This window comes from Phyllobates terribilis, unplaced genomic scaffold (assembly GCF_046119375.1).
Source record: "Phyllobates terribilis strain yellow unplaced genomic scaffold, ASM4611937v1 Scaffold_12__6_contigs__length_324123572, whole genome shotgun sequence".
In the NCBI taxonomy this organism is placed as follows: domain Eukaryota; kingdom Metazoa; phylum Chordata; class Amphibia; order Anura; family Dendrobatidae; genus Phyllobates; species Phyllobates terribilis.
This window is the reverse complement of record NW_027362772.1, coordinates 194,334,639-194,478,817: the sequence shown is the minus strand read 5'-3', so window position 1 is coordinate 194,478,817 and position 144,179 is coordinate 194,334,639.

Genomic DNA, 144,179 nt, shown 5'->3' with positions numbered 1-144,179 from the left:
AAAAGGTGGATTACACCCATATTTGAACCGTGCAAGAGGAAAACCACAGTTCTAGTTCTCTGGCCTACACCTGAATCTTTAAAACAGATATATTTGTGGTGAACAGTCAGCGAGACACTCAAACTGTTTTTTTTATGCAAAAAGGTGGATTACACCCAGATTTGAACCGTGGAAGAGGAAAACCACAGTTCTTGTTCTCTGGCCTACACCAGAATCTTTAAAACAGATATAGTTGTGGTGAACAGTCAGCGAGACACTCAAACTGTTTTTTTTATGCAAAAAGGTGGATTACATCCAGATTTGAACCGTGGAAGAGGAAAACCAGAGATCTAGATCTCTGGCCTACACCAGAATCTTTTAAACAGATATTTTTGTGTCTGTACAGTCAGCGAGACACTCAAACTGTTTTTTTTTATGTAAAAAAGGTGGATTACACCCAGATTTGAACTGTGGAAAAGGAAAACCACAGTTCTAGTTCTCTGGCCTACACCAGAATCTTTTAAACAGATATATTTGTGTCTGAACAGTCAACGAGACACTCAAACTGTTTTTTTTTATGCAAAAAGGTGGATTACACCCAGATTTGAACCGTGGAAGAGGAAAACCACAGTTCTAGTTCTCTGGCCTACACCAGAATCTTTTAAACAGATATATTTGTGTCTGAACGGTCAGCGAGACACTCGATCTTTTTTTTTTTAGTAGAAAAGGCAAAAAGGTGGATTACACCCAGATTTGAACCGTGGAAGCGGAAAACCACAGTTCTATTTCTCTGGCCTACACCAGAATCTTTTAAACAGATATATTTGTGTCTGAACAGTCAGCGAGACACTCAAACTGTTTTTTTTTTATGCAAAAAGGTGGATTACACCCAGATTTGAACCGTGGAAGAGGAAAACCACAATTCTATTTCTCTGGCCTACACCAGAATCTTTTAAACAGATATATTTGTGTCTGAAAAGTCAGCAAGACACTGAAACTGTTTTTGTTTATGCAAAAAGGTGGATTACACCCAGATTTGAACCGTGGAAGAGGAAAACCACAGTTCTATTTCTCTGGCCTACACCAGAATCTTTTAAACAGATATATTTGTGTCTGAACAGTCAACGAGACACTCAAACTGTTTTTTTTTATGCAAAAAGGTGGATTACACCCAGATTTGAACTGTGGAAGAGGAAAACCACAGTTCTATTTCTCTGGCCTACACCAGAATCTTTTAAACAGATATATTTGTGTCTGAACAGTCAACGAGACACTAAAACTGTTTTTTTTTATGCAAAAAGGTGGATTACACCCAGATTTGAACCGTGGAAGAGGAAAACCACAGTTCTATTTCTCTGGTCTACACCAGAATCTTTTAAACAGATATATTTGTGTCTGTACAGTCAGCGAGACACTCGATCGGTTTTTTTTTAGTAGAAAAGGCAAAAAGGTGGATTACACCCAGATTTGAACCGTGGAAGAGGAAAACCACAGTTCTATTTCTCTGGCCTACACCAGAATCTTTTAAACAGATATATTTGTGTCTGAACAGTCAGCGAGACACTCAAACTGTTTTTTTTTATGCAAAAAGGTGGATTACACCCAGATTTGAACCGTGCAAGAGGAGAACCACAGTTCTAGTTCTCTGGCCTACACCAGAATCTTTTAAACAGATATATTTGTGTCTGAACAGTCAGCGAGACACTCAAACTGTTTTTTTTATGCAAAAAGGTGGATTACACCCAGATTTGAACTGTGGAAGAGGAAAACCACAGTTCTATTTCTCTGGCCTACACCAGAATCTTTTAAACAGATATATTTGTGTCTGAAAATCAGCGAGACACTGAAACTGTTTTTGTTTATGCAAAAAGGTGGATTACACCCAGATTTGAACTGTGGAAGAAGAAAACCACAGTTCTAGTTCTCTGGCCTACACCAGAATCTTTTAAACAGATATATTTGTGTCAGAACAGTCAGCGAGACACTCGATCTTTTTTTTTTTAGTAGAAAAGGCAAAAAGGTGGATTACACCCAGATTTGAACCGTGGAAGCGGAAAACCACAGTTCTATTTCTCTGGCCTACACCAGAATCTTTTAAACAGATATATTTGTATCTGAACAGTCAGCGAGACACTCAAACAGTTTTTTTTATGCAAAAAGGTGGATTACACCCAGATTTGAACTGTGCAAGAGGAAAACCACAGTTCTAGTTCTCTGGCCTACACCAGAATCTTTAAAACAGATATATTTGTGGTGAACAGTCAGCGAGACACTCAAACTGTTTTTTTTATGCAAAAAGGTGGATTACACCCAGATTTGAACCGTGGAAGAGGAAAACCACAGTTCTTGTTCTCTGGCCTACACCAGAATCTTTAAAACAGATATAGTTGTGGTGAACAGTCAGCGAGACACTCAAACTGTTTTTTTTATGCAAAAAGGTGGATTACATCCAGATTTGAACCGTGGAAGAGGAAAACCAGAGATCTAGATCTCTGGCCTACACCAGAATCTTTTAAACAGATATATTTGTGTCTGAACAGTCAGCGAGACACTCAAACTGTTTTTTTATGCAAAAAGGTGGATTACACCCAGATTTGAACCGTGGAAGAGGAAAACCACAGTTCTATTTCTCTGGCCTACACCAGAATCTTTTAAACAGATATATTTGTGTCTGAAAACCAGCGAGACACTGAAACTGTTTTTGTTTATGCAAAAAGGTGGATTGCACCCAGATTTGAACTGTGGAAAAGGAAAACCACAGTTCTATTTCTCTGGCCTACACCAGAATCTTTTAAACAGATATATTTGTGTCTGAACAGTCAGCGAGACACTCAAACTGTTTTTTTTTATGCAAAAAGGTGGATTACACCCAGATTTGAACCGTGGAAGAGGAAAACCACAGTTCTAGTTCTCTGGCCTACACCAGAATCTTTTAAACAGATATATTTGTGTCTGAACAGTCAGCGAGACACTCAAACTGTTTTTTTTTATGCAAAAAGGTGGATTACACCCAGATTTGAACCGTGGAAGAGGAAAACCACAGTTCTAGTTCTCTGGCCTACACCAGAATCTTTTAAACAGATATATTTGTGTCTGAACAGTCAGCGAGACACTCGATCTTTTTTTTTTTAGTAGAAAAGGCAAAAAGGTGCATTACACCCAGATTTGAACCGTGGAAGAGGAAAACCACAGTTCTATTTCTCTGGCGTACACCAGAATCTTTTAAACAGATATATTTGTATCTGAACAGTCAGCGAGACACTCAAACAGTTTTTTTTATGCAAAAAGGTGGATTACACCCAGATTTGAACCGTGCAAGAGGAAAACCACAGTTCTAGTTCTCTGGCCTACACCAGAATCTTTTAAACAGATATATTTGTGTCTGAACAGTCAGCGAGACACTCAAACTGTTTTTTTTATGCAAAAAGATGGATTACACCCAGATTTGAACCGTGGAAGAGGAAAACCACAGTTCTATTTCTCTGGCCTACACCAGAATCTTTTAAACAGATATATTTATGTCTGAAAATCAGCGAGACACTGAAACTGTTTTTGTTTATGCAAAAAGGTGGATTACACCCAGATTTGAACTGTGGAAGAAGAAAACCACAGTTCTAGTTCTCTGGCCTACACCAGAATCTTTTAAACAGATATTTTTGTGTCTGTACAGTCAGCGAGACACTCGATCTTTTTTTTTTTAGTAGAAAAGGCAAAAAGGTGGATTACACCCAGATTTGAACTGTGGAAAAGGAAAACCACAGTTCTATTTCTCTGGCCTACACCAGAATCTTTTAAACAGATATATTTGTGTCTGAACAGTCAGCGAGACACTCAAACTGTTTTTTTTATGCAAAAAGGTGGATTACATCCAGATTTGAACCGTGCAAGAGGAAAACCACAGTTCTAGTTCTCTGGCCTACACCATAATCTTTTAAAGAGATATATTTGTATCTGAACAGTCAGCGAGACACTCAAACTGTTTTTTTTATGCAAAAAGGTGGATTACACCCAAATTTGAACCGTGGAAGAGGAAAACCACATTTCTATTTCTCTGGCCTACACCAGAATCTTTTAAACAGATATATTTGTGTCTGAACAGTCAGCGAGACACTCAAACTGTTTTTTTATGCTAAAAGGTGGATTACACCCAGATTTGAACCGTGGAAGAGGAAAACCACAGTTCTATTTCTCTGGCCTACACCAGAATCTTTTAAACACATATATTTGTGTCTGAACAGTCAGCGAGACACTCAAACTGTTTTTTTTATGCAAAAAGGTGGATTACATACAGATTTGAACCGTGGAAGAGGAAAACCAGAGATCTAGATCTCTGGCCTACACCAGAATCTTTTAAACAGATATTTTTGTGTCTGTACAGTCAGCGAGACACTCAAACTGTTTTTTTTTATGTAAAAAACGTGGATTACACCCAGATTTGAACTGTGGAAGAGGAAAACCACAGTTCTAGTTCTCTGGCCTACACCAGAATCTTTTAAACAGATATATTTGTGTCTGAACAGTCAACGAGACACTCAAACTGTTTTTTTTATGCAAAAAGGTGGATTACACCCAGATTTGAACCGTGGAAGCGGAAAACCACAGTTCTATTTCTCTGGCCTACAACAGAATCTTTTAAACAGATATATTTGTGTCTGAACAGTCAGCGAGACACTCAAACTGTTTTTTTATGCAAAAAGGTGGATTACACCCAGATTTGAACCGTGGAAGAGGAAAACCACAGTTCTATTTCTCTGGCCTACACCAGAATCTTTTAAACAGATATATTTGTGTCTGAAAATCAGCGAGACACTGAAACTGTTTTTGTTTATGCAAAAAGGTGGATTACACCCAGATTTGAACTGTGGAAGAAGAAAACCACAGTTCTAGTTCTCTGGCCTACACCAGAATCTTTTAAACAGATATTTTTGTGTCTGTACAGTCAGCGAGACACTCAAACTGTTTTTTTTTTTGTAAAGAAGGCAAAAAGGTGGATTACACCCAGATTTGAACTGTGGAAAAGGAAAACCACAGTTCTATTTCTCTGGCCTACACCAGAATCTTTTAAACAGATATATTTGTGTCTGAACAGTCAGCGAGACACTCAAACTGTTTTTTTTTATGCAAAAAGGTGGATTACACCCAGATTTGAACCGTGCAAGAGGAAAACCAAAGTTCTAGTTCTCTGGCCTACACCAGAATCTTTTAAAGAGATATATTTGTATCTGAACAGTCAGCGAGACACTCAAACTGTTTTTTTTATGCAAAAAGATGGATTACACCCAAATTTGAACCGTGGAATAGGAAAACCACAGTTCTATTTCTCTGGCCTACACCAGAATCTTTTAAACAGATATATTTGTGTCTGAACAGTCAGCGAGACACTCAAACTGTTTTTTTATGCTAAAAGGTGGATTACACGCAGATTTGAACCGTGGAAGAGGAAAACCACAGTTCTATTTCTCTGGCCTACACCAGAATCTTTTAAACAGATATATTTGTGTCTGAACAGTCAACGAGACACTCAAACTGTTTTTTTTATGCAAAAAGGTGGATTACACCCAGATTTGAACCGTGGAAGAGGAAAACCACAGTTCTTGTTCTCTGGCCTACACCAGAATCTTTAAAACAGATATAGTTGTGGTGAACAGTCAGCGAGACACTCAAACTGTTTTTTTTATGCAAAAAGGTGGATTACATCCAGATTTGAACCGTGGAAGAGGAAAACCAGAGATCTAGATCTCTGGCCTACACCAGAATCTTTTAAACAGATATTTTTGTGTCTGTACAGTCAGCGAGACACTCAAACTGTTTTTTTTTATGTAAAAAAGGTGGATTACACCCAGATTTGAACTGTGGAAAAGGAAAACCACAGTTCTAGTTCTCTGGCCTACACCAGAATCTTTTAAACAGATATATTTGTGTCTGAACAGTCAACGAGACACTCAAACTGTTTTTTTTTATGCAAAAAGGTGGATTACACCCAGATTTGAACCTTGGAAGAGGAAAACCACAGTTCTAGTTCTCTGGCCTACACCAGAATCTTTTAAACAGATATATTTGTGTCTGAACGGTCAACGAGACACTCGATCTTTTTTTTTTTAGTAGAAAAGGCAAAAAGGTGGATTACACCCAGATTTGAACCGTGGAAGCGGAAAACCACAGTTCTATTTCTCTGGCCTACACCAGAATCTTTTAAACAGATATATTTGTGTCTGAACAGTCAGCGAGACACTCAAACTGTTTTTTTTTTATGCAAAAAGGTGGATTACACCCAGATTTGAACCGTGGAAGAGGAAAACCACAATTCTATTTCTCTGGCCTACACCAGAATCTTTTAAACAGATATATTTGTGTCTGAAAAGTCAGCAAGACACTGAAACTGTTTTTGTTTATGCAAAAAGGTGGATTACACCCAGATTTGAACCGTGGAAGAGGAAAACCACAGTTCTATTTCTCTGGCCTACACCAGAATCTTTTAAACAGATATATTTGTGTCTGAACAGTCAACGAGACACTCAAACTGTTTTTTTTTATGCAAAAAGGTGGATTACACCCAGATTTGAACTGTGGAAGAGGAAAACCACAGTTCTATTTCTCTGGCCTACACCAGAATCTTTTAAACAGATATATTTGTGTCTGAACAGTCAACGAGACACTAAAACTGTTTTTTTTTATGCAAAAAGGTGGATTACACCCAGATTTGAACCGTGGAAGAGGAAAACCACAGTTCTATTTCTCTGGTCTACACCAGAATCTTTTAAACAGATATATTTGTGTCTGTACAGTCAGCGAGACACTCGATCGGTTTTTTTTTAGTAGAAAAGGCAAAAAGGTGGATTACACCCAGATTTGAACCGTGGAAGAGGAAAACCACAGTTCTATTTCTCTGGCCTACACCAGAATCTTTTAAACAGATATATTTGTGTCTGAACAGTCAGCGAGACACTCAAACTGTTTTTTTTTATGCAAAAAGGTGGATTACACCCAGATTTGAACCGTGCAAGAGGAGAACCACAGTTCTAGTTCTCTGGCCTACACCAGAATCTTTTAAACAGATATATTTGTGTCTGAACAGTCAGCGAGACACTCAAACTGTTTTTTTTATGCAAAAAGGTGGATTACACCCAGATTTGAACTGTGGAACAGGAAAACCACAGTTCTATTTCTCTGGCCTACACCAGAATCTTTTAAACAGATATATTTGTGTCTGAAAATCAGCGAGACACTGAAACTGTTTTTGTTTATGCAAAAAGGTGGATTACACCCAGATTTGAACTGTGGAAGAAGAAAACCACAGTTCTAGTTCTCTGGCCTACACCAGAATCTTTTAAACAGATATATTTGTGTCAGAACAGTCAGCGAGACACTCGATCTTTTTTTTTTTAGTAGAAAAGGCAAAAAGGTGGATTACACCCAGATTTGAACCGTGGAAGCGGAAAACCACAGTTCTATTTCTCTGGCCTACACCAGAATCTTTTAAACAGATATATTTGTATCTGAACAGTCAGCGAGACACTCAAACAGTTTTTTTTATGCAAAAAGGTGGATTACACCCAGATTTGAACTGTGCAAGAGGAAAACCACAGTTCTAGTTCTCTGGCCTACACCAGAATCTTTAAAACAGATATATTTGTGGTGAACAGTCAGCGAGACACTCAAACTGTTTTTTTTATGCAAAAAGGTGGATTACACCCAGATTTGAACCGTGGAAGAGGAAAACCACAGTTCTTGTTCTCTGGCCTACACCAGAATCTTTAAAACAGATATAGTTGTGGTGAACAGTCAGGGAGACACTCAAACTGTTTTTTTTATGCAAAAAGGTGGATTACATCCAGATTTGAACCGTGGAAGAGGAAAACCAGAGATCTAGATCTCTGGCCTACACCAGAATCTTTTAAACAGATATATTTGTGTCTGAACAGTCAGCGAGACACTCAAACTGTTTTTTTATGCAAAAAGGTGGATTACACCCAGATTTGAACCGTGGAAGAGGAAAACCACAGTTCTATTTCTCTGGCCTACACCAGAATCTTTTAAACAGATATATTTGTGTCTGAAAACCAGCGAGACACTGAAACTGTTTTTGTTTATGCAAAAAGGTGGATTGCACCCAGATTTGAACTGTGGAAAAGGAAAACCACAGTTCTATTTCTCTGGCCTACACCAGAATCTTTTAAACAGATATATTTGTGTCTGAACAGTCAGCGAGACACTCAAACTGTTTTTTTTTATGCAAAAAGGTGGATTACACCCAGATTTGAACCGTGGAAGAGGAAAACCACAGTTCTAGTTCTCTGGCCTACACCAGAATCTTTTAAACAGATATATTTGTGTCTGAACAGTCAGCGAGACACTCAAACTGTTTTTTTTTATGCAAAAAGGTGGATTACACCCAGATTTGAACCGTGGAAGAGGAAAACCACAGTTCTAGTTCTCTGGCCTACACCAGAATCTTTTAAACAGATATATTTGTGTCTGAACAGTCAGCGAGACACTCGATCTTTTTTTTTTTAGTAGAAAAGGCTAAAAGGTGCATTACACCCAGATTTGAACCGTGGAAGAGGAAAACCACAGTTCTATTTCTCTGGCGTACACCAGAATCTTTTAAACAGATATATTTGTATCTGAACAGTCAGCGAGACACTCAAACAGTTTTTTTTATGCAAAAAGGTGGATTACACCCAGATTTGAACCGTGCAAGAGGAAAACCACAGTTCTAGTTCTCTGGCCTACACCAGAATCTTTTAAACAGATATATTTGTGTCTGAACAGTCAGCGAGACACTCAAACTGTTTTTTTTATGCAAAAAGATGGATTACACCCAGATTTGAACCGTGGAAGAGGAAAACCACAGTTCTATTTCTCTGGCCTACACCAGAATCTTTTAAACGGATATATTTGTGTCTGAAAATCAGCGAGACACTGAAACTGTTTTTGTTTATGCAAAAAGGTGGATTACACCCAGATTTGAACTGTGGAAGAAGAAAACCACAGTTCTAGTTCTCTGGCCTACACCAGAATCTTTTAAACAGATATTTTTGTGTCTGTACAGTCAGCGAGACACTCTATCTTTTTTTTTTTAGTAGAAAAGGCAAAAAGGTGGATTACACCCAGATTTGAACTGTGGAAGAAGAAAACCACAGTTCTAGTTCTCTGGCCTACACCAGAATCTTTTAAACAGATATATTTGTGTCTGAACAGTCAGCGAGACACTCAAACTGTTTTTTTTATGCAAAAAGGTGGATTACATACAGATTTGAACCGTGGAAGAGGAAAACCAGAGATCTAGATCTCTGGCCTACACCAGAATCTTTTAAACAGATATTTTTGTGTCTGTACAGTGAGCGAGACACTCAAACTGTTTTTTTTTATGTAAAAAAGGTGGATTACACCCAGATTTGAACTGTGGAAGAGGAAAACCACAGTTCTAGTTCTCTGGCCTACACCAGAATCTTTTAAACAGATATATTTGTGTCTGAACAGTCAACGAGACACTCAAACTGTTTTTTTTATGCAAAAAGGTGGATTACACCCAGATTTGAACCGTGGAAGCGGAAAACCACAGTTCTATTTCTCTGGCCTACAACAGAATCTTTTAAACAGATATATTTGTATCTGAACAGTCAGCGAGACACTCAAACTGTTTTTTTTATGCAAAAAGGTGGATTACACCCAGATTTGAACCGTGGAAGAGGAAAACCACAGTTCTATTTCTCTGGCCTACACCAGAATCTTTTAAACAGATATATTTGTGTCTGAAAATCAGCGAGACACTGAAACTGTTTTTGTTTATGCAAAAAGGTGGATTACACCCAGATTTGAACTGTGGAAGAAGAAAACCACAGTTCTAGTTCTCTGGCCTACACCAGAATCTTTTAAACAGATATTTTTGTGTCTGTACAGTCAGCGAGACACTCAAACTGTTTTTTTTTTTTGTAAAGAAGGCAAAAAGGTGGATTACACCCAGATTTGAACTGTGGAAAAGGAAAACCACAGTTCTATTTCTCTGGCCTACACCAGAATCTTTTAAACAGATATATTTGTGTCTGAACAGTCAGCGAGACACTCAAACTGTTTTTTTTTATGCAAAAAGGTGGATTACACCCAGATTTGAACCGTGCAAGAGGAAAACCAAAGTTCTAGTTCTCTGGCCTACACCAGAATCTTTTAAACAGATATATTTGTGTCTGAACAGTCAGCGAGACACTCAAACTGTTTTTTTATGCTAAAAGGTGGATTACACGCAGATTTGAACCGTGGAAGAGGAAAACCACAGTTCTATTTCTCTGGCCTACACCAGAATCTTTTAAACAGATATATTTGTGTCTGAACAGTCAGCGAGACACTCAAACTGTTTTTTTTATGCAAAAAGGTGGATTACACCCAGATTTGAACCGTGGAAGAGGAAAACCACAGTTCTTGTTCTCTGGCCTACACCAGAATCTTTAAAACAGATATATTTGTGGTGAACAGTCAGCGAGACACTCAAACTGTTTTTTTTATGCAAAAAGGTGGATTACAAACAGATTTGAACCGTGGAAGAGGAAAACCACAGTTCTTGTTCTCTGGCCTACACCAGAATCTTTAAAACAGATATAGTTGTGGTGAACAGTCAGCGAGACACTCAAACTGTTTTTTTTTATGCAAAAAGATGGATTACATCCAGATTTGAACCGTGGAAGAGGAAAACCAGAGATCTAGATCTCTGGCCTACACCAGAATCTTTTAAACAGATATTTTTGTGTCTGTACAGTCAGCGAGACACTGAAACTGTTTTTTTATGTAAAAAAAGGTGGATTACACCCAGATTTGAACTGTGGAAGAGGAGAACCACAGTTCTATTTCTCTGGCCTACACCAGAATCTTTTAAACAGATATATTTGTGTCTGAACAGTCAACGAGACACTCAAACTGTTTTTTTTTATGCAAAAAGGTGGATTACACCCAGATTTGAACCGTGGAAGAGGAAAACCACAGTTCTAGTTCTCTGGCCTACACCAGAATCTTTTAAACAGATATATTTGTGTCTGAACGGTCAGCGAGACACTCGATCTTTTTTTTTTTAGTAGAAATGGCAAAAAGGTGGATTACACCCAGATTTGAACCGTGGAAGCGGAAAACCACAGTTCTATTTCTCTGGCCTACACCAGAATCTTTTAAACAGATATATTTGTATCTGAACAGTCAGCGAGACACTCAAACAGTTTTTTTTATGCAAAAAGGTGGATTACACCCAGATTTGAACCGTGCAAGAGGAAAACCACAGTTCTAGTTCTCTGGCCTACACCAGAATCTTTTAAACAGATATATTTGTGTCTGAACAGTCAGCGAGACACTCAAACTGTTTTTTTTTATGCAAAAAGGTGGATTACACCCAGATTTGAACCGTGGAAGAGGAAAACCACAATTCTATTTCTCTGGCCTACACCAGAATCTTTTAAACAGATATATTTGTGTCTGAAAAGTCAGCAAGACACTGAAACTGTTTTTGTTTATGCAAAAAGGTGAATTACACCCAGATTTGAACCGTGGAAGAGGGAAACCACAGTTCTATTTTTCTTGCCTACACCAGAATCTTTTAAACAGATATATTTGTGTCTGAACAGTCAACGAGACACTCAAACTGTTTTTTTTTATGCAAAAAGGTGGATTACACCCAGATTTGAACCGTGGAAGAGGAAAACCACAGTTCTATTTCTCTGGTATACACCAGAATCTTTTAAACAGATATATTTGTGTCTGTACAGTCAGCGAGACACTTGATCGGTTTTTTTTTTTTAGTAGAAAAGGCAAAAAGGTGGATTACACCCAGATTTGAACCGGGGAAGAGGAAAACCACAGTTCTATTTCTCTGGCCTACACCAGAATCTTTTAAACAGATATATTTGTATCTGAACAGTCAGCGAGACACTCAAACTGTTTTTTTTTATGCAAAAAGGTGGATTACACCCAGATTTGAACCGTGGAAGAGGAGAACCACAGTTCTAGTTCTCTGGCCTACACCAGAATCTTTTAAACAGATATATTTGTGTCTGAACAGTCAGCGAGACACTCAAACTGTTTTTTTATGCTAAAAGGTGGATTACACCCAGATTTGAACTGTGGAAGAAGAAAACCACAGTTCTAGTTCTCTGGCCTACACCAGAATCTTTTAAACAGATATTTTTGTGTCTGTACAGTCAGCGAGACACTCAAACTGTTTTTTTTTTTTGTAAAAAAGCTAAAAAGGTGTATTACACCCAGATTTGAACTGTGGAAAAGGAAAACCACAGTTCTATTTCTCTGGCCTACACCAGAATCTTTTAAACAGATATATTTGTGTCTGAACAGTCAGCGAGACACTCAAACTGTTTTTTTTTATGCAAAAAGGTGGATTACACCTAGATTTGAACCGTGCAAGAGGAAAACCACAGTTCTAATTCTCTGGCCTACACCAGAATCTTTTAAACAGATATATTTGTGTCTGAACAGTCAGCAAGACACTCAAACTGTTTTTTTATGCTAAAAGGTGGATTACACCCAGATTTGAACCGTGGAAGAGGAAAACCACAGTTCTATTTCTCTGGCCTACACCAGAATCTTTTAAACAGATATATTTGTGTCTGAACAGTCAGCGAGACACTCAAACTGTTTTTTTTATGCAAAAAGGTGGATTACACCCAGATTTGAACTGTGGAAGAGGAAAACCACAGTTCTTGTTCTCTGGCCTACACCAGAATTTTTAAAACAGATATATTTGTGGTGAACAGTCAGCGAGACATTCAAACTGTTTTTTTTATGCAAAAAGGTGGATTACACCCAGATTTGAACCGTGGAAGAGGAAAACCACAGTTCTTGTTCTCTGGCCTACACCAGAATCTTTAAAACAGATATAGTTGTGGTGAACAGTCAGCGAGACACTCAAACTGTTTTTTTTATGCAAAAAGATGGATTACATCCAGATTTGAACCGTGGAAGAGGAAAACCAGAGATCTAGATTTATGGCCTACACCAGAATCTTTTAAACAGATATTTTTGTGTCTGTACAGTCAGCGAGACACTGAAACTGTTTTTTTATGTAAAAAAAGGTGGATTACACCCAGATTTGAACTGTGGAAGAGGAAAACCACAGTTCTATTTCTCTGGCCTACACCAGAATCTTTTAAACAGATATATTTGTGTCTGAACAATCAACGAGTCACTCAAACTGTTTTTTTTTATGCAAAAAGGTGGATTACACCCAGATTTGAACCGTGGAAGAGGAAAACCACAGTTCTAGTTCTCTGGCCTACACCAGAATCTTTTAAACAGATATATTTGTGTCTGAACAGTCAGCGAGACACTCGATCTTTTTTTTTTTAGTAGAAAAGGCAAAAAGGTGGATTACACCCAGATTTGAACCGTGGAAGCGGAAAACCACAGTTCTATTTCTCTGGCCTACACCAGAATCTTTTAAACAGATATATTTGTATCTGAACAGTCAGCGAGACACTCAAACAGTTTTCTTTATGCAAAAAGGTGGATTACACCCAGATTTGAACCGTGCAAGAGGAAAACCACAGTTCTACTTCTCTGGCCTACACCAGAATCTTTAAAAAAGATATATTTGTGGTGAACAGTCAGCGAGACACTCAAACTGTTTTTTTTATGCAAAAAGGTGGATTACACCCAGATTTGAACCGTGGAAGAGGAAAACCACAGTTCTTGTTCTCTGGCCTACACCAGAATCTTTAAAACAGATATAGTTGTGGTGAACAGTCAGCGAGACACTCAAACTGTTTTTTTTATGCAAAAAGGTGGATTACATCCAGATTTGAACCGTGGAAGAGGAAAACCAGAGATCTAGATCACTGGCCTACACCAGAATCTTTTAAACAGATATTTTTGTGTCTGTACAGTCAGCGAGACACTCAAACTGTTTTTTTTTATGTAAAAAAGGTGGATTACACCCAGATTTGAACTGTGGAAGAGGAAAACCACAGTTCTAGTTCTCTGGCCTACACCAGAATCTTTTAAACAGATATATTTGTGTCTGAACAGTCAGCGAGACACTCAAACTGTTTTTTTTATGCAAAAAGGTGGATTACACCCAGATTTGAACCGTGGAAGAGGAAAACCACAGTTCTTGTTCTCTGGCCTACACCAGAATCTATAAAACAGATATATTTGTGGTGAACAGTCAGCGAGACACTCAAACTGTTTTTTTTATGCAAAAAGGTGGATTACAAACAGATTTGAACCGTGGAAGAGGAAAACCACAGTTCTTGTTCTCTGGCCTACACCAGAATCTTTAAAACAGATATAGTTGTGGTGAACAGTCAGCGAGACACTCAAACTGTTTTTTTTTATGCAAAAAGATGGATTACATCCAGATTTGAACCGTGGAAGAGGAAAACCAGAGATCTAGATCTCTGGCCTACACCAGAATCTTTTAAACAGATATTTTTGTGTCTGTACAGTCAGCGAGACACTGAAACTGTTTTTTTATGTAAAAAAAGGTGGATTACACCCAGATTTGAACTGTGGAAGAGGAAAACCACAGTTCTATTTCTCTGGCCTACACCAGAATCTTTTAAACAGATATATTTGTGTCTGAACAATCAACGAGACACTCAAACTGTTTTTTTTTATGCAAAAATGTGGATTACACCCAGATTTGAACCGTGCAAGAGGAAAACCACAGTTCTATTTCTCTGGCCTACACCAGAATCTTTTAAACAGATATATTTGTATCTGAACAGTCAGCGAGACACTCAAACAGTTTTTTTTATGCTAAAAGGTGGATTACACCCAGATTTGAACCGTGGAAGAGGAAAACCACAGTTCTATTTCTCTGGCCTACACCAGAATCTTTTAAACAGATATATTTGTGTCTGAACAGTCAGCGAGACACTCAAACTGTTTTTTTTATGCAAAAAGGTGGATTACACCCAGATTTGAACTGTGGAAGAGGAAAACCACAGTTCTTGTTCTCTGGCCTACACCAGAATTTTTAAAACAGATATATTTGTGGTGAACAGTCAGCGAGACACTCAAACTGTTTTTTTTATGCAAAAAGGTGGATTACACCCAGATTTGAACCGTGGAAGAGGAAAACCACAGTTCTTGTTCTCTGGCCTACACCAGAATCTTTAAAACAGATATAGTTGTGGTGAACAGTCAGCGAGACACTCAAACTGTTTTTTTTATGCAAAAAGGTGGATTACATCCAGATTTGAACCGTGGAAGAGGAAAACCAGAGATCTAGATCACTGGCCTACACCAGAATCTTTTAAACAGATATTTTTGTGTCTGTACAGTCAGCGAGACACTCAAACTGTTTTTTTTTATGTAAAAAAGGTGGATTACACCCAGATTTGAACTGTGGAAGAGGAAAACCACAGTTCTAGTTCTCTGGCCTACACCAGAATCTTTTAAACAGATATATTTGTGTCTGAACAGTCAGCGAGACACTCAAACTGTTTTTTTTATGCAAAAAGGTGGATTACACCCAGATTTGAACCGTGGAAGAGGAAAACCACAGTTCTTGTTCTCTGGCCTACACCAGAATCTATAAAACAGATATATTTGTGGTGAACAGTCAGCGAGACACTCAAACTGTTTTTTTTATGCAAAAAGGTGGATTACAAACAGATTTGAACCGTGGAAGAGGAAAACCACAGTTCTTGTTCTCTGGCCTACACCAGAATCTTTAAAACAGATATAGTTGTGGTGAACAGTCAGCGAGACACTCAAACTGTTTTTTTTTATGCAAAAAGATGGATTACATCCAGATTTGAACCGTGGAAGAGGAAAACCAGAGATCTAGATCTCTGGCCTACACCAGAATCTTTTAAAGAGATATTTTTGTGTCTGTACAGTCAGCGAGACACTGAAACTGTTTTTTTATGTAAAAAAAGGTGGATTACACCCAGATTTGAACTGTGGAAGAGGAAAACCACAGTTCTATTTCTCTGGCCTACACCAGAATCTTTTAAACAGATATATTTGTGTCTGAACAATCAACGAGACACTCAAACTGTTTTTTTTTATGCAAAAATGTGGATTACACCCAGATTTGAACCGTGCAAGAGGAAAACCACAGTTCTATTTCTCTGGCCTACACCAGAATCTTTTAAACAGATATATTTGTATCTGAACAGTCAGCGAGACACTCAAACAGTTTTTTTTATGCAAAAAGGTGGATTACACCCAGATTTGAACCGTGCAAGAGGAAAACCACAGTTCTAGTTCTCTGGCCTACACCAGAATCTTTAAAACAGATATATTTGTGGTGAACAGTCAGCGAGACACTCAAACTGTTTTTTTTATGCAAAAAGGTGGATTACATCCAGATTTGAACCGTGGAAGAGGAAAACCAGAGATCTAGATCTCTGGCCTACACCAGAATCTTTTAAACAGATATTTTTGTGTCTGTACAGTCAGCGAGACACTCAAACTGTTTTTTTTTATGTAAAAAAGGTGGATTACACCCAGATTTGAACTGTGGAAGAGGAAAACCACAGTTCTAGTTCTCTGGCCTACACCAGAATCTTTTAAACAGATATATTTGTGTCTGAACAGTCAAGGAGACACTCAAACTGTTTTTTTTATGCAAAAAGGTGGATTACACCCAGATTTGAACCGTGGAAGAGGAAAACCACAGTTCTAGTTCTCTGGCCTACACCAGAATCTTTTAAACAGATATATTTGTGTCTGAACGGTCAGTGAGACACTCGATCTTTTTTTTTTTAGTAGAAAAGGCAAAAAGGTGGATTACACCCAGATTTGAACCGTGGAAGCGGAAAACCACAGTTCTATTTCTCTGGCCTACACCAGAATCTTTTAAACAGATATATTTGTATCTGAACAGTCAGCGAGACACTCAAACAGTTTTTTTTATGCAAAAAGGTGGATTACACCCAGATTTGAACCGTGCAAGAGGAAAACCACAGTTCTAGTTCTCTGGCCTACACCAGAATCTTTTAAACAGATATATTTGTGTCTGAACAGTCAGCGAGACACTCAAACTGTTTTTTTTTATGCAAAAAGGTGGATTACACCCAGATTTGAACCGTGGAAGAGGAAAACCACAATTCTATTTCTCTGGCCTACACCAGAGTCTTTTAAACAGATATATTTGTGTCCGAAAAGTCAGCAAGACACTGAAACTGTTTTTGTTTATGCAAAAAGGTGGATTACACCCAGATTTGAACCGTGGAAGAGGAAAACCACAGATCTATTTTTCTGGCCTACACCAGAATCTTTTAAACAGATATATTTGTGTCTGAACAGTCAACGAGACACTCAAACTGTTTTTTTTTATGCAAAAAGGTGGATTACACCCAGATTTGAACCGTGGAAGAGGAAAACCACAGTTCTATTTCTCTGGTATACACCAGAATCTTTTAAACAGATATATTTGTGTCTGTACAGTCAGCGAGACACTTGATCGGTTTTTTTTTTAGTAGAAAAGGCAAAAAGGTGGATTACACCCAGATTTGAACCGTGGAAGAGGAAAACCACAGTTCTATTTCTCTGGCCTACACCAGAATCTTTTAAACAGATATATTTGTATCTGAACAGTCAGCGAGACACTCAAACTGTTTTTTTTCATGCAAAAAGGTGGATTACACCCAGATTTGAACCGTGCAAGAGGAGAACCACAGTTCTAGTTCTCTGGCCTACACCAGAATCTTTTAAACAGATATATTTGTGTCTGAACAGTCAGCGAGACACTCAAACTGTTTTTTTATGCTAAAAGGTGGATTACACCCAGATTTGAACTGTGGAAGAAGAAAACCACAGTTCTAGTTCTCTGGCCTACACCAGAATCTTTTAAACAGATATTTTTGTGTCTGTACAGTCAGCGAGACACTCAAACTGTTTTTTTTATGCAAAAAGGTGGATTACACCCAGATTTGAACCGTGGAAGAGGAAAACCACAGTTCTTGTTCTCTGGCCTACACCAGAATTTTTAAAACAGATATATTTGTGGTGAACAGTCAGCGAGACATTCAAACTGTTTTTTTTATGCAAAAAGGTGGATTACACCCAGATTTGAACCGTGGAAGAGGAAAACCACAGTTCTTGTTCTCTGGCCTACACCAGAATCTTTAAAACAGATATAGTTGTGGTGAACAGTCAGCGAGACACTCAAACTGTTTTTTTTATGCAAAAACATGGATTACATCCAGATTTGAACCGTGGAAGAGGAAAACCAGAGATCTAGATTTATGGCCTACACCAGAATCTTTTAAACAGATATTTTTGTGTCTGTACAGTCAGCGAGACACTGAAACTGTTTTTTTAAGTAAAAAAAGGTGGATTACACCCAGATTTGAACTGTGGAAGAGGAAAACCACAGTTCTATTTCTCTGGCCTACACCAGAATCTTTTAAACAGATATATTTGTGTCTGAACAATCAACGAGACACTCAAACTGTTTTTTTTTATGCAAAAAGGTGGATTACACCCAGATTTGAACCGTGGAAGAGGAAAACCACAGTTCTAGTTCTCTGGCCTACACCAGAATCTTTTAAACAGATATATTTGTGTCTGAACAGTCAGCGAGACACTCGATCTTTTTTTTTTTAGTAGAAAAGGCAAAAAGGTGGATTACACCCAGATTTGAACCGTGGAAGCGGAAAACCACAGTTCTATTTCTCTGGCCTACACCAGAATCTTTTAAACAGATATATTTGTATCTGAACAGTCAGCGAGACACTCAAACAGTTTTCTTTATGCAAAAAGGTGGATTACACCCAGATTTGAACCGTGCAAGAGGAAAACCACAGATCTACTTCTCTGGCCTACACCAGAATCTTTAAAACAGATATATTTGTGGTGAACAGTCAGCGAGACACTCAAACTGTTTTTTTTATGCAAAAAGGTGGATTACACCCAGATTTGAACCGTGGAAGAGGAAAACCACAGTTCTTGTTCTCTGGCCTACACCAGAATCTTTAAAACAGATATAGTTGTGGTGAACAGTCAGCGAGACACTCAAACTGTTTTTTTTATGCAAAAAGGTGGATTACATCCAGATTTGAACCGTGGAAGAGGAAAACCAGAGATCTAGATCACTGGCCTACACCAGAATCTTTTAAACAGATATTTTTGTGTCTGTACAGTCAGCGAGACACTCAAACTGTTTTTTTTTTATGTAAAAAAGGTGGATTACACCCAGATTTGAACTGTGGAAGAGGAAAACCACAGTTCGAGTTCTCTGGCCTACACCAGAATCTTTTAAACAGATATATTTGTGTCTGAACAGTCAACGAGACACTCAAACTGTTTTTTTTTTATGCAAAAAGGTGGATTACACCCAGATTTGAACCGTGGAAGAGGAAAACCACAGTTCTACTTCTCTGGCCTACACCAGAATCTTTTAAACAGATATATTTGTGTCTGAACGGTCAGCGAGACACTCGATCTTTTTTTTTTTAGTAGAAAAGGCAAAAAGGTGGATTACACCCAGATTTGAACCGTGGAAGCGGAAAATTACAGTTCTATTTCTCTGGCCTACACCAGAATCTTTTAAACAGATATATTTGTATCTGAACAGTCAGCGAGACACTCAAACAGTTTTTTTTATGCAAAAAGGTGGATTACACCCAGATTTGAACCGTGCAAGAGGAAAACCACAGTTCTAGTTCTCTGGCCTACACCAGAATCTTTTAAACAGATATATTTGTGTCTGAACAGTCAGCGAGACACTCAAACTGTTTTTTTTTATGCAAAAAGGTGGATTACACCCAGATTTGAACCGTGGAAGAGGAAAACCACAATTCTATTTCTCTGGCCTACACCAGAATCTTTTAAACAGATATATTTGTGTCTGAAAAGTCAGCAAGACACTGAAACTGTTTTTGTTTATGCAAAAAGGTGGATTACACCCAGATTTGAACCGTGGAAGAGGAAAACCACAGTTCTATTTCTCTGGCGTACACCAGAATCTTTTAAACAGATATATTTGTGTCTGAACAGTCAACGAGACACTCAAACTGTTTTTTTTTATGCAAAAAGGTGGATTACACCCAGATTTGAACTGTGGAAGATGAAAACCACAGTTCTATTTCTCTGGCCTACACCAGAATCTTTTAAACAGATATATTTGTGTCTGAACAGTCAACGAGACACTCATACTGTTTTTTTTAGGCAAAAAGGTGGATTACACCCAGATTTGAACCGTGGAAGAGGAAAACCACAGTTCTACTTCTCTGGTCTACACCAGAATCTTTTAAACAGATATATTTGTGTCTGTACAGTCAGCGAGACACTCGATCGGTTTTTTTTTTAGTAGAAAAGGCAAAAAGGTGGATTACACCCAGATTTGAACCGTGGAAGAGGAAAACCACAGTTCTATTTCTCTGGCCTACACCAGAATCTTTTAAACAGATATATTTGTGTCTGAACAGTCAGCGAGACACTCAAACTGTTTTTTTTTATGCAAAAAGGTGGATTACACCCAGATTTGAACCGTGCAAGAGGAGAACCACAGTTCTAGTTCTCTGGCCTACACCAGAATCTTTTAAACAGATATATTTGTGTCTGAACAGTCAGCGAGACACTCAAACTGTTTTTTTTATGCAAAAAGGTGGATTACACCCAGATTTGAACTGTGGAAGAGGAAAACCACAGTTCTATTTCTCTGGCCTACACCAGAATCTTTTAAACAGATATATTTGTGTCTGAAAATCAGCAAGACACTGAAACTGTTTTTGTTTATGCAAAAAGGTGGATTACACCCAGATTTGAACTGTGGAAGAAGAAAACCACAGTTCTAGTTCTCTGGCCTACACCAGAATCTTTTAAACAGATATATTTGTGTCTGAACAGTCAGCGAGACACTCGATCTTTTTTTTTTTAGTAGAAAAGGCAAAAAGGTGGATTACACCCAGATTTGAACCGTGGAAGCGGAAAACCACAGTTCTATTTCTCTGGCCCTCACCAGAATCTTTTAAACAGATATATTTGTATCTGAACAGTCAGCGAGACACTCAAACAGTTTTTTTTATGCAAAAATGTGGATTACACCCAGATTTGAACTGTGCAAGAGGAAAACCACAGTTCTAGTTCTCTGGCCTACACCAGAATCTTTAAAACAGATATAGTTGTGGTGAACAGTCAGCGAGACACTCAAACTGTTTTTTTTATGCAAAAAGGTGGATTACATCCAGATTTGAACCGTGGAAGAGGAAAACCAGAGATCTAGATCTCTGGCCTACACCAGAATCTTTTAAACAGATATTTTTGTGTCTGTACAGTCAGCGAGACACTCAAACTGTTTTTTTTTTATGTAAAAAAGGTGGATTACACCCAGATTTGAACTGTGGAAGAGGAAAACCACAGTTCTAGTTCTCTGGCCTACACCAGAATTTTTTAAACAGATATATTTGTGTCTGAACAGTCAACGAGACACTCAAACTGTTTTTTTTATGCAAAAAGGTGGATTACACCCAGATTTGAACCGTGGAAGAGGAAATTCACAGTTCTAGTTCTCTGGCCTACACCAGAATCTTTTAAACAGATATATTTGTGTCTGAACAGTCAGCGAGACACTCGATCTTTTTTTTTTTAGTAGAAAAGGCAAAAAGGTGGATTACACCCAGATTTGAACCGTGGAAGAGGAAAACCACAGTTCTATTTCTCTGGCCTACACCAGAATCTTTTAAACAGATATATTTGTATCTGAACAGTCAGCGAGACACTCAAACAGTTTTTTTTTATGCAAAAAGGTGGATTACACCCAGATTTGAACCGTGCAAGAGTAAAACCACAGTTCTTGTTCTCTGGCCTACACCAGAATCTTTTAAAGAGATATATTTGTATCTGAACAGTCAGCGAGACACTCAAACTGTTTTTTTTATGCAAAAAGATGGATTACACCCAAATTTGAACCGTGGAAGAGGAAAACCACAGTTCTATTTCTCTGGCCTACACCAGAATCTTTTAAACAGATATATTTGTGTCTGAACAGTCAGCGAGACACTCAAACTGTTTTTTTATGCTAAAAGGTGGATTACACCCAGATTTGAACCGTGGAAGAGGAAAACCACAGTTCTATTTCTCTGGCCTACACCAGAATCTTTTAAACAGATATATTTGTGTCTGAACAGTCAGCGAGACACTCAAACTGTTTTTTTTATGCAAAAAGGTGGATTACATCCAGATTTGAACGGTGGAAGAGGAAAACCAGAGATCTAGATCTCTGGCCTACACCAGAATCTTTTAAACAGATATTTTTGTGTCTGTACAGTCAGCGAGACACTCAAACTGTTTTTTTTTATGTAAAAAAGGTGGATTACACCCAGATTTGAACTGTGGAAGAGGAAAACCACAGTTCTAGTTCTATGGCCTACACCAGAATCTTTTAAACAGATATATTTGTGTCTGAACAGTCAACGAGACACTCAAACTGTTTTTTTTTATGCAAAAAGGTGGATTACACCCAGATTTGAACCGTGGAAGCGGAAAACCACAGTTCTATTTCTCTGGCCTACAACAGAATCTTTTAAACAGATATATTTGTGTCTGAACAGTCAGCGAGACACTCAAACTGTTTTTTTTACGCAAAAAGGTGGATTACACCCAGATTTGAACCGTGGAAGAGGAAAACCACAGTTCTATTTCTCTGGCCTACACCAGAATCTTTTAAACAGATATATTTGTGTCTGAAAATCAGCGAGACACTGAAACTGTTTTTGTTTATGCAAAAAGGTGGATTACACCCAGATTTGAACTGTGGAAGAAGAAAACCACAGTTCTAGTTCTCTGGCCTACACCACAATCTTTTAAACAGATATTTTTGTGTCTGTACAGTCAGCGAGACACTCAAACTGTTTTTTTTTTTTGTAAAAAAGACAAAAAGGTGGATTACACCCAGATTTGAACTGTGGAAAAGGAAAACCACAGTTCTATTTCTCTGGCCTACACCAGAATCTTTTAAACAGATATATTTGTGTCTGAACAGTCAGCGAGACACTCAAACTGTTTTTTTTTATGCAAAAAGGTGGATTACACCCAGATTTGAACCGTGTAAGAGGAAAACCACAGTTCTAGTTCTCTGGCCTACACCAGAATCTTTTAAAGAGATATATTTGTATCTGAACAGTCAGCGAGACACTCAAACTGTTTTTTTTATGCAAAAAGATGGATTACACCCAAATTTGAACCGTGGAAGAGGAAAACCACAGTTCTATTTCTCTGGCCTACACCAGAATCTTTTAAACAGATATATTTGTGTCTGAACAGTCAGCGAGACACTCAAACTGTTTTTTATGCTAAAAGGTGGATTACACCCAGATTTGAACCGTGGAAGAGGAAAACCACAGTTCTATTTCTCTGGCCTACACCAGAATCTTTTAAACAGATATATTTGTGTCTGAACAGTCAGCGAGACACTCAAACTTTTTTTTTTTATGCAAAAAGGTGGATTACACCCAGATTTGAACCGTGGAAGAGGAAAACCACAGTTCTTGTTCTCTTGCCTACACCAGAATCTTTAAAACAGATATATTTGTGGTGAACAGTCAGCGAGACACTCAAACTGTTTTTTTTATGCAAAAAGGTGGATTACACCCAGATTTGAACCGTGGAAGAGGAAAACCACAGTTCTTGTTCTCTGACCTACACTAGAATCTTTAAAACAGGTATAGTTGTGGTGAACAGTCAGCGAGACACTGAAACTGTTTTTTTTATGGAAAAAGATGGATTACATCCAGATTTGAACCGTGGAAGAGGAAAACCAGAGATCTAGATCTCTGGCCTACACCAGAATCTTTTAAACAGATATTTTTGTGTCTGTACAGTCAGCGAGACACTGAAACTGTTTTTTTATGTAAAAAAAGGTGGATTACACCCAGATTTGAACTGTGGAAGAGGAAAACCACAGTTCTATTTCTCTGGCCTACACCAGAATCTTTTAAACAGATATGTTTGTGTCTGAACAATCAACGAGACACTCAAACTGTTTTTTTTTATGCAAAAAGGTGGATTACACCCAGATTTGAACCGTGGAAGAGGAAAACCACAGTTCTAGTTCTCTGGCCTACACCAGAATCTTTTAAACAGATATATTTGTGTCTGAACAGTCAGCGAGACACTCGATCTTTTTTTTTTTAGTAGAAAAGGCAAAAAGGTGGATTACACCCAGATTTGAACCGTGGAAGCGGAAAACCACAGTTCTATTTCTCTGGCCTACACCAGAATCTTTTAAACAGATATATTTGTGTCTGAACAGTCAGCGAGACACTCGATCTTTTTTTTTTTAGTAGAAAAGGCAAAAAGGTGGATTACACCCAGATTTGAACCGTGGAAGAGGAAAACCACAGTTCTATTTCTCTGGCCTACACCAGAATCTTTTAAACAGATATATTTGTATCTGAACAGTCAGCGAGACACTCAAACAGTTTTTTTTTATGCAAAAAGGTGGATTACACCCAGATTTGAACCGTGCAAGAGTAAAACCACAGTTCTTGTTCTCTGGCCTACACCAGAATCTTTTAAAGAGATATATTTGTATCTGAACAGTCAGCGAGACACTCAAACTGTTTTTTTTATGCAAAAAGATGGATTACACCCAAATTTGAACCGTGGAAGAGGAAAACCACAGTTCTATTTCTCTGGCCTACACCAGAATCTTTTAAACAGATATATTTGTGTCTGAACAGTCAGCGAGACACTCAAACTGTTTTTTTATGCTAAAAGGTGGATTACACCCAGATTTGAACCGTGGAAGAGGAAAACCACAGTTCTATTTCTCTGGCCTACACCAGAATCTTTTAAACAGATATATTTGTGTCTGAACAGTCAGCGAGACACTCAAACTGTTTTTTTTATGCAAAAAGGTGGATTACATCCAGATTTGAACGGTGGAAGAGGAAAACCAGAGATCTAGATCTCTGGCCTACACCAGAATCTTTTAAACAGATATTTTTGTGTCTGTACAGTCAGCGAGACACTCAAACTGTTTTTTTTTATGTAAAAAAGGTGGATTACACCCAGATTTGAACTGTGGAAGAGGAAAACCACAGTTCTAGTTCTATGGCCTACACCAGAATCTTTTAAACAGATATATTTGTGTCTGAACAGTCAACGAGACACTCAAACTGTTTTTTTTATGCAAAAAGGTGGATTACACCCAGATTTGAACCGTGGAAGCGGAAAACCACAGTTCTATTTCTCTGGCCTACAACAGAATCTTTTAAACAGATATATTTGTGTCTGAACAGTCAGCGAGACACTCAAACTGTTTTTTTTATGCAAAAAGGTGGATTACACCCAGATTTGAACCGTGGAAGAGGAAAACCACAGTTCTATTTCTCTGGCCTACACCAGAATCTTTTAAACAGATATATTTGTGTCTGAAAATCAGCGAGACACTGAAACTGTTTTTGTTTATGCAAAAAGGTGGATTACACCCAGATTTGAACTGTGGAAGAAGAAAACCACAGTTCTAGTTCTCTGGCCTACACCAGAATCTTTTAAACAGATATTTTTGTGTCTGTACAGTCAGCGAGACACTCAAACTGTTTTTTTTTTTTGTAAAAAAGACAAAAAGGTGGATTACACCCAGATTTGAACTGTGGAAAAGGAAAACCACAGTTCTATTTCTCTGGCCTACACCAGAATCTTTTAAACAGATATATTTGTGTCTGAACAGTCAGCGAGACACTCAAACTGTTTTTTTTTATGCAAAAAGGTGGATTACACCCAGATTTGAACCGTGCAAGAGGAAAACCACAGTTCTAGTTCTCTGGCCTACACCAGAATCTTTTAAAGAGATATATTTGTATCTGAACAGTCAGCGAGACACTCAAACTGTTTTTTTTATGCAAAAAGATGGATTACACCCAAATTTGAACCGTGGAAGAGGAAAACCACAGTTCTATTTCTCTGGCCTACACCAGAATCTTTTAAACAGATATATTTGTGTCTGAACAGTCAGCGAGACACTCAAACTGTTTTTTATGCTAAAAGGTGGATTACACCCAGATTTGAACCGTGGAAGAGGAAAACCACAGTTCTATTTCTCTGGCCTACACCAGAATCTTTTAAACAGATATATTTGTGTCTGAACAGTCAGCGAGACACTCAAACTTTTTTTTTTTATGCAAAAAGGTGGATTACACCCAGATTTGAACCGTGGAAGAGGAAAACCACAGTTCTTGTTCTCTTGCCTACACCAGAATCTTTAAAACAGATATATTTGTGGTGAACAGTCAGCGAGACACTCAAACTGTTTTTTTTATGCAAAAAGGTGGATTACACCCAGATTTGAACCGTGGAAGAGGAAAACCACAGTTCTTGTTCTCTGACCTACACTAGAATCTTTAAAACAGGTATAGTTGTGGTGAACAGTCAGCGAGACACTGAAACTGTTTTTTTTATGGAAAAAGATGGATTACATCCAGATTTGAACCGTGGAAGAGGAAAACCAGAGATCTAGATCTCTGGCCTACACCAGAATCTTTTAAACAGATATTTTTGTGTCTGTACAGTCAGCGAGACACTGAAACTGTTTTTTTATGTAAAAAAAGGTGGATTACACCCAGATTTGAACTGTGGAAGAGGAAAACCACAGTTCTATTTCTCTGGCCTACACCAGAATCTTTTAAACAGATATGTTTGTGTCTGAACAATCAACGAGACACTCAAACTGTTTTTTTTTATGCAAAAAGGTGGATTACACCCAGATTTGAACCGTGGAAGAGGAAAACCACAGTTCTAGTTCTCTGGCCTACACCAGAATCTTTTAAACAGATATATTTGTGTCTGAACAGTCAGCGAGACACTCGATCTTTTTTTTTTTAGTAGAAAAGGCAAAAAGGTGGATTACACCCAGATTTGAACCGTGGAAGCGGAAAACCACAGTTCTATTTCTCTGGCCTACACCAGAATCTTTTAAACAGATATATTTGTGTCTGAACAGTCAGCGAGACACTCGATCTTTTTTTTTTTAGTAGAAAAGGCAAAAAGGTGGATTACACCCAGATTTGAACCGTGGAAGAGGAAAACCACAGTTCTATTTCTCTGGCCTACACCAGAATCTTTTAAACAGATATATTTGTATCTGAACAGTCAGCGAGACACTCAAACAGTTTTTTTTTATGCAAAAAGGTGGATTACACCCAGATTTGAACCGTGCAAGAGTAAAACCACAGTTCTTGTTCTCTGGCCTACACCAGAATCTTTTAAAGAGATATATTTGTATCTGAACAGTCAGCGAGACACTCAAACTGTTTTTTTTATGCAAAAAGATGGATTACACCCAAATTTGAACCGTGGAAGAGGAAAACCACAGTTCTATTTCTCTGGCCTACACCAGAATCTTTTAAACAGATATATTTGTGTCTGAACAGTCAGCGAGACACTCAAACTGTTTTTTTATGCTAAAAGGTGGATTACACCCAGATTTGAACCGTGGAAGAGGAAAACCACAGTTCTATTTCTCTGGCCTACACCAGAATCTTTTAAACAGATATATTTGTGTCTGAACAGTCAGCGAGACACTCAAACTGTTTTTTTTATGCAAAAAGGTGGATTACATCCAGATTTGAACGGTGGAAGAGGAAAACCAGAGATCTAGATCTCTGGCCTACACCAGAATCTTTTAAACAGATATTTTTGTGTCTGTACAGTCAGCGAGACACTCAAACTGTTTTTTTTTATGTAAAAAAGGTGGATTACACCCAGATTTGAACTGTGGAAGAGGAAAACCACAGTTCTAGTTCTATGGCCTACACCAGAATCTTTTAAACAGATATATTTGTGTCTGAACAGTCAACGAGACACTCAAACTGTTTTTTTTATGCAAAAAGGTGGATTACACCCAGATTTGAACCGTGGAAGCGGAAAACCACAGTTCTATTTCTCTGGCCTACAACAGAATCTTTTAAACAGATATATTTGTGTCTGAACAGTCAGCGAGACACTCAAACTGTTTTTTTTATGCAAAAAGGTGGATTACACCCAGATTTGAACCGTGGAAGAGGAAAACCACAGTTCTATTTCTCTGGCCTACACCAGAATCTTTTAAACAGATATATTTGTGTCTGAAAATCAGCGAGACACTGAAACTGTTTTTGTTTATGCAAAAAGGTGGATTACACCCAGATTTGAACTGTGGAAGAAGAAAACCACAGTTCTAGTTCTCTGGCCTACACCAGAATCTTTTAAACAGATATTTTTGTGTCTGTACAGTCAGCGAGACACTCAAACTGTTTTTTTTCTTTGTAAAAAAGACAAAAAGGTGGATTACACCCAGATTTGAACTGTGGAAAAGGAAAACCACAGTTCTATTTCTCTGGCCTACACCAGAATCTTTTAAACAGATATATTTGTGTCTGAACAGTCAGCGAGACACTCAAACTGTTTTTTTTTATGCAAAAAGGTGGATTACACCCAGATTTGAACCGTGCAAGAGGAAAACCACAGTTCTAGTTCTCTGGCCTACACCAGAATCTTTTAAAGAGATATATTTGTATCTGAACAGTCAGCGAGACACTCAAACTGTTTTTTTTATGCTAAAAGGTGGATTACACCCAGATTTGAACCGTGGAAGAGGAAAACCACAGTTCTATTTCTCTGGCCTACACCAGAATCTTTTAAACAGATATATTTGTGTCTGAACAGTCAGCGAGACACTCAAACTTTTTTTTTTTATGCAAAAAGGTGGATTACACCCAGATTTGAACCGTGGAAGAGGAAAACCACAGTTCTTGTTCTCTTGCCTACACCAGAATCTTTAAAACAGATATATTTGTGGTGAACAGTCAGCGAGACACTCAAACTGTTTTTTTTATGCAAAAAGGTGGATTACACCCAGATTTGAACCGTGGAAGAGGAAAACCACAGTTCTTGTTCTCTGACCTACACTAGAATCTTTAAAACAGGTATAGTTGTGGTGAACAGTCAGCGAGACACTGAAACTGTTTTTTTTATGGAAAAAGATGGATTACATCCAGATTTGAACCGTGGAAGAGGAAAACCAGAGATCTAGATCTCTGGCCTACACCAGAATCTTTTAAACAGATATTTTTGTGTCTGTACAGTCAGCGAGACACTGAAACTGTTTTTTTATGTAAAAAAAGGTGGATTACACCCAGATTTGAACTGTGGAAGAGGAAAACCACAGTTCTATTTCTCTGGCCTACACCAGAATCTTTTAAACAGATATGTTTGTGTCTGAACAATCAACGAGACACTCAAACTGTTTTTTTTTATGCAAAAAGGTGGATTACACCCAGATTTGAACCGTGGAAGAGGAAAACCACAGTTCTAGTTCTCTGGCCTACACCAGAATCTTTTAAACAGATATATTTGTGTCTGAACAGTCAGCGAGACACTCGATCTTTTTTTTTTTAGTAGAAAAGGCAAAAAGGTGGATTACACCCAGATTTGAACCGTGGAAGCGGAAAACCACAGTTCTATTTCTCTGGCCTACACCAGAATCTTTTAAACAGATATATTTGTGTCTGTACAGTCAGCGAGACACTCGATCTTTTTTTTTTTAGTAGAAAAGGCAAAAAGGTGGATTACACCCAGATTTGAACCGTGGAAGAGGAAAACCACAGTTCTATTTCTCTGGCCTACACCAGAATCTTTTAAACAGATATATTTGTATCTGAACAGTCAGCGAGACACTCAAACAGTTTTTTTTTATGCAAAAAGGTGGATTACACCCAGATTTGAACCGTGCAAGAGTAAAACCACAGTTCTTGTTCTCTGGCCTACACCAGAATCTTTTAAAGAGATATATTTGTATCTGAACAGTCAGCGAGACACTCAAACTGTTTTTTTTATGCAAAAAGATGGATTACACCCAAATTTGAACCGTGGAAGAGGAAAACCACAGTTCTATTTCTCTGGCCTACACCAGAATCTTTTAAACAGATATATTTGTGTCTGAACAGTCAGCGAGACACTCAAACTGTTTTTTTATGCTAAAAGGTGGATTACACCCAGATTTGAACCGTGGAAGAGGAAAACCACAGTTCTATTTCTCTGGCCTACACCAGAATCTTTTAAACAGATATATTTGTGTCTGAACAGTCAGCGAGACACTCAAACTGTTTTTTTTATGCAAAAAGGTGGATTACATCCAGATTTGAACGGTGGAAGAGGAAAACCAGAGATCTAGATCTCTGGCCTACACCAGAATCTTTTAAACAGATATTTTTGTGTCTGTACAGTCAGCGAGACACTCAAACTGTTTTTTTTTATGTAAAAAAGGTGGATTACACCCAGATTTGAACTGTGGAAGAGGAAAACCACAGTTCTAGTTCTATGGCCTACACCAGAATCTTTTAAACAGATATATTTGTGTCTGAACAGTCGAGACACTCAAACTGTTTTTTTTTATGCAAAAAGGTGGATTACACCCAGATTTGAACCGTGGAAGCGGAAAACCACAGTTCTATTTCTCTGGCCTACAACAGAATCTTTTAAACAGATATATTTGTGTCTGAACAGTCAGCGAGACACTCAAACTGTTTTTTTTATGCAAAAAGGTGGATTACACCCAGATTTGAACCGTGGAAGAGGAAAACCACAGTTCTATTTCTCTGGCCTACACCAGAATCTTTTAAACAGATATATTTGTGTCTGAAAATCAGCGAGACACTGAAACTGTTTTTGTTTATGCAAAAAGGTGGATTACACCCAGATTTGAACTGTGGAAGAAGAAAACCACAGTTCTAGTTCTCTGGCCTACACCAGAATCTTTTAAACAGATATTTTTGTGTCTGTACAGTCAGCGAGACACTCAAACTGTTTTTTTTTTTTGTAAAAAAGACAAAAAGGTGGATTACACCCAGATTTGAACTGTGGAAAAGGAAAACCACAGTTCTATTTCTCTGGCCTACACCAGAATCTTTTAAACAGATATATTTGTGTCTGAACAGTCAGCGAGACACTCAAACTGTTTTTTTTTATGCAAAAAGGTGGATTACACCCAGATTTGAACCGTGCAAGAGGAAAACCACAGTTCTAGTTCTCTGGCCTACACCAGAATCTTTTAAAGAGATATATTTGTATCTGAACAGTCAGCGAGACACTCAAACTGTTTTTTTTATGCAAAAAGATGGATTACACCCAAATTTGAACCGTGGAAGAGGAAAACCACAGTTCTATTTCTCTGGCCTACACCAGAATCTTTTAAACAGATATATTTGTGTCTGAACAGTCAGCGAGACACTCAAACTGTTTTTTTATGCTAAAAGGTGGATTACACCCAGATTTGAACCGTGGAAGAGGAAAACCACAGTTCTATTTCTCTGGCCTACACCAGAATCTTTTAAACAGATATATTTGTGTCTGAACAGTCAGCGAGACACTCAAACTTTTTTGTTTTATGCAAAAAGGTGGATTACACCCAGATTTGAACCGTGGAAGAGGAAAACCACAGTTCTTGTTCTCTGGCCTACACCAGAATCTTTAAAACAGATATATTTGTGGTGAACAGTCAGCGAGACACTCAAACTGTTTTTTTTATGCAAAAAGGTGGATTACACCCAGATTTGAACCGTGGAAGAGGAAAACCACAGTTCTTGTTCTCTGACCTACACTAGAATCTTTAAAACAGGTATAGTTGTGGTGAACAGTCAGCGAGACACTGAAACTGTTTTTTTTATGGAAAAAGATGGATTACATCCAGATTTGAACCATGGAAGAGGAAAACCAGAGATCTAGATCTCTGGCCTACACCAGAATCTTTTAAACAGATATTTTTGTGTCTGTACAGTCAGCGAGACACTGAAACTGTTTTTTTATGTAAAAAAAGGTGGATTACACCCAGATTTGAACTGTGGAAGAGGAAAACCACAGTTCTATTTCTCTGGCCTACACCAGAATCTTTTAAACAGATATGTTTGTGTCTGAACAATCAACGAGACACTCAAACTGTTTTTTTTTATGCAAAAAGGTGGATTACACCCAGATTTGAACCGTGGAAGAGGAAAACCACAGTTCTAGTTCTCTGGCCTACACCAGAATCTTTTAAACAGATATATTTGTGTCTGAACAGTCAGCGAGACACTCGATCTTTTTTTTTTTAGTAGAAAAGGCAAAAAGGTGGATTACACCCAGATTTGAACCGTGGAAGCGGAAAACCACAGTTCTATTTCTCTGGCCTACACCAGAATCTTTTAAACAGATATATTTGTATCTGAACAGTCAGCGAGACACTCAAACAGTTTTTTTTATGCAAAAAGGTGGATTACACCCAGATTTGAACCGTGCAAGAGGAAAACCACAGTTCTAGTTCTCTGGCCTACACCAGAAAATTTGAAACAGATATATTTGTGGTGAACAGTCAGCAAGACACACAAACTGTTTTTTTTATGCAAAAAGGTGGATTACACCCAGATTTGAACCGTGGAAGAGGAAAACCACAGTTCTTGTTCTCTGGCCTACACCAGAATCTTTAAAACAGATATAGTTGTGGTGAACAGTCAGCGAGACACTCAAACTGTTTTTTTTATGCAAAAAGGTGGATTACATCCAGATTTGAACCGTGGAAGAGGAAATCCAGAGATCTAGATCTCTGGCCTACACCAGAATCTTTTAAACAGATATTTTTGTGTCTGTACAGTCAGCGAGACACTCAAACTTTTTTTTTTTAGTAGAAAAGGCAAAAAGGTGGATTACACCCAGATTTGAACCGTGGAAGCGGAAAACCACAGTTTTATTTCTCTGGCCTACACCAGAATCTTTTAAACAGATATATTTGTATCTGAACAGTCAGCGAGACACTCAAACAGTTTTTTTTATGCAAAAAGGTGGATTACACCCAGATTTGAACCGTGCAAGAGGAAAACCACAGTTCTAGTTCTCTGGCCCACACCAGAATCTTTTAAACAGATATATTTGTGTCTGAACAGTCAGCGAGACACTCAAACTGTTTTTTTTTTATGCAAAAAGGTGGATTACACCCAGATTTGAACCGTGGAAGAGGAAAACCACAATTCTATTTCTCTGGCCTACACCAGAATCTTTTAAACAGATATATTTGTGTCTGAAAAGTCAGCAAGACACTGAAACTGTTTTTGTTTATGCAAAAAGGTGGATTACACCCAGATTTGAACCGTGGAAGAGGAAAACCACAGTTCTATTTCTCTGGCCTACACCAGAATCTTTTAAACAGATATATTTGTGTCTGAACAGTCAACGAGACACTCAAACTGTTTTTTTTTATGCAAAAAGGTGGATTACACCCAGATTTAAACTGTGGAAGAGGAAAACCACAGTTCTATTTCTCTGGCCTACACCAGAATCTTTTAAACAGATATATTTGTGTCTGAACAGTCAACGAGACACTCAAACTATTTTTTTTTATGCAAAAAGGTGGATTACACCCAGATTTGAACCGTGGAAGAGGAAAACCACAGTTCTATTTCTCTGGTCTACACCAGAATCTTTTAAACAGATATATTTGTGTCTGTACAGTCAGCGAGACACTCGATCGGGTTTTTTTTTAGTAGAAAAGGCAAAAAGGTGGATTACACCCAGATTTGAACCGTGGAAGAGGAAAACCACAGTTCTATTTCTCTGGCCTACACCAGAATCTTTTAAACAGATATATTTGTGTCTGAACAGTCAGCGAGACACTCAAACTGTTTTTTTATGCTAAAAGGTGGATTACACCCAGATTTGAACCGTGGAAGAGGAAAACCACAGTTCTATTTCTCTGGCCTACACCAGAATCTTTTAAACAGATATATTTGTGTGTGAACAGTCAGCGAGACACTCAAACTGTTTTTTTTATGCAAAAAGGTGGATTACACCCAGATTTGAACCGTGGAAGAGGAAAACCACAGTTCTTGTTCTCTGGCCTACACCAGAATCTTTAAAACAGATATATTTGTGGTGAACAGTCAGCGAGACACTCAAACTGTTTTTTTTATGCAAAAAGGTGGATTACACCCAGATTTGAACCGTGGAAGAGGAAAACCACAGTTCTTGTTCTCTGGCCTACACTAGAATCTTTAAAACAGATATAGTTGTGGTGAACAGTCAGCGAGACACTCAAACTGTTTTTTTTATGCAAAAAGATGGATTACATCCAGATTTGAACCGTGGAAGAGGAAAACCAGAGATCTAGATCTCTGGCCTACACCAGAATCTTTTAAACAGATATTTTTGTGTCTGTACAGTCAGCGAGACACTGAAACTGTTTTTTTATGTAAAAAAAGGTGGATTACACCCAGATTTGAACTGTGGAAGAGGAAAACCACAGTTCTCTTTCTCTGGCCTACACCAGAATCTTTTAAACAGATATGTTTGTGTCTGAACAATCAACGAGACACTCAAACTGTTTTTTTTTTATGCAAAAAGGTGGATTACACCCAGATTTGAACCGTGGAAGAGGAAAACCACAGTTCTAGTTCTCTGGCCTACACCAGAATCTTTTAAACAGATATATTTGTGTCTGAACAGTCAGCGAGACACTCGATCTTTTTTTTTTTAGTAGAAAAGGCAAAAAGGTGGATTACACCCAGATTTGAACCGTGGAAGCGGAAAACCACAGTTCTATTTCTCTGGCCTACACCAGAATCTTTTAAACAGATATATTTGTATCTGAACAGTCAGCGAGACACTCAAACAGTTTTTTTTTATGCAAAAAGGTGGATTACACCCAGATTTGAACCGTGCAAGAGGAAAACCACAGTTCTAGTTCTCTGGCCTACACCAGAATCTTTGAAACAGATATATTTGTGGTGAACAGTCAGCGAGACACTCAAACTGTTTTTTTTATGCAAAAAGGTGGATTACACCCAGATTTGAACCGTGGAAGAGGAAAACCACAGTTCTTGTTCTCTGGCCTACACCAGAATCTTTAAAACAGATACAGTTGTGGTGAACAGTCAGCGAGACACTCAAACTGTTTTTTTTATGCAAAAAGGTGGATTACATCCAGATTTGAACCGTGGAAGAGGAAAACCAGAGATCTAGATCTCTGGCCTACACCAGAATCTTTTAAACAGATATTTTTGTGTCTGTACAGTCAGCGAGACACTTAAACTGTTTTTTTTTATGTAAAAAAGGTGGATTACACCCAGATTTGAACTGTGGAAGAGGAAAACCACAGTTCTAGTTCTCTGGCCTACACCAGAATCTTTTAAACAGATATATTTGTGTCTGAACAGTCAACGAGACACTCAAACTGTTTTTTTTATGCAAAAAGGTGGATTACACCCAGATTTGAACCGTGGAAGAGGAAAACCACAGTTCTAGTTCTCTGGCCTACACCAGAATCTTTTAAACAGATATATTTGTGTCTGAACAGTCAACGAGACACTCAAACTATTTTTTTTTATGCAAAAAGGTGGATTACACCCAGATTTGAACCGTGGAAGAGGAAAACCACAGTTCTATTTCTCTGGTCTACACCAGAATCTTTTAAACAGATATATTTGTGTCTGTACAGTCAGCGAGACACTCGATCGGTTTTTTTTTTAGTAGAAAAGGCAAAAAGGTGGATTACACCCAGATTTGAACCGTGGAAGAGGAAAACCACAGTTCTATTTCTCTAGCCTACACCAGAATCTTTTAAACAGATATATTTGTGTCTGAACAGTCAGCGAGACACTCAAACTGTTTTTTTTTATGCAAAAAGGTGGATTACACCCAGATTTGAACCGTGCAAGAGGAGAACCACAGTTCTAGTTCTCTGGCCTACACCAGAATCTTTTAAACAGATATATTTGTGTCTGAACAGTCAGCGAGACACTCAAACTGTTTTTTTTATGCAAAAAGGTGGATTACACCCAGATTTGAACTGTGGAAGAGGAAAACCACAGTTCTATTTCTCTGGCCTACACCAGAATCTTTTAAACAGATATATTTGTGTCTGAAAATCAGCGAGACACTGAAACTGTTTTTGTTTATGCAAAAAGGTGGATTACACCCAGATTTGAACTATGGAAGAAGAAAACCACAGTTCTAGTTCTCTGGCCTACACCAGAATCTTTTAAACAGATATATTTGTGTCTGAACAGTCAGCGAGACACTCAATCTTTTTTTTTTTAGTAGAAAAGGCAAAAAGGTGGATTACACCCAGATTTGAACCGTGGAAGCGGAAAACCACAGTTCTATTTCTCTGGCCTACACCAGAATCTTTTAAACAGATATATTTGTATCTGAACAGTCAGCGAGACACTCAAACAGTTTTTTTTATGCAAAAAGGTAGATTACACCCAGATTTGAACTGTGCAAGAGGAAAACCACAGTTCTAGTTCTCTGGCCTACACCAGAATCTTTAAAACAGATATATTTGTGGTGAACAGTCAGCGAGACACTCAAACTGTTTTTTTTATGCAAAAAGGTGGATTACACCCAGATTTGAACCGTGGAAGAGGAAAACCACAGTTATTGTTCTCTGGCCTACACCAAAATCTTTAAAACAGATATAGTTGTGGTGAACAGTCAGCGAGACACTCAAACTGTTTTTTTTATGCAAAAAGGTGGATTACATCCAGATTTGAACCGTGGAAGAGGAAAACCAGAGATCTAGATCTCTGACCTACACCAGAATCTTTTAAACAGATATTTTTGTGTCTGTACAGTCAGCGAGACACTCAAACTGTTTTTTTTTTTATGTAAAAAAGGTGGATTACACCCAGATTTGAACTGTGGAAGAGGAAAACCACAGTTCTAGTTCTCTGGCCTACACCAGAATCTTTTAAACAGATATATTTGTGTCTGAACAGTCAGCGAGACACTCGATCTTTTTTTTTTTAGTAGAAAAGGCAAAGGTGGATTACACCCAGATTTGAACCGTGGAAGAGGAAAACCACAGTTCTATTTCTCTGGCCTACACCAGAATCTTTTAAACAGATATATTTGTATCTGAACAGTCAGCGAGACACTCAAACAGTTTTTTTTATGCAAAAAGGTGGATTACACCCAGATTTGAACCGTGCAAGTGGAAAACCACAGTTCTAGTTCTCTGGCCTACACCAGAATCTTTTAAACAGATATATTTGTGTCTGAACAGTCAGCGAGACACTCAAACTGTTTTTTTTATGCAAAAAGGTGGATTACACCCAGATTTGAACCGTGGAAGAGGAAAACCACAGTTCTATTTCTCTGGCCTACACCAGAATCTTTTAAACAGATATATTTGTGTCTGAAAATCAGCGAGACACTGAAACTGTTTTTGTTTATGCAAAAAGGTGGATTACACCCAGATTTGAACTGTGGAAGAAGAAAACCACAGTTCTAGTTCTCTGGCCTACACCAGAATCTTTTAAACAGATATTTTTGTGTCTGTACAGTCAGCGAGACACTCAAACTGTTTTTTTTTTTTGTAAAAAAGGCAAAAAGGTGGATTACACCCAGATTTGAACTGTGGAAAATGAAAACCACAGTTCTATTTCTCTGGCCTACACCAGAATCTTTTAAACAGATATATATATTTGTGTCTGAACAGTCAGCGAGACACTCAAACTGTTTTTTTTTATGCAAAAAGGTGGATTACACCCAGATTTGAACCGTGCAAGAGGAAAACCACAGTTCTAGTTCTCTGGCCTACACCAGAATCTTTTAAAGAGATATATTTGTATCTGAACAGTCAGCGAGACACTCAAACTGTTTTTTTTATGCAAAAAGATGGATTACACCCAAATTTGAACCGTGGAAGAGGAAAACCACAGTTCTATTTCTCTGGCCTACACCAGAATCTTTTAAACAGATATATTTGTGTCTGAACAGTCAGCGAGACACTCAAACTGTTTTTTTATGCTAAAAGTTGGATTACACCCAGATTTGAACCGTGGAAGAGGAAAACCACAGTTCTATTTCTCTGGCCTACACCAGAATCTTTTAAACAGATATATTTGTGTCTGAACAGTCAGCGAGACACTCAAACAGTTTTTTTTATGCAAAAAGGTGGATTACATCCAGATTTGAACCGTGGAAGAGGAAAACCAGAGATCTAGATCTCTGGCCTACACCAGAATCTTTTAAACAGATATTTTTGTGTCTGTACAGTCAGCGAGACACCCAAACTGTTTTTTTTAATGTAAAAAAGGTGGATTACACCCAGATTTGAACTGTGGAAGAGGAAAACCACAGTTCTAGTTCTCTGCCCTACACCAGAATCTTTTAAACAGATATATTTGTGTCTGAACAGTCAACGAGACACTCAAACTGTTTTTTTTTATGCAAAAAGGTGGATTACACCCAGATTTGAACCGTGGAAGCGGAAAACCACAGTTCTATTTCTCTGGCCTACAACAGAATCTTTTAAACAGATATATTTGTGTCTGAAAATCAGCGAGACACTGAAACTGTTTTTGTTTATGCAAAAAGGTGGATTACACCCAGATTTGAACTGTGGAAGAAGAAAACCACAGTTCTAGTTCTCTGGCCTACACCAGAATCTTTTAAACAGATATTTTTGTGTCTGTACAGTCAGCGAGACACTCAAACTGTTTTTTTTTTTTGTAAAAAAGGCAAAAAGGTGGATTACACCCAGATTTGAACTGTGGAAAATGAAAACCACAGTTCTATTTCTCTGGCCTACACCAGAATCTTTTAAACAGATATATATATTTGTGTCTGAACAGTCAGCGAGACACTCAAACTGTTTTTTTTTATGCAAAGAGGTGGATTACACCCAGATTTGAACCATGCAAGAGGAAAACCACAGTTCTAGTTCTCTGGCCTACACCAGAATCTTTTAAAGAGATATATTTGTATCTGAACAGTCAGCGAGACACTCAAACTGTTTTTTTTATGCAAAAAGATGGATTACACCCAAATTTGAACCGTGGAAGAGGAAAACCACATTTCTATTTCTCTGGCCTACACCAGAATCTTTTAAACAGATATATTTGTGTCTGAACAGTCAGCGAGACACTCAAACTGTTTTTTTAAGCTAAAAGTTGGATTACACCCAGATTTGAACCGTGGAAGAGGAAAACCACAGTTCTATTTCTCTGGCCTACACCAGAATCTTTTAAACAGATATATTTGTGTCTGAACAGTCAGCGAGACACTCAAACAGTTTTTTTTATGCAAAAAGGTGGATTACATCCAGATTTGAACCGTGGAAGAGGAAAACCAGAGATCTAGATCTCTGGCCTACACCAGAATCTTTTAAACAGATATTTTTGTGTCTGTACAGTCAGCGAGACACTCAAACTGTTTTTTTTAATGTAAAAAAGGTGGATTACACCCAGATTTGAACTGTGGAAGAGGAAAACCACAGTTCTAGTTCTCTGCCCTACACCAGAATCTTTTAAACAGATATATTTGTGTCTGAACAGTCAACGAGACACTCAAACTGTTTTTTTTTATGCAAAAAGGTGGATTACACCCAGATTTGAACCGTGGAAGCGGAAAACCACAGTTCTATTTCTCTGGCCTACAACAGAATCTTTTAAACAGATATATTTGTGTCTGAAAATCAGCGAGACACTGAAACTGTTTTTGTTTATGCAAAAAGGTGGATTACACCCAGATTTGAACTGTGGAAGAAGAAAACCACAGTTCTAGTTCTCTGGCCTACACCAGAATCTTTTAAACAGATATTTTTGTGTCTGTACAGTCAGCGAGACACTCAAACTGTTTTTTTTTTTTGTAAAAAAGGCAAAAAGGTGGATTACACCCAGATTTGAACTGTGGAAAATGAAAACCACAGTTCTATTTCTCTGGCCTACACCAGAATCTTTTAAACAGATATATATATTTGTGTCTGAACAGTCAGCGAGACACTCAAACTGTTTTTTTTTATGCAAAGAGGTGGATTACACCCAGATTTGAACCGTGCAAGAGTAAAACCACAGTTCTTGTTCTCTGGCCTACACCAGAATCTTTTAAAGAGATATATTTGTATCTGAACAGTCAGCGAGACACTCAAACTGTTTTTTTTATGCAAAAAGATGGATTACACCCAAATTTGAACCGTGGAAGAGGAAAACCACAGTTCTATTTCTCTGGCCTACACCAGAATCTTTTAAACAGATATATTTGTGTCTGAACAGTCAGCGAGACACTCAAACTGTTTTTTTATGCTAAAAGGTGGATTACACCCAGATTTGAACCGTGGAAGAGGAAAACCACAGTTCTATTTCTCTGGCCTACACCAGAATCTTTTAAACAGATATATTTGTGTCTGAACAGTCAGCGAGACACTCAAACTGTTTTTTTTATGCAAAAAGGTGGATTACATCCAGATTTGAACGGTGGAAGAGGAAAACCAGAGATCTAGATCTCTGGCCTACACCAGAATCTTTTAAACAGATATTTTTGTGTCTGTACAGTCAGCGAGACACTCAAACTGTTTTTTTTTATGTAAAAAAGGTGGATTACACCCAGATTTGAACTGTGGAAGAGGAAAACCACAGTTCTAGTTCTATGGCCTACACCAGAATCTTTTAAACAGATATATTTGTGTCTGAACAGTCAACGAGACACTCAAACTGTTTTTTTTTATGCAAAAAGGTGGATTACACCCAGATTTGAACCGTGGAAGCGGAAAACCACAGTTCTATTTCTCTGGCCTACAACAGAATCTTTTAAACAGATATATTTGTGTCTGAACAGTCAGCGAGACACTCAAACTGTTTTTTTTATGCAAAAAGGTGGATTACACCCAGATTTGAACCGTGGAAGAGGAAAACCACAGTTCTATTTCTCTGGCCTACACCAGAATCTTTTAAACAGATATATTTGTGTCTGAAAATCAGCGAGACACTGAAACTGTTTTTGTTTATGCAAAAAGGTGGATTACACCCAGATTTGAACTGTGGAAGAAGAAAACCACAGTTCTAGTTCTCTGGCCTACACCAGAATCTTTTAAACAGATATTTTTGTGTCTGTACAGTCAGCGAGACACTCAAACTGTTTTTTTTTTTTGTAAAAAAGACAAAAAGGTGGATTACACCCAGATTTGAACTGTGGAAAAGGAAAACCACAGTTCTATTTCTCTGGCCTACACCAGAATCTTTTAAACAGATATATTTGTGTCTGAACAGTCAGCGAGACACTCAAACTGTTTTTTTTTATGCAAAAAGGTGGATTACACCCAGATTTGAACCGTGCAAGAGGAAAACCACAGTTCTAGTTCTCTGGCCTACACCAGAATCTTTTAAAGAGATATATTTGTATCTGAACAGTCAGCGAGACACTCAAACTGTTTTTTTTATGCAAAAAGATGGATTACACCCAATTTGAACCGTGGAAGAGGAAAACCACAGTTCTATTTCTCTGGCCTACACCAGAATCTTTTAAACAGATATATTTGTGTCTGAACAGTCAGCGAGACACTCAAACTGTTTTTTTATGCTAAAAGGTGGATTACACCCAGATTTGAACCGTGGAAGAGGAAAACCACAGTTCTATTTCTCTGGCCTACACCAGAATCTTTTAAACAGATATATTTGTGTCTGAACAGTCAGCGAGACACTCAAACTTTTTTGTTTTATGCAAAAAGGTGGATTACACCCAGATTTGAACCGTGGAAGAGGAAAACCACAGTTCTTGTTCTCTGGCCTACACCAGAATCTTTAAAACAGATATATTTGTGGTGAACAGTCAGCGAGACACTCAAACTGTTTTTTTTATGCAAAAAGGTGGATTACACCCAGATTTGAACCGTGGAAGAGGAAAACCACAGTTCTTGTTCTCTGGCCTACACTAGAATCTTTAAAACAGATATAGTTGTGGTGAACAGTCAGCGAGACACTCAAACTGTTTTTTTTATGCAAAAAGATGGATTACATCCAGATTTGAACCGTGGAAGAGGAAAACCAGAGATCTAGATCTCTGGCCTACACCAGAATCTTTTAAACAGATATTTTTGTGTCTGTACAGTCAGCGAGACACTGAAACTGTTTTTTTATGTAAAAAAAGGTGGATTACACCCAGATTTGAACTGTGGAAGAGGAAAACCACAGTTCTATTTCTCTGGCCTACACCAGAATCTTTTAAACAGATATGTTTGTGTCTGAACAATCAACGAGACACTCAAACTGTTTTTTTTTTATGCAAAAAGGTGGATTACACCCAGATTTGAACTGTGGAAGAGGAAAACCACAGTTCTAGTTCTCTGCCCTACACCAGAATCTTTTAAACAGATATATTTGTGTCTGAACAGTCAACGAGACACTCAAACTGTTTTTTTTTATGCAAAAAGGTGGATTACACCCAGATTTGAACCGTGGAAGCGGAAAACCACAGTTCTATTTCTCTGGCCTACAACAGAATCTTTTAAACAGATATATTTGTGTCTGAAAATCAGCGAGACACTGAAACTGTTTTTGTTTATGCAAAAAGGTGGATTACACCCAGATTTGAACTGTGGAAGAAGAAAACCACAGTTCTAGTTCTCTGGCCTACACCAGAATCTTTTAAACAGATATTTTTGTGTCTGTACAGTCAGCGAGACACTCAAACTGTTTTTTTTTTTTGTAAAAAAGGCAAAAAGGTGGATTACACCCAGATTTGAACTGTGGAAAATGAAAACCACAGTTCTATTTCTCTGGCCTACACCAGAATCTTTTAAACAGATATATATATTTGTGTCTGAACAGTCAGCGAGACACTCAAACTGTTTTTTTTTATGCAAAGAGGTGGATTACACCCAGATTTGAACCATGCAAGAGGAAAACCACAGTTCTAGTTCTCTGGCCTACACCAGAATCTTTTAAAGAGATATATTTGTATCTGAACAGTCAGCGAGACACTCAAACTGTTTTTTTTATGCAAAAAGATGGATTACACCCAAATTTGAACCGTGGAAGAGGAAAACCACATTTCTATTTCTCTGGCCTACACCAGAATCTTTTAAACAGATATATTTGTGTCTGAACAGTCAGCGAGACACTCAAACTGTTTTTTTAAGCTAAAAGTTGGATTACACCCAGATTTGAACCGTGGAAGAGGAAAACCACAGTTCTATTTCTCTGGCCTACACCAGAATCTTTTAAACAGATATATTTGTGTCTGAACAGTCAGCGAGACACTCAAACAGTTTTTTTTATGCAAAAAGGTGGATTACATCCAGATTTGAACCGTGGAAGAGGAAAACCAGAGATCTAGATCTCTGGCCTACACCAGAATCTTTTAAACAGATATTTTTGTGTCTGTACAGTCAGCGAGACACTCAAACTGTTTTTTTTAATGTAAAAAAGGTGGATTACACCCAGATTTGAACTGTGGAAGAGGAAAACCACAGTTCTAGTTCTCTGCCCTACACCAGAATCTTTTAAACAGATATATTTGTGTCTGAACAGTCAACGAGACACTCAAACTGTTTTTTTTTATGCAAAAAGGTGGATTACACCCAGATTTGAACCGTGGAAGCGGAAAACCACAGTTCTATTTCTCTGGCCTACAACAGAATCTTTTAAACAGATATATTTGTGTCTGAAAATCAGCGAGACACTGAAACTGTTTTTGTTTATGCAAAAAGGTGGATTACACCCAGATTTGAACTGTGGAAGAAGAAAACCACAGTTCTAGTTCTCTGGCCTACACCAGAATCTTTTAAACAGATATTTTTGTGTCTGTACAGTCAGCGAGACACTCAAACTGGTTTTTTTTTTTGTAAAAAAGGCAAAAAGGTGGATTACACCCAGATTTGAACTGTGGAAAATGAAAACCACAGTTCTATTTCTCTGGCCTACACCAGAATCTTTTAAACAGATATATATATTTGTGTCTGAACAGTCAGCGAGACACTCAAACTGTTTTTTTTTATGCAAAGAGGTGGATTACACCCAGATTTGAAGCGTGCAAGAGTAAAACCACAGTTCTTGTTCTCTGGCCTACACCAGAATCTTTTAAAGAGATATATTTGTATCTGAACAGTCAGCGAGACACTCAAACTGTTTTTTTTATGCAAAAAGATGGATTACACCCAAATTTGAACCGTGGAAGAGGAAAACCACAGTTCTATTTCTCTGGCCTACACCAGAATCTTTTAAACAGATATATTTGTGTCTGAACAGTCAGCGAGACACTCAAACTGTTTTTTTATGCTAAAAGGTGGATTACACCCAGATTTGAACCGTGGAAGAGGAAAACCACAGTTCTATTTCTCTGGCCTACACCAGAATCTTTTAAACAGATATATTTGTGTCTGAACAGTCAGCGAGACACTCAAACTGTTTTTTTTATGCAAAAAGGTGGATTACATCCAGATTTGAACGGTGGAAGAGGAAAACCAGAGATCTAGATCTCTGGCCTACACCAGAATCTTTTAAACAGATATTTTTGTGTCTGTACAGTCAGCGAGACACTCAAACTGTTTTTTTTTATGTAAAAAAGGTGGATTACACCCAGATTTGAACTGTGGAAGAGGAAAACCACAGTTCTAGTTCTATGGCCTACACCAGAATCTTTTAAACAGATATATTTGTGTCTGAACAGTCAACGAGACACTCAAACTGTTTTTTTTTATGCAAAAAGGTGGATTACACCCAGATTTGAACCGTGGAAGCGGAAAACCACAGTTCTATTTCTCTGGCCTACAACAGAATCTTTTAAACAGATATATTTGTGTCTGAACAGTCAGCGAGACACTCAAACTGTTTTTTTTATGCAAAAAGGTGGATTACACCCAGATTTGAACCGTGGAAGAGGAAAACCACAGTTCTATTTCTCTGGCCTACACCAGAATCTTTTAAACAGATATATTTGTGTCTGAAAATCAGCGAGACACTGAAACTGTTTTTGTTTATGCAAAAAGGTGGATTACACCCAGATTTGAACTGTGGAAGAAGAAAACCACAGTTCTAGTTCTCTGGCCTACACCAGAATCTTTTAAACAGATATTTTTGTGTCTGTACAGTCAGCGAGACACTCAAACTGTTTTTTTTTTTTGTAAAAAAGACAAAAAGGTGGATTACACCCAGATTTGAACTGTGGAAAAGGAAAACCACAGTTCTATTTCTCTGGCCTACACCAGAATCTTTTAAACAGATATATTTGTGTCTGAACAGTCAGCGAGACACTCAAACTGTTTTTTTTTATGCAAAAAGGTGGATTACACCCAGATTTGAACCGTGCAAGAGGAAAACCACAGTTCTAGTTCTCTGGCCTACACCAGAATCTTTTAAAGAGATATATTTGTATCTGAACAGTCAGCGAGACACTCAAACTGTTTTTTTTTATGCAAAAAGATGGATTACACCCAAATTTGAACCGTGGAAGAGGAAAACCACAGTTCTATTTCTCTGGCCTACACCAGAATCTTTTAAACAGATATATTTGTGTCTGAACAGTCAGCGAGACACTCAAACTGTTTTTTTATGCTAAAAGGTGGATTACACCCAGATTTGAACCGTGGAAGAGGAAAACCACAGTTCTATTTCTCTGGCCTACACCAGAATCTTTTAAACAGATATATTTGTGTCTGAACAGTCAGCGAGACACTCAAACTTTTTTGTTTTATGCAAAAAGGTGGATTACACCCAGATTTGAACCGTGGAAGAGGAAAACCACAGTTCTTGTTCTCTGGCCTACACCAGAATCTTTAAAACAGATATATTTGTGGTGAACAGTCAGCGAGACACTCAAACTGTTTTTTTTATGCAAAAAGGTGGATTACACCCAGATTTGAACCGTGGAAGAGGAAAACCACAGTTCTTGTTCTCTGGCCTACACTAGAATCTTTAAAACAGATATAGTTGTGGTGAACAGTCAGCGAGACACTCAAACTGTTTTTTTTATGCAAAAAGATGGATTACATCCAGATTTGAACCGTGGAAGAGGAAAACCAGAGATCTAGATCTCTGGCCTACACCAGAATCTTTTAAACAGATATTTTTGTGTCTGTACAGTCAGCGAGACACTGAAACTGTTTTTTTATGTAAAAAAAGGTGGATTACACCCAGATTTGAACTGTGGAAGAGGAAAACCACAGTTCTATTTCTCTGGCCTACACCAGAATCTTTTAAACAGATATGTTTGTGTCTGAACAATCAACGAGACACTCAAACTGTTTTTTTTTTATGCAAAAAGGTGGATTACACCCAGATTTGAACCGTGGAAGAGGAAAACCACAGTTCTATTTCTCTGGCCTACACCAGAATCTTTTAAACAGATATATTTGTGTCTGAACAGTCAGCGAGACACTCAAACTTTTTTGTTTTATGCAAAAAGGTGGATTACACCCAGATTTGAACCGTGGAAGAGGAAAACCACAGTTCTTGTTCTCTGGCCTACACCAGAATCTTTAAAACAGATATATTTGTGGTGAACAGTCAGCGAGACACTCAAACTGTTTTTTTTATGCAAAAAGGTGGATTACACCCAGATTTGAACCGTGGAAGAGGAAAACCACAGTTCTTGTTCTCTGACCTACACTAGAATCTTTAAAACAGGTATAGTTGTGGTGAACAGTCAGCGAGACACTGAAACTGTTTTTTTTATGGAAAAAGATGGATTACATCCAGATTTGAACCGTGGAAGAGGAAAACCAGAGATCTAGATCTCTGGCCTACACCAGAATCTTTTAAACAGATATTTTTGTGTCTGTACAGTCAGCGAGACACTGAAACTGTTTTTTTATGTAAAAAAAGGTGGATTACACCCAGATTTGAACTGTGGAAGAGGAAAACCACAGTTCTATTTCTCTGGCCTACACCAGAATCTTTTAAACAGATATGTTTGTGTCTGAACAATCAACGAGACACTCAAACTGTTTTTTTTTATGCAAAAAGGTGGATTACACCCAGATTTGAACCGTGGAAGAGGAAAACCACAGTTCTAGTTCTCTGGCCTACACCAGAATCTTTTAAACAGATATATTTGTGTCTGAACAGTCAGCGAGACACTCGATCTTTTTTTTTTTAGTAGAAAAGGCAAAAACGTGGATTACACCCAGATTTGAACCGTGGAAGCGGAAAACCACAGTTCTATTTCTCTGGCCTACACCAGAATCTTTTAAACAGATATATTTGTATCTGAACAGTCAGCGAGACACTCAAACAGTTTTTTTTATGCAAAAAGGTGGATTACACCCAGATTTGAACCGTGCAAGAGGAAAACCACAGTTCTAGTTCTCTGGCCTACACCAGAAAATTTGAAACAGATATATTTGTGGTGAACAGTCAGCGAGACACACAAACTGTTTTTTTTATGCAAAAAGGTGGATTACACCCAGATTTGAACCGTGGAAGAGGAAAACCACAGTTCTTGTTCTCTGGCCTACACCAGAATCTTTAAAACAGATATAGTTGTGGTGAACAGTCAGCGAGACACTCAAACTGTTTTTTTTATGCAAAAAGGTGGATTACATCCAGATTTGAACCGTGGAAGAGGAAATCCAGAGATCTAGATCTCTGGCCTACACCAGAATCTTTTAAACAGATATTTTTGTGTCTGTACAGTCAGCGAGACACTCAAACTTTTTTTTTTTTAGTAGAAAAGGCAAAAAGGTGGATTACACCCAGATTTGAACCGTGGAAGCGGAAAACCACAGTTTTATTTCTCTGGCCTACACCAGAATCTTTTAAACAGATATATTTGTATCTGAACAGTCAGCGAGACACTCAAACAGTTTTTTTTATGCAAAAAGGTGGATTACACCCAGATTTGAACCGTGCAAGAGGAAAACCACAGTTCTAGTTCTCTGGCCCACACCAGAATCTTTTAAACAGATATATTTGTGTCTGAACAGTCAGCGAGACACTCAAACTGTTTTTTTTTTATGCAAAAATGTGGATTACACCCAGATTTGAACCGTGGAAGAGGAAAACCACAATTCTATTTCTCTGGCCTACACCAGAATCTTTTAAACAGATATATTTGTGTCTGAAAAGTCAGCAAGACACTGAAACTGTTTTTGTTTATGCAAAAAGGTGGATTACACCCAGATTTGAACCGTGGAAGAGGAAAACCACAGTTCTATTTCTCTGGCCTACACCAGAATCTTTTAAACAGATATATTTGTGTCTGAACAGTCAACGAGACAGTCAAACTGTTTTTTTTTATGCAAAAAGGTGGATTACACCCAGATTTAAACTGTGGAAGAGGAAAACCACAGTTCTATTTCTCTGGCCTACACCAGAATCTTTTAAACAGATATATTTGTGTCTGAACAGTCAACGAGACACTCAAACTATTTTTTTTTATGCAAAAAGGTGGATTACACCCAGATTTGAACCGTGGAAGAGGAAAACCACAGTTCTATTTCTCTGGTCTACACCAGAATCTTTTAAACAGATATATTTGTGTCTGTACAGTCAGCGAGACACTCGATCGGGTTTTTTTTTAGTAGAAAAGGCAAAAAGGTGGATTACACCCAGATTTGAACCGTGGAAGAGGAAAACCACAGTTCTATTTCTCTGGCCTACACCAGAATCTTTTAAACAGATATATTTGTGTCTGAACAGTCAGCGAGACACTCAAACTGTTTTTTTATGCTAAAAGGTGGATTACACCCAGATTTGAACCGTGGAAGAGGAAAACCACAGTTCTATTTCTCTGGCCTACACCAGAATCTTTTAAACAGATATATTTGTGTCTGAACAGTCAGCGAGACACTCAAACTGTTTTTTTTATGCAAAAAGGTGGATTACACCCAGATTTGAACCGTGGAAGAGGAAAACCACAGTTCTTGTTCTCTGGCCTACACCAGAATCTTTAAAACAGATATATTTGTGGTGAACAGTCAGCGAGACACTCAAACTGTTTTTTTTATGCAAAAAGGTGGATTACACCCAGATTTGAACCGTGGAAGAGGAAAACCACAGTTCTTGTTCTCTGGCCTACACTAGAATCTTTAAAACAGATATAGTTGTGGTGAACAGTCAGCGAGACACTCAAACTGTTTTTTTTATGCAAAAAGATGGATTACATCCAGATTTGAACCGTGGAAGAGGAAAACCAGAGATCTAGATCTCTGGCCTACACCAGAATCTTTTAAACAGATATTTTTGTGTCTGTACAGTCAGCGAGACACTGAAACTGTTTTTTTATGTAAAAAAAGGTGGATTACACCCAGATTTGAACTGTGGAAGAGGAAAACCACAGTTCTATTTCTCTGGCCTACACCAGAATCTTTTAAACAGATATGTTTGTGTCTGAACAATCAACGAGACACTCAAACTGTTTTTTTTTTATGCAAAAAGGTGGATTACACCCAGATTTGAACCGTGGAAGAGGAAAACCACAGTTCTAGTTCTCTGGCCTACACCAGAATCTTTTAAACAGATATATTTGTGTCTGAACAGTCAGCGAGACACTCGATCTTTTTTTTTTTAGTAGAAAAGGCAAAAAGGTGGATTACACCCAGATTTGAACCGTGGAAGCGGAAAACCACAGTTCTATTTCTCTGGCCTACACCAGAATCTTTTAAACAGATATATTTGTATCTGAACAGTGAGCGAGACACTCAAACAGTTTTTTTTTATGCAAAAAGGTGGATTACACCCAGATTTGAACCGTGCAAGAGGAAAACCACAGTTCTAGTTCTCTGGCCTACACCAGAATCTTTGAAACAGATATATTTGTGGTGAACAGTCAGCGAGACACTCAAACTGTTTTTTTTATGCAAAAAGGTGGATTACACCCAGATTTGAACCGTGGAAGAGGAAAACCACAGTTCTTGTTCTCTGGCCTACACCAGAATCTTTAAAACAGATATAGTTGTGGTGAACAGTCAGCGAGACACTCAAACTGTTTTTTTTATGCAAAAAGGTGGATTACATCCAGATTTGAACCGTGGAAGAGGAAATCCAGAGATCTAGATCTCTGGCCTACACCAGAATCTTTTAAACAGATATTTTTGTGTCTGTACAGTCAGCGAGACACTCAAACTTTTTTTTTTTTAGTAGAAAAGGCAAAAAGGTGGATTACACCCAGATTTGAACCGTGGAAGCGGAAAACCACAGTTTTATTTCTCTGGCCTACACCAGAATCTTTTAAACAGATATATTTGTATCTGAACAGTCAGCGAGACACTCAAACAGTTTTTTTTATGCAAAAAGGTGGATTACACCCAGATTTGAACCGTGCAAGAGGAAAACCACAGTTCTAGTTCTCTGGCCCACACCAGAATCTTTTAAACAGATATATTTGTGTCTGAACAGTCAGCGAGACACTCAAACTGTTTTTTTTTTATGCAAAAATGTGGATTACACCCAGATTTGAACCGTGGAAGAGGAAAACCACAATTCTATTTCTCTGGCCTACACCAGAATCTTTTAAACAGATATATTTGTGTCTGAAAAGTCAGCAAGACACTGAAACTGTTTTTGTTTATGCAAAAAGGTGGATTACACCCAGATTTGAACCGTGGAAGAGGAAAACCACAGTTCTATTTCTCTGGCCTACACCAGAATCTTTTAAACAGATATATTTGTGTCTGAACAGTCAACGAGACAGTCAAACTGTTTTTTTTTATGCAAAAAGGTGGATTACACCCAGATTTAAACTGTGGAAGAGGAAAACCACAGTTCTATTTCTCTGGCCTACACCAGAATCTTTTAAACAGATATATTTGTGTCTGAACAGTCAACGAGACACTCAAACTATTTTTTTTTATGCAAAAAGGTGGATTACACCCAGATTTGAACCGTGGAAGAGGAAAACCACAGTTCTATTTCTCTGGTCTACACCAGAATCTTTTAAACAGATATATTTGTGTCTGTACAGTCAGCGAGACACTCGATCGGTTTTTTTTTTAGTAGAAAAGGCAAAAAGGTGGATTACACCCAGATTTGAACCGTGGAAGAGGAAAACCACAGTTCTATTTCTCTAGCCTACACCAGAATCTTTTAAACAGATATATTTGTGTCTGAACAGTCAGCGAGACACTCAAACTGTTTTTTTTTATGCAAAAAGGTGGATTACACCCAGATTTGAACCGTGGAAGAGGAAAACCAGAGATCTAGATCTCTGGCCTACACCAGAATCTTTTAAACAGATATTTTTGTGTCTGTACAGTCAGCGAGACACTTAAACTGTTTTTTTTTATGTAAAAAAGGTGGATTACACCCAGATTTGAACTGTGGAAGAGGAAAACCACAGTTCTAGTTCTCTGGCCTACACCAGAATCTTTTAAACAGATATATTTGTGTCTGAACAGTCAACGAGACACTCAAACTGTTTTTTTTATGCAAAAAGGTGGATTACACCCAGATTTGAACCGTGGAAGAGGAAAACCACAGTTCTAGTTCTCTGGCCTACACCAGAATCTTTTAAACAGATATATTTGTGTCTGAACAGTCAACGAGACACTCAAACTATTTTTTTTTATGCAAAAAGGTGGATTACACCCAGATTTGAACCGTGGAAGAGGAAAACCACAGTTCTATTTCTCTGGTCTACACCAGAATCTTTTAAACAGATATATTTGTGTCTGTACAGTCAGCGAGACACTCGATCGGTTTTTTTTTTAGTAGAAAAGGCAAAAAGGTGGATTACACCCAGATTTGAACCGTGGAAGAGGAAAACCACAGTTCTATTTCTCTAGCCTACACCAGAATCTTTTAAACAGATATATTTGTGTCTGAACAGTCAGCGAGACACTCAAACTGTTTTTTTTTATGCAAAAAGGTGGATTACACCCAGATTTGAACCGTGCAAGAGGAGAACCACAGTTCTAGTTCTCTGGCCTACACCAGAATCTTTTAAACAGATATATTTGTGTCTGAACAGTCAGCGAGACACTCAAACTGTTTTTTTTATGCAAAAAGGTGGATTACACCCAGATTTGAACTGTGGAAGAGGAAAACCACAGTTCTATTTCTCTGGCCTACACCAGAATCTTTTAAACAGATATATTTGTGTCTGAAAATCAGCGAGACACTGAAACTGTTTTTGTTTATGCAAAAAGGTGGATTACACCCAGATTTGAACTGTGGAAGAAGAAAACCACAGTTCTAGTTCTCTGGCCTACACCAGAATCTTTTAAACAGATATATTTGTGTCTGAACAGTCAGCAAGACACTCAATCTTTTTTTTTTTAGTAGAAAAGGCAAAAAGGTGGATTACACCCAGATTTGAACCGTGGAAGCGGAAAACCACAGTTCTATTTCTCTGGCCTACACCAGAATCTTTTAAACAGATATATTTGTATCTGAACAGTCAGCGAGACACTCAAACAGTTTTTTTTATGCAAAAAGGTAGATTACACCCAGATTTGAACTGTGCAAGAGGAAAACCACAGTTCTAGTTCTCTGGCCTACACCAGAATCTTTAAAACAGATATATTTGTGGTGAACAGTCAGCGAGACACTCAAACTGTTTTTTTTATGCAAAAAGGTGGATTACACCCAGATTTGAACCGTGGAAGAGGAAAACCACAGTTATTGTTCTCTGGCCTACACCAAAATCTTTAAAACAGATATAGTTGTGGTGAACAGTCAGCGAGACACTCAAACTGTTTTTTTTATGCAAAAAGGTGGATTACATCCAGATTTGAACCGTGGAAGAGGAAAACCAGAGATCTAGATCTCTGACCTACACCAGAATCTTTTAAACAGATATTTTTGTGTCTGTACAGTCAGCGAGACACTCAAACTGTTTTTTTTTTTATGTAAAAAAGGTGGATTACACCCAGATTTGAACTGTGGAAGAGGAAAACCACAGTTCTAGTTCTCTGGCCTACACCAGAATCTTTTAAACAGATATATTTGTGTCTGAACAGTCAGCGAGACACTCGATCTTTTTTTTTTTAGTAGAAAAGGCAAAGGTGGATTACACCCAGATTTGAACCGTGGAAGAGGAAAACCACAGTTCTATTTCTCTGGCCTACACCAGAATCTTTTAAACAGATATATTTGTATCTGAACAGTCAGCGAGACACTCAAACAGTTTTTTTTATGCAAAAAGGTGGATTACACCCAGATTTGAACCGTGCAAGTGGAAAACCACAGTTCTAGTTCTCTGGCCTACACCAGAATCTTTTAAACAGATATATTTGTGTCTGAACAGTCAGCGAGACACTCAAACTGTTTTTTTTATGCAAAAAGGTGGATTACACCCAGATTTGAACCGTGGAAGAGGAAAACCACAGTTCTATTTCTCTGGCCTACACCAGAATCTTTTAAACAGATATATTTGTGTCTGAAAATCAGCGAGACACTGAAACTGTTTTTGTTTATGCAAAAAGGTGGATTACACCCAGATTTGAACTGTGGAAGAAGAAAACCACAGTTCTAGTTCTCTGGCCTACACCAGAATCTTTTAAACAGATATTTTTGTGTCTGTACAGTCAGCGAGACACTCAAACTGTTTTTTTTTTTTGTAAAAAAGGCAAAAAGGTGGATTACACCCAGATTTGAACTGTGGAAAATGAAAACCACAGTTCTATTTCTCTGGCCTACACCAGAATCTTTTAAACAGATATATATATTTGTGTCTGAACAGTCAGCGAGACACTCAAACTGTTTTTTTTTATGCAAAAAGGTGGATTACACCCAGATTTGAACCGTGCAAGAGGAAAACCACAGTTCTAGTTCTCTGGCCTACACCAGAATCTTTTAAAGAGATATATTTGTATCTGAACAGTCAGCGAGACACTCAAACTGTTTTTTTTATGCAAAAAGATGGATTACACCCAAATTTGAACCGTGGAAGAGGAAAACCACAGTTCTATTTCTCTGGCCTACACCAGAATCTTTTAAACAGATATATTTGTGTCTGAACAGTCAGCGAGACACTCAAACTGTTTTTTTATGCTAAAAGTTGGATTACACCCAGATTTGAACCGTGGAAGAGGAAAACCACAGTTCTATTTCTCTGGCCTACACCAGAATCTTTTAAACAGATATATTTGTGTCTGAACAGTCAGCGAGACACTCAAACAGTTTTTTTTATGCAAAAAGGTGGATTACATCCAGATTTGAACCGTGGAAGAGGAAAACCAGAGATCTAGATCTCTGGCCTACACCAGAATCTTTTAAACAGATATTTTTGTGTCTGTACAGTCAGCGAGACACCCAAACTGTTTTTTTTAATGTAAAAAAGGTGGATTACACCCAGATTTGAACTGTGGAAGAGGAAAACCACAGTTCTAGTTCTCTGCCCTACACCAGAATCTTTTAAACAGATATATTTGTGTCTGAACAGTCAACGAGACACTCAAACTGTTTTTTTTTATGCAAAAAGGTGGATTACACCCAGATTTGAACCGTGGAAGCGGAAAACCACAGTTCTATTTCTCTGGCCTACAACAGAATCTTTTAAACAGATATATTTGTGTCGTAAAATCAGCGAGACACTGAAACTGTTTTTGTTTATGCAAAAAGGTGGATTACACCCAGATTTGAACTGTGGAAGAAGAAAACCACAGTTCTAGTTCTCTGGCCTACACCAGAATCTTTTAAACAGATATTTTTGTGTCTGTACAGTCAGCGAGACACTCAAACTGTTTTTTTTTTTTGTAAAAAAGGCAAAAAGGTGGATTACACCCAGATTTGAACTGTGGAAAATGAAAACCACAGTTCTATTTCTCTGGCCTACACCAGAATCTTTTAAACAGATATATATATTTGTGTCTGAACAGTCAGCGAGACACTCAAACTGTTTTTTTTTATGCAAAGAGGTGGATTACACCCAGATTTGAACCATGCAAGAGGAAAACCACAGTTCTAGTTCTCTGGCCTACACCAGAATCTTTTAAAGAGATATATTTGTATCTGAACAGTCAGCGAGACACTCAAACTGTTTTTTTTATGCAAAAAGATGGATTACACCCAAATTTGAACCGTGGAAGAGGAAAACCACAGTTCTATTTCTCTGGCCTACACCAGAATCTTTTAAACAGATATATTTGTGTCTGAACAGTCAGCGAGACACTCAAACTGTTTTTTTAAGCTAAAAGTTGGATTACACCCAGATTTGAACCGTGGAAGAGGAAAACCACAGTTCTATTTCTCTAGCCTACACCAGAATCTTTTAAACAGATATATTTGTGTCTGAACAGTCAGCGAGACACTCAAACTGTTTTTTTTTATGCAAAAAGGTGGATTACACCCAGATTTGAACCGTGGAAGAGGAAAACCAGAGATCTAGATCTCTGGCCTACACCAGAATCTTTTAAACAGATATTTTTGTGTCTGTACAGTCAGCGAGACACTTAAACTGTTTTTTTTTATGTAAAAAAGGTGGATTACACCCAGATTTGAACTGTGGAAGAGGAAAACCACAGTTCTAGTTCTCTGGCCTACACCAGAATCTTTTAAACAGATATATTTGTGTCTGAACAGTCAACGAGACACTCAAACTGTTTTTTTTATGCAAAAAGGTGGATTACACCCAGATTTGAACCGTGGAAGAGGAAAACCACAGTTCTAGTTCTCTGGCCTACACCAGAATCTTTTAAACAGATATATTTGTGTCTGAACAGTCAACGAGACACTCAAACTATTTTTTTTTATGCAAAAAGGTGGATTACACCCAGATTTGAACCGTGGAAGAGGAAAACCACAGTTCTATTTCTCTGGTCTACACCAGAATCTTTTAAACAGATATATTTGTGTCTGTACAGTCAGCGAGACACTCGATCGGTTTTTTTTTTAGTAGAAAAGGCAAAAAGGTGGATTACACCCAGATTTGAACCGTGGAAGAGGAAAACCACAGTTCTATTTCTCTAGCCTACACCAGAATCTTTTAAACAGATATATTTGTGTCTGAACAGTCAGCGAGACACTCAAACTGTTTTTTTTTATGCAAAAAGGTGGATTACACCCAGATTTGAACCGTGCAAGAGGAGAACCACAGTTCTAGTTCTCTGGCCTACACCAGAATCTTTTAAACAGATATATTTGTGTCTGAACAGTCAGCGAGACACTCAAACTGTTTTTTTTATGCAAAAAGGTGGATTACACCCAGATTTGAACTGTGGAAGAGGAAAACCACAGTTCTATTTCTCTGGCCTACACCAGAATCTTTTAAACAGATATATTTGTGTCTGAAAATCAGCGAGACACTGAAACTGTTTTTGTTTATGCAAAAAGGTGGATTACACCCAGATTTGAACTGTGGAAGAAGAAAACCACAGTTCTAGTTCTCTGGCCTACACCAGAATCTTTTAAACAGATATATTTGTGTCTGAACAGTCAGCAAGACACTCAATCTTTTTTTTTTTAGTAGAAAAGGCAAAAAGGTGGATTACACCCAGATTTGAACCGTGGAAGCGGAAAACCACAGTTCTATTTCTCTGGCCTACACCAGAATCTTTTAAACAGATATATTTGTATCTGAACAGTCAGCGAGACACTCAAACAGTTTTTTTTATGCAAAAAGGTAGATTACACCCAGATTTGAACTGTGCAAGAGGAAAACCACAGTTCTAGTTCTCTGGCCTACACCAGAATCTTTAAAACAGATATATTTGTGGTGAACAGTCAGCGAGACACTCAAACTGTTTTTTTTATGCAAAAAGGTGGATTACACCCAGATTTGAACCGTGGAAGAGGAAAACCACAGTTATTGTTCTCTGGCCTACACCAAAATCTTTAAAACAGATATAGTTGTGGTGAACAGTCAGCGAGACACTCAAACTGTTTTTTTTATGCAAAAAGGTGGATTACATCCAGATTTGAACCGTGGAAGAGGAAAACCAGAGATCTAGATCTCTGACCTACACCAGAATCTTTTAAACAGATATTTTTGTGTCTGTACAGTCAGCGAGACACTCAAACTGTTTTTTTTTTTATGTAAAAAAGGTGGATTACACCCAGATTTGAACTGTGGAAGAGGAAAACCACAGTTCTAGTTCTCTGGCCTACACCAGAATCTTTTAAACAGATATATTTGTGTCTGAACAGTCAGCGAGACACTCGATCTTTTTTTTTTTAGTAGAAAAGGCAAAGGTGGATTACACCCAGATTTGAACCGTGGAAGAGGAAAACCACAGTTCTATTTCTCTGGCCTACACCAGAATCTTTTAAACAGATATATTTGTATCTGAACAGTCAGCGAGACACTCAAACAGTTTTTTTTATGCAAAAAGGTGGATTACACCCAGATTTGAACCGTGCAAGTGGAAAACCACAGTTCTAGTTCTCTGGCCTACACCAGAATCTTTTAAACAGATATATTTGTGTCTGAACAGTCAGCGAGACACTCAAACTGTTTTTTTTATGCAAAAAGGTGGATTACACCCAGATTTGAACCGTGGAAGAGGAAAACCACAGTTCTATTTCTCTGGCCTACACCAGAATCTTTTAAACAGATATATTTGTGTCTGAAAATCAGCGAGACACTGAAACTGTTTTTGTTTATGCAAAAAGGTGGATTACACCCAGATTTGAACTGTGGAAGAAGAAAACCACAGTTCTAGTTCTCTGGCCTACACCAGAATCTTTTAAACAGATATTTTTGTGTCTGTACAGTCAGCGAGACACTCAAACTGTTTTTTTTTTTTGTAAAAAAGGCAAAAAGGTGGATTACACCCAGATTTGAACTGTGGAAAATGAAAACCACAGTTCTATTTCTCTGGCCTACACCAGAATCTTTTAAACAGATATATATATTTGTGTCTGAACAGTCAGCGAGACACTCAAACTGTTTTTTTTTATGCAAAAAGGTGGATTACACCCAGATTTGAACCGTGCAAGAGGAAAACCACAGTTCTAGTTCTCTGGCCTACACCAGAATCTTTTAAAGAGATATATTTGTATCTGAACAGTCAGCGAGACACTCAAACTGTTTTTTTTATGCAAAAAGATGGATTACACCCAAATTTGAACCGTGGAAGAGGAAAACCACAGTTCTATTTCTCTGGCCTACACCAGAATCTTTTAAACAGATATATTTGTGTCTGAACAGTCAGCGAGACACTCAAACTGTTTTTTTATGCTAAAAGTTGGATTACACCCAGATTTGAACCGTGGAAGAGGAAAACCACAGTTCTATTTCTCTGGCCTACACCAGAATCTTTTAAACAGATATATTTGTGTCTGAACAGTCAGCGAGACACTCAAACAGTTTTTTTTATGCAAAAAGGTGGATTACATCCAGATTTGAACCGTGGAAGAGGAAAACCAGAGATCTAGATCTCTGGCCTACACCAGAATCTTTTAAACAGATATTTTTGTGTCTGTACAGTCAGCGAGACACCCAAACTGTTTTTTTTAATGTAAAAAAGGTGGATTACACCCAGATTTGAACTGTGGAAGAGGAAAACCACAGTTCTAGTTCTCTGCCCTACACCAGAATCTTTTAAACAGATATATTTGTGTCTGAACAGTCAACGAGACACTCAAACTGTTTTTTTTTATGCAAAAAGGTGGATTACACCCAGATTTGAACCGTGGAAGCGGAAAACCACAGTTCTATTTCTCTGGCCTACAACAGAATCTTTTAAACAGATATATTTGTGTCGTAAAATCAGCGAGACACTGAAACTGTTTTTGTTTATGCAAAAAGGTGGATTACACCCAGATTTGAACTGTGGAAGAAGAAAACCACAGTTCTAGTTCTCTGGCCTACACCAGAATCTTTTAAACAGATATTTTTGTGTCTGTACAGTCAGCGAGACACTCAAACTGTTTTTTTTTTTTGTAAAAAAGGCAAAAAGGTGGATTACACCCAGATTTGAACTGTGGAAAATGAAAACCACAGTTCTATTTCTCTGGCCTACACCAGAATCTTTTAAACAGATATATATATTTGTGTCTGAACAGTCAGCGAGACACTCAAACTGTTTTTTTTTATGCAAAGAGGTGGATTACACCCAGATTTGAACCATGCAAGAGGAAAACCACAGTTCTAGTTCTCTGGCCTACACCAGAATCTTTTAAAGAGATATATTTGTATCTGAACAGTCAGCGAGACACTCAAACTGTTTTTTTTATGCAAAAAGATGGATTACACCCAAATTTGAACCGTGGAAGAGGAAAACCACAGTTCTATTTCTCTGGCCTACACCAGAATCTTTTAAACAGATATATTTGTGTCTGAACAGTCAGCGAGACACTCAAACTGTTTTTTTAAGCTAAAAGTTGGATTACACCCAGATTTGAACCGTGGAAGAGGAAAACCACAGTTCTATTTCTCTGGCCTACACCAGAATCTTTTAAACAGATATATTTGTGTCTGAACAGTCAGCGAGACACTCAAACAGTTTTTTTTATGCAAAAAGGTGGATTACATCCAGATTTGAACCGTGGAAGAGGAAAACCAGAGATCTAGATCTCTGGCCTACACCAGAATCTTTTAAACAGATATTTTTGTGTCTGTACAGTCAGCGAGACACTCAAACTGTTTTTTTTAATGTAAAAAAGGTGGATTACACCCAGATTTGAACTGTGGAAGAGGAAAACCACAGTTCTAGTTCTCTGCCCTACACCAGAATCTTTTAAACAGATATATTTGTGTCTGAACAGTCAACGAGACACTCAAACTGTTTTTTTTTATGCAAAAAGGTGGATTACACCCAGATTTGAACCGTGGAAGCGGAAAACCACAGTTCTATTTCTCTGGCCTACAACAGAATCTTTTAAACAGATATATTTGTGTCTGAAAATCAGCGAGACACTGAAACTGTTTTTGTTTATGCAAAAAGGTGGATTACACCCAGATTTGAACTGTGGAAGAAGAAAACCACAGTTCTAGTTCTCTGGCCTACACCAGAATCTTTTAAACAGATATTTTTGTGTCTGTACAGTCAGCGAGACACTCAAACTGTTTTTTTTTTTTGTAAAAAAGGCAAAAAGGTGGATTACACCCAGATTTGAACTGTGGAAAATGAAAACCACAGTTCTATTTCTCTGGCCTACACCAGAATCTTTTAAACAGATATATATATTTGTGTCTGAACAGTCAGCGAGACACTCAAACTGTTTTTTTTTATGCAAAGAGGTGGATTACACCCAGATTTGAACCGTGCAAGAGGAAAACCACAGTTCTAGTTCTCTGGCCTACACCAGAATCTTTTAAAGAGATATATTTGTATCTGAACAGTCAGCGAGACACTCAAACTGTTTTTTTTATGCAAAAAGATGGATTACACCCAAATTTGAACCGTGGAAGAGGAAAACCACAGTTCTATTTCTCTGGCCTACACCAGAATCTTTTAAACAGATATATTTGTGTCTGAACAGTCAGCGAGACACTCAAACTGTTTTTTTAAGCTAAAAGTTGGATTACACCCAGATTTGAACCGTGGAAGAGGAAAACCACAGTTCTATTTCTCTGGCCTACACCAGAATCTTTTAAACAGATATATTTGTGTCTGAACAGTCAGCGAGACACTCAAACAGTTTTTTTTATGCAAAAAGGTGGATTACATCCAGATTTGAACCGTGGAAGAGGAAAACCAGAGATCTAGATCTCTGGCCTACACCAGAATCTTTTAAACAGATATTTTTGTGTCTGTACAGTCAGCGAGACACTCAAACTGTTTTTTTTAATGTAAAAAAGGTGGATTACACCCAGATTTGAACTGTGGAAGAGGAAAACCACAGTTCTAGTTCTCTGCCCTACACCAGAATCTTTTAAACAGATATATTTGTGTCTGAACAGTCAACGAGACACTCAAACTGTTTTTTTTTATGCAAAAAGGTGGATTACACCCAGATTTGAACCGTGGAAGCGGAAAACCACAGTTCTATTTCTCTGGCCTACAACAGAATCTTTTAAACAGATATATTTGTGTCTGAAAATCAGCGAGACACTGAAACTGTTTTTGTTTATGCAAAAAGGTGGATTACACCCAGATTTGAACTGTGGAAGAAGAAAACCACAGTTCTAGTTCTCTGGCCTACACCAGAATCTTTTAAACAGATATTTTTGTGTCTGTACAGTCAGCGAGACACTCAAACTGTTTTTTTTTTTTTTGTAAAAAAGGCAAAAAGGTGGATTACACCCAGATTTGAACTGTGGAAAAGGAAAACCACAGTTCTATTTCTCTGGCCTACACCAGAAACTTTTAAACAGATATATTTGTGTCTGAACAGTCAGCGAGACACTCAAACTGTTTTTTTTTATGCAAAAAGGTGGATTACACCCAGATTTGAACCGTGCAAGAGGAAAACCACAGTTCTAGTTCTCTGGTCTACACCAGAATCTTTTAAAGAGATATATTTGTATCTGAACAGTCAGCGAGACACTCAAACTGTTTTTTTTATGCAAAAAGATGGATTACACCCAAATTTGAACCATGGAAGAGGAAAACCACAGTTCTATTTCTCTGGCCTACACCAGAATCTTTTAAACAGATATATTTGTGTCTGAACAGTCAGCGAGACACTCAAACTGTTTTTTTATGCTAAAAGGTGGATTACACCCAGATTTGAACCGTGGAAGAGGAAAACCACAGTTCTATTTCTCTGGCCTACACCAGAATCTTTTAAACAGATATATTTGTGTATGAACAGTCAGCGAGACACTGAAACTGTTTTTGACGCGCCCCTGGGCCTGTGTCGCGCAGCGTTGCGCACGCGGGAGCTTACCCGGAGCCGGATCTGTTGAGGGTTGTAGTCTCGTGGCGGTGACCCGGTCCGTGCCCAGGGACTCAGACTAAGTGGCGCTGTATCAGCGGTAGATGATGGACGACTACGCCACCCGTTGAATGCAGCTATGGAGCTGCCGCTGCAGGGCAGACCGCTGAGGCCGGTGGAAAGATGGTGCAGCGTGGATGGTATAACCCCCAACGGGAGGGGTATGGCCTCAGGGCAGCCGACGTGGATGATGGGGGTAGCAGGAACCACTCAGAGACGATGCGGTGTAGTTCAGGGTCTTTACTGGTGACAAAGATAGACCCTCCCGGAGTACTGGCTAGCGGTTGGGGCCTGGTCAGTCCTTGAGCAGATGGGATCTCCCCTGGCCAGGCGGAGTTGTAGGCCTCCCAAACTAATGATACTCTTCTGGCTACCTTGCTAGAGGCGGGTATAAGTAGCCCACGTCCCTGAGTGTACCGTGTGGTGCTCACCCGTATGGCCGGTGACTCGGGGCCTTCGGGTTTCTGGGCCAGAGGACCTGCAATCCCCTGCCGGTCGGTTTCTGCTGCTGGATAGGAGTTAGTCCCCACAGCCTCGGACTCCGGGTCCGGTGATAACTTCTCAGTCAGGGCGAACTCTGCAGCTGCCAGCCCCTGACTCCTTGTAACACTGCTCCCACAGAGCTCCTGTTGTTTCTTCCTATATTTGCTTCTGTTCTCTGCTTCTTCTCTACTCTCTAACCCTGCCTCAGCCCCAGGTTTATATAGGGGAAGTCCTTCCCCTCCCAGGACTGGGCAGGAGGTGTGGCATGCATAGGATTCCTGACCAAGAGACCTCCCACCTGCTCTCAGACATAACATTGCATTACTGTGGAAACCAGACCCCTGGGGTGCCACATTCCCCCCTAGTGAAATTTAGTACTCCGGGACTAAACATATTTTTTTAGAAAGACATAACAGGGTATAACAATAATAATACAATAAGAAAAACACATAAAGGTGGTCACGGCATGTCCGCAACCGGGTGCAGTCTTTGAAGGAAACAAAGGTGTCCATTTCACCAAAACAGGGAGACTTAACCAGGTAGGGGTCTGTCCTGCCCCGAGTCCTTAACAGTCCTTTAGTCCATCCTGGGTTACGCTCCACTAACTGTACAAAGGATTCCCGGTAAATCCACCAAGGACTCCTATAAATTACTAGAAACACATAATTATTTACAGGATATGGCCGCTCTCAGTCCTCGGCCAGTGGGGATAAGGATTGGCTGCTCACAGTCCTCAGCCTGGTAAGGGATAGGGACACACGGGGAACAATTCACTAATCCCAACGGGGACCATATTTTAATTAGCAGCAGTCCTTGTACCCTAACGGGTAACTATGTACAGCTCTTTATTCACGCTACTTCCCTTCAGTAGCTATGTCCTCTTTGTGCTCCCTCCTGAGGGTAGTCCTCAGACCCGTCCGGGTCCTCTTGGCTTTCCTCGTATTGGTAGTACTGCAGCTCCTCCTCGGTTAGTTGGGTTAGTATCTCTGCGACAGTCCTCCTCCCAGGTGGCCAGGACTTTACCTCCCTTTGGGCTGCCCCGGTTAATTGGGCCACCAGGATGCTCACTTTTTGCTCCTCTGTGAGGGGGTACACCTGGAAGAGGCTATCCAGCTTTTCTCTAAAGTCATGCAGGGTATGTGACTCCCCTGAGTACTGGGGTAGCCAGGCTGCCCCCGGGATATAGGGCATGGTGAAAGGCATGACCGCAACAGCGGTGGCGCTGGCGGGGGTTGAAGCGGTGAAGCTCTCCTCCGTATCCGGCATCTTCCTCCCCCCTAGTGGACCGTGGCCTACCTTGCAATGATCCTCTTCCATAGGCCGCGGCTCCGCAGTGGATCGTCAGGGTTGAGGACCTTCCGTCGCGCTCCTGTGACGTCGGCGTCTGCTGGACTCCTTCCAGGACCTTACGCAACGTCCAGACGTGAGGCGGGGTTTCGGTTCTCGCGCGCTTTCGGAGTCCACGCCCCTCTTCTTCCCACACGGCGTCTTCAAGATGGCGTCCAACGGCGGGAAAACTCCACGAATGGCGGGAAGAAGGCAGAAGATGGCGCCGGATGGCGGGAAAACTTCGCGGATGGCGGGAAGAAGGTAGAAGATGGCGCCGGATGGCGGGAAACCTCCACGGATGGCGGGAATCTTCACCACTGGTAAGTTTGAACAGTCTTTTTCAGGCACGCAGTACCCGGTGGTTGCGGGCACGAGATCCTGCCGACTACGCCAAAAGTTGACGCGCCCCTGGGCCTGTGTCGCGCAGCGTTGCGCACGCGGGAGCTTACCCGGAGCCGGATCTGTTGAGGGTTGTAGTCTCGTGGCGGTGACCCGGTCCGTGCCCAGGGAGTCAGACTAACTGGCGCTGTATCAGCGGTAGATGATGGACGACTACGCCACCCGTTGAATGCAGCTATGGAGCTGCCGCTGCAGGGCAGACCGCTGAGGCCGGTGGAAGGATGGTGCAGCGTGGATGGTATAACCCCCAACGGGAGGGGTATGGCCTCAGGGCAGCCGACGTGGATGATGGGGGTAGCAGGAACCACTCAGAGACGATGCGGTGTAGTTCAGGGTCTTTACTGGTGACAAAGATAGACCCTCCCGGAGTACTGGCTAGCGGTTGGGGCCTGGTCAGTCCTTGAGCAGATGGGATCTCCCCTGGCCAGGCGGAGTTGTAGGCCTCCCAAACTAATGATACTCTTCTGGCTACCTTGCTAGAGGCGGGTATAAGTGACGCGCCCCTGGGCCTGTGTCGCGCTGCGCTGCGCATGCGGGAGCTTACCCGGAGCCGGATCTGTGGAGGGTTGTAGTCTCGTGGCGGTGACCCGGTCCGTGCCCAGGGAGTCAAACTAGACGGCAGTCCATTAGTAGTAAATGGTTGATGACTACGCCACCCGTTGAGTGCAGCCAGGGGGCTGCTGCTGCAGGGCAGCCCGCTGAGGCCGATGGTGGGATTGTGCAGCGTGATAGTATAACCCCCAACGGGAGGGGTATGGCCTCAGGGCAGCCGACGTGGATGATGGGGGTAGCAGGAACCACTCAGAGACGGTACGGTGTAGTTCAGGGTCTTTACTGGTAACAACAAAAGACCCTCCCGGAGTACTTGCTAGCGGATGGGGCCTGGTCAGTCCTTGAGCAGATGGGATCTCCCCTGGCCAGGCGTAGTTGTAGGCCTCCCAAACTGACTGTACTCTTCTGGCTACCTTGCTAGGAGCTGATGTAAGTAGCCCACGTCCCTGAGTGTACCGTGTGGTGCTCACCCGTATGGCCGGTGACTCGGGGCCTTCTAATGGCTTCCGCTCCACGATGGCGGTGCTGGTCCCACGCGTGTGACCGTGCCTTCGGGCTTCTGGGCCAGAGGACCTGAAATCCCCTGCCTGACGGATTCTGCTGCTGGGCAGGAATTAGTTCCCACAGCCTCGGACTCCGAGTCCGGTAAAAAGTCTTCTTAGTCAGGGCGAACTCTGCAGCTGCCAGCCCCTGACTCCTTGTAACTGCTGTTTCTTCCTATGCTGTCTCTACTTCTTCTCTTCTTCTACTCACTCACCCTGCCTCAGCCCCAGGTTTATATAGGGGAAGTTCTTCCCCTCCCAAGACTGGGCAGGAGGTGTGGCATGCACAGGATCCCTGACTAAAGGACCTCCCACCTGCTCTCAGACATAACATTACGTTACTGTGGCAACCAGACCCCTGGGGTGTCACATTCCCCACTAGTAAAATTTAGTACTCCGGGACTAAACACATTTAGAAAACATAACAAGGCAAAACATTAATAATACAATAAGAAAACACATAAAGATGGTTACGGCGTGTCCGCAACCGGGTGCAGTCTCTGAAGAAAGCAAGGTGTCCATTTCACCAACACAGGGAGACGTAACCAGGTAGGGGTCTGTTCTACCCCGAGTCCTTGACAGTCTTTAGTCCATCCTGGGTTACGCTCCAACTATATACAAGGATTCCCGGTAAATCCACCAAGGATTCCTAAAAACAACTAGAAATACAAAATTACACACAAGCAACTATAGACAGGTAAACATTATAAAATAGCTTAAACATTTAGATCCTCCAACGTGCGGGTAACTGGCCTCTAGTGGCCCTAGTGGACCTACGGAGCTGACTGTCTGGCCCTGAACTACAGGGTGTAGGAGCTGTCAAGGGTAAACTGGGCAGCTGTCTACCGGCTCTTTGTCTCACTAGGGGTACGGCAGGCTCACTATAAGCAGAGGGTTGATTCTCCTGTTCTACATGTGTGGAGTCTTCTGCCTCCTGGACCGGCTGTTCTTCCAGCTCTACCCGTTGCTCCGTAGGTTCTTGGGATGATGGTTGGAGGAAGGTGAGTACGGGTACCACAACTGCACCATTGACTTGAGTCCAAGACCGAGGGAAGTCCCCGAGCACGGTACTAACCATATCTTCCCTTTCTCCCACGGGTCGATGGTCTTCTTGTTCCTCTTCAGGGTTCCTCAGTTGTTCGGGACACTTCTTCAGGTGGTCCCGGGATACAATGGCTGTGGTTTCCCCTCCGTCTTTACTGATGGTACAGACCTTCGGGTTCTCGTGGCTTGAGGGCAGTACGGTGTACGGGTCCTTCTCCCACTGGTCATCCAACTTGTGGAGCCGTCTTTTCCTCTTCAAGACCTGCTCTCCGGGTACCAGGGGAACAGCGGGAGCATACTGGTTGTAAGTCTTCTCTTGTCTTTCCCTAGCCTGACAGAGACTTCGCTCCACGCTCTCCTGTACTCTCCGGTACTGCTGCTGCCTCTCTGTGTCCCAGTCTGTTTCTGGTGAAGTGTCCTCAGGTGTCAGGACTCCCATTTCCAGGTCAACAGGTAACTTACCAGGTCTCGCCCTCATTAGATAAGCCGGGGTACAGTTGGTGGAACCTACCGGGATGTGGTTGTATAGGTCCACCAGATCGGGCAACTTCTCAGGCCACAGACTGCGTTCTTCCAGGGGCAATGTTTTTAGAAGATCCATTACCACCTGGTTCATTTTTTCACAAAGTCCATTAGTTTGCGGATGGTAGGGTGTCGTCCTTATCTTCCGGCAGCCATACAGATTGCAGAATTCCTGGAAGACCTCCGCTTCAAAGGCAGGTCCCTGGTCCGTCAGCACTTGGTCCGGGTACCCGTGTGGACGGCAGAAGTGCTGCTGGAAGGCCCTAGCTGCTGTTTGAGCCGTTAAGTCCTTGACGGGGACGACAACCAAGAACCGGGAGTAATGATCCACGATGGTTAACGCGTAGACGTAGCCACTTCTGCTTGGGGTCAGTTTTACATGATCCAAGGCTACCAGTTCCAACGGTTGCCGGGTGACGATGGACTGCAGGGGAGTCTTCTGGCTGGCCCGGTCCTTCCTTCTCAGATTGCACGGGCCACAGTCTCTGCACCACTTCTCGATGGTTCCCCTCATGCCTACCCAGTGGAACCGCTCGCGCAGCAGGAACTCCAGCTTTTTCAACCCGAAGTGTCCAGCTCCGTCGTGGTATGCCTCCATCACCATGGCTGCGTCTCTTCGGGGCACCACTACTTGCCAGAGTAGTTCATGCGTCCGGGAGTTGACCATTTTGCGGCACAACTTCCCCTTGTAAAGGAATAGTCGACTCTTCTCCGCCCATAGTTGTTTGGCTTCCTCCGGAGCGTCTGGTTCAAGGCGAGCCTCCGGCCGAGTCAGCATCTCCTTCACCAGTCGGACGGCAGGGTCGCTGTCTTGCGTTTCCGCCCAGTTGTAGTGGGGTAAGGGGTTCAACGTAGCAGCCTGCTTACCCCTTACCCGGTGGGAATACTGGATAGTCCCATGACGGTGGAACGCAGGGAGTTCAACTTCTTCCAGTCCCTCCGGATCTTCTCCTTCGTCCGGCAGGTTGGGCATCCTGGACAGGGCGTCCGCGTTAGTATTGGAGCGTCCTGCCCGGTATTTGATTGTGAACTCGTAGTTGGACAGACGGGCCATCCACCTCTGCTCCAGGGCACCGAGTCTTGCCGTGTCCAGGTGTGTCAACGGGTTGTTATCCGTGTATACGGTGAACCGGGAAGAAGCGAGGTAATGCCTAAAGCGCTCGGTGACTGCCCATACCACGGCCAGGAACTCTAGCTTAAATGAGCTGTAATTTTCGGGGTTCCTTTCGGTGGGTCGCAGTTTTCGGCTGGCATAGGAGATTACTCGTTCTCTCCCCTGCTGAATCTGGGACAGTACGGCTCCTAGCCCGATGTTACTGGCGTCGGTGTAGAGGATGAAGGGCTGGCTATAGTCCGGGTACGCCAAGATTTCATCCCCCGTGAGGGCCATCTTCAGCTGGCGGAAGGACTCTTCTTCTAGCTTTTCCCATTTGAAGGGCGGCTTCTGGTTCTTGGCCTTCCGGGACTGGCCTATCAGGAGGTCCTGCATAGGTGCTGCCTTTTTGGTGAAACCGGGAATAAACCTTCGGTAGTAGCCTACCAACCCTAGGAACTGCCGCACTTCTTTTACGCTGGAGGGGCTTGGCCATCCCTTAATTGCGGTGATCTTATCGGGGTCGGGAGCCACTCCGTCAGCGCTCACCACGTGTCCCAGGTATTGCACCTTTGGTTTCAGGAGGTGACACTTGGAGGGTTTCACCTTTAGGCCGTAACTCGCCAGAGCTTCGAACACCTCCGCCAGGTGTTTCAGGTGGTCCTCATAAGTTTTGGAGTATACGATGACATCGTCCAGGTACAACAGGACCGTCTCGAAGTTTCTGTGGCCCAGACAGCACTCCATTAATCGTTGGAAGGTTCCTGGGGCGTTGCAGAGCCCGAACGGCATGCAGGTGAACTCGCTAAGTCCCATCGGGGTGGTGAATGCGGTCTTCTCCCGGTCCGCCTCTGCTACAGGAACCTGCCAGTACCCGCTAGTGAGATCCAAGGTAGAGAAGAAGTTAGCAGATCTTAAAGCAGCCAATGACTCCTCTATCCTTGGTAAGGGGTACGCATCCTTGTGTGTGATACGGTTGATTTTCCGGTAATCTACACACATCCTCATGGTGTTGTCTTTCTTTTTGACTAAAACTAGTGGGGCTGCCCAGGGGCTACAGCTATCCCGGATTACCCCAGCCTCCTTCATGTCTCTAAGCATCCCCTTGGCGTGTTGGTAATGTGCAGGGGGTACGGGTCGATACCTCTCTTTTATGGGAGGATGATCTCCCGTGGGGATGCGGTGTTCTACCCCCTTGACTCGCCCGAAGTCTAACGGGTGTTTACTAAACACTCTCTCATACTCTTGAACCACCCGATAGACTCCTTGTTTCTGATGTGAGGGAGTGGAGTCAGTACCCAGATGTAGTTGCTGACACCAGTCCTCCATGTCTTTCTTAGAGCCGTTACCTTCCTCCGGGTGAGATGGAGGCAAGGGTTCCACAGATTGTATAGAATTTTGATTAGTGGTATATAATTTGGCTAGCGTGGCATACCGGGGCAGGTACACTTCCCTCTCCCCGATATTTATTATGCGAACGGGCACCCTCCCATGGCGTACATTGACCACCCCCCGTGCTGTCAAAATGGTGGGCCTACTGTCTGAGTAAACTGGTTCTACCATTGCCTGGTAATCTCTACCTCTCAGACCAATAGCTGCCCGGCACCAAATCATCATTTCACTTTTTGGGGGCATGGCAATAGGAAAAGGGTCACACATTCTTACGCTACCAATCTCACCGCCGGAGAGTTCCACTTGTTGCCGTTGCATCAGTGCCCGGATCTCTTTCTGGAGCACCCGCTGCTCGCCGGAGCTGGCGTTCTTGGCAACCTGCTGTAAAAGGAAAATCACCTCTGCAAGACAATTTTCAATTACGTTAGTTCCTAGAGTTATTTTTGGGTGACTCTCATGTTTATCAATATCTACAATGATCAGTCCCTGTGCGGCCAGTTCGACTCTACCGATTTTGAGGGTCACCTCTTTAAATCCGATCTGTGGCACGGGCTGGCCATTGCTGGCGATGATACTCAAGTCGTCGTCAGGGTAGCGGGTAATATCCGAGTCATTCCAGTACTGCTTGAAGAGCACGTACGGGATGGTGGTGACCTGTGACCCGGTATCCAGTAGGGCACTCATGGGAATGCCATCCAGTACCACAGGCAAGACTGGACGTCCTCCCACATATCTGTCGCGCCAGTTCGATGGGCCTGGTGATCTTTTTCCTGGGGGTTGGCCCTCTACCCCAGGTTGTGCCCGTTTAAAGAACAGTACCTTTCCATATGTCCGGGTTGATTGCAGCGGCGGCAGATGGGTCGTCCGTCCTCGCTGTATCGGTCACTGGGTCTTCCTCTGGCCGGTGGGGTCCTCCTTGGTCGACGCCACGGGATGTCCTCCGGTCCGGATGCCAGCTGGATCTTCCCTGGGGTGGAAACCTGTAAAGACTGCACAGTTCGGGTTAGCGCAGCAACGCTCTTAACTAGCTCTTGGACCTGATGGTGTAGGTCTGGAGCCGGGTCATTGTCCAAAGCCTGCGCATGAGCTCCCACAGGCCCTGTCGACAAGGGCGCCGCCTCCTGGCGGTAAGTGATAGCTGGGCGCCTGTGGGTCACAACGCCACCCGGTGCTGGTTCTCGGAGCACCCGGATAGCTCTATCTTTGAACTGTGCAAAGTCCAGATGGGGATCCTGTAAGGCCATTGCCCGCAACTGGGTTCGGTGGGCATTGCAATATAAACCCTCTATAAATTGTTCAGTCAACAGCCTGTCCTCGTTTCCCACCCCATCAGGGTCGGTCTGCTTTATGGCCCTCAGGGCCTCTTGTAGGTTTAGTGCATAGTCCCTTATACTCTCATGCGCTCGCTGCTTGCACCCGTAGAATCTAAGCTTGATCTCGGCTGAGGTGCGGGTATCGAAGGTGTCCCTCAGCCGGGTTAGTATCTCTGCGACAGTCCTCCTCCCAGGTGGCCAAGATTTTACTTCTCTTTTGGCTGCCCCGGTTAGTTGGGCCACCAGGATGCTCACTTTTTGCTCTTCTGTGAGGGGGTACACCTGGAAGAGGCTATCCAGCTTTTCTCTAAAGTCATGCAGGGTATGTGACTCCCCTGAGTACTGGGGTAGCCAAGCTGCTCCCGGGATATAGGGCATGGTGAAGGGCATAACTGCAGCAGCGGTAGCGCTGGCGGGGGTTGAGGCAGTGAAGCTCTCCTCCGTATCCGACATCTTCCTCCCCCCTAGTGGACCGTGGCCTACCTTGCGATGATCCTCTTCCGTAGGCCGCGGCTCCGCAGTGGATCGTCAGGGTTGAGGACCTTCCGTCGCGCTCCTGTGACGTCGGCGTCTGCTGGGCTCCTTCCAGGACCTTACGCAACGTCCGGACGTGAGGCGGGGCTTCAGTTCTCGCGCGCTTTCGGAGTCCACGCCCCTCTTCTTCCCGCGCGGCGTCCTCAAGATGGCGTCCAATGGCGGGAAAACTCCACGGATGGCGGGAAGAAGGTCGAAGATGGTGCCGGATGGCGGGAAAACTTCGCGGATGGCGGGAAGAAGGTAGAAGATGGCGCCGGATGGCGGGAAACCTCCACGGATAGCGGGAATCTTCACCACTGGTAAGTTTGAACAGTCTTTGCTTTTCAGGCACGCAGTACCCGGTGGTTGCGGGCACGAAATCCTGCCGACTACGCCAAAGTTGACGCGCCCCTGGGCCTGTGTCGCGCTGCGCTGCGCATGCGGGAGCTTACCCGGAGCCGGATCTATGGAGGGTTGTAGTCTCGTGGCGGTGACCCGGTCCGTGCCCAGGGAGTCAAACTAGACGGCAGTCCATTAGTAGTAAATGGTTGATGACTACGCCACCCGTTGAGTGCAGCCAGGGGGCTGCTGCTGCAGGGCAGGCCGCTGAGGCCGATGGTGGGATTGTGCAGCGTGATAGTATAACCCCCAACGGGAGGGGTATGGCCTCAGGGCAGCCGACGTGGATGATGGGGGTAGCAGGAACCACTCAGAGACGGTACGGTGTAGTTCAGGGTCTTTACTGGTAACAACAAAAGACCCTCCCGGAGTACTTGCTAGCGGATGGGGCCTGGTCAGTCCTTGAGCAGATGGGATCTCCCCTGGCCAGGCGTAGTTGTAGGCCTCCCAAACTGACTGTACTCTTCTGGCTACCTTGCTAGGAGCTGATGTAAGTAGCCCACGTCCCTGAGTGTACCGTGTGGTGCTCACCCGTATGGCCGGTGACTCGGGGCCTTCTAATGGCTTCCGCTCCACGATGGCGGTGCTGGTCCCACGCGTGTGACCGTGCCTTCGGGCTTCTGGGCCAGAGGACCTGAAATCCCCTGCCTGACGGATTCTGCTGCTGGGCAGGAATTAGTTCCCACAGCCTCGGACTCCGGGTCCGGTAAAAAGTCTTCTTAGTCAGGGCGAACTCTGCAGCTGCCAGCCCCTGACTCCTTGTAACTGCTGTTTCTTCCTATGCTGTCTCTACTTCTTCTCTTCTTCTACTCACTCACCCTGCCTCAGCCCCAGGTTTATATAGGGGAAGTTCTTCCCCTCCCAAGACTGGGCAGGAGGTGTGGCATGCACAGGATCCCTGACTAAAGGACCTCCCACCTGCTCTCAGACATAACATTACGTTACTGTGGCAACCAGACCCCTGGGGTGTCACATAAGTAGCCCACGTCCCTGAGTGTACCGTGTGGTGCTCACCCGTATGGCCGGTGACTCGGGGCCTTCGGGTTTCTGGGCCAGAGGACCTGCAATCCCCTGCCGGTCGGTTTCTGCTGCTGGATAGGAGTTAGTCCCCACAGCCTCGGACTCCGGGTCCGGTGATAACTTCTCAGTCAGGGCGAACTCTGCAGCTGCCAGCCCCTGACTCCTTGTAACACTGCTCCCACAGAGCTCCTGTTGTTTCTTCCTATATTTGCTTCTGTTCTCTGCTTCTTCTCTACTCTCTAACCCTGCCTCAGCCCCAGGTTTATATAGGGGAAGTCCTTCCCCTCCAAGGACTGGGCAGGAGGTGTGGCATGCATAGGATTCCTGACCAAGAGACCTCCCACCTGCTCTCAGACATAACATTGCATTACTGTGGAAACCAGACCCCTGGGGTGCCACATTTTTTTTATGCAAAAAGGTGGATTACACCCAGATTTGAACCGTGGAAGAGGAAAACCACAGTTCTTGTTCTCTGGCCTACACCAGAATCTTTAAAACAGATATATTTGTGGTGAACAGTCAGCGAGACACTCAAACTGTTTTTTTTATGCAAAAAGGTGGATTACACCCAGATTTGAACCGTGGAAGAGGAAAACCACAGTTCTTGTTCTCTGGCCTACACCAGAATCTTTAAAACAGATATAGTTGTGGTGAACAGTCAGCGAGACACTCAAACTGTTTTTTTTATGCAAAAAGATGGATTACATCCAGATTTGAACCGTGGAAGAGGAAAACCAGAGATCTAGATCTCTGGCCTACACCAGAATCTTTTAAACAGATATTTTTGTGTCTGTACAGTCAGCGAGACACTGAAATTGTTTTTTTTATGTAAAAAAAGGTGGATTACACCCAGATTTGAACTGTGGAAGAGGAAAACCACAGTTCTATTTCTCTGGCCTACACCAGAATCTTTTAAACAGATATATTTGTGTCTGAACAATCAACGAGACACTCAAACTGTTTTTTTTTATGCAAAAAGGTGGATTACACCCAGATTTGAACCGTGGAAGAGGAAAACCACAGTTCTAGTTCTCTGGCCTACACCAGAATCTTTTAAACAGATATATTTGTGTCTGAACAGTCAGCGAGACACTCGATATTTTGTTTTTTAGTAGAAAAGGCAAAAACGTGGATTACACCCAGATTTGAACCGTGGAAGCGGAAAACCACAGTTCTATTTCTCTGGCCTACACCAGAATCTTTTAAACAGATATATTTGTATCTGAACAGTCAGCGAGACACTCAAACAGTTTTTTTTATGCAAAAAGGTGGATTACACCCAGATTTGAACCGTGGAAGAGGAAAACCACAGTTCTAGTTCTCTGGCCTACACCAGAATCTTTAAAACAGATATATTTGTGGTGAACAGTCAGCGAGACACTCAAACTGTTTTTTTTATGCAAAAAGGTGGATTACACCCAGATTTGAACCGTGGAAGAGGAAAACCACAGTTCTTGTTCTCTGGCCTACACCAGAATCTTTAAAACAGATATAGTTGTGGTGAACAGTCAGCGAGACACTCAAACTGTTTTTTTTATGCAAAAAGGTGGATTACATCCAGATTTGAACCGTGGAAGAGGAAAACCAGAGATCTAGATCTCGGGCCTACACCAGAATCTTTTAAACAGATATTTTTGTGTCTGTACAGTCAGCGAGACACTCAAACTGTTTTTTTTTTATGTAAAAAAGGTGGATTACACCCAGATTTGAACTGTGGAAGAGGAAAACCACAGTTCTAGTTCTCTGGCCTACACCAGAATCTTTTAAACAGATATATTTGTGTCTGAACAGTCAACGAGACACTCAAACTGTTTTTTTTTATGCAAAAAGGTGGATTACACCCAGATTTGAACCGTGGAAGAGGAAAACCACAGTTCTAGTTCTCTGGCCTACACCAGAATCTTTTAAACAGATATATTTGTGTCTGAACGGTCAGCGAGACACTCGATCTTTTTTTTTTTAGTAGAAAAGGCAAAAAGGTGGATTACACCCAGATTTGAACCGTGGAAGCGGAAAACCACAGTTCTATTTCTCTGGCCTACACCAGAATCTTTTAAACAGATATATTTGTATCTGAACAGTCAGCGAGACACTCAAACAGTTTTTTTTATGCAAAAAGGTGGATTACACCCAGATTTGAACTGTGCAAGAGGAAAACCACAGTTCTAATTCTCTGGCCTACACCAGAATCTTTAAAACAGATATATTTGTGGTGAACAGTCAGCGAGACACTCAAACTGTTTTTTTTATGCAAAAAGGTGGATTACACCCAGATTTGAACCGTGGAAGAGGAAAACTACAGTTCTTGTTCTCTGGCCTACAACAGAATCTTTAAAACAGATATAGTTGTGGTGAACAGTCAACGAGACACTCAAACTGTTTTTTTTTATGCAAAAAGGTGGATTACACCCAGATTTGAACCGTGGAAGAGGAAAACCACAGTTCTAGTTCTCTGGCCTACACCAGAATCTTTTAAACAGATATATTTGTGTCTGAACAGTCAGCGAGACACTCGATCTTTTTTTTTTAAGTAGAACAGGCAAAAAGGTGGATTACACCCAGATTTGAACCGTGGAAGAGGAAAACCACAGTTCTATTTCTCTGGCCCACACCAGAATCTTTTAAACAGATATATTTGTATCTGAACAGTCAGCGAGACACTCAAACAGTTTTTTTTATGCAAAAAGGTGGATTACACCCAGATTTGAACCGTGCAAGAGGAAAACCACAGTTCTAGTTCTCTGGCCTACACCAGAATCTTTTAAACAGATATATTTGTGTCTGAACAGTCAGCGAGACACTCAAACTGTTTTTTTTTATGCAAAAAGGTGGATTACACCCAGATTTGAACCGCGGAAGAGGAAAACCACAGTTCTATTTCTCTGGCCTACACCAGAATCTTTTAAACAGATATATTTGTGTCTGAAAAGTCAGCAAGACACAGAAACTGTTTTTGTTTATGCAAAAAGGTGGATTACACCCAGATTTGAACCGTGGAAGAGGAAAACCACAGTTCTATTTCTCTGGCCTACACCAGAATCTTTTAAACAGATATATTTGTGTCTGAACAGTCAACGAGACACTCAAACAGTTTTTTTTTAAGCAAAAAGGTGGATTACACCCAGATTTGAACTGTGGAAGAGGAAAACCAGAGTTCTATTTCTCTGGCCTACACCAGAATCTTTTAAACAGATATATTTGTGTCTGAACAGTCAACGAGACACTCAAACTGTTTTTTTTTATGCAAAAAGGTGGATTACACCCAGATTTGAACCGTGGAAGAGGAAAACCACAATTCTATTTCTCTGGTCTACACCAGAATCTTTTAAACAGATATATTTGTGTCTGTACAGTCAGCGAGACACTCGATCTGTTTTTTTTTTAGTAGAAAAGGCAAAAAGGTGGATTACACCCAGATTTGAACCGTGGAAGTGGAAAACCACAGTTCTATTTCTCTGGCCTACACCAAAATCTTTTAAACAGATATATTTGTATCTGAACAGTCAGCGAGACACTCAAACAGTTTTTTTATGCAAAAAGGTGGATTACACCCAGATTTTAACCGTGCAAGAGGAAAACCACAGTTCTAGTTATCTGGCCTACACCAGAATCTTTAAAACAGATATATTTGTGTCTGAACAGTCAGCGAGACACTCAAACTGTTTTTTTTATGCAAAAAGGTGGATTACACCCAGATTTGAACCGTGGAAAAGGAAAACCACAGTTCTATTTCTCTGGCCTACACCAGAATCTTTTAAACAGATATATTTGTGTCTGAAAATCAGCGAGACACTGAAACTGTTTTTGTTTATGCAAAAAGGTGGATTACACCCAGATTTGAACTGTGGAAGAAGAAAACCACAGTTCTAGTTCTCTGGCCTACACCAGAAACTTTTAAACAGATATATTTGTGTCTGACCAGTCAGCGAGACACTCGATCTTTTTTTTTTTAGTAGAAAAGGCAAAAAGGTGGATTACACCCAGATTTGAACCATGGAAGCGGAAAACCACAGTTCTATTTCTCTGGCCTACACCAGAATCTTTTAAACAGATACATTTGTATCTGAACAGTCAGCGAGACACTCAAACTGTTTTTTTTATGCAAAAAGGTGGATTACACCCAGATTTGAACCGTGGAAGAGGAAAACCACAGTTCTTGTTCTCTGGCCTACACCAGAATCATTAAAACAGATATAGTTGTGGTGAACAGTCAGCGAGACACTCAAACTGTTTTTTTTATGCAAAAAGGTGGATTACATCCAGATTTGAACCGTGGAAGAGGAAAACCAGAGATCTAGATCTCTGGCCTACACCAGAACCTTTTAAACAGATATTTTTGTGTCTGTACAGTCAGCGAGACACTCAAACTGTTTTTTTTTATGTAAAAAAGGTGGATTACACCCAGATTTGAACTGTGGAAGAGGAAAACCACAGTTCTAGTTCTCTGGCCTACACCAGAATCTTTTAAACAGATATATTTGTGTCTGAACAGTCAACGAGACACTCAAACTGTTTTTTTTTATGCAAAAAGGTGGATTACACCCAGATTTGAACCGTGGAAGAGGAAAACCACAGTTCTAGTTCTCTGTCCTACACCAGAATCTTTTAAACAGATATATTTGTGTCTGAACAGTCAGCGAGACACTCGATCTTTTTTTTTTTAGTAGAAAAGGCAAAAAGGTGGATTACACCCAGATTTGAACCGTGGAAGCGGAAAACCACAGTTCTATTTCTCTGGCCTACACCAGAATCTTTTAAACAGATATATTTGTATCTGAACAGTCAGCGAGACACTCAAACAGTTTTTTTTATGCAAAAAGGTGGATTACACCCAGATTTGAACCGTGGAAGAGGAAAACCACAGTTCTAGTTCTCTGGCCTACACCAGAATCTTTTAAACAGATATATTTGTGTCTGAACAGTCAGCGAGACACTCAAACTGTTTTTTTTTTATGCAAAAAGGTGAATTACACCCAGATTTGAACCGTGGAAGAGGAAAACCACAGTTCTATTTCTCTGGCCTACACCAGAATCTTTTAAACAGATATATTTGTGTCTGAACAGTCAGCGAGACACTCAAACTGTTTTTTTTTATGCAAAAAGGTGGATTACACCCAGATTTGAACCGTGGAAGAGGAAAACCACAGTTCTATTTCTCTGGCCTACACCAGAATCTTTTAAACAGATATATTTGTGTCTGAAAATCAGCGAGACACTGAAACTGTTTTTGTTTATGCAAAAAGGTGGATTACACCCAGATTTGAACTGTGGAAGAAGAAAACCACAGTTCTAGTTCTCTGGCCTACACCAGAATCTTTTAAACAGATATATTTGTATCTGAACAGTCAGCGAGACACTCAAACAGTTTTTTTTATGCAAAAAGGTGGATTACACCCAGATTTGAACTGTGCAAGAGGAAATCCACAGTTCTAGTTCTCTGGCCTACACCAGAATCTTTAAAACAGATATATTTGTGGTGAACAGTCAGTGAGACACTCAAACTGTTTTATTTATGCAAAAAGGTGGATTACACCCAGATTTGAACCGTGGAAGAGGAAAACCACAGTTCTTGTTCTCTGGCCTACACCAGAATCTTTAAAACAGATATAGTTGTGGTGAACAGTCAGCGAGACACTCAAACAGTTTTTTTTTATGCAAAAAGGTGGATTACATCCAAATTTGAACCGTGGAAGAGGAAAACCAGAGATCTAGATCTCTGGCCTACACCAGAATCTTTTAAACAGATATTTTTGTGTCTGTACAGTCAGCGAGACACTCAAACTGATTTTTTTTTATGTAAAAAAGGTGGATTACACCCAGATTTGAACTGTGGAAGAGGAAAACCACAGTTCTAGTTCTCTGGCCTACACCAGAATCTTTTAAACAGATATATTTGTGTCTGAACAGTCAACGAGACACTCAAACTGTTTTTTTTTATGCAAAAAGGTGGATTACACCCAGATTTGAACCGTGGAAGAGGAAAACCACAGTTCTAGTTCTCTGGCCTACACCAGAATCTTTTAAACAGATATATTTGTGTCTGAACAGTCAGCGAGACAGTCGATCTTTTTTTTTTCAGTAGAAAAGGCAAAAAGGTGGTTTACACCCAGATTTGAACCGTGGAAGTGGAAAACCACAGTTCTATTTCTCTGGCCTACACCAGAATCTTTTAAACAGATATATTTGTATCTGAACAGTCAGCGAGACACTCAAACAGTTTTTTTTATGCAAAAAGGTGGATTACACCCAGATTTGAACCGTGCAAGAGGAAAACCACAGTTCTAGTTCTCTGGCCTACACCAGAATCTTTTAAACAGATATATTTGTGTCTGAACAGTCAGCGAGACACTCAAACTGTTTTTTTTTATGCAAAAAGGTGGATTACACGCAGATTTGAACCGTGGAAGAGGAAAACCACAGTTCTATTTCTCTGGCCTACACCAGAATCTTTTAACCAGATATATTTGTGTCTGAAAAGTCAGCAAGACACTGAAACTGTTTTTGTTTATGTAAAAAGGTGGATTACACCCAGATTTGAACCGGGGAAGAGGAAAACCACAGTTCTATTTCTCTGGCCTACACCAGAATCTTTTAAACAGATATATTTGTATCTGAACAGTCAGCGAGACACTCAAACAGTTTTTTTTATGCAAAAAGGTGGATTACACCCAGATTTGAACCGTGCAAGAGGAAAACCACATTTCTAGTTCTCTGGCCTACACCAGAATCTTTAAAACAGATATATTTGTGGTGAACAGTCAGCGAGACACTCAAACTGTTTTTTTTATGCAAAAAGGTGGATTACACCCAGATTTGAACCGTGGAAGAGGAAAACCACAGTTCTCGTTCTCTGGCCTACACCAGAATCTTTAAAACAGATATAGTTATGGTGAACAGTCAGCGAGACACTCAAACTGTTTTTTTTATGCAAAAAGGTGGATTACATCCAGATTTGAACCGTGGAAGAGGAAAACCAGAGATCTAGATCTCTGGCCTACACCAGAATCTTTTAAACAGATATTTTTGTGTCTGTACAGTCAGCGAGACACTCAAACTGTTTTTTTTTTATGTAAAAAAGGTGGATTACACCCAGATTTGAACTGTGGAAGAGGAAAACCACAGTTCTAGTTCTCTGGCCTACACCAGAATCTTTTAAACAGATATATTTGTGTCTGAACAGTCAACGAGACACTCAAACTGTTTTTTTTTATGCAAAAAGGTGGATTACACCCAGATTTGAACCGTGGAAGAGGAAAACCACAGTTCTAGTTCTCTGGCCTACACCAGAATCTTTTAAACAGATATATTTGTGTCTGAACAGTCAGCGAGACACTCAATCTTTTTTTTTTCATTAGAAAAGGCAAAAAGGTGGTTTACACCCAGATTTGAACCGTGGAAGTGGAAAACCACAGTTCTATTTCTCTGGTCTACACCAGAATCTTTTAAACAGATATATTTGTATCTGAACAGTCAGCGAGACACTCAAACAGTTTTTTTTATGCAAAAAGGTGGATTACACCCAGATTTGAACCGTGGAAGAGGAAAACCACAGTTCTAGTTCTCTGGCCTACACCAGAATCTTTTAAACAGATATATTTGTGTCTGAACAGTCAGCGAGACACTCAAACTGTTTTTTTTTATGCAAAAAGGTGAATTACACCCAGATTTGAACCGTGGAAGAGGAAAACCACAGTTCTATTTCTCTGGCCTACACCAGAATCTTTTAAACAGATATATTTGTGTCTGAACAGTCAGCGAGACACTCAAACTGTTTTTTTTATGCAAAAAGGTGGATTACACCCAGATTTGAACCGTGGAAGAGGAAAACCACAGTTCTATTTCTCTGGCCTACACCAGAATCTTTTAAACAGATATATTTGTGTCTGAAAATCAGCGAGACACTGAAACTGTTTTTGTTTATGCAAAAAGGTGGATTACACCCAGATTTGAACTGTGGAAGAAGAAAACCACAGTTCTAGTTCTCTGGCCTACACCAGAATCTTTTAAACAGATATATTTGTGTCTGAACAGTCAACGAGACACTCAAACTGCTGTTTTTTATGCAAAAAGGTGGATTACACCCAGATTTGAACCGTGGAAGAGGAAAACCACAGTTCTATTTCTCTGGTCTACACCAGAATCTTTTAAACAGATATATTTGTGTCTGTACAGTCAGCGAGACACTCGATCTGTTTTTTTTTTAGTAGAAAAGGCAAAAAGGTGGATTACACCCAGATTTGAACCGTGGAAGCGGAAAACCACAGTTCTATTTCTCTGGCCTACACCAGAATCTTTTAAACAGATATATTTGTATCTGAACAGTCAGCGAGACACTCAAACAGTTTTTTTTATGCAAAAAGGTGGATTACACCCAGATTTGAACCGTGCAAGAGGAAAACCACAGTTCTAGTTCTCTGGCCTACACCAGAATCTTTTAAACAGATATATTTGTGTCTGAACAGTCGGCGAGACACTCAAACTGTTTTTTTTTTATGCAAAAAGGTGGATTATACCCAGATTTGAACCGTGGAAGAGGAAAACCACAGTTCTATTTCTCTGGCCTACACCAGAATCTTTTAAACAGATATATTTGTGTCTGAAAAGTCAGCAAGACACTGAAACTGTTTTTGTTTATGCAAAAAGGTGGATTACACCCAGATTTGAACCGTGAAGAGGAAAACCACAGTTCTATTTCTCTGGCCTACACCAGAATCTTTTAAACAGATATATTTGTGTCTGAACAGTCAACGAGACACTCAAACTGTTTTTTTTTATGCAAAAAGGTGGATTACACCCAGATTTGAACTGTGGAAGAGGAAAACCACAGTTCTATTTCTCTGGCCTACACCAGAATCTTTAAAACAGATATATTTGTGTCTGAACAGTCAGCGAGACACTCAAACTGTTTTTTTTATGCAAAAAGGTGGATTACACCCAGATTTGAACCGTGGAAAAGGAAAACCACAGTTCTATTTCTCTGGCCTACACCAGAATCTTTTAAACAGATATATTTGTGTCTGAAAATCAGCGAGACACTGAAACTGTTTTTGTTTATGCAAAAAGGTGGATTACACCCAGATTTGAACTGTGGAAGAAGAGAACCACAGTTCTAGTTCTCTGGCCTACACCAGAAACTTTTAAACAGATATATTTGTGTCTGAACAGTCAGCGAGACACTCGATCTTTTTTTTTTTAGTAGAAAAGGCAAAAAGGTGGATTACACCCAGATTTGAACCATGAAAGCGGAAAACCACAGTTCTATTTCTCTGGCCTACACCAGAATCTTTTAAACAGATACATTTGTATCTGAACAGTCAGCGAGACACTCAAACAGTTTTTTTTATGCAAAAAGGTGGATTACACCCAGATCTGAACCGTGCAAGAGGAAAACCACAGTTCTAGTTCTCTGGCCTACACCAGAATCTTTAAAACAGATATATTTGTGGTGAACAGTCAGCGAGACACTCAAACTGTTTTTTTTATGCAAAAAGGTGGATTACACCCAGATTTGAACCGTGGAAGAGGAAAACCACTGTTCTTGTTCTCTGGCCTACACCAGAATCTTTAAAACAGATATAGTTGTGTTGAACAGTCAGCGAGACACTCAAACTGTTTTTTTTATGCAAAAAGGTGGATTACATCCAGATTTGAACTGTGGAAGAGGAAAACCAGAGATCTAGATCTCTGGCCTACACCAGAATCTTTTAAACAGATATTTTTGTGTTTGTACAGTCAGCGAGACACTCAAACTGTTTTTTTTAATGTAAAAAAGGTGGATTACACCTGTAACATACCTGGCGGCGTCCTTGCATGGTGGTCCATCTCCCACTGTGCAAGAGGGCGCACTTGATCTCCTGTCCAGAATGTCTCTCTGGCTTCCCTCCATGCTGTCTGTTTCTGCTGCTTAAGGGCGGCGCCCGATCACTTCCTGCCTTTTGTACCTGCTGTGGGTCACACCCCTTGTGCGTCCTCAGCCTATTGCTGTCTGTCACTTGGTATATAGCTCAGCAGCTCCCTTCTATCCCTGCCTGAGCATAGTGTTTCCTTCAGTGTGTGCTTGCACTCTGAAGGTGCCAGGTCCCGTTCTTTGTTTCCTTGTCTGCCTTTCCTGGAGGCTGTATTTCCAGGCCTGTCTGAACTGAGTCCTGTATGTCTTCTGCTTTGCGGTATCAGCTCCCGTGTCTGAACTGAGTCCTGTATGTCTCCTGCTTTGCGGTATCAGCTCCCGTGTCTGAACTGAGTCCTGTATGTCTTCTGCTTTGCGGTATCAGCTCCCGTGTCTGAACTGAGTCCTGTATGTCTCCTGCTTTGCGGTATCAGCTCCCGTGTCTGAACTGAGTCCTGTATGTCTTCTGCTTTGCGGTATCAGCTCCCGTGTCTGAACTGAGTCCTGTATGTCTCCTGTTTTGCGGTATCAGCTCCCGTGTCTGAACTGAGTCCTGTATGTCTTCTGCTTTGCGGTATCAGCTCCCGTGTCTGAACTGAGTCCTGTATGTCTCCTGCTTTGCGGTATCAGCTCCCGTGTCTGAACTGAGTCCTGTATGTCTCCTGCTTTGCGGTATCAGCTCCCGTGTCTGAACTGAGTCCTGTATGTCTCCTGCTTTTCGGTATTAGTTCCCGTGTCTGAACTGAGTCCTTTCTGTGTTCTCTTGTCTGTCCTGTCTGAACTCGCTCCTAGCCTGTTCCTCCTGCCTTCTAGGGGCCGATTACCTAGACCCGCTCCTGTATCTTGTCTGTCCTGTCTGAACACGCTCCTTGCCTGTTCGTCCCGCCTCTCTGGGGGCAGTATTCCCAGACCCGCTCCTGTATCCCGCTGCAGTGTCGGTTTCCTCCGTACACTCAGTTCCAGTCTGAACTCTCTCCTATCCTTTACCTGTTTTTGCCTCTATGTCCGTTCCCTTCCTTTTTCTGCAGAGTCTGAACTCGTACCTAACTCCTGCCAGTTGTCTCTGTACTCCCGTTTGTGAGTTTGTGGTCCACTCGCTACTTCACTGCAAGTACCCTGTGGGTGTCTGGCTCTGCCTTTCCCTTCCTGTCTGTTCCGTGTGAACAGAGCCCTGTCCTCCCTGCTCAGCCTTGTCTGCACTCTAGCCGTGCTTGCCTGTACCCCTTTGCCTGTATTGTTCCTGTGTCCCGGTGTGTACTGGGTCCTATCCCGCCTGTGTTCCTACCTGCTAGTGCCTTCCTGTCTGCACTCTAGCTGTGCTTGCCTTTACCCCCCTGCCTGCATACCCGCCTGCCTGCATATCAGTTGTGCCTGCCTATACCCACCAGTCTGTGTGCCAGCCTACCAGCCTGTTCCTGTATTCCCCTGTGTGGGTCAACAGCCGTGTCCGGGGTCTGTCCTGGAGTAGCACCTGGTCCCTCTGCTCGGTTCCTCCTTGGTGCACTGGCGTCGTATGCCGTCGTGCGACCCTGGTCGGATCGGGTGAATACTTAGTCACGCCCCTCCAGGCATTCACTCTCCGGCACGGTCCAGTGGAATCACTACCAATCACACGCACACGCCGTTTAGCCCGAGCGTGTGCATAACAGCATGCTCAGGCCATGGTTCCCGTTGAGCCCCACGGCCTTCGCTCTTTGAGAAGTTTTTCCAGCGAATACATGCATTAAAATAAATAAATAAATTTTTTTCCCCCTTTAGCTGAGTTCCAGGCGAATTACGCACCCGTCCAGATGGATCTATCAGCTCTCGTTCCTGCGGATCCGCCACGTTACTATGGGGATCCAAGACAGTGTCGTGCATTTGTGGAGCAATGCATGCTACACTTTAAGGCCTACCCTCTCTATTTTCCTTCCGATTGGGCTAAAGTGGCCTTTATGATTGACTACCTAGCGGGTGATGCCTTGAAATGGGTCACCCCCCTATGGGAAGCATGGGATCCTGTCATCCTTGACCTGCAGGCCTTCCTGGTGGCCTTTCGTATGGTCTTCGAGGACCCCAACCTTGAAGTCCCTACTGAAGCTTCATCTCCCTGTATCCCGGAGAAACCCCAATGGGTAATGTGCGTGGGTAGTGCACCAGTTCTCCTGGCCGAAGAGACTTCTGCCCATCCAGACTCCACACAGGAGAACTTCCTGCACCCGGCATCAGATGCTTCTTTCTCTTTAACCGGTGTGCATGTCCAAGGATGCTCCAAAGCTGTGGTTACCTCAGAGTCTGTGCACCTCTACTACCTGGCGGAGGATCCCCTGTTGCCTCCTGAACCCTCCGGGATACCACTCGATGACAAATGGAGAGAGACTTCTCTACACCCGGTACTCAATACTTTGTCCGCTTCGTCCTGTGAGCCTGACAATGGGTACCCCAAAGTGGTAGTTACCTCCGAGTCTCTACACCCCTCCGACCAGGCGGAGGATCTCCAGTTGTCTCCTGAACCCTTCGGGGTGCTACCTGGTAGCGAAAGGACAGAGACTCTCCTATACTCTGTACCTGATACCTCGCTCGCTTCGTCCAATGAGTCCAACCTAGTGTACTCCGAAGCAGAGGTTACTCCTGAGTCTCTACACCCCTCCGACCAGGCGGAGGACCTCCAGTTGTGTTCAGAATCCTTCGGGGTGCCACCTGGTGGTGAATGGACAGAGACTTTCCTATACTCTGTACCTGATACCTCGCTCGCTTCGTCCAGTGAGTCCAACCTAGTGTACTCCGAAGCAGAGGTTACTCCTGAGTCTCTACACCCCTCCGACCAGGCGGAGGACCTCCAGTTGTGTTCAGAATCCTTCGGGGTGCCACCTGGTGGTGAATGGACAGAGACTTTCCTATATCCTGGATCTGATACCTCGCTTGCTTCGTCCAGTGAGTCCGACCTAGTGTACTCTGAAGCAGAGGTTACCCGTGAGTCTCTACACCCCTCTGACCAGGCGGAGAACCGCCAGCTGTCTCCAGAACCCTTCGGGGTGCCACCTGGTGGTGAATGGACAGAGACTTTCCTATACTCGGTACCCGATACCTCGCCTGCTTCCTCCAGTGAGTCCGACCTAGTGTACTCTGAAGCAGTTGTTTTCTCTGAGCCTCTGCACTCTTCTGACCCGGCGGAGGACCTCCAGTTGTTTCCTGAATCCTCCGGGATACCACCAGATAACAAAGAGACAGTGACTTTTCCTCATTATGTACCTGATAACCCGTCTATTTCTTCCTGTGAGCTTGACAAGATGCACCTCGAAGCAGAGATTACCCTTAAGTCTCTGTCCCCCTCCAACCTAGTGAACGACTGGTCCTCGAATTCCCTGCAGAAGATTCTGGCAGGCCTGAAGAAGAGGGGGCGTAAGGGGGGAGGTACTGTAACATACCTGGCGGCGTCCTTGCATGGTGGTCCATCTCCCACTGTGCAAGAGGGCGCACTTGATCTCCTGTCCAGAATGTCTCTCTGGCTTCCCTCCATGCTGTCTGTTTCTGCTGCTTAAGGGCGGCGCCCGATCACTTCCTGCCTTTTGTACCTGCTGTGGGTCACACCCCTTGTGCGTCCTCAGCCTATTGCTGTCTGTCACTTGGTATATAGCTCAGCAGCTCCCTTCTATCCCTGCCTGAGCATAGTGTTTCCTTCAGTGTGTGCTTGCACTCTGAAGGTGCCTGGTCCCGTTCTTTGTTTCCTTGTCTGCCTTTCCTGGAGGCTGTATTTCCAGGCCTGTCTGAACTGAGTCCTGTATGTCTTCTGCTTTGCGGTATCAGCTCCCGTGTCTGAACTGAGTCCTGTATGTCTCCTGCTTTGCGGTATCAGCTCCCGTGTCTGAACTGAGTCCTGTATGTCTTCTGCTTTGCGGTATCAGCTCCCGTGTCTGAACTGAGTCCTGTATGTCTCCTGCTTTGCGGTATCAGCTCCCGTGTCTGAACTGAGTCCTGTATGTCTTCTGCTTTGCGGTATCAGCTCCCGTGTCTGAACTGAGTCCTGTATGTCTCCTGTTTTGCGGTATCAGCTCCCGTGTCTGAACTGAGTCCTGTATGTCTTCTGCTTTGCGGTATCAGCTCCCGTGTCTGAACTGAGTCCTGTATGTCTCCTGCTTTGCGGTATCAGCTCCCGTGTCTGAACTGAGTCCTGTATGTCTCCTGCTTTGCGGTATCAGCTCCCGTGTCTGAACTGAGTCCTGTATGTCTCCTGCTTTTCGGTATTAGTTCCCGTGTCTGAACTGAGTCCTTTCTGTGTTCTCTTGTCTGTCCTGTCTGAACTCGCTCCTAGCCTGTTCCTCCTGCCTTCTAGGGGCCGATTACCTAGACCCGCTCCTGTATCTTGTCTGTCCTGTCTGAACACGCTCCTTGCCTGTTCGTCCCGCCTCTCTGGGGGCAGTATTCCCAGACCCGCTCCTGTATCCCGCTGCAGTGTCGGTTTCCTCCGTACACTCAGTTCCAGTCTGAACTCTCTCCTATCCTTTACCTGTTTTTGCCTCTATGTCCGTTCCCTTCCTTTTTCTGCAGAGTCTGAACTCGTACCTAACTCCTGCCAGTTGTCTCTGTACTCCCGTTTGTGAGTTTGTGGTCCACTCGCTACTTCACTGCAAGTACCCTGTGGGTGTCTGGCTCTGCCTTTCCCTTCCTGTCTGTTCCGTGTGAACAGAGCCCTGTCCTCCCTGCTCAGCCTTGTCTGCACTCTAGCCGTGCTTGCCTGTACCCCTTTGCCTGTATTGTTCCTGTGTCCCGGTGTGTACTGGGTCCTATCCCGCCTGTGTTCCTACCTGCTAGTGCCTTCCTGTCTGCACTCTAGCTGTGCTTGCCTTTACCCCCCTGCCTGCATACCCGCCTGCCTGCATATCAGTCGTGCCTGCCTATACCCACCAGTCTGTGTGCCAGCCTACCAGCCTGTTCCTGTATTCCCCTGTGTGGGTCAACAGCCGTGTCCGGGGTCTGTCCTGGAGTAGCACCTGGTCCCTCTGCTCGGTTCCTCCTTGGTGCACTGGCGTCGTATGCCGTCGTGCGACCCTGGTCGGATCGGGTGAATACTTAGTCACGCCCCTCCAGGCATTCACTCTCCGGCACGGTCCAGTGGAATCACTACCAATCACACGCACACGCCGTTTAGCCCGGGCGTGTGCATAACAACACCCAGATTTGAACTGTGGAAAAGGAAAACCACAGTTCTAGTTCTCTGGCCTACACCAGAATCTTTTAAACAGATACATTTGTGTCTGAACAGTCAACGAGACACTCAAACTGTTTTTTTTTATGCAAAAAGGTGGATTACACCCAGATTTGAACCGTGGAAGAGGAAAACCACAGTTCTAGTTCTCTGGCCTACACCAGAATCTTTTAAACAGATATATTTGTGTCTGAACAGTCAGCGAGACACTCGATCTTTTTTTTTTTAGTAGAAAAGGCAAAAAGGTGGATTACACCCAGATTTGAACCGTGGAAGCGGAAAACCACAGTTCTATTTCTCTGGCCTACACCAGAGTCTTTTAAACAGATATATTTGTATCTGAACAGTCAGCGAGACACTCAAACAGTTTTTTTTATGCAAAAAGGTGGATTACACCCAGATTTGAACCGTGGAAGAGGAAAACCACAGTTCTAGTTCTCTGGCCTACACCAGAATCTTTTAAACAGATATATTTGTGTCTGAACAGTCAGCGAGACACTCAAACTGTTTTTTTTTTTATGCAAAAAGGTGGATTACACCCAGATTTGAACCGTGGAAGAGGAAAACCACAGTTCTATTTCTCTGGCCTACACCAGAATCTTTTAAACAGATATATTTGTGTCTGAAAAGTCAGCAAGACACTGAAACTGTTTTTGTTTATGCAAAAAGGTGGATTACACCCAGATTTGAACCGTGGAAGAGGAAAACCACAGTTCTATTTCTCTGGCCTACACCAGAATCTTTTAAACAGATATATTTGTGTCTGAACAGTCAACAAGACACTCAAACTGTTTTTTTTTATGCAAAAAGGTGGATTACACCCAGATTTGAACTGTGGAAGAGGAAAACCACAGTTCTATTGCTCTGGCCTACACCAGAATCTTTTAAACACATATATTTGTGTCTGAACAGTCAACGAGACACTCAAACTGCTTTTTTTATGCAAAAAGGTGGATTACACCCAGATTTGAACCGTGGAAGAGGAAAACCACAGTTCTATTTCTCTGGTCTACACCAGAATCTTTTAAACAGATATATTTGTGTCTGTACAGTCAGCGAGACACTCGATCTGTTTTTTTTTTAGTAGAAAAGGCAAAAAGGTGGATAACACCCAGATTTGAACTGTGGAAGCGGAAAACCAAAATTCTATTTCTCTGGCCTACACCAGAATCTTTTAAACAGATATATTTGTATCTGAACAGTCAGCGAGACACTCAAACAGTTTTTTTTATGCAAAAAGGTGGATTACACCCAGATTTGAACCGTGCAAGAGGAAAACCACAGTTCTATTTCTCTGGCCTACACCAGAATCTTTTAAACAGATATATTTGTGTCTGAAAATCAGCGAGACACTGAAACTGTTTTTGTTTATGCAAAAAGGTGGATTACACCCAGATTTGTACTGTGGAAGAAGAAAACCACAGTTCTAGTTCTCTGGCCTACACCAGAATCTTTTAAACAGATATATTTGTGTCTGAACAGTCAGCGAGACACTCGATCTTTTTTTTTTTAGTAGAAAAGGCAAAAAGGTGGATTACACCCAGATTTGAACCATGGAAGCGGAAAACCACAGTTCTATTTCTCTGGCCTACACCAGAATCTTTTAAACAGATATATTTGTATCTGAACAGTCAGCGAGACACTCAAACAGTTTTTTTTATGCAAAAAGGTGGATTACACCCAGATTTGAACCGTGCAAGAGGAAAACCACAGTTCTAGTTCACTGGCCTACACCAGAATCTTTAAAACAGAAATATTTGTGGTGAACAGTCAGCGAGACACTCAAACTGTTTTTTTTATGCAAAAAGGTGGATTACACCCAGATTTGAACCGTGGAAGAGGAAAACCACAGTTCTTGTTCTCTGGCCTACACCAGAATCTTTAAAACAGATATAGTTGTGGTGAACAGTCAGCGAGACACTCAAACTGTTTTTTTTATACAAAAAGGTGGACTACATCCAGATTTGAACCGTGGAAGAGGAAAACCAGAGATCTAGATCTCTGGCCTACACCAGAATCTTTTAAACAGATATTTTTGTGTCTGTACAGTCAGCGAGACACTCAAACTGTTTTTTTTTTATGTAAAAAAGGTGGATTACACCCAGATTTGAACTGTGGAAGAGGAAAACCACAGTTCTAGTTCTCTGGCCTACACCAGAATCTTTTAAACAGATATATTTGTGTCTGAACAGTCAGCGAGACACTCGATCTTTTTTTTTTTAGTAGAAAAGGCAAAAAGGTGGATTACACCCAGATTTGAACCGTGGAAGCAGAAAACCACAGTTCTATTTCTCTGGCCTACACCAGAATCTTTTAAACAGATATATTTGTATCTGAACAGTCAGCGAGACACTCAAACAGTTTTTTTTATGCAAAAAGGTGGATTACACCCAGATTTGAACCGTGCAAGAGGAAAACCACAGTTCTAGTTCTCTGGCCTACACCAGAATCTTTAAAACAGATATATTTGTGGTGAACAGTCAGCGAGACACTCAAACTGTTTTTTTATGCAAAAAGGTGGATTACACCCAGATTTGAACCGTGGAAGAGGAAACCACAGTTCTTGTTCTCTGGCCTACACCAGAATCTTTAAAACAGATATAGTTGTGGTGAACAGTCAGCGAGACACTCAAACTGTTTTTTTTATGCAAAAAGGTCGATTACATCCAGATTTGAACCGTGGAAGAGGAAAACCAGAGATCTAGATCTCTGGCCTACACCAGAATCTTTTAAACAGATATTTTTGTGTCTGTACAGTCAGCGAGACACTCAAACTGTTTTTTTTTTATGTAAAAAAGGTGGATTACACCCAGATTTGAACTGTGGAAGAGGAAAACCACAGTTCTAGTTCTCTGGCCTACACCAGAATCTTTTAAACAGATATATTTGTGTCTGAACAGTCAATGAGACACTCAAACTGGTTTTTTTTATGCAAAAAGGTGGATTACACCCAGATTTGAACCGTGGAAGAGGAAAACCACAGTTCTAGTTCTCTGGCCTACACCAGAATCTTTTAAACAGATATATTTGTGTCTGAACAGTCAGCGAGACACTCGATCTTGTTTTTTTTAGTAGAAAAGGCAAAAAGGTGGATTACACCCAGATTTGAACCATGGAAGCGGAAAACCACAGTTCTATTTCTCTGGCCTACACCAGAATCTTTTAAACAGATATATTTGTATCTGAACAGTCAGCGAGACACTCAAACAGTTTTTTTTATGCAAAAAGGCGGATTACATCCAAATTTGAACCGTGGAAGAGGAAAACCAGAGATCTAGATCTCTGGCCTACACCAGAATCTTTTAAACAGATATTTTTGTGTCTGTACAGTCAGCGAGACACTCACACTGTTTTTTTTTATGCAAAAAGGTGGATTACACCCAGATTTGAACCGTGGAAGAGGAAAACCACAGTTCTAGTTCTCTGGCCTACACCAGAATCTTTTAAACAGATATATTTGTGTCTGAACAGTCAGCGAGACACTCGATCTTTTTTTTTTCAGTAGAAAAGGCAAAAAGGTGGTTTACACCCTGATTTGAACCGTGGAAGTGGAAAACCACAGTTCTATTTCTCTGGCCTACACCAGAATCTTTTAAACAGATATATCTGTATCTGAACAGTCAGCGAGACACTCAAACAGTTTTTTTTATGCAAAAAGGTGGATTACACCCAGATTTGAACTGTGCAAGAGGAAAACCACAGTTCTAGTTCTCTGGCCTACACCAGAATCTTTTAAACAGATATATTTGTGTCTGAACAGTCAGCGAGACACTCAAACTGTTTTTTTTTTATGCAAAAAGGTGGATTACACCCAGATTTGAACCGTGGAAGAGGAAAACCACAGTTCTATTTCTCTGGCCTACACCAGAATCTTTTAACCAGATATATGTGTGTCTGAAAAGTTAGCAAGACACTGAAACTGTTTTTGTTCATGCAAAAAGGTGGATTACACCCAGATTTGAACCGTGGAAGAGGAAAACCACAGTTCTCGTTCTCTGGCCTACACCAGAATCTTTAAAACAGATATAGTTGTGTTGAACAGTCAGCGAGACACTCAAACTGTTTTTTTTATGCAAAAAGGTGGATTACATCCAGATTTGAACCGTGGAAGAGGAAAACCAGAGATCTAGATCTCTGGCCTACACCAGAATCTTTTAAACAGATATTTTTGTGTCTGTACAGTCAGCGAGACACTCAAACTGTTTTTTTTTTATGTAAAAAAGGTGGATTACACCCAGATTTGAACTGTGGAAGAGGAAAACCACAGTTCTAGTTCTCTGGCCTACACCAGAATCTTTTAAACAGATATATTTGTGTCTGAACAGTCAACGAGACACTCAAACTGTTTTTTTTTATGCAAAAAGGTGGATTACACCCAAATTTGAACCGTGGAAGAGGAAAACCACAGTTCTAGTTTTCTGGCCTACACCAGAATCTTTTAAACAGATATATTTGTGTCTGAACAGTCAGCGAGACACTCGATCTTTTTTTTTTTAGTAGAAAAGGCAAAAAGGTGGATTACACCCAGATTTGAACCGTGGAAGCGGAAAACCACAGTTCTATTTCTCTGGCCTACACCAGAATCTTTTAAACAGATACATTTGTATCTGAACAGTCAGCGAGACACTCAAACAGTTTTTTTTATGCAAAAAGGTGGATTACACCCAGATTTGAACCGTGCAAGAGGAAAACCACAGTTCTAGTTCTCTGGCCTACACCAGAATCTTTAAAACAGATATATTTGTGGTGAACAGTCAGCGAGACACTCAAACTGTTTTTTTTATGCAAAAAGGTGGATTACACCCAGATTTGAACCGTGGAAGAGGAAAACCACAGTTCTTGTTCTCTGGCCTACACCAGAATCTTTAAAACAGATATAGTTGTGGTGAACAGTCAGCGAGACACTAAAACTGTTTTTTTTATGCAAAAAGGTGGATTACATCCAGATTTGAACCGTGGAAGAGGAAAACCAGAGATCTAGATCTCTGGCCTACACCAGAATCTTTTAAACAGATATTTTTGTGTCTGTACAGTCAGCGAGACCCTCAAACTGTTTTTTTTTTATGTAAAAAAGGTGGATTACACCCAGATTTGAACTGTGGAAGAGGAAAACCACAGTTCTAGTTCTCTGGCCTACACCAGAATCTTTTAAACAGATATATTTGTGTCTGAACAGTCAACGAGACACTCAAACTGGTTTTTTTTATGCAAAAAGGTGGATTAGACCCAGATTTGAACCGTGGAAGAGGAAAACCACAGTTCTAGTTCTCTGGCCTACACCAGAATCTTTTAAACAGATATATTTGTGTCTGAACAGTCAGCGAGACACTCGATCTTTTTTTTTTTAGTAGAAAAGGCAAAAAGGAGAATTACACCCAGATTTGAACCGTGGAAGCGGAAAACCACAGTTCTTTTTCTCTGGCCTACACCAGAATCTTTTAAACAGATATATTTGTATCTGAACAGTCAGCGAGACACTCAAACAGTTTTTTTTATGCAAAAAGGTGGATTACACCCAGATTTGAACCGTGCAAGAGGAAAACCACAGTTCTAGTTCTCTGGCCTACACCAGAAAATTTTAAACAGATATATTTGTGTCTGAACAGTCAGCGAGACACTCAAACTGTTTTTTTTATGCAAAAAGGTGGATTACACCCAGATTTGAACCGTGGAAGAGGAAAGCCACAGTTCTATTTCTCTGGCCTACACCAGAATCTTTTAAACAGATATATTTGTGTCTGAAAAGTCAGCAAGACACTGAAACTGTTTTTGTTTATGCAAAAAGGTGGATTACACCCAGATTTGAACCGTGGAAGAGGAAAACCACAGTTCTATTTCTCTGGCCTACACCAGAATCTTTTAAACAGATATATTTGTGTCTGAACAGTCAACGAGACACTCAAACTGTTTTTTTTTATGCAAAAAGGTGGATTACACCCAGATTTGAACTATGGAAGAGGAAAACCACAGTTCTATTTCTCTGGCATACACCAGAATCTTTTAAACAGATATATTTGTGTCTGAACAGTCAACGAGACACTCAAACTGCTTTTTTTTATGCAAAAAGGTGGATTACACCCAGATTTGAACCGTGGAAGAGGAAAACCACAGTTCTATTTCTCTGGTCTACACCAGAATCTTTTAAACAGATATATTTGTGTCTGTACAGTCAGCGAGACACTCGATCTGTTTTTTTTTTAGTAGAAAAGGCAAAAAGGTGGATTACACACAGATTTGAACCGTGGAAGTGGAAAACCACAGTTCTATTTCTCTGGCCTACTCCAGAATCTTTTAAACAGATATATTTGTGTCTGAAAAGTCAGCAAGACACTGAAACTGTTTTTGTTTATGCAAAAAGGTGGATTACACCCAGATTTGAACCGTGGAAGAGGAAAACCACAGTTCTATTTCTCTGGCCTACACCAGAATCTTTTAAACAGATATATTTGTGTCTGAACAGTCAACGAGACACTCAAACTGTTTTTTTTTATGCAAAAAGGTGGATTACACCCAGATTTGAACTATGGAAGAGGAATACCACAGTTCTATTTCTCTGGCCTACACCAGAATCTTTTAAACAGATATATTTGTATCTGAACAGTCAGCGAGACACTCAAACAGTTTTTTTTAGGCAAAAAGGTGGATTACACCCAGATTTGAACCGTGCAAGAGGAAAACCACAGTTCTAGTTCTCTGGCTGACACCAGAATCTTTTAAACAGATATATTTGTGTCTGAACAGTCGGCGAGACACTCAAACTGTTTTTTTTTTATGCAAAAAGGTGGATTATACCCAGATTTGAACCGTGGAAGAGGAAAACCACAGTTCTATTTCTCTGGCCTACACCAGAATCTTTTAAACAGATATATTTGTGTCTGAAAAGTCAGCAAGACACTGAAACTGTTTTTGTTTATGCAAAAAGGTGGATTACACCCAGATTTGAACCGTGAAGAGGAAAACCACAGTTCTATTTCTCTGGCATACACCAGAATCTTTTAAACAGATATATTTGTGTCTGAACAGTCAACGAGACACTCAAACTGTTTTTTTTTATGCAAAAAGGTGGATTACACCCAGATTTGAACTGTGGAAGAGGAAAACCACAGTTCTATTTCTCTGGCCTACACCAGAATCTTTAAAACAGATATATTTGTGTCTGAACAGTCAGCGAGACACTCAAACTGTTTTTTTTTTATGCAAAAAGGTGGATTATACCCAGATTTGAACCGTGGAAGAGGCAAACCACAGTTCTATTTCTCTGGCCTACACCAGAATCTTTTAAACAGATATATTTGTGTCTGAAAAGTCAGCAAGACACTGAAACTGTTTTTGTTTATGCAAAAAGGTGGATTACACCCAGATTTGAACCGTGAAGAGGAAAACCACAGTTCTATTTCTCTGGCCTACACCAGAATCTTTAAAACAGATATATTTGTGTCTGAACAGTCAGCGAGACACTCAAACTGTTTTTTTTATGCAAAAAGGTGGATTACACCCAGATTTGAACCGTGGAAAAGGAAAACCACAGTTCTATTTCTCTGGCCTACACCAGAATCTTTTAAACAGATATATTTGTGTCTGAAAATCAGCGAGACACTGAAACTGTTTTTTGTTTATGCAAAAAGGTGGATTACACCCAGATTTGAACTGTGGAAGAAGAAAACCACAGTTCTAGTTCTCTGGCCTACACCAGAAACTTTTAAACAGATATATTTGTGTCTGAACAGTCAGCGAGACACTCGATCTTTTTTTTTTTAGTAGAAAAGGCAAAAAGGTGGATTACACCCAGATTTGAACCATGGAAGCGGAAAACCACAGTTCTATTTCTCTGGCCTACACCAGAATCTTTTAAACAGATACATTTGTATCTGAACAGTCAGCGAGACACTCAAACAGTTTTTTTTATGCAAAAAGGTGGATTACACCCAGATTTGAACCGTGCAGGAGGAAAACCACAGTTCTAGTTCTCTGGCCTACACCAGAATCTTTAAAACAGATATATTTGTGGTGAACAGTCGGCGAGACACTCAAACTGTTTTTTTTTTATGCAAAAAGGTGGATTATACCCAGATTTGAACCGTGGAAGAGGAAAACCACAGTTCTATTTCTCTGGCCTACACCAGAATCTTTTAAACAGATATATTTGTGTCTGAAAAGTCAGCAAGACACTGAAACTGTTTTTGTTTATGCAAAAAGGTGGATTACACCCAGATTTGAACCGTGAAGAGGAAAACCACAGTTCTATTTCTCTGGCCTACACCAGAATCTTTTAAACAGATATATTTGTGTCTGAACAGTCAACGAGACACTCAAACTGTTTTTTTTTATGCAAAAAGGTGGATTACACCCAGATTTGAACTGTGGAAGAGGAAAACCACAGTTCTATTTCTCTGGCCTACACCAGAATCTTTAAAACAGATATATTTGTGTCTGAACAGTCAGCGAGACACTCAAACTGTTTTTTTTTTATGCAAAAAGGTGGATTATACCCAGATTTGAACCGTGGAAGAGGCAAACCACAGTTCTATTTCTCTGGCCTACACCAGAATCTTTTAAACAGATATATTTGTGTCTGAAAAGTCAGCAAGACACTGAAACTGTTTTTGTTTATGCAAAAAGGTGGATTACACCCAGATTTGAACCGTGAAGAGGAAAACCACAGTTCTATTTCTCTGGCCTACACCAGAATCTTTAAAACAGATATATTTGTGTCTGAACAGTCAGCGAGACACTCAAACTGTTTTTTTTATGCAAAAAGGTGGATTACACCCAGATTTGAACCGTGGAAAAGGAAAACCACAGTTCTATTTCTCTGGCCTACACCAGAATCTTTTAAACAGATATATTTGTGTCTGAAAATCAGCGAGACACTGAAACTGTTTTTTGTTTATGCAAAAAGGTGGATTACACCCAGATTTGAACTGTGGAAGAAGAAAACCACAGTTCTAGTTCTCTGGCCTACACCAGAAACTTTTAAACAGATATATTTGTGTCTGAACAGTCAGCGAGACACTCGATCTTTTTTTTTTTAGTAGAAAAGGCAAAAAGGTGGATTACACCCAGATTTGAACCATGGAAGCGGAAAACCACAGTTCTATTTCTCTGGCCTACACCAGAATCTTTTAAACAGATACATTTGTATCTGAACAGTCAGCGAGACACTCAAACAGTTTTTTTTATGCAAAAAGGTGGATTACACCCAGATTTGAACCGTGCAGGAGGAAAACCACAGTTCTAGTTCTCTGGCCTACACCAGAATCTTTAAAACAGATATATTTGTGGTGAACAGTCGGCGAGACACTCAAACTGTTTTTTTTATGCAAAAAGGTGGATTACACCCAGATTTGAACCGTGGAAGAGGAAAACCACAGTTCTTGTTCTCTGGCCTACACCAGAATCTTTAAAACAGATATAGTTGTGTTGAACAGTCAGCGAGACACTCAAACTGTTTTTTTTATGCAAAAAGGTGGATTACATCCAGATTTGAACCGTGGAAGAGGAAAACCAGAGATCTAGATCTCTGGCCTACACCAGAATCTTTTAAACAGATATTTTTGTGTCTGTACAGTCAGCGAGACACTCAAACTGTTTTTTTTTATGTAAAAAAGGTGGATTACACCCAGATTTGAACTGTGGAAGAGGAAAACCACAGTTCTAGTTCTCTGGCCTACACCAGAATCTTTTAAACAGATATATTTGTGTCTGAACAGTCAACGAGACACTCAAACTGTTTTTTTTTATGCAAAAAGGTGGATTACACCCAGATTTGAACCGTGGAAGAGGAAAACCACAGTTCTAGTTCTCTGGCCTACACCAGAATCTTTTAAACAGATATATTTGTTTCTGAACAGTCAGCGAGACACTCGATCTTTTTTTTTTTAGTAGAAAAGGCAAAAAGGTGGATTACACCCAGATTTGAACCGTGGAAGTGGAAAACCACAGTTCTATTTCTCTGGCCTACTCCAGAATCTTTTAAACAGATATATTTGTATCTGAACAGTCAGGGAGACACTCAAACAGTTTTTTTTATGTAAAAAGGTGGATTACACCCAGATTTGAACCGTGCAAGAGGAAAACCACAGTTCTAGTTCTCTGGCCTACACCAGAATCTTTAAAACAGATATATTTGTGTCTGAACAGTCAGCGAGACACTCAAACTGTTTTTTTTATGCAAAAAGGTGGATTACACCCAGATTTGAACTGTGGAAGAAGAAAACTACAGTTCTAGTTCTCTGGCCTACACCAGAATCTTTTAAACAGATATATTTGTGTCTGAACAGTCAGCGAGACACTCGATCTTGTTTTTTTTTAGTAGAAAAGGCAAAAAGGTGGATTACACCCAGATTTGAACCATGGAAGCGGAAAACCACAGTTCTATTTCTCTGGCCTACACCAGAATCTTTTAAACAGATATATTTGTATCTGAACAGTCAGCGAGACACTCAAACAGTTTTTTTTATGCAAAAAGGTGGATTACACCCAGATTTGAACTGTGCAAGAGGAAAACCACAGTTCTAGTTCTCTGGCCTACACCAGAATCTTTAAAACAGATATATTTGTGGTGAACAGTCAGCGAGACACTCAAACTGTTTTTTTTATGCAAAAAGGTGGATTACACCCAGATTTGAACCGTGGAAGAGGAAAACCACAGTTCTTGTTCTCTGGCCTATACCAGAATCTTTAAAACAGATATAGTTGTGATGAACAGTCAGCGAGACACTAAAACTGTTTTTTTTTATGCAAAAAGGTGGATTACATCCAAATTTGAACCGTGGAAGAGGAAAACCAGAGATCTAGATCTCTGGCCTACACCAGAATCTTTTAAACAGATATTTTTGTGTCTGTACAGTCAGCGAGACACTCAAACTGTTTTTTTTATGCAAAAAGGTGGATTACACCCAGATTTGAACCGTGGAAGAGGAAAACCACAGTTCTAGTTCTCTGGCCTACACCAGAATCTTTTAAACAGATATATTTGTGTCTGAACAGTCAGCGAGACACTCGATCTTTTTTTTTTCAGTAGAAAAGGCAAAAAGGTGGTTTACACCCAGATTTGAACCGTGGAAGTGGAAAACCACAGTTCTATTTCTCTGGTCTACACCAGAATCTTTTAAACAGATATATTTGTATCTGAACAGTCAGCGAGACACTCAAACAGTTTTTTTTATGCAAAAAGGTGGATTACACCCAGATTTGAACTGTGCAAGAGGAAAACCACAGTTCTAGTTCTCTGGCCTACACCAGAATCTTTTAAACAGATATATTTGTGTCTGAACAGTCAGCGAGACACTCAAACTGTTTTTTTTTTATGCAAAAAGGTGGATTACACCCAGATTTGAACCGTGGAAGAGGAAAACCACAGTTCTATTTCTCTGGCCTACACCAGAATCTTTTAACCAGATATATTTGTGTCTGAAAAGTTAGCAAGACACTGAAACTGTTTTTGTTTATGCAAAAAGGTGGATTACACCCAGATTTGAACCGTGGAAGAGGAAAACCACAGTTCTCATTCTCTGGCCTACACCAGAATCTTTAAAACAGATATAGTTGTGGTGAACAGTCAGCGAGACACTCAAACTGTTTTTTTTATGCAAAAAGGTGGATTACATCCAGATTTGAACCGTGGAAGAGGAAAACCAGAGATCTAGATCTCTGGCCTACACCAGAATCTTTTAAACAGATATTTTTGTGTCTGTACAGTCAGCGAGACACTCAAACTGTTTTTTTTTTATGTAAAAAAGGTGGATTACACCCAGATTTGAACTGTGGAAGAAGAAAACCACAGTTCTAGTTCTCTGGCCTACACCAGAATCTTTTAAACAGATATATTTGTGTCTGAACAGTCAACGAGACACTCAAACTGTTTTTTTTTATGCAAAAAGGTGGATTACACCCAGATTTGAACCGTGGAAGAGGAAAACCACAGTTCTAGTTTTCTGGCCTACACCAGAATCTTTTAAACAGATATATTTGTGTCTGAACAGTCAGCGAGACACTCGATCTTTTTTTTTTTAGTAGAAAAGGCAAAAAGGTGGATTACACCCAGATTTGAACCGTGGAAGCGGAAAACCACAGTTCTATTTCTCTGGCCTACACCAGAATCTTTTAAACAGATATATTTGTATCTGAACAGTCAGCGAGACACTCAAACAGTTTTTTTTATGCAAAAAGGTGGATTACACCCAGATTTGAACCGTGGAAGAGGAAAACCACAGTTCTTGTTCTCTGGCCTACACCAGAATCTTTAAAACAGATATAGTTGTGGTGAACAGTCAGCGAGACATTCAAACTGTTTTTTTTATGCAAAAAGGTGGATTACATCCAGATTTGAACCGTGGAAGAGGAAAACCAGAGATCTAGATCTCTGGCCTACACCAGAATCTTTTAAACAGATATTTTTGTGTCTGTACAGTCAGCGAGACACTCAAACTGTTTTTTTTTATGTAAAAAAGGTGGATTACACCCAGATTTGAACTGTGGAAGAGGAAAACCACAGTTCTAGTTCTCTGGCCTACACCAGAATCTTTTAAACAGATATATTTGTGTCTGAACAGTCAACGAGACACTCAAACTGTTTTTTTTTATGCAAAAAGGTGGATTACACCCAGATTTGAACCGTGGAAGAGGAAAACCACAGTTCTAGTTCTCTGGCCTACACCAGAATCTTTTAAACAGATATATTTGTTTCTGAACAGTCAGCGAGACACTCGATCTTTTTTTTTTAAGTAGAAAAGGCAAAAAGGTGGATTACACCCAGATTTGAACCGTGGAAGTGGAAAACCACAGTTCTATTTCTCTGGCCTACACCAGAATCTTTTAAACAGATATATTTGTATCTGAACAGTCAGGGAGACACTCAAACAGTTTTTTTTATGTAAAAAGGTGGATTACACCCAGATTTGAACCGTGCAAGAGGAAAACCACAGTTCTAGTTCTCTGGCCTACACCAGAATCTTTAAAACAGATATATTTGTGTCTGAACAGTCAGCGAGACACTCAAACTGTTTTTTTTATGCAAAAAGGTGGATTACACCCAGATTTGAACCGTGGAAGAGGAAAGCCACAATTCTATTTCTCTGGCCTACACCAGAATCTTTTAAACAGATATATTTGTGTCTGAAAATCAGCGAGACACTGAAACTGTTTTTGTTTATGCAAAAAGGTGGATTACACCCAGATTTGAACTGTGGAAGAAGAAAACTACAGTTCTAGTTCTCTGGCCTTCACCAGAATCTTTTAAACAGATATATTTGTGTCTGAACAGTCAGCGAGACACTCGATCTTGTTTTTTTTTAGTAGAAAAGGCAAAAAGGTGGATTACACCCAGATTTGAACCATGGAAGCGGAAAACCACAGTTCTATTTCTCTGGCCTACACCAGAATCTTTTAAACAGATATATTTGTATCTGAACAGTCAGCGAGACACTCAAACAGTTTTTTTTATGCAAAAAGGTGGACTACACCCAGATTTGAACTGTGCAAGAGGAAAACCACAGTTCTAGTTCTCTGGCCTACACCAGAATCTTTAAAACAGATATATTTGTGGTGAACAGTCAGCGAGACACTCAAACTGTTTTTTTTATGCAAAAAGGTGGATTACACCCAGATTTGAACCATGGAAGAGGAAAACCACAGTTCTTGTTCTCTGGCCTACACCAGAATCTTTAAAACAGATATAGTTGTGATGAACAGTCAGCGAGACACTCAAACTGTTTTTTTTTATGCAAAAAGGTGGATTACATCCAAATTTGAACCGTGGAAGAGGAAAACCAGAGATCTAGATCTCTGGCCTACACCAGAATCTTTTAAACAGATATTTTTGTGTCTGTACAGTCAGCGAGACACTCAAACTGTTTTTTTTTATGCAAAAAGGTGGATTACACCCAGATTTGAACCGTGGAAGAGGAAAACCACAGTTCTAGTTCTCTGGCCTACACCAGAATCTTTTAAACAGATATATTTGTGTCTGAACAGTCAGCGAGACACTCGATCTTTTTTTTTTCAGTAGAAAAGGCAAAAAGGTGGTTTACACCCAGATTTGAACCGTGGAAGTGGAAAACCACAGTTCTATTTCTCTGGTCTACACCAGAATCTTTTAAACAGATATATTTGTATCTGAACAGTCAGCGAGACACTCAAACAGTTTTTTTTATGCAAAAAGGTGGATTACACCCAGATTTGAACTGTGCAAGAGGAAAACCACAGTTCTAGTTCTCTAGCCTACACCAGAATCTTTTAAACAGATATATTTGTGTCTGAACAGTCAGCGAGACACTCAAACTGTTTTTTTTTTATGCAAAAAGGTGGATTACACCCAGATTTGAACCGTGGAAGAGGAAAACCACAGTTCTATTTCTCTGGCCTACACCAGAATCTTTTAACCAGATATATTTGTGTCTGAAAAGTTAGCAAGACACTGAAACTGTTTTTGTTTATGCAAAAAGGTGGATTACACCCAGATTTGAACCGTGGAAGAGGAAAACCACAGTTCTCGTTCTCTGGCCTACACCAGAATCTTTAAAACAGATATATTTGTGGTGAACAGTCAGCGAGACACTCAAACTGTTTTTTTTATGCAAAAAGGTGGATTACATCCAGATTTGAACCGTGGAAGAGGAAAACCAGAGATCTAGATCTCTGGCCTACACCAAAATCTTTTAAACAGATATTTTTGTGTCTGTACAGTCAGCGAGACACTCAAACTGTGTTTTTTTTATGTAAAAAAGGTGGATTACACCCAGATTTGAACTGTGGAAGAGGAAAACCACAGTTCTAGTTTTCTGGCCTACACCAGAATCTTTTAAACAGATATATTTGTATCTGAACAGTCAGCGAGACACTCAAACAGTTTTTTTTATGTAAAAAAGTGGATTACACCCAGATTTGAACCGTGCAAGAGGAAAACCACAGTTCTAGTTCTCTGGCCTACACCAGAATCTTTAAAACAGATATATTTGTGGTGAACAGTCAGCGAGACACTCAAACTGTTTTTTTTATGCAAAAAGGTGGATTACACCCAGATTTGAACCGTGGAAGAGGAAAACCACAGTTCTTGTTCTCTGGCCTACACCAGAATCTTTAAAACAGATATAGTTGTGGTGAACAGTCAGCGAGACACTCAAACTGTTTTTTTTATGCAAAAAGGTGGATTACATCCAGATTTGAACCGTGGAAGAGGAAAACCAGAGATCTAGATCTCTGGCCTACACCAGAATCTTTTAAACAGATATTTTTGTGTCTGTACAGTCAGCGAGACACTCAAACTGTTTTTTTTTTATGTAAAAAAGGTGGACTACACCCAGATTTGAACTGTGGAAGAGGAAAACCACAGTTCTAGTTCTCTGGCCTACACCAGAATCTTTTAAACAGATATATTTGTGTCTGAACAGTCAACGAGACACTCAAACTGTTTTTTTTTTATGCAAAAAGGTGGATTACACCCAGATTTGAACCGTGGAAGAGGAAAACCACAGTTCTAGTTCTCTGGCCTACACCAGAATCTTTTAAACAGATATATTTGTGTCTGAACAGTCAGCGAGACACTCGATCTTTTTTTTTTTAGTAGAAAAGGCAAAAAGGAGAATTACACCCAGATTTGAACCGTGGAAGTGGAAAACCACAGTTCTTTTTCTCTGGCCTACACCAGAATCATTTAAACAGATATATTTGTATCTGAACAGTCAGCGAGACACTCAAACAGTTTTTTTTATGCAAAAAGGTGGATTACACCCAGATTTGAACCGTGCAAGAGGAAAACCACAGTTCTAGTTCTCTGGCCTACACCAGAAAATTTTAAACAGATATATTTGTGTCTGAACAGTCAGCGAGACACTCAAACTGTTTTTTTTATGCAAAAAGGTGGATTACACCCAGATTTGAACCGTGGAAGAGGAAAACCACAGTTCTATTTCTCTGGCCTACACCAGAATCTTTTAACCAGATATATTTGTGTCTGAGAAGTCAGCAAGACACTGAAACTGTTTTTGTTTATGCAAAAAGGTGGATTACACCCAGATTTGAACCGTGGAAGAGGAAAACCACAGTTCTATTTCTCTGGCCTACACCAGAATCTTTTAAACAGATATATTTGTGTCTGAACAGTCAACGAGATACTCAAACTGTTTTTTTTTATGCAAAAAGGTGGATTACACCCAGATTTGAACTATGGAAGAGGAAAACCACAGTTCTATTTCTCTGGCCTACACCAGAATATTTTAAACAGATATATTTGTGTCTGAACAGTCAACGAGACACTCAAACTGCTTTTTTTTATGCAAAAAGGTGGATTACACCCAGATTTGAACCGTGGAAGAGGAAAACCACAGTTCTATTTCTCTGGTCTACACCAGAATCTTTTAAACAGATATATTTGTGTCTGTACAGTCAGCGAGACACTCGATCTGTTTTTTTTTTAGTAGAAAAGGCAAAAAGGTGGATTACACCCAGATTTGAACCGTGGAAGCGGAAAACCACAGTTCTATTTCTCTGGCCTACACCAAAATCTTTTAAACCGATATATTTGTATCTGAACAGTCAGCGAGACACTCAAACAGTTTTTTTTATGCAAAAAGGTGGATTACACCCAGATTTGAACCGTGCAAGAGGAAAACCACAGTTCTAGTTCTCTGGCCTACACCAGAATCTTTTAAACAGATATATTTGTGTCTGAACAGTCGGCGAGACACTCAAACTGTTTTTTTTTTTATGCAAAAAGGTGGATTATACCCAGATTTGAACCGTGGAAGAGGAAAACCACAGTTCTATTTCTCTGGCCTACACCAGAATCTTTTAAACAGATATATTTGCGTCTGAAAAGTCAGCAAGACACTGAAACTGTTTTTGTTTATGCAAAAAGGTGGATTACACCCAGATTTGAACCGTGAAGAGGAAAACCACAGTTCTATTTCTCTGGCCTACACCAGAATCTTTCAAACAGATATATTTGTGTCTGAACAGTCAACGAGACACTCAAACTGTTTTTTTTTATGCAAAAAGGTGGATTACACCCAGATTTGAACTGTGGAAGAGGAAAACCACAGTTCTATTTCTCTGGCCTACACCAGAATCTTTTAAACAGATATATTTGTATCTGAACAGTCAGCGAGACACTCAAACAGTTTTTTTTATGCAAAAAGGTGGATTACACCCAGATTTGAACTGTGCAAGAGGAAAACCACAGTTCTAGTTCTCTGGCCTACACCAGAATCTTTAAAACAGATATATTTGTGGTGAACAGTCAGCGAGACACTCAAACTGTTTTTTTTATGCAAAAAGGTGGATTACACCCAGATTTGAACCGTGGAAAAGGAAAACCACAGTTCTTGTTCTCTGGCCTACACCAGAATCTTTAAAACAGATATAGTTGTGATGAACAGTGAGCGAGACACTCAAACTGTTTTTTTTTATGCAAAAAGGTGGATTACACCCAGATTTGAACCGTGGAAGTGGAAAACCACAGTTCTATTTCTCTGGTCTACACCAGAATCTTTTAAACAGATATATTTGTATCTGAACAGTCAGCGAGACACTCAAACAGTTTTTTTTATGCAAAAAGGTGGATTACACCCAGATTTGAACTGTGCAAGAGGAAAACCACAGTTCTAGTTCTCTGGCCTACACCAGAATCTTTTAAACAGATATATTTGTGTCTGAACAGTCAGCGAGACACTCAAACTGTTTTTTTTTTATGCAAAAAGGTGGATTACACCCAGATTTGAACCGTGGAAGAGGAAAACCACAGTTCTATTTCTCTGGCCTACACCAGAATCTTTTAACCAGATATATTTGTGTCTGAAAAGTTAGCAAGACACTGAAACTGTTTTTGTTTATGCAAAAAGGTGGATTACACCCAGATTTGAACCGTGGAAGAGGAAAACCACAGTTCTCATTCTCTGGCCTACACCAGAATCTTTAAAACAGATATAGTTGTGGTGAACAGTCAGCGAGACACTCAAACTGTTTTTTTTATGCAAAAAGGTGGATTACATCCAGATTTGAACCGTGGAAGAGGAAAACCAGAGATCTAGATCTCTGGCCTACACCAGAATCTTTTAAACAGATATTTTTGTGTCTGTACAGTCAGCGAGACACTCAAACTGTTTTTTTTTTATGTAAAAAAGGTGGATTACACCCAGATTTGAACTGTGGAAGAGGAAAACCACAGTTCTAGTTCTCTGGCCTACACCAGAATCTTTTAAACAGATATATTTGTGTCTGAACAGTCAACGAGACACTCAAACTGTTTTTTTTTATGCAAAAAGGTGGATTACACCCAGATTTGAACCGTGGAAGAGGAAAACCACAGTTCTAGTTTTCTGGCCTACACCAGAATCTTTTAAACAGATATATTTGTGTCTGAACAGTCAGCGAGACACTCGATCTTTTTTTTTTTAGTAGAAAAGGCAAAAAGGTGGATTACACCTAGATTTGAACCGTGGAAGCGGAAAACCACAGTTCTATTTCTCTGGCCTACACCAGAATCTTTTAAACAGATATATTTGTATCTGAACAGTCAGCGAGACACTCAAACAGTTTTTTTTATGCAAAAAAGTGGATTACACCCAGATTTGAACCGTGCAAGAGGAAAACCACAGTTCTAGTTCTCTGGCCTACACCAGAATCTTTAAAACAGATATATTTGTGGTGAACAGTCAGCGAGACACTCAAACTGTTTTTTTTATGCAAAAAGGTGGATTACACCCAGATTTGAACCGTGGAAGAGGAAAACCACAGTTCTTGTTCTCTGGCCTACACCAGAATCTTTAAAACAGATATAGTTGTGGTGAACAGTCAGCGAGACACTCAAACTGTTTTTTTTATGCAAAAAGGTGGATTACATCCAGATTTGAACCGTGGAAGAGGAAAACCAGAGATCTAGATCTCTGGCCTACACCAGAATCTTTTAAACAGATATTTTTGTGTCTGTACAGTCAGCGAGACACTCAAACTGTTTTTTTTTTATGTAAAAAAGGTGGACTACACCCAGATTTGAACTGTGGAAGAGGAAAACCACAGTTCTAGTTCTCTGGCCTACACCAGAATCTTTTAAACAGATATATTTGTGTCTGAACAGTCAACGAGACACTCAAACTGTTTTTTTTTTATGCAAAAAGGTGGATTACACCCAGATTTCAACCGTGGAAGAGGAAAACCACAGTTCTAGTTCTCTGGCCTACACCAGAATCTTTTAAACAGATATATTTGTGTCTGAACAGTCAGCGAGACACTCGATCTTTTTTTTTTTAGTAGAAAAGGCAAAAAGGAGAATTACACCCAGATTTGAACCGTGGAAGTGGAAAACCACAGTTCTTTTTCTCTGGCCTACACCAGAATCATTTAAACAGATATATTTGTATCTGAACAGTCAGCGAGACACTCAAACAGTTTTTTTTATGCAAAAAGGTGGATTACACCCAGATTTGAACCGTGCAAGAGGAAAACCACAGTTCTAGTTCTCTGGCCTACACCAGAAAATTTTAAACAGATATATTTGTGTCTGAACAGTCAGCGAGACACTCAAACTGTTTTTTTTATGCAAAAAGGTGGATTACACCCAGATTTGAACCATGGAAGAGGAAAACCACAGTTCTATTTCTCTGGCCTACACCAGAATCTTTTAACCAGATATATTTGTGTCTGAGAAGTCAGCAAGACACTGAAACTGTTTTTGTTTATGCAAAAAGGTGGATTACACCCAGATTTGAACCGTGGAAGAGGAAAACCACAGTTCTATTTCTCTGGCCTACACCAGAATCTTTTAAACAGATATATTTGTGTCTGAACAGTCAACGAGACACTCAAACTGTTTTTTTTTATGCAAAAAGGTGGATTACACCCAGATTTGAACTATGGAAGAGGAAAACCACAGTTCTATTTCTCTGGCCTACACCAGAATCTTTTAAACAGATATATTTGTGTCTGAACAGTCAACGAGACACTCAAACTGCTTTTTTTTATGCAAAAAGGTGGATTACACCCAGATTTGAACCGTGGAAGAGGAAAACCACAGTTCTATTTCTCTGGTCTACACCAGAATCTTTTAAACAGATATATTTGTGTCTGTACAGTCAGCGAGACACTCGATCTGTTTTTTTTTTAGTAGAAAAGGCAAAAAGGTGGATTACACCCAGATTTGAACCGTGGAAGCGGAAAACCACAGTTCTATTTCTCTGGCCTACACCAAAATCTTTTAAACCGATATATTTGTATCTGAACAGTCAGCGAGACACTCAAACAGTTTTTTTTATTCAAAAAGGTGGATTACACCCAGATTTGAACCGTGCAAGAGGAAAACCACAGTTCTATTTCTCTGGCCTACACCAGAATCTTTTAAACAGATATATTTGCGTCTGAAAAGTCAGCAAGACACTCAAACTGTTTTTTTTTTATGTAAAAAAGGTGGATTACACCCAGATTTGAACTGTGGAAGAAGAAAACCACAGTTCTAGTTCTCTGGCCTACACCAGAATCTTTTAAACAGATATATTTGTATCTGAACAGTCAGCGAGACACTCAAACAGTTTTTTTTATGCAAAAAGGTGGATTACACCCAGATTTGAACCGTGCAAGAGGAAAACCACAGTTCTAGTTCTCTGGCCTACACCAGAATCTTTAAAACAGATATATTTGTGGTGAACAGTCAGCGAGACACTCAAACTGTTTTTTTTATGCAAAAAGGTGGATTACACCCAGATTTGAACCGTGGAAGAGGAAAACCACAGTTCTTGTTCTCTGGCCTACACCAGAATCTTTAAAACAGATATAGTTGTGGTGAACAGTCAGCGAGACACTCAAACTGTTTTTTTTATGCAAAAAGGTGGATTACATCCAGATTTGAACCGTGGAAGAGGAAAACCACAGTTCTAGTTCTCTGGCCTACACCAGAATCTTTTAAACAGATATATTTGTGTCTGAACAGTCAGCGAGACACTCGATCTTTTTTTTTTTAGTAGAAAAGGCAAAAAGGAGAATTACACCCAGATTTGAACCGTGGAAGTGGAAAACCACAGTTCTTTTCCTCTGGCCTACACCAGAATCATTTAAACAGATATATTTGTATCTGAACAGTCAGCGAGACACTCAAACAGTTTTTTTTATGCAAAAAGGTGGATTACACCCAGATTTGAACCGTGCAAGAGGAAAACCACAGTTCTAGTTCTCTGGCCTACACCAGAAAATTTTAAACAGATATATTTGTGTCTGAACAGTCAGCGAGACACTCAAACTGTTTTTTTTTATGCAAAAAGGTGGATTACACCCAGATTTGAACCGTGGAAGAGGAAAACCACAGTTCTATTTCTCTGGCCTACACCAGAATCTTTTAACCAGATATATTTGTGTCTGAGAAGTCAGCAAGACACTGAAACTGTTTTTGTTTATGCAAAAAGGTGGATTACACCCAGATTTGAACCGTGGAAGAGGAAAACCACAGTTCTATTTCTCTGGCCTACACCAGAATCTTTTAAACAGATATATTTGTGTCTGAACAGTCAACGAGACACTCAAACTGTTTTTTTTTATGCAAAAAGGTGGATTACACCCAGATTTGAACTATGGAAGAGGAAAACCACAGTTCTATTTCTCTGGCCTACACCAGAATCTTTTAAACAAATATATTTGTGTCTGAACAGTCAACGAGACACTCAAACTGCTTTTTTTTATGCAAAAAGGTGGATTACACCCAGATTTGAACCGTGGAAGAGGAAAACCACAGTTCTATTTCTCTGGTCTACACCAGAATCTTTTAAACAGATATATTTGTGTCTGAACAGTCAGCGAGACACTCGATCTTTTTTTTTTTAGTAGAAAAGGCAAAAAGGAGAATTACACCCAGATTTGAACCGTGGAAGTGGAAAACCACAGTTCTTTTTCTCTGGCCTACACCAGAATCATTTAAACAGATATATTTGTATCTGAACAGTCAGCGAGACACTCAAACAGTTTTTTTTATGCAAAAAGGTGGATTACACCCAGATTTGAACCGTGCAAGAGGAAAACCACAGTTCTAGTTCTCTGGCCTACACCAGAAAATTTTAAACAGATATATTTGTGTCTGAACAGTCAGCGAGACACTCAAACTGTTTTTTTTTATGCAAAAAGGTGGATTATACCCAGATTTGAACCGTGGAAGAGGAAAACCACAGTTCTATTTCTCTGGCCTACACCAGAATCTTTTAAACAGATATATTTGTGTCTGAAAAGTCAGCAAGACACTGAAACTGTTTTTGTTTATGCAAAAAGGTGGATTACACCCAGATTTGAACCGTGAAGAGGAAAACCACAGTTCTATTTCTCTGGCCTACACCAGAATCTTTCAAACAGATATATTTGTGTCTGAACAGTCAACGAGACACTCAAACTGTTTTTTTTTATGCAAAAAGGTGGATTACACCCAGATTTGAACTGTGGAAGAGGAAAACCACAGTTCTATTTCTCTGGCCTACACCAGAATCTTTAAAACAGATATATTTGTGTCTGAACAGTCAGCGAGACACTCAAACTGTTTTTTTTATGCAAAAAGGTGGATTACACCCAGATTTGAACCGTGGAAAAGAAAAACCACAGTTCTATTTCTCTGGCCTACACCAGAATCTTTTAAACAGATATATTTGTGTCTGAAAATCAGCGAGACACTGAAACTGTTTTTGTTTATGCAAAAAGGTGGATTACACCCAGATTTGAACTGTGGAAGAAGAAAACCACAGTTCTAGTTCTCTGGCCTACACCAGAAACTTTTAAACAGATATATTTGTGTCTGAACAGTCAGCGAGACACTCGATCTTTTTTTTTTTAGTAGAAAAGGCAAAAAGGTGGATTACACCCAGATTTGAACCATGGAAGCGGAAAACCACAGTTCTATTTCTCTGGCCTACACCAGAATCTTTTAAACAGATACATTTGTATCTGAACAGTCAGCAAGACACTCAAACAGTTTTTTTTATGCAAAAAGGTGGATTACACCCAGATTTGAACCGTGCAGGAGGAAAACCACAGTTCTAGTTCTCTGGCCTACACCAGAATCTTTAAAACAGATATATTTGTGGTGAACAGTCAGCGAGACACTCAAACTGTTTTTTTTATGCAAAAAGGTGGATTACACCCAGATTTGAACCGTGGAAGAGGAAAACCACAGTTCTTGTTCTCTGGCCTACACCAGAATCTTTAAAACAGATATAGTTGTGTTGAACAGTCAGCGAGACACTCAAACTGTTTTTTTTATGCAAAAAGGTGGATTACATCCAGATTTGAACCGTAGAAGAGGAAAACCAGAGATCTAGATCTCTGGCCTACACCAGAATCTTTGAAACAGATATTTTTCTGTCTGTACAGTCAGCGAGATACTCAAACTGTTTTTTTTTATGTAAAAAAGGTGGATTACACCCAGATTTGAACTGTGGAAGAGGAAAACCACAGTTCTAGTTCTCTGGCCTACACCAGAATCTTTTAAACAGATATATTTGTGTCTGAACAGTCAACGAGACACTCAAACTGTTTTTTTTTTATGCAAAAAGGTGGATTACACCCAGATTTGAACCGTGGAAGAGGAAAACCACAGTTCTAGTTCTCTGGCCTACACCAGAATCTTTTAAACAGATATATTTGTGTCTGAACAGTCAGCGAGACACTCGATCTTTTTTTTTTTAGTAGAAAAGGCAAAAAGGTGGATTACACCCAGATTTGAACCGTGGAAGCGGAAAACCACAGTTCTATTTCTCTGGCCTACACCAGAATCTTTAAAACAGATATATTTGTATCTGAACAGTCAGCGAGACACTCAAACTGTTTTTTTTATGCAAAAAGGTGGATTACACCCAGATTTGAACCGTGGAAAAGGAAAACCACAGTTCTATTTCTCTGGCCTACACCAGAATCTTTTAAACAGATATATTTGTGTCTGAAAATCAGCGAGACACTGAAACTGTTTTTGTTTATGCAAAAAGGTGGATTACACCCAGATTTGAACTGTGGAAGAAGAAAACCACAGTTCTAGTTCTCTGGCCTACACCAGAAACTTTTAAACAGATATATTTGTATCTGAACAGTCAGCAAGACACTCGATCTTTTTTTTTTTAGTAGAAAAGGCAAAAAGGTGGATTACACCCAGATTTGAACCATGGAAGCGGAAAACCACAGTTCTATTTCTCTGGCCTACACCAGAATCCTTTAAACAGATACATTTGTATCTGAACAGTCAGCGAGACACTCAAACAGTTTTTTTTATGCAAAAACGTGGATTACACCCAGATTTGAACCGTGCAGGAGGAAAACCACAGTTCTAGTTCTCTGGCCTACACCAGAATCTTTAAAACAGATATATTTGTGGTGAACAGTCAGCGAGACACTCAAACTGTTTTTTTTATGCAAAAAGGTGGATTACACCCAGATTTGAACCGTGGAAGAGGAAAACCACAGTTCTTGTTCTCTGGCCTACACCAGAATCTTTAAAACAGATATAGTTGTGTTGAACAGTCAGCGAGACACTCAAACTGTTTTTTTTATGCAAAAAGGTGGATTACATCCAGATTTGAACCGTGGAAGAGGAAAACCAGAGATCTAGATCTCTGGCCTACACCAGAATCTTTTAAACAGATATTTTTGTGTCTGTACAGTCAGCGAGACACTCAAACTGTTTTTTTTTATGTAAAAAAGGTGGATTACACCCAGATTTGAACTGTGGAAGAGGAAAACCACAGTTCTAGTTCTCTGGCCTACACCAGAATCTTTTAAACAGATATATTTGTGTCTGAACAGTCAACGAGACACTCAAACTGTTTTTTTTTATGCAAAAAGGTGGATTACACCCAGATTTGAACCGTGGAAGAGGAAAACCACAGTTCTAGTTCTCTGGCCTACACCAGAATCTTTTAAACAGATATATTTGTGTCTGAACAGTCAGCGAGACACTCGATCTTTTTTTTTTTAGTAGAAAAGGCAAAAAGGTGGATTACACCCAGATTTGAACCGTGGAAGCGGAAAACCACAGTTCTATTTCTCTGGCCTACACCAGAATCTTTTAAACAGATATATTTGTATCTGAACAGTCAGCGAGACACTCAAACTGTTTTTTTTATGCAAAAAGGTGGATTACACCCAGATTTGAACCGTGGAAGAGGAAAACCACAGTTCTAGTTCTCTGGCCTACACCAGAATCTTTTAAACAGATATATTTGTGTCTGAACAGTCAACGAGACACTCAAACTGTTTTTTTTTTATGCAAAAAGGTGGATTACACCCAGATTTGAACCGTGGAAGAGGAAAACCAGAGATCTAGATCTCTGGCCTACACCAGAATCTTTTAAACAGATATTTTTGTGTCTGTACAGTCAGCGAGACACTCAAACTGTTTTTTTTTATGTAAAAAAGGTGGATTACACCCAGATTTGAACTGTGGAAGAGGAAAACCACAGTTCTAGTTCTCTGGCCTACACGAGAATCTTTTAAACAGATATATTTGTGTCTGAACAGTCAACGAGACACTCAAACTGTTTTTTTTTTATGCAAAAAGGTGGATTACACCCAGATTTGAACCATGGAAGAGGAAAACCACAGTTCTAGTTCTCTGGCCTACACCAGAATCTTTTAAACAGATATATTTGTGTCTGAACAGTCAGCGAGACACTCGATCTTTTTTTTTTTAGTAGAAAAGGCAAAAAGGTGGATTACACCCAGATTTGAACCGTGGAAGCGGAAAACCACAGTTCTATTTCTCTGGCCTACACCAGAATCTTTTAAACAGATATATTTGTATCTGAACAGTCAGCGAGACACTCAAACAGTTTTTTTTATGCAAAAAGGTGGATTACACCCAGATTTGAACCGTGGAAGAGGAAAACCACAGTTCTAGTTCTCTGGCCTACACCAGAATCTTTTAAACAGATATATTTGTGTCTGAACAGTCAGCGAGACACTCAAACAGTTTTTTTTATGTAAAAAAGGTGGATTACACCCAGATTTGAACCGTGGAAGAGGAAAACCACAGTTCTATTTCTCTGGCCTACACCAGAATCTTTTAAACAGATATATTTGTGTCTGAAAAGTCAGCAAGACACTGAAACTGTTTTTGTTTATGCAAAAAGGTGGATTACACCCCGATTTGAACCGTGGAAGAGGAAAACCACAGTTCTATTTCTCTGGCCTACACCAGAATCTTTTAAACAGATATATTTGTGTCTGAACAGTCAACAAGACACTCAAACTGTTCTTTTTTATGCAAAAAGGTGGATTACACCCAGATTTGAACCATGGAAGAGGAAAACCACAGTTCTATTTCTCTGGCCTACACCAGAATCTTTTAAACAGATATATTTGTGTCTGAACAGTCAACGAGACACTCAAACTGTTTTTTTTATGCAAAAAGGTGGATTACACCCAGATTTGAACCGTGCAAGAGGAAAACCACAGTTCTATTTCTCTGGCCTACACCAGAATCTTTTAAACAGATATATTTGTGTCTGAAAATCAGCGAGACACTGAAACTGTTTTTGTTTATGCAAAAAGGTGGATTACACCCAGATTTGAACTGTGGAAGAAGAAAACCACAGTTCTAGTTCTCTGGCCTACACCAGAATCTTTTAAACAGATATATTTGTGTCTGAACAGTCAGCGAGACACTCGATCTTTTTTTTTTTAGTAGAAAAGGCAAAAAGGTGGATTACACCCAGATTTGAACCATGGAAGCGGAAAACCACAGTTCTATTTCTCTGGCCTACACCAGAATCTTTTAAACAGATATATTTGTATCTGAACAGTCAGCGAGACACTCAAACAGTTTTTTTTATGCAAAAAGGTGGATTACACCCAGATTTGAACCATGCAAGAGGAAAACCACAGTTCTAGTTCTCTGGCTTACACCAGAATCTTTAAAACAGATATATTTGTGGTGAACAGTCAGCGAGACACTCAAACTGTTTTTTTTATGCAAAAAGGTGGATTACACCCAGATTTGAACCGTGGAAGCGGAAAACCACAGTTCTTGTTCTCTGGCCTACACCAGAATCTTTAAAACAGATATAGTTGTGGTGAACAGTCAGCGAGACACTCAAACTGTTTTTTTTATACAAAAAGGTGGATTACATCCAGATTTGAACCGTGGAAGAGGAAAACCAGAGATCTAGATCTCTGGCCTACACCAGAATCTTTTAAACAGATATTTTTGTGTCTGTACAGTCAGCGAGACACTCAAACTGTTTTTTTTTTATGTAAAAAAGGTGGATTACACCCAGATTTGAACTGTGGAAGAGGAAAACCACAGTTCTAATTCTCTGGCCTACACCAGAATCTTTTAAACAGATATATTTCTGTCTGAACAGTCAACGATACACTCAAATTGGTTTTTTTTATGCAAAAAGGTGGATTACACCCAGATTTGAACCGTGGAAGAGGAAAACCACAGTTCTAGTTCTCTGGCCTACACCAGAATCTTTTAAACAGATATATTTGTGTCTGAACAGTCAGCGAGACACTCGATCTTTTTTTTTTAGTAGAAAAGGCAAAAAGGTGGATTACACCCAGATTTCAACCGTGGAAGTGGAAAACCACAGTTCTATTTCTCTGGCCTACACCAGAATCTTTTAAACAGATATATTTGTATCTGAACAGTTAGCGAGACACTCAAACAGTTTTTTTTATGCAAAAAGGTGGATTACACCCAGATTTGAACTGTGCAAGAGGAAAACCACAGTTCTAGTTCTCTGGCCTACACCAGAATCTTTTAAACAGATATATTTGTGTCTGAACAATCAGCGAGACACTCAAAGTGTTTTTTTTTTATGCAAAAAGGTGGATTACACCCAGATTTGAACCGTGGAAGAGGAAAAACCACAGTTCTATTTCTCTGGCCTACACCAGAATCTTTTAACCAGATATATTTGTGTCTGAAAAGTTAGCAAGACACTGAAACTGTTTTTGTTTATGCAAAAAGGTGGATTACACCCAGATTTGAACCGTGGAAGAGGAAAACCACAGTTCTATTTCTCTAGCCTACACCAGAATCTTTTAAACAGATATATTTGTATCTGAACAGTCAGCGAGACACTCAAACAGTTTTTTTTATGCAAAAAGGTGGATTACACCCAGATTTGAACCGTGGAAGAGGAAAACCACAGTTCTTGTTCTCTGGCCTACACCAGAATCTTTAAAACAGATATAGTTGTGGTGAACAGTCAGCGAGACACTCAAACTGTTTTTTTTATACAAAAAGGTGGATTACATCCAGATTTGAACCGTGGAAGAGGAAAACCAGAGATCTAGATCTCTGGCCTACACCAGAATCTTTTAAACAGATATTTTTGTGTCTGTACAGTCAGCGAGACACTCAAACTGTTTTTTTTTTATGTAAAAAAGGTGGATTACACCCATATTTGAACTGTGGAAGAGGAAAACCACAGTTCTAGTTCTCTGGCCTACACCAGAATCTTTTAAACAGATATATTTGTGTCTGAACAGTCAACGAGACACTCAAACTGGTTTTTTTTATGCAAAAAGGTGGATTACACCCATATTTGAACCGTGGAAGAGGAAAACCACAGTTCTAGTTCTCTGGCCTACACCAGAATCTTTTAAACAGATATATTTGTGTCTGAACAGTCAGCGAGACACTCGATCTTTTTTTTTTTAGTAGAAAAGGCAAAAAGGTGGATTACACCCAGATTTGAACCGTGGAAGTGGAAAACCACAGTTCTATTTCTCTGGCCTACACCAGAATCTTTTAAACAGATATATTTGTATCTGAACAGTCAGGGAGACACTCAAACAGTTTTTTTATGTAAAAAGGTGGATTACACCCAGATTTGAACCGTGCAAGAGGAAAACCACAGTTCTAGTTCTCTGGCCTACACCAGAATCTTTAAAACAAATATATTTGTGTCTGAACAGTCAGCGAGACACTCAAACTGTTTTTTTTTATTCAAAAAGGTGGATTACACCCAGATTTGAACCGTGGAAGAGGAAAACCACAGTTCTATTTCTCTGGCCTACACCAGAATCTTTTAAACAGATATATTTGTGTCTGAAAATCAGCGAGACACTGAAACTGTTTTTGTTTATGCAAAAAGGTGGATTACACCCAGATTTGAACTGTGGAAGAAGAAAACTACAGTTCTAGTTCTCTGGCCTACACCAGAATCTTTTAAACAGATATATTTGTGTCTGAACAGTCAGCGAGACACTCGATCTTGTTTTTTTTTAGCAGAAAAGGCAAAAAGGTGGATTACACCCAGATTTGAACCATGGAAGCGGAAAACCACAGTTCTATTTCTCTGGCCTACACCAGAATCTTTTAAACAGATATATTTGTATCTGAACAGTCAGCGAGACACTCAAACAATTTTTTTTATGCAAAAAGGTGGATTACACCCAGATTTGAACTGTGCAAGAGGAAAACCACAGTTCTAGTTCTCTGGCCTACACCAGAATCTTTAAAACAGATATATTTGTGGTGAACAGTCAGCGAGACACTCAAACTGTTTTTTTTATGCAAAAAGGTGGATTACACCCAGATTTGAACCGTGGAAGAGGAAAACCACAGTTCTTGTTCTCTGGCCTACACCAGAACCTTTAAAACAGATATAGTTGTGGTGAACAGTCAGCGAGACACTCAAACTGTTTTTTTTTATGCAAAAAGGTGGATTACATCCAAATTTGAACCGTGGAAGAGGAAAACCAGAGATCTAGATCTCTGGCCTACACCAGAATCTTTTAAACAGATATTTTTGTGTCTGTACAGTCAGCGAGACACTCAAACTGTTTTTTTTTATGCAAAAAGGTGGATTACACCCAGATTTGAACCGTGGAAGAGGAAAACCACAGTTCTAGTTCTCTGGCCTACACCAGAATCTTTTAAACAGATATATTTGTGTCTGAACAGTCAGCGAGACACTCGATCTTTTTTTTTTCAGTAGAAAAGGCAAAAAGGTGGTTTACACCCAGATTTGAACCGTGGAAGTGGAAAACCACAGTTCTATTTCTCTGGCCTACACCAGAATCTTTTAAACAGATATATTTGTATCTGAACAGTCAGCGAGACACTCAAACAGTTTTTTTTATGCAAAAAGGTGGATTACACCCAGATTTGAACTGTGCAAGAGGAAAACCACAGTTCTAGTTCTCTGGCCTACACCAGAATCTTTTAAACAGATATATTTGTGTCTGAACAGTCAGCGAGACACTCAAACTGTTTTTTTTTTATGCAAAAAGGTGGATTACACACAGATTTGAACCGTGGAAGAGGAAAACCACAGTTCTATTTCTCTGGCCTACACCAGAATCTTTTAACCAGATATATTTGTGTCTGAAAAGTTAGCAAGACACTGAAACTGTTTTTGTTTATGCAAAAAGGTGGATTACACCCAGATTTGAACCGTGGAAGAGGAAAACCACAGTTCTATTTCTCTGGCCTACACCAGAATCTTTTAAACAGATATATTTGTATCTGAACAGTCAGCGAGACACTCAAACAGTTTTTTTTATGCAAAAAGGTGGATTACACCCAGATTTGAACCGTGCAAGAGGAAAACCACAGTTCTAGTTCTCGGGCCTACACCAGAATCTTTAAAACAGATATATTTGTGGTGAACAGTCAGCGAGACACTCAATCTGTTTTTTTTATGCAAAAAGGTGGATTACACCCAGATTTGAACCGTGGAAGAGGAAAACCACAGTTCTTGTTCTCTGGCCTACACCAGAATCTTTAAAACAGATATAGTTGTGGTGAACAGTCAGCGAGACACTCAAACTGTTTTTTTTATGCAAAAAGGTGGATTACATCCAGATTTGAACCGTGGAAGAGGAAAACCAGAGATCTAGATCTCTGGCCTACACCAGAATCTTTTAAACAGATATTTTTGTGTCTGTACAGTCAGCGAGACACTCAAACTGTTTTTTTTTTATGTAAAAAAGGTGGATTACACCCAGATTTGAACTGTGGAAGAGGAAAACCACAGTTCTAGTTCTCTGGCCTACACCAGAATCTTTTAAACAGATATATTTGTGTCTGAACAGTCAACGAGACACTCAAACTGTTTTTTTTTATGCAAAGAGGTAGATTACACCCAGATTTGAACCGTGGAAGAGGAAAACCACAGTTCTAGTTCTCTGGCCTACACCAGAATCTTTTAAACAGATATATTTGTGTCTGAACAGTCAGCAAGACACTCGATCTTTTTTTTTTTTAGTAGAAAAGGCAAACAGGTGGATTACACCCAGATTTGAACCGTGCAAGAGGAAAATCACAGTTCTAGTTCTCTGGCCTACACCAGAATCTTTAAAACAGATATATTTGTGGTGAACAGTCAGCGAGACACTCAAACTGTTTTTTTTATGCAAAAAGGTGGATTACACCCAGATTTGAACCGTGGAAGAGGAAAACCACAGTTCTTGTTCTCTGGCCTACACCAGAATCTTTAAAACAGATATAGTTGTGGTGAACAGTCAGCGAGACACTCAAACTGTTTTTTTTATGCAAAAAGGTGGATTACATCCAGATTTGAACCGTGGAAGAGGAAAACCAGAGATCTAGATCTCTGGCCTACACCAGAATCTTTTAAACAGATATTTTTGTGTCTGTACAGTCAGCGAGACACTCAAACTGTTTTTTTTTTATGTAAAAAAGGTGGATTACACCCAGATTTGAACTGTGGAAGAGGAAAACCACAGTTCTAGTTCTCTGGCCTACACCAGAATCTTTTAAACAGATATATTTGTGTCTGAACAGTCAACAAGACACTCAAACTGTTTTTTTTTATGCAAAAAGGTGGATTACACCCAGATTTGAAACGTGGAAGAGGAAAACCACAGTTCTAGTTCTCTGGCCTACATCAGAATCTTTTAAACAGATATATTTGTGTCTGAACAGTCAGCGAGACACTCGATCTTTTTTTTTTTAGTAGAAAAGGCAAAAAGGTGGATTACACCCAGATTTGAACCGTGGAAGCGGGAAACCACAGTTCTTTTTCTCTGGCCTACACCAGAATCTTTTAAACAGATATATTTGTATCTGAACAGTCAGCGAGACACTCAAACTGTTTTTTTTATGCAAAAAGGTGGATTACACCCAGATTTGAACCGTGCAAGAGGAAAACCACAGTTCTAGTTCTCTGGCCTACACCAGAATCTTTTAAACAGATATATTTGTGTCTGAACAGTCAGCGAGACACTCAAACTGTTTTTTTTTATGCAAAAAGGTGGATTACACCCAGATTTGAACCGTGGAAGAGGAAAACCACAGTTCTATTTCTCTGGCCTACACCAGAATCTTTTAAACAGATATATTTGTGTCTGAAAAGTCAGCAAGACACTGAAACTGTTTGTGTTTATGCAAAAAGGTGGATTACACCCAGATTTGAAAGGTGGAAGAGGAAAACCACAGTTCTATTTCTCTGGCCTACACCAGAATCTTTTAAACAGATATATTTGTGTCTGAAAAGTCAGCAAGACACTGAAACTGTTTTTGTTTATGCAAAAAGGTGGATTACACCCATATTTGAACCGTGAAGAGGAAAACCACAGTTCTATTTCTCTGGCCTACACCAGAATCTTTTAAACAGATATATTTGTGTCTGAACAGTCAACGAGACACTCAAACTGTTTTTTTTTATGCAAAAAGGTGGATTACACCCAGATTTGAACTGTGGAAGAGGAAAACCACAGTTATATTTCTCTGGCCTACACCAGAATCTTTTAAACAGATATATTTGTGTCTGAACAGTCAACAAGACACTCAAACTGCTTTTTTTTATGCAAAAAGGTGGATTACACCCAGATTTGAACCATGGAAGAGGAAAACCACAGTTCTATTTCTCTGGTCTACACCAGAATCTTTTAAACAGATATATTTGTGTCTGTACAGTCAGCGAGACACTCGATCTGTTTTTTTTTAGTAGAAAAGGCAAAAAGGTGGATTACACCCAGATTTGAACCGTGGAAGCAGAAAACCACAGTTCTATTTCTCTGGCCTACACCAGAAACTTTTAAACAGATATATTTGTATCTGAACAGTCAGCGAGACACTCAAACAGTTTTTTTATGCAAAAAGGTGGATTACACCCAGATTTGAACCGTGCAAGAGGAAAACCACAGTTCTAGTTCTCTGGCCTACACCAGAATCTTTAAAACAGATATATTTGTGTCTGAACAGTCAGCGAGACACTCAAACTGTTTTTTTTATGCAAAAAGGTGGATTACACCCAGATTTGAACCGTGGAAGAGGAAAACCACAGTTCTATTTCTCTGGTCTACACCAGAATCTTTTAAACAGATATATTTGTGTCTGAAAATCAGCGAGACACTGAAACTGTTTTTGTTTATGCAAAAAGGTGGATTACACCCAGATTTGAACTGTGGAAGAAGAAAACCACAGTTCTATTTCTCTGGCCTACACCAGAATCTTTTAAACAGATATATTTGTATCTGAACAGTCAGCGAGACACTCAAACAGTTTTTTTTATGCAAAAAGGTGGATTACACCCAGATTTGAACCGTGCAAGAGGAAAACCACAGTTCTAGTTCTCTGGCCTACATCAGAATCTTTTAAACGGATATATTTGTGTCTGAACAGTCAACGAGACACTCAAACTGTTTTTTTTTATGCAAAAAGGTGGATTACACCCAGATTTGAACCGTGGAAGAGGAAAACCACAGTTCTAGTTCTCTGGCCTACACCAGAATCTTTTAAACAGATATATTTGTGTCTGAACAGTCAGGGAGACACTCGATCTTTTTTTTTTTAGTAGAAAAGGCAAAAAGGTGGATTACACCCAGATTTGAACCATGGAAGCGGAAAACCACAGTTCTATTTCTCTGGCCTACACCAGAATCTTTTAAACAGATATATTTGTATCTGAACAGTCAGCGAGACACTCAAACAGTTTTTTTTATGCAAAAAGGTGGATTACACCCAGATTTGAACCGTGCAAGAGGAAAACCACAGTTCTAGTTCTCTGGCCTACACCAGAATCTTTAAAACAGATATATTTGTGGTGAACAGTCAGCGAGACACTCAAACTGTTTTTTTTATGCAAAAAGTTGGATTACACCCAGATTTGAACCGTGGAAGAGGAAAACCACAGTTCTTGTTCTCTGGCCTACACCAGAATCTTTAAAACAGATATAGTTGTGGTGAACAGTCAGCGAGACACTCAAACTGTTTTTTTTATGCAAAAAGGTGGATTACATCCAGATTTGAACCGTGGAAGAGGAAAACCAGAGATCTAGATCTCTGGCCTACACCAGAATCTTTTAAACAGATATATTTGTGTCTGAACAGTCAACGAGACACTCAAACTGTTTTTTTTTATGCAAAAAGGTGGATTACACTCAGATTTGAACCGTGGAAGAGGAAAACCACAGTTCTAGCTCTCTGGCCTACACCAGAATCTTTTAAACAGATATATTTGTGTCTGTACAGTCAGCGAGACACTAGATCTGTTTTTTTTTTAGTAGAAAAGGCAAAAAGGTGGATTACACCCAGATTTGAACCGTGGAAGCGGAAAACCACAGTTCTATTTCTCTGGCCTACACCAGAATCTTTTAAACAGATATATTTGTATCTGAACAGTCAGCGAGACACTCAAACAGTTTTTTTTATGCAAAAAGGTGGATTACACCCAGATTTGAACCGTGCAAGAGGAAAACCACAGTTCTAGTTCTCTGGCCTACACCAGAATCTTTTAAACAGATATATTTGTGTCTGAACAGTCAGCAAGACACTGAAACTGTTTTTGTTTATGCAAAAAGGTGGATTACACCCAGATTTGAACCGTGGAAGAGGAAAACCACAGTTCTATTTCTCTGGCCTACACCAGAATCTTTTAAACAGATATATTTGTGTCTGAACAGTCAACGAGACACTCAAACTGCTTTTTTTTTATGCAAAAAGGTGGATTACACCCAGATTTGAACCGTGGAAGAGGAAAACCACAGTTCTATTTCTCTGGTCTACACCAGAATCTTTTAAACAGATATATTTGTGTCTGTACAGTCAGCGAGACACTCGATCTGTTTTTTTTTTAGTAGAAAAGGCAAAAAGGTGGATTACACCCAGATTTGAACCGTGGAAGAGGAAAACCACAGTTCTATTTCTCTGGTCTACACCAGAATCTTTTAAACAGATATATTTGTGTCTGTACAGTCAGCGAGACACTCGATCTGTTTTTTTTTTAGTAGAAAAGGCAAAAAGGTGGATTACACCCAGATTTGAACCGTGGAAGCGGAAAACCACAGTTCTATTTCTCTGGCCTACACCAGAATCTTTTAAACAGATATATTTGTATCTCAACAGTCAGCGAGACACTCAAACAGTTTTTTTTATGCAAAAAGGTGGATTACACCCAGATTTGAACCGTGCAAGAGGAAAACCACAGTTCTAGTTCTCTGGCCTACACCAGAATCTTTAAAACAGATATATTTGTGTCTGAACAGTCAGCGAGACACTCAAACTGTTTTTTTTATGCAAAAAGGTGGATTACACCCAGATTTGAACCGTGGAAGAGGAAAACCACAGTTCTATTTCTCTGGTCTACACCAGAATCTTTTAAACAGATATATTTGTGTCTGAAAATCAGCGAGACACTGAAACTGTTTTTGTTTATGCAAAAAGGTGGATTACACCCAGGTTTGAACTGTGGAAGAAGAAAACCACACTTCTATTTCTCTGGCCTACACCAGAATCTTTTAAACAGATATATTTGTATCTGAACAGTCAGCGAGACACTCAAACAGTTTTTTTTATGCAAAAAGGTGGATTACACCCAGATTTGAACCGTGCAAGAGGAAAATCACAGTTCTAGTTCTCTGGCCTACACCAGAATCTTTAAAACAGATATATTTGTGGTGAACAGTCAGCGAGACACTCAAACTGTTTTTTTTATGCAAAAAGGTGGATTACATCCAGATTTGAACCGTGGAAGAGGAAAACCAGAGATCTAGATCTCTGGCCTACACCAGAATCTTTTAAACAGATATTTTTGTGTCTGTACAGTCAGCGAGACACTCAAACTGTTTTTTTTTTATGTAAAAAAGGTGGATTACACCCAGATTTGAACTGTGGAAGAGGAAAACCACAGTTCTAGTTCTCTGGCCTACACCAGAATCTTTTAAACAGATATATTTGTGTCTGAACAGTCAACAAGACACTCAAACTGTTTTTTTTTATGCAAAAAGGTGGATTACACCCAGATTTGAAACGTGGAAGAGGAAAACCACAGTTCTAGTTCTCTGGCCTACATCAGAATCTTTTAAACAGATATATTTGTGTCTGAACAGTCAGCGAGACACTCGATCTTTTTTTTTTTAGTAGAAAAGGCAAAAAGGTGGATTACACCCAGATTTGAACCGTGGAAGCGGGAAACCACAGTTCTTTTTCTCTGGCCTACACCAGAATCTTTTAAACAGATATATTTGTATCTGAACAGTCAGCGAGACACTCAAACTGTTTTTTTTATGCAAAAAGGTGGATTACACCCAGATTTGAACCGTGCAAGAGGAAAACCACAGTTCTAGTTCTCTGGCCTACACCAGAATCTTTTAAACAGATATATTTGGGTCTGAACAGTCAGCGAGACACTCAAACTGTTTTTTTTATGCAAAAAGGAGGATTACACCCAGATTTGAACCGTGGTAGAGGAAAACCACAGTTCTATTTCTCTGGCCTACACCAGAATCTTTTAAACAGATATATTTGTGTCTGAAAAGTCAGCAAGACACTGAAACTGTTTGTGTTTATGCAAAAAGGTGGATTACACCCAGATTTGAACCGTGGAAGAGGAAAACCACAGTTCTATTTCTCTGGCCTACACCAGAATCTTTTAAACAGATATATTTGTGTCTGAAAAGTCAGCAAGACACTGAAACTGTTTTTGTTTATGCAAAAAGGTGGATTACACCCAGATTTGAACCGTGAAGAGGAAAACCACAGTTCTATTTCTCTGGCCTACACCAGAATCTTTTAAACAGATATATTTGTGTCTGAACAGTCAACGAGACACTCAAACTGTTTTTTTTTATGCAAAAAGGTGGATTACACCCAGATTTGAACTGTGGAAGAGGAAAACCACAGTTATATTTCTCTGGCCTACACCAGAATCTTTTAAACAGATATATTTGTGTCTGAACAGTCAACAAGACACTCAAACTGCTTTTTTTTATGCAAAAAGGTGGATTACACCCAGATTTGAACCATGGAAGAGGAAAACCACAGTTCTATTTCTCTGGTCTACACCAGAATCTTTTAAACAGATATATTTGTGTCTGTACAGTCAGCGAGACACTCGATCTGTTTTTTTTTAGTAGAAAAGGCAAAAAGGTGGATTACACCCAGATTTGAACCGTGGAAGCAGAAAACCACAGTTCTATTTCTCTGGCCTACACCAGAAACTTTTAAACAGATATATTTGTATCTGAACAGTCAGCGAGACACTCAAACAGTTTTTTTTATGCAAAAAGGTGGATTACACCCAGATTTGAACCGTGCAAGAGGAAAACCACAGTTCTAGTTCTCTGGCCTACACCAGAATCTTTAAAACAGATATATTTGTGTCTGAACAGTCAGCGAGACACTCAAACTGTTTTTTTTATGCAAAAAGGTGGATTACACCCAGATTTGAACCGTGGAAGAGGAAAACCACAGTTCTATTTCTCTGGTCTACACCAGAATCTTTTAAACAGATATATTTGTGTCTGAAAATCAGCGAGACACTGAAACTGTTTTTGTTTATGCAAAAAGGTGGATTACACCCAGATTTGAACTGTGGAAGAAGAAAACCACAGTTCTATTTCTCTGGCCTACACCAGAATCTTTTAAACAGATATATTTGTATCTGAACAGTCAGCGAGACACTCAAACAGTTTTTTTTATGCAAAAAGGTGGATTACACCCAGATTTGAACCGTGCAAGAGGAAAACCACAGTTCTAGTTCTCTGGCCTACATCAGAATCTTTTAAACGGATATATTTGTGTCTGAACAGTCAACGAGACACTCAAACTGTTTTTTTTTATGCAAAAAGGTGGATTACACCCAGATTTGAACCGTGGAAGAGGAAAACCACAGTTTTAGTTCTCTGGCCTACACCAGAATCTTTTAAACAGATATATTTGTGTCTGAACAGTCAGGGAGACACTCGATCTTTTTTTTTTTAGTAGAAAAGGCAAAAAGGTGGATTACACCCAGATTTGAACCATGGAAGCGGAAAACCACAGTTCTATTTCTCTGGCCTACACCAGAATCTTTTAAACAGATATATTTGTATCTGAACAGTCAGCGAGACACTCAAACAGTTTTTTTTATGCAAAAAGGTGGATTACACCCAGATTTGAACCGTGCAAGAGGAAAACCACAGTTCTAGTTCTCTGGCCTACACCAGAATCTTTAAAACAGATATATCTGTGGTGAACAGTCAGCGAGACACTCAAACTGTTTTTTTTATGCAAAAAGTTGGATTACACCCAGATTTGAACCGTGGAAGAGGAAAACCACAGTTCTTGTTCTCTGGCCTACACCAGAATCTTTAAAACAGATATAGTTGTGGTGAACAGTCAGCGAGACACTCAAACTGTTTTTTTTTATGCAAAAAGGTGGATTACATCCAGATTTGAACCGTGGAAGAGGAAAACCAGAGATCTAGATCTCTGGCCTACACCAGAATCTTTTAAACAGATATATTTGTGTCTGAACAGTCAACGAGACACTCAAACTGTTTTTTTTTATGCAAAAAGGTGGATTACACTCAGATTTGAACCGTGGAAGAGGAAAACCACAGTTCTAGCTCTCTGGCCTACACCAGAATCTTTTAAACAGATATATTTGTGTCTGTACAGTCAGCGAGACACTCGATCTGTTTTTTTTTTAGTAGAAAAGGCAAAAAGGTGGATTACACCCAGATTTGAACCGTGGAAGCGGAAAACCACAGTTCTATTTCTCTGGCCTACACCAGAATCTTTTAAACAGATATATTTGTATCTGAACAGTCAGCGAGACACTCAAACAGTTTTTTTTATGCAAAAAGGTGGATTACACCCAGATTTGAACCGTGCAAGAGGAAAACCTCAGTTCTAGTTCTCTGGTCTACACCAGAATCTTTTAAACAGATATATTTGTGTCTGAACAGTCAGCAAGACACTGAAACTGTTTTTGTTTATGCAAAATGGTGGATTACACCCAGATTTGAACCGTGGAAGAGGAAAACCACAGTTCTATTTCTCTGGCCTACACCAGAATCTTTTAAACAGATATATTTGTGTCTGAACAGTCAACGAGACACTCAAACTGCTTTTTTTTTATGCAAAAAGGTGGATTACACTCAGATTTGAACCGTGGAAGAGGAAAACCACAGTTCTAGCTCTCTGGCCTACACCAGAATCTTTTAAACAGATATATTTGTGTCTGTACAGTCAGCGAGACACTCGATCTGTTTTTTTTTTAGTAGAAAAGGCAAAAAGGTGGATTACACCCAGATTTGAACCGTGGAAGCGGAAAACCACAGTTCTATTTCTCTGGCCTACACCAGAATCTTTTAAACAGATATATTTGTATCTCAACAGTCAGCGAGACACTCAAACAGTTTTTTTTATGCAAAAAGGTGGATTACACCCAGATTTGAACCGTGCAAGAGGAAAACCACAGTTCTAGTTCTCTGGCCTACACCAGAATGTTTAAAACAGATATATTTGTGGTGAACAGTCAGCGAGACACTCAAACTGTTTTTTTATGCAAAAAGGTGGATTACATCCAGATTTGAACCGTGGAACAGGAAAACCAGAGATCTAGATCTCTGGCCTACACCAGAATCTTTTAAACAGATATTTTTGTGTCTGTACAGTCAACGAGACACTCAAACTGTTTTTTTTTTATGTAAAAAAGGTGGATTACACCCAGATTTGAACCGTGGAAGAGGAAAACCACAGTTCTATTTCTCTGGCCTACACCAGAATCTTTTAAACAGATATATTTGTGTCTGAACAGTCAACGAGACACTCAAACTGTTTTTTTTTATGCAAAAAGGTGGATTACACCCAGATTTGAACCGTGGAAGAGGAAAGCCACAGTTCTATTTCTCTGGTCTACACCAGAATCTTTAAAACAGATATATTTGTGTCTGTACAGTCAGCGAGACACTCGATCTGTTTTTTTTTCTAGTAGAAAAGTCAAAAAGGTGGATTACACCCAGATTTGAACCGTGGAAGAGGAAAACCACAGTTCTAGTTCTCTGGCCTACACCAGAATCTTTTAAACAGATATATTTGTGTCTGAACAGTCAGCGAGACACTTGATCTTTTTTTTTTCAGTAGAAAAGGCAAAAAGGTGGATTACACCCAGATTTGAACCGTGGAAGCGGAAAACCACAGTTCTATTTCTCTGGCCTACACCAGAATCTTTTAAACAGATATATTTGTGTCTGAACAGTCAGCGAGACACTCAAACTGTTTTTTTTTATGCAAAAAGGTGGATTACACCCAGATTTGAACCGTGCAAGAGGAGAACCACAGTTCTAGTTCTCTGGCCTACACCAGAATCTTTTAAACAGATATATTTGTGTCTAAACAGTCAGCGAGACACTCAAACTGTTTTTTTTATGTAAAAAGGTGGATTACACTCTGATTTGAACCGTGGAAGAGGAAAACAACAGTTCTATTTCTCTGGTCTACACCAGAATCTTTTAAACAGATATATTTGTGTCTGAAAATCAGCGAGACACTGAAACTGTTTTTGTTTATGCAAAAAGGTGGATTACACCCAGGTTTGAACTGTGGAAGAAGAAAACCACACTTCTATTTCTCTGGCCTACACCAGAATCTTTTAAACAGATATATTTGTATCTGAACAGTCAGCGAGACACTCAAACAGTTTTTTTTATGCAAAAAGGTGGATTACACCCAGATTTGAACCGTGCAAGAGGAAAACCACAGTTCTAGTTCTCTGGCCTACACCAGAATCTTTAAAACAGATATATTTGTGGTGAACAGTCAGCGAGACACTCAAACTGTTTTTTTATGCAAAAAGGTGGATTACATCCAGATTTGAACCGTGGAACAGGAAAACCAGAGATCTAGATCTCTGGCCTACACCAGAATCTTTTAAACAGATATTTTTGTGTCTGTACAGTCAACGAGACACTCAAACTGTTTTTTTTTTATGTAAAAAAGGTGGATTACACCCAGATTTGAACCGTGGAAGAGGAAAACCACAGTTCTATTTCTCTGGCCTACACCAGAATCTTTTAAACAGATATATTTGTGTCTGAACAGTCAACGAGACACTCAAACTGTTTTTTTTTATGCAAAAAGGTGGATTACACCCAGATTTGAACCGTGGAAGAGGAAAGCCACAGTTCTATTTCTCTGGTCTACACCAGAATCTTTAAAACAGATATATTTGTGTCTGTACAGTCAGCGAGACACTCGATCTGTTTTTTTTTTTAGTAGAAAAGTCAAAAAGGTGGATTACACCCAGATTTGAACCGTGGAAGAGGAAAACCACAGTTCTAGTTCTCTGGCCTACACCAGAATCTTTTAAACAGATATATTTGTGTCTGAACAGTCAGCGAGACACTTGATCTTTTTTTTTTCAGTAGAAAAGGCAAAAAGGTGGATTACACCCAGATTTGAACCGTGGAAGCGGAAAACCACAGTTCTATTTCTCTGGCCTACACCAGAATCTTTTAAACAGATATATTTGTGTCTGAACAGTCAGCGAGACACTCAAACTGTTTTTTTTTATGCAAAAAGGTGGATTACACCCAGATTTGAACCGTGCAAGAGGAGAACCACAGTTCTAGTTCTCTGGCCTACACCAGAATCTTTTAAACAGATATATTTGTGTCTAAACAGTCAGCGAGACACTCAAACTGTTTTTTTTATGTAAAAAGGTGGATTACACTCTGATTTGAACCGTGGAAGAGGAAAACAACAGTTCTATTTCGCTGGCCTACACCAGAATCTTTTAAACAGATATATTTGTGTCTGAAAATCAGCGAGACACTGAAACTGTTTTTGTTTATGCAAAAAGGTGGATTACACCCAGATTTGAACTGTGGAAGAAGAAAACCACAGTTCTAGTTCTCTGGCCTACACCAGAATCTTTTAAACAGATATTTTTGTGTCTGTACAGTCAGCGAGACACTCAAACTGTTTTTTTTTTTTGTAAAAAAGGCAAAAAGGTGGATTACACCCAGATTTGTACTGTGGAAAAGGAAAACCACAGTTCTATTTCTGTGGCCTACACCAGAATCTTTTAAACAGATATATTTGTGTCTGAACAGTCAGCGAGACACTCAAACTGTTTTTTTTATGCAAAAAGGTGGATTACACCCAGATTTGAACCGTGCCAGAGGAAAACCACAGTTCTAGTTCTCTGGCCTACACCAGAATCTTTTAAACAGATATATTTGTATCTGAACAGTTAGCGAGACACTCAAACTGTTTTTTTTATGCAAAAAGGTGGATTACACCCAAATTTGAACCGTGGAAGAGGAAAACCACAGTTCTATTTCTCTGGCCTACACCAGAATCTTTTAAACAGATATATTTGTGGTGAACAGTCAGCGAGACACTCAAACTGTTTTTTTTATGCAAAAAGGTGGATTACACTCACATCTGAACCGTGGAAGAGGAAAACCAGAGTTCTATTTCTCTGGCCTACACCAGCATCTTTTAAACAGACATATTTGTGTCTGAAAAGTCAGCGAAACACTGAAACAGTTTTTTTTATGCAAAAAGGTGGATTACATCCAGATTTGAACCGTGGAAGAGGAAAACCACAGTTCTTGTTCTCTGGCCTACACCAGAATCTTTAAAACAGATATATTTGTGGTGAACAGTCAGCGAGACACTCAAACTGTTTTTTTTATGCAAAAAGGTGGATTACATCCAGATTTGAACTGTGGAAGAGGAAAACCAGAAATCTAGATCTCTGGCCTACAGCAGAATCTTTTAAACAGATATTTTTGTGTCTGTACAGTCAGCGAGACACTGAAACTGTTTTTTTTTTATGTAAAAAAGGTGGATTACACCCAGATTTGAACCGTGGAAGAGGAAAACCACAGTTCTATTTCTCTGGCCTACACCAGAATCTTTTAAACAGATATATTTGTGTCTGAACAGTCAACGAGACACTCAAACTGTTTTTTTTTATGCAAAAAGGTGGATTACACCCAGATTTGAACCGTGGAAGAGGAAAGCCACAGTTCTATTTCTCTGGTCTACACCAGAATCTTTAAAACAGATATATTTGTGTCTGTACAGTCAGCGAGACACTCGATCTGTTTTTTTTTTAGTAGAAAAGTCAAAAAGGTGGATTACACCCAGATTTGAACCGTGGAAGAGGAAAACCACAGTTCTAGTTCTCTGGCCTACACCAGAATCTTTTAAACAGATATATTTGTGTCTGAACAGTCAGCGAGACACTTGATCTTTTTTTTTTCAGTAGAAAAGGCAAAAAGGTGGATTACACCCAGATTTGAACCGTGAAAGTGGAAAACCACAGTTCTATTTCTCTGGCCTACACCAGAATCTTTTAAACAGATATATTTGTATCTGAACAGTCAGCGAGACACTCAAACAGTTTTTTTATGCAAAAAGGTCGATTACACCCAGATTTGAACCGTGCAAGAGGAAAACCACAGTTCTATTTCTCTGGCCTACACCAGAATCTTTTAAACAGATATATTTGTGTCTGAAAAGTCAGCAAGACACTGAAACTGTTTTTGTTTATGCAAAAAGGTGGATTACACCCAGATTTGAACCGTGGAAGAGGAAAACCACACTTCTATTTCTCTGGCCTACACCAGAATCTTTTAAACAGATATATTTGTGTCTGAACAGTCAACGAGACACTCAAACTGTTTTTTTTTATGCAAAAAGGTGGATTACACCCAGATTTGAACCGTGGAAGAGGAAAACCACAGTTCTATTTCTCTGGTCTACACCAGAATCTTTTAAACAGATATATTTGTGTCTGTACAGTCAGCGAGACACTCGATCTGTTTTTTTTTTAGTAGAAAAGTCAAAAAGGTGGATTACACCCAGATTTGAACCGAGGAAGCGGAAAACCACAGTTCTATTTCTCTGGCCTACACCAGAATCTTTTAATCAGATATATTTGTGTCTGAACAGTCAGCGAGACACTCAAACTGTTTTTTTTTATGCAAAAAGGTGGATTACACCCAGATTTGAACCGTGCAAGAGGAGAACCACAGTTCTAGTTCTCTGGCCTACACCAGAATCTTTTAAACAGATATATTTGTGTCTAAACAGTCAGCGAGACACTCAAACTGTTTTTTTTATGTAAAAAGGTGGATTACACTCTGATTTGAACCGTGGAAGAGGAAAACCACAGTTCTATTTCGCTGGCCTACACCAGAATCTTTTAAACAGATATATTTGTGTCTGAAAATCAGCGAGACACTGAAACTGTTTTTGTTTATGCAAAAAGGTGGATTACACCCAGATTTGAACTGTGGAAGAAGAAAACCACAGTTCTAGTTCTCTGGCCTACACCAGAATCTTTTAAACAGATATTTTTGTGTCTGTACAGTCAGCGAGACACTCAAACTGTTTTTTTTTTTTTGTAAAAAAGGCAAAAAGGTGGATTACACCCAGATTTGTACTGTGGAAAAGGAAAACCACAGTTCTATTTCTCTGGCCTACACCAGAATCTTTTAAACAGATATATTTGTGTCTGAACAGTCAGCGAGACACTCAAACTGTTTTTTTTATGCAAAAAGGTGGATTACACCCAGATTTGAACCGTGCCAGAGGAAAACCACAGTTCTAGTTCTCTGGCCTACACCAGAATCTTTTAAACAGATATATTTGTATCTGAACAGTTAGCGAGACACTCAAACTGTTTTTTTTATGCAAAAAGGTGGATTACACACAAATTTGAACCGTGGAAGAGGAAAACCACAGTTCTATTTCTCTGGCCTACACCAGAATCTTTTAAACAGATATATTTGTGGTGAACAGTCAGCGAGACACTCAAACTGTTTTTTTTATGCAAAAAGGTGGATTACACTCACATCTGAACCGTGGAAGAGGAAAACCAGAGTTCTATTTCTCTGGCCTACACCAGCATCTTTTAAACAGACATATTTGTGTCTGAAAAGTCAACGAAACACAGAAACAGTTTTTTTTATGCAAAAAGGTGGATTACATCCAGATTTGAACCGTGGAAGAGGAAAACCACAGTTCTTGCTCTCTGGCCTACACCAGAATCTTTAAAACAGATATATTTGTGGTGAACAGTCAGCGAGACACTCAAACTGTTTTTTTTATGCAAAAAGGTGGATTACACCCAGATTTGAACCGTGGAAGAGGAAAACCACAGTTCTTGTTCTCTGGCCTACACCACAATCTTTAAAACAGATATAGTTGTGGTGAACAGTCAGCGAGACACTCAAACTGTTTTTTTTATGCAAAAAGGTGGATTACATCCAGATTTGAACCGTGGAAGAGGAAAATCAGAAATCTAGATCTCTGGCCTACAGCAGAATCTTTTAAACAGATATTTTTGTGTCTGTACAGTCAGCGAGACACTGAAACTGTTTTTTTTTTATGTAAAAAAGGTGGATTACACCCAGATTTGAACTGTGGAAGAGGAAAACCACAGTTCTATTTCTCTGGCCTACACCAGAATCTTTTAAACAGATATATTTGTGTCTGAACAATCAACGAGACACTCAAACTTTTTTTTTTTATGCAAAAAGGTGGATTACACCCAGATTTGAACCGTGGAAGAGGAAAACCACAGTTCTAGTTCTCTGGCCTACACCAGAATCTTTTAAACAGATATATTTGTGTCTGAACAGTCAGCGAGACACACGATCTTTTTTTTTTAGTAGAAAAGGCAAAAAGGTGGATTACACCCAGATTTGAACCGTGGAAGCGGAAAACCACAGTTCTATTTCTCTGGCCTACACCAGAATCTTTTAAACAGACATATTTGTATCTGAACAGTCAGCGAGACACTCAAACAGTTTTTTTTATGCAAAAAGGTGGATTACACCCAGATTTGAACCGTGCAAGAGGAAAACCACAGTTCTAGTTCTTTGGCCTACACCAGAATCTTTAAAACAGATATATTTGTGGTGAACAGTCAGCGAGACACTCAAACTGTTTTTTTTATGCAAAAAGGTGGATTACACCCAGATTTGAACCGTGGAAGAGGAAAACCACAGTTCTTGTTCTCTGGCCTACACCACAATCTTTAAAACAGATATAGTTGTGGTGAACAGTCAGCGAGACACTCAAACTGTTTTTTTTTATGCAAAAAGGTGGATTACATCCAGATTTGAACCGTGGAAGAGGAAAACCAGAGATCTAGATCACTGGCCTACACCAGAATCTTTTAAACAGATATTTTTGTGTCTGTACAGACAGCGAGACACTCAAACTGTTTTTTTTTTTTTTTAAAAAAGGTGGATTACACCCAGATTTGAACTGTGGAAGAGGAAAACCACAGTTCTAGTTCTCTGGCCTACACCAGAATCTTTTAAACAGATATATTTGTGTCTGAACAGTCAACGAGACACTCAAACTGTTTTCTTTTATGCAAAAAGGTGGATTACACCCAGATTTGAACCGTGCAAGAGGAAAACCACAGTTCTAGTTCTCTGGCCTACACCAGAATCTTTTAAACAGATATATTTGTATCTGAACAGTTAGCGAGACACTCAAACTGTTTTTTTTATGCAAAAAGGTGGATTACACCCAAATTTGAACCGTGGAAGAGGAAAACCACAGTTCTATTTCTCTGGCCTACACCAGAATCTTTTAAACAGATATATTTGTGGTGAACAGTCAGCGAGACACTCAAACTGTTTTTTTTATGCAAAAAGGTGGATTACACTCACATCTGAACCGTGGAAGAGGAAAACCAGAGTTCTAATTCTCTGGCCTACACCAGCATCTTTTAAACAGATATATTTGTGTCTGAAAAGTCAGCGAAACACTAAAACAGTTTTTTTTATGCAAAAAGGTGGATTACATCCAGATTTGAACCGTGGAAGACGAAAACCACAGTTCTAGTTCTTTGGCCTACACCAGAATCTTTTAAACAGATATATTTGTGTCTGAACAGTCAGCGAGACACTGAAACTGTTTTTTTTATGCAAAAAGGTGGATTACACCCAGATTTGAACCGTGGAAGCGGAAAACCACAGTTCTATTTCTCTGGCCTACACCAGAATCTATTAAACAGATATATTTGTGTCTGAACAGTCAGCGAGACACTCAAACTGTTTTTTTTTATGCAAAAAGGTGGATTACAGCCAGATTTGAACCGTGCAAGAGGAAAACCACAGTTCTAGTTCTCTGGCCTACACCAGAATTTTTTAAACAGATATATTTGTTTCTGAACAGTCAGCGAGACACTCAAACTGTTTTTTCTTAGTAAAAAAGGCAAAAACGTGGATTACACCCAGAATTGAACCGTGGAAGAGGAAAAGCACAGTTCTATTTCTCTGGCCTACACCAGAATCTTTTAAACAGATATATTTGTTTCTGAACAGTCAGCGAGACACTCAAACTGTTTTTTCTTAGTAAAAATGGCAAGAACGTCGATTACACCCAGATTTGAACCGTGAAAGAGGAAAACCACAGTTCTTGTTCTCTGGCCTACACCAGAATCTTTTAAACAGATTTATTTGTGTCTGAACAGTCAGCGAGACACTCAAACTGTTTCTTTTTATGCAAAAAGGTGGATTACACCCAGATTTGAACCGTGCAAGAGGAAAAGCACAGTTCTAGTTCTCTGGCCTACACCAGAATCTTTTAAACAGATATATTTGTTTCTGAACAGTCAGCGAGACACTCAAACTGTTTTTTCTTAGTAAAAAAGGCAAAAATGTGGATTACACCCAGATTTGAACCGTGGAAGAGGAAAACCACAGTTCTTGTTCTCTGGCCTACACCAGAATCTTTTAAACAGATTTATTTGTGTCTGAACAGTCAGCGAGACACTCAAACTGTTTTTTTTATGCAAAAAGGTGGATTACACCCAGATTTGAACCGTGGAAGAGGAAAACCACAGTTCTTGTTCTCTGGCCTACACCAGATTCTTTAAAACAGATATATTTGTGCTTAACAGTCAGCGACACACTCAAACTGTTTTTTTTATGCAAAAAGGTGGATTACACCCAGATTTGAACCGTGGAAGAGGAAAACCACAGTTCTTGTTCTCTGGCCTACACCAGAATCTTTAAAGCAGATATAGTTGTGGTGAACAGTCAGCGAGACACTCAAACTGTTTTTTTTATGCAAAAAGGTGGATTACATCCAGATTTGAACCGTGGAAGAGGAAAACCAGAGATCTAGATCTCTGGCCTACACCAGAATCTTTTAAACAGATATTTTTGTGTCTGTACAGTCAGCGAGACACTGAAACTGTTTTTTTTTATGTAAAAAAGGTGGATTACACCCAGATTTGAACTGTGGAAGAGGAAAACCACAGTTCTATTTCTCTGGCCTACACCAGAATCTTTTAAACAGATATATTTGTGTCTGAACAATCAACGAGACACTCAAACTGTTTTTTTTTATGCAAAAAGGTGGATTACACCCAGATTTGAACCGTGGAAGAGGAAAACCACAGTTCTAGTTCTCTGGCCTACACCAGAATCTTTTAAACAGATATATTTGTGTCTGAACAGTCAGCGAGACACTCGATCTTTTTTTTTTTAGTAGAAAAGGCAAAAAGGTGGATTACACCCAGATTTGAACCGTGGAAGCGGAAAACCACAGTTCTATTTCTCTGGCCTACACCAGAATCTTTTAAACAGACATATTTGTATCTGAACAGTCAGCGAGACACTCAAACAGTTTTTTTTATGCAAAAAGGTGGATTACACCCAGATTTGAACCGTGCAAGAGGAAAACCACAGTTCTAGTTCTCTGGCCTACACCAGAATCTTTAAACAGATATATTTGTGGTGAACAGTCAGCGAGACACTCAAACTGTTTTTTTTATGCAAAAAGGTGGATTACACCCAGATTTGAACCGTGCAAGAGGAAAACCACAGTTCTAGTTCTCTGGCCTACACCAGAATCTTTAAACAGATATATTTGTGGTGAACAGTCAGCGAGACACTCAAACTGTTTTTTTTTAATGCAAAAAGGTGGATTACATCCAGATTTGAACCGTGGAAGAGGAAAACCAGAGATCTAGATCTCTGGCCTACACCAGAATCTTTTAAACAGATATTTTTGTGTCTGTACAGTCAGCGAGACACTCAAACTGTTTTTTTTTTTATGTAAAAAAGGTGGATTACACCCAGATTTGAACTGTGGAAGAGGAAAACCACAGTTCTAGTTCTCTGGCCTACACCAGAATCTTTTAAACAGATATATTTGTGTCTGAACAGTCAACGAGACACTCAAACTGTTTTTTTTTATGCAAAAAGGTGGATTACACCCAGATTTGAACCGTGCCAGAGGAAAACCACAGTTCTAGTTCTCTGGCCTACAACAGAATCTTTTAAACAGATATATTTGTATCTGAACAGTTAGCGAGACACTCAAACTGATTTTTTATGCAAAAAGGTGGATTACACCCAAATTTGAACCGTGGAAGAGGAAAACCACAGTTCTATTTCTCTGGCCTACACCAGAATCTTTTAAACAGATATATTTGTGGTGAACAGTCAGCGAGACACTCAAACTGTTTTTTTTATGCAAAAAGGTGGATTACACTCACATCTGAACCGTGGAAGAGGAAAACCAGAGTTCTATTTCTCTGGCCTACACCAGCATCTTTTAAACAGATATATTTGTGTCTGAAAAGTCAGCGAAACACTGAAACAATTTTTTTTTATGCAAAAAGGTGGATTACATCCAGATTTGAACCGTGGAAGACGAAAACCACAGTTCTAGTTCTTTGGCCTACACCAGAATCTTTTAAACAGATATATTTGTGTCTGAACAGTCAGCGAGACACTCAAACTGTTTTTTTTTATGCAAAAAGGTCGATTACACCCAGATTTGAACCGTGCAAGAGGAGAACCACAGTTCTAGTTCTCTGGCCTACACCAGAATCTTTTAAACAGATATATTTGTGTCTGAACAGTCAGCGAGACACTCAAACTGTTTTTTTTATGCAAAAAGGTGGATTACACCCAGATTTGAACTGTGGAAGAGGAAAACCACAGTTCTATTTCTCTGGCCTACACCAGAATCTTTTAAACAGATATATTTGTGTCTGAAAATCAGCGAGACACTGAAACTGTTTTAGTTTATGCAAAAAGGTGGATTACACCCAGATTTGAACTGTGGAAGAAGAAAACCACCATTCTAGTTCTCTGGCCTACACCAGAATCTTTTAAAGAGATATTTTTGTGTCTGTACAGTCAGCGAGACACTCAAACTGTTTTTTTTTTTTTGTAAAAAAGGCAAAAAGGTGGATTACACCCAGATTTGAACTGTGGAAAAGGAAAACCACAGTTCTATTTCTCTGGCCTACACCAGAATCTGTAAAACAGATATATTTGTGTCTGAACAGTCAACAAGACACTCAAGCTGGTTTTTTTTTTATGCAAAAAGGTGGATTACACCCATATTTTAACCGTGGAAGTGGAAAACCACAGTTCTATTTCTCTGGTCTACACCACAATCTTTTAAACAGATATATTTGCGTCTGAACAGTCAGCGAGACACTCAAACTGTTTATTTTATGCTAAAAGGTGGCTTACAACCAGATTTGAACCGTGGAAGAGGAAAACCACAGTTCTAGTTCTCTGGCCTACACCAGAATCTTTTAAACAGATATATTTGTGTCTGAACAGTCAGCGAGACACTCAAACTGTTTTTTTATGCTAAAAGGTGGATTACACCCAGATTTGAACCGTGGAAGAGGAAAACCACAGTTCTTATTCTCTGGCCTACACCAGAATCTTTAAAACAGATATATTTGTGGTGAACAGTCAGCGAGACACTCAAACTGTTTTTTTTATGCAAAAAGGTGGATTACACTCACATCTGAACCGTGGAAAAGGAAAACCAGAGTTTTATTTCTCTGGCCTACACCAGCATCTTTTAAACAGATATATTTGTGTCTGAAAAGTCAGCGAAACACTGAAACAGTTTTTGTTTATGCAAAAAGGTGGATTACACCCAGATTTGAACTGTGGAAGAAGAAAACCACAATTCTAGTTCTCTGGCCTACACCAGAATCTTTTAAAGAGATATTTTTGTGTCTGTACAGTCAGCGAGACACTCAAACTGTTTTTTTTTTTTTGTAAAAAAGGCAAAAAGGTGGATTACACCCAGATTTGAACTGTGGAAAAGGAAAACCACAGTTCTATTTCTCTGGCCTACACCAGAATCTGTAAAACAGATATATTTGTGTCTGAACAGTCAACAAGACACTCAAGCTGGTTTTTTTTTTATGCAAAAAGGTGGATTACACCCATATTTTAACCGTGGAAGTGGAAAACCACAGTTCTATTTCTCTGGTCTACACCAGAATCTTTTAAACAGATATATTTGCGTCTGAACAGTCAGCGAGACACTCAAACTGTTTATTTTATGCTAAAAGGTGGCTTACAACCAGATTTGAACCGTGGAAGAGGAAAACCACAGTTCTAGTTCTCTGGCCTACACCAGAATCTTTTAAACAGATATATTTGTGTCTGAACAGTCAGCGAGACACTCAAACTGTTTTTTTATGCTAAAAGGTGGATTACACCCAGATTTGAACCGTGGAAGAGGAAAACCACAGTTCTTATTCTCTGGCCTACACCAGAATCTTTAAAACAGATATATTTGTGGTGAACAGTCAGCGAGACACTCAAACTGTTTTTTTTATGCAAAAAGGTGGATTACACTCACATCTGAACCGTGGAAAAGGAAAACCAGAGTTTTATTTCTCTGGCCTACACCAGCATCTTTTAAACAGATATATTTGTGTCTGAAAAGTCAGCGAAACACTGAAACAGTTTTTTTTATGCAAAAAGGTGGATTACATCCAGATTTGAACCGTGGAAGACGAAAACCACAGTTCTAGTTCTTTGGCCTACACCAGAATCTTTTAAACAGATATATTTGTGTCTGAACAGTCAGCGAGACACTGAAACTGTTTTTTTTATGCAAAAAGGTGGATTACACCCAGATTTGAACCGTGGAAGCGGAAAACCACAGTTCTATTTCTCTGGCCTACACCAGAATCTAATAAACAGATATATTTGTGTCTGAACAGTCAGCGAGACACTCAAACTGTTTTTTTTTATGCAAAAAGGTGGATTACACCCAGATTTGAACCGTGCAAGAGGAAAACCACAGTTCTAGTTCTCTGGCCTACACCAGAATCTTTAAACAGATATATTTGTTTCTGAACAGTCAGCGAGACACTCAAACTGTTTTTTCTTAGTAAAAAAGGCAAAAACGTTGGTTACACCCAGATTTGAACCGTGGAAGAGGAAAACCACAGTTCTATTTCTCTGGCCTACACCAGAATCTTTTAAACAGATATATTTGTTTCTGAACAGTCAGCGAGACACTCAAACTGTTTCTTCTTAGTAAAAAAGGCAAAAACGTGGATTACACCCAGATTTGAACCGTGGAAGAGGAAAACCACAGTTCTATTTCTCTGGCCTACACCAGAATCTTTTAAACAGATTTATTTTTGTCTGAACAGTCAGCGAGGCACTCAAACTGTTTTTTTTATGCAAAAAGGTGGATTACACCCAGATTTGAACCGTGGAAGAGGAAAACCACAGTTCTTATTCTCTGGCTTACACCAGAATCTTTAAAACAGATATATTTGTGGTGAACAGTCAGCGAGACACTCAAACTGTTTTTTTTATGCAAAAAGGTGGATTACACTCACATCTGAACCGTGGAAGAGGAAAACCAGAGTTTTATTTCTCTGGCCTACACCAGCATCTTTTAAACGGATATATTTGTGTCTGAAAAGTCAGCGAGACACTGAAACTGTTTTTTTTATGCAAAAAGGTGGATTACACCCAGATTTGAACCGTGGAAGCGGAAAACCACAGTTCTATTTCTCTGGCCTACACCAGAATCTAATAAACAGATATATTTGTGTCTGAACAGTCAGCGAGACACTCAAACTGTTTTTTTTATGCAAAAAGGTGGATTACACCCAGATTTGAACCGTGCAAGAGGAAAACCACAGTTCTAGTTCTCTGGCCTACACCAGAATCTTTTAAACAGATATATTTGTTTCTGAACAGTCAGCGAGACACTCAAACTGTTTTTTCTTAGTAAAAAAGGCAAAAACGTGGATTACACCCAGATTTGAACCGTGGAAGAGGAAAACCACAGTTCTAGTTCTCTGGCCTACACCAGAATCTTTTAAACAGATATATTTGTTTCTGAACAGTCAGCGAGACACTCAAACTGTTTCTTCTTAGTAAAAAAGGCAAAAACGTGGATTACACCCAGATTTGAACCGTGGAAGAGGAAAACCACAGTTCTATTTCTCTGGCCTACACCAGAATCTTTTAAACAGATTTATTTGTGTCTGAACAGTCAGCGAGACACTCAAACTGTTTTTTTTATGCAAAAAGGTGGATTACACCCAGATTTGAACCGTGGAAGAGGAAAACCACAGTTCTTGTTCTCTGGCCTACACCAGAATCTTTAAAACAGATATATTTGTGGTGAACAGTCAGCGAGACACTCAAACTGTTTTTTTTTATGCAAAAAGGTGGATTACACCCAGATTTGAACCGTGGAAGAGGAAAACCACAGTTCTTGTTCTCTGGCCTACACCAGAATCTTTAAAACAGATATAGTTGTGGTGAACAGTCAGCGAGACACTCAAACTGTTTTTTTTATGCAAAAAGATGGATTACATCCAGATTTGAACCGTGGAAGAGGAAAACCAGAGATCTAGATCTCTGGCCTACACCAGAATCTTTTAAACAGATATTTTTGTGTCTGTACAGTCAGCGAGACACTGAAACTGTTTTTTTGTATGTAAAAAAGGTGGATTACACCCAGATTTGAACTGTGGAAGAGGAAAACCACAGTTCTATTTCTCTGGCCTACACCAGAATCTTTTAAACAGATATATTTGTGTCTGAACAATCAACGAGACACTCAAACTGTTTTTTTTTATGCAAAAAGGTGGATTACTCCCAGATTTGAACTGTGGAAGAGGAAATCACAGTTCTAGTTCTCTGGCACACCAGAATCTTTTAAACAGATATATTTGTGTCTGAACAGTCAGCGAGACACTTGATCTTTTTTTTTCTAGTAGAAAAGGCAAAAAGGTGGATTACACCCAGATTTGAACCGTGGAAGAGGAAAATCACAGTTCTAGTTCTCTGGCCTACACCAGAATCTTTTAAACAGACATATTTGTATCTGAACAGTCAGCGAGACGCTCAAACAGTTTTTTTTATGCAAAAAGGTGGATTACACCCAGATTTGAACCGTGCAAGAGGAAAACCACAGTTCTAGTTCTCTGGCCTACACCAGAATCTTTAAAACAGATATATTTGTGGTGAACAGTCAGCGAGACACTCAAACTTTTTTTTTTATGCAAAAAGGTGGATTACACCCAGATTTGAACCGTGGAAGAGGAAAACCACAGTTCTTGTTCTCTGGCCTACACCAGAATCTTTTAAACAGATATATTTGATTCTGAACAGTCAGCGAGACACTCAAACTGTTTTTTCTTAGTAAAAAAGGCAAAAATGTGGATTACACCCAGATTTGAACCGTGGAAGAGGAAAACCACAGTTCTATTTCTCTGGCCTACACCAGAATCTTTTAAACAGATTTATTTGTGTCTGAACAGTCAGCGAGACACTCAAACTGTTTTTTTTATGCAAAAAGGTGGATTACACCCAGATTTGAACCGTGGAAGAGAAAAAACACAGTTCTTGTTCTCTGGCCTACACCAGAATCTTTAAAACAGATATATTTGTGGTGAACAGTCAGTGAGACACTCAAACTGTTTTTTTTATGCAAAAAGGTGGATTACACCCAGATTTGAACTGTGGAAGAGTAAAACCACAGTTCTATTTCTCTGGCCTACACCAGAATCTTTTAAACAGATATATTTGTGTCTGAACAATCAACGAGACACTCAAACTGTTTTTTTTTTATGCAAAAAGGTGGATTACACCCAGATTTGAACCGTGGAAGAGGAAAACCACAGTTCTAGTTCTCTGGCCTACACCAGAATCTTTTAAACAGATATATCTGTGTCTGAACAGTCAGCGAGACACTCAAACTGTTTTTTCTTAGTAAAAAAGGCAAAAACGTGGATTACACCCAGATTTGAACCGTGGAAGAGGAAAACCACAGTTCTATTTCTCTGGCCTACACCAGAATCTTTTAAACAGATTTATTTGTGTCTGAACAGTCAGCGAGACACTCAAACTGTTTTTTTAATGCAAAAAGGTGGATTACACCCAGATTTGAACCGTGGAAGAGGAAAACCACAGTTCTTGTTCTCTGGCCTACACCAGAATCTTTAAAACAGATATATTTGTGGTGAACAGTCAGCGAGACACTCAAACTGTTTTTTTTTTTGCAAAAAGGTGGATTACACCCAGATTTGAACCGTGGAAGAGGAAAACCACAGTTCTTGTTCTCTGGCCTACACCAGAATCTTTAAAACAGATATAGTTGTGGTGAACAGTCAGCGAGGCACTCAAACTGTTTTTTTTATGCAAAAAGGTGGATTACACCCAAATTTCAACCGTGGAAGAGGAAAACCACAGTTCTATTTCTCTGGCCTACACCAGAATCTTTTAAACAGATATATTTGTGTCTGAACAGTCAGCGAGACACTGAAACTGTTTTTTAATGCTAGAAGGTGGATTACACCCAGATTTGAACCGTGGAAGAGGAAAACCACAGTTCTATTTCTCTGGCCTACACCAGAACATTTTAAACAGATATATTTGTGTCTGAACAGTCAGCGAGACACTCAAACTGTTTTTTTTATGCAAAAAGGTGGATTACACCCAGATTTGAACCGTGGAAGAAGAAAACCACAGTTCTTATTCTCTGGCCTACACCAGAATCTTTAAAACAGATATATTTGTGGTGAACAGTCAGCGAGACACTCAAACTGTTTTTTTTATGCAAAAAGGTGGATTACACTCACATCTGAACCGTGGAAGAGGAAAACCAGAGTTTTATTTCTCTGGCCTACACCAGCATCTTTTAAACAGATATATTTGTGTCTGAAAAGTCAGCGAAACACTGAAACAGTTTTTTTTATGCAAAAAGGTGGATTACATCCAGATTTGAACCGTGGAAGACGAAAACCACAGTTCTAGTTCTTTGGCCTACACCAGAATCTTTTAAACAGATATATTTGTGTCTGAACAGTCAGCGAGACACTGAAACTGTTTTTTTTATGCAAAAAGGTGGATTACACCCAGATTTGAACCGTGCAAGAGGAAAACCACAGTTCTAGTTCTCTGGCCTACACCAGAATCTTTTAAACAGATATATTTGTTTCTGAACAGTCAGCGAGACACTCAAACTGTTTCTTCTTAGTAAAAAAAGGCAAAAACGTGGATTACACCCAGATTTGAACCGTGGAAGAGGAAAACCACAGTTCTATTTCTCTGGCCTACACCAGAATCTTTTAAACAGATTTATTTGTGTCTGAACAGTCAGCGAGACACTCAAACTGTTTTTTTTATGCAAAAAGGTGGATTACACCCAGATTTGAACCGTGGAAGAGGAAAACCACAGTTCTTGTTCTCTGGCCTACACCAGAATCTTTAAAACAGATATATTTGTGGTGAACAGTCAGCGAGACACTCAAACTGTTTTTTTTTATGCAAAAAGGTGGATTACACCTAGATTTGAACCGTGGAAGAGGAAAACCACAGTTCTTTTTCTCTGGCCTACACCAGAATCTTTAAAACAGATATAGTTGTCGTGAACAGTCAGCGAGACACTCAAACTGTTTTTTTTATGCAAAAAGGTGGATTACATCCAGATTTGAACCGTGGAAGAGGAAAACCAGAGATCTAGATCTCTGGCCTACACCAGAATCTTTTAAACAGATATTTTTGTGTCTGTACAGTCAGCGAGACACTGAAACTGTTTTTTTTTATGTAAAAAAGGGGATTACACCCAGATTTGAACTGGGGAAGAGGAAAACCACAGTTCTATTTCTCTGGCTTACACCAGAATCTTTTAAACAGATATATTTGTGTCTGAACAATCAACGAGACACTCA